The sequence below is a fragment of the Neoarius graeffei genome, chromosome 22 (assembly GCF_027579695.1).
Source record: "Neoarius graeffei isolate fNeoGra1 chromosome 22, fNeoGra1.pri, whole genome shotgun sequence".
In the NCBI taxonomy this organism is placed as follows: Eukaryota; Metazoa; Chordata; class Actinopteri; order Siluriformes; family Ariidae; genus Neoarius; species Neoarius graeffei.
The window spans coordinates 60,140,564-60,284,742 of record NC_083590.1 but is presented as its reverse complement, the minus strand read 5'-3'; the positions used below and the strand labels follow the sequence as shown (position 1 = coordinate 60,284,742).

General features: G+C 45.0%; 2 protein-coding genes across 7 annotated transcripts; one reads left to right on the top strand and one right to left on the bottom strand.

Moving 5' to 3' along the window:
- Positions 1 to 19,026: 19,026 nt before the first annotated feature.
- Positions 19,027 to 19,614, bottom strand: LOC132871022 (histone H1-like). Its single transcript, XM_060905181.1, has one exon. The coding sequence runs from the start codon at positions 19,612 to 19,614 to the stop codon at positions 19,027 to 19,029; it is 588 nt and encodes a 195-aa protein (XP_060761164.1).
- Positions 19,615 to 43,335: 23,721 nt separating this feature from the next.
- Positions 43,336 to 142,069, top strand: LOC132871001 (zinc finger protein OZF-like). 6 transcript variants are annotated; one of them, XM_060905130.1, is made up of 6 exons: positions 43,336 to 43,429; positions 92,017 to 92,188; positions 95,741 to 96,012; positions 137,886 to 137,953; positions 138,124 to 138,302; positions 140,325 to 142,069. In XM_060905130.1, exons 2-6 carry the CDS (start codon positions 92,029 to 92,031, stop codon positions 141,746 to 141,748), a joined length of 2,103 nt encoding a protein of 700 aa, XP_060761113.1. In that variant the 5' UTR covers positions 43,336 to 43,429; positions 92,017 to 92,028; the 3' UTR covers positions 141,749 to 142,069. The 6 variants fall into 6 exon arrangements, with proteins under 6 accessions (XP_060761113.1, XP_060761114.1, XP_060761118.1 ...); XM_060905132.1 differs by lacking the exons at positions 43,336 to 43,429; positions 92,017 to 92,188 and adding exons at positions 116,847 to 116,949; positions 132,359 to 132,432 and having other exon boundaries at positions 95,969 to 96,012; XM_060905131.1 differs by lacking the exon at positions 92,017 to 92,188.
- The last annotated feature ends 2,110 nt before the right edge of the window (positions 142,070 to 144,179 follow it).

Genomic DNA, 144,179 nt, shown 5'->3' with positions numbered 1-144,179 from the left:
GAAGAAGAAGAAGTGTCCAGCCATGGGATTAAAGTGAGCCGCCTGGAATACCAATTCCCGGCGGCTCTTCAGAATTAAAAGCTGCGTGACTCGCTCTTTAGTTTGAGTGTCCTGCGTCACTCAGTATAATCCAGTGGTTCCCAAACTTTTTGGCTGGGGACCCCCTTTTGGACTTCAGAATATTTTTGGGACCCCCTGACATCGACCCCCCCACCACCACCACCACCCATTATGCAGTGTGTAGTGTAGTAATAATAATAATAATAATAATAATAATAATAATAATCAGACGGATATTAAAGTTGCTATTTTTTATTCACAGAAGAGAATTATCCACAAAAGAGCATTGCACATCATAATAAAACTGAACATTACACAGAACATCAGAATATTTTTTCAGTGACTTGTGTGTGCTTCCTTTTCAGTACAGAGTTTTTCAAATCTTGGTGATAACTGTGAGATCACCACCCTTAGTTCGTTTTCAATGTTCAACTTTGCCCTGTATTTGGTTTTTAGTTTTTTTGCCGATTACTGAGTGAAAGGGAGCAATTGAATTCTAATGACCATGGCACCTATACACTGAATGAAATTCATATTGGAGGGCGGGGAGCGATTATGGAGTGAAAGGGGGTGATTGGGTTCTATAGACTGATTTAATGACTCTCCGCCGGCTGACGCATTACCAACATTCCGACGCCATTCAAAACATTCCAATGCCCATTTTTTTTTCTGTGTTATGCAAACAGTCCCGTCTCTCCGCGACCCCCCTGGAGTCCCTCTGTGACCCCCAAAGGGGTCACGACCCCCACTTTGGGAACCGCTGGTATAATCTATCCTTCATAATCGCGAAGTAGGGGAAGGACGGAGTGGCATTCGGCGGGATCGTTTGACCATCGATTACTCTCACTTGGTCAAACGCATGCCACAGAGTCTCGTCTCGCGACTGCTCTAATGGGAAATCTGCGAGGGATTCCCCAACAGAGAGAGGAGGGGCCGGCGGCTCCTCACTCTGACGCGGAGATGACGTAGACGGCTCTGTGACAGCTGCTCCCACCAATGTCACACCGGGACCTCCCCCTGTTAAATGACAGGACCCACTCTTCACTAAATGTGTCATTAAATCCCGAAATCCCGGCCAATCAGTCCCCAAAATTAGAGAGTGGGTAAGGCGAGGATTAACCGCCGCCTTCACCATAAATTTTTCCCCTCGAAAAAAATGTGGACTGACACTAAAGGGTAGTTGTGAACATCCCCATGCACACACAACACCTTCACCAATTGTGCTCCCCCCAATGCCTCATCTTGCACTAGGCTTTGGTGGATTGAGGTCTGATTACAGCCAGAATTCACCAAAGCCTGATATGTATCCCCTTGGATACTCACCGGTATGCGATACGCTCCGGCCCGATCGAGGGCAGCTCCTGGCGCGTCGGGGATCTGAACCACCGTGCCCACCTCCATTACCAAGCACTGCTGTTGGAGGTGGCCCGGCTCCCGGCAGCGCCAGCGAACCGGCCAGGGCTTCCTCTCTGCACTAGTGCTCTGGGGCTCACTCACCTAAGGGGGGAGAGAGACAGACACAGAAGGGAGACACAGGAGGGTACCGCGGGTGCGGCGGGCCGGCTGAGGTGGCGCCGGCCCCCACCTCCACGGTGGGGGAATAGGGCGAGGAGGAGACACAGGAGGAAGGGAGAGAGAGAGAAGAGAAGAGGTCGTCTGCTGTCCTGCCGTTGGGACAGCTGCCAGATGGTCCTCCGCCAGCTCGATTGCCTGATCCAGCAACGCCGGGCAGTGGCACTGGACCCACTCTGCGGTTCCCGCTGGTAAACGCGCGACGAACTGCTCCAGTACCACCTGGTCGATGAGTCCCTCGGCGTTGCAGCTGTCGGCCCTCAACCACTGCCAGCAAGCGTCCCAGAGTTGCTGGCCAAACGCGAACGGCCAGCCGACTTCCTCCAAGCACAGAGCGCAGAAACGCTGACACTGTTGCTCTGGGGTGCATCCCACCCCCTGGAGGACGGCCCGGTGAAGGTCCACGTAGGCCAGCCGGCGGTTGGTGGGGAGCTGTAGCGCGGCCAGCTGCACCTCTCCCGTTAGCAGGGGGAGGAGGTGCGCCATGCGCTGTTCCACCGGCCACCCCGAGGTCTCCTCTACCTGCTCAAAGAGCGTGAGGAATGCCTCGGGGTCGTCCTGCGGGCCCATCTTCGTGAGGGTGAGGGGGGAAGGGCCCGCAGCGGTGGAGATGGTGGACCCCGCCGACGTGAGGAGGTGCCAGAACGCCCAACGATCTTCCTGTTGCGCCAGCACCAGGGCCTCGAACCATTGTTCTTGCTCCTTTCGGAGGGTGAGCAGCACCTGGTGCTGGCTCCGTTGGGCCATGGTGAGGGCGTGGATCAGGTCGGCGAAGGTGGAAGACTCCATGGGGCTGTTCTCTTCTGTGCTCATTCCCGGGTTTTGGCACCACTGTTGCAGTTCGTGTAAGTGGGTGGAGCACAGAAGGATGGCAGGACAGAACTGAGTTCACAAAAACTCTCTTTATTCAGCTTTGACTTTATGTTAGGACTGTTGATGTTGTGGTTATGTTGTCTGTTGGTGCCCAAATGAGGATGGGTTCCCTTTTGAGTCTGGTTCTTCTTGAAGTTTCTTCCTCATGTCATCTGAGGGAGTTTTTCCTTGCTACCGTCACCACAGGCGTGCTCATTGGGGATAGATTAGGGATAAAATTAGCTCATATTTTAAGTCATTCAAATTCTGTAAAGTTGGTTTGCGACAATGTTTATTGTTAAAAGCACTATACAAATAAACTTGACCTGACTTGCCTTAATGTTAACCATGTACCCCAAATCTCTCACCTCATAACCCTCATTTACAAGTAATGTCACATGCGGTTTTACTCCTGGCATATTATACCACTCCTGAATAAAATCATTACTGTCTACCTGTAAAGCACCACCTTCTTTCCCTACCATAATATACTGAGAACTGAGTTGCACTTCCCTACCTTCTGTTGCTCTCTGCCACTTTTCTGCTAATATGGAATCCTGTTTATCATCAAAAATCAAAGTACAGTGGTACTGTAAATGAGGCCTTTGTGCCTCTGGAATTCGAGCCTGAATGAATTTTCCCCATTTATCTATTGTCTTTTGAACTGAGTCTTTTTTATTTCACCTAGCTAATAGACATTAGCATTCCCTACTAATAAACTCATCTGACTACTTACTCCCAATTCATCGATGTACACACCATCAGACGTACACCAAATTTGAAGTCCCAATTTGCATAATGCATCTCTTCTTAACAAATTTACTGGAGTGTGCTCTGAAACTAAAATTGGAAATTTTGCTGTTTTGTTATTTGTGGTTAGACTTACTGGAGCTGACATCGGAATTTGACCCAAGAATCCTATTGTCATAGCAAATTTACCAGACTTGGGGAGATGTGAGGCATAATTTGGACTTACACAAGTGTAAGTTGTTTCAATGTCAGCCATCATAGTTGTTGGCCTACCTTCCACCTGAACCAGCAGCACCGGTTCTTGATCAGCTCCATAAGATGCTTAAAGGAATTGATTCTTCCCAATTGGTTTCTCTGGGCACCCAGAGTAATCTTGATTTGGACCTGACCATGGATTTACAGGGCCAGAATGTTGTTCTTGAGGAGGGTGCCAGGGTGCTGTTGAGCCTTGGCTTTGACCTTGAGGAGCCTGCCAGGACACCATTCCCCCATGTCCAGCAGGGCCTTGCCATGGATTAGTTGGACAATTTCTTCGGTTGTGTCTAGGCTGGTTACATCCCCAGCAGACTTTGCATGCACCATTTTGAAAGGGTTCACTATTTCCCTTTGGCCTGAATCTGGCTCTGTCTTGGCTCTGGGTGTAGACATTGATTACTGGGACCACTGGTCCTAGTTGAGGAGCCACTTGTCCTGTATATGGGACTATCTGTCCAGTCTAAGTGGTCTGTACCATTGCATTTTGAATTTGCTCTGAATTTGAAGTTGAGGAGGTGCCTGCTTCATCTTTTCACTTGTGACTGGTGCTTGTACCTTGTTTGTTTTCTTTTTGGATTTCTCAGACAGCTCTCCCAACTGCAGCTTGACCACTCTTCTCAGTATTTCTTTTTCTTGCTCTCTGGCTTTCAGTTCATTGTTCCTGTGCTTTTCCACAACATGTCATATGAGGGAGAAACCCAAGAAATGCTATGAAGAAGCCTTCTGAGATATACCCCCAGGGGAGCCCGGGGGGGGGGGAGAATGAGAGCCCCAACCGGACGGACCTTATGGTATCGGCACAGGATAGCAGACTTTCGATCATGAGTTCAAGATGCATCTGCGGAAAAGTATGCAAGAATCCACGTGGCCTAAAGATACATCTGGCCAGGATGAAGTGTAGGGACCAAGAGAGCATACTGCAACGCACAGGACCTGGTTCTGGTGAGACGCAGGAGGAGCTCGGCCCGGAAGCACCCCACAGTGCCCAGCCCCTCCGAGCAGTAGAGCCTCTGAATCCCTGCAGAACAGTCCAATCAAAGTGGATCAAGTGGCCTTCAGCTAACAGCCACACAGTATGGGCACAGTATGATGCAGACTTGAGCCAGATCTTGGAGACTACCATCAAGGGAGAGGTGGATAGGTGGCTGGAGACCATGACGGCGATCATTATCAGCTATGCTGCAGAGAGGTTTGGCTACCATGAGAGCAGGAGCGTTAAGAACAGCTATATGTTAAACCGCAGAGCCGCCCAGCTCCACAAACTATGTCAAGAACTCCGCAGCCTCAGAAAACAGTACAAGGTGGCTAGAGAGGAGGAAAAACAACCACTCATTGAGCTTCGCAACATACTAAGGAAGAAGTTCATGACGCTATGCCGGACAGAGGGACACAGAAGGCGGGCGAAGGAAAGAGCAAGGAAGCATGCTGCCTTCATCTACAACCCTTTCAACTTCACTAAGAAGCTGCTAGGGGATAGGCATAGTGGTAGCCTCATGTGCTCGCCTGCAGAGGCAAATGCTTTTTTGCACAACACCCTCAGTGACCCGGAGAGAGAGCAGGAGCTAGGACCTCAGAGGGCCCTGATAAGCCCTCAAGCTCCAACAGCGGAGTTCGCAATGAGAGGGCCCAGCTGGACTGAAGTTCAGGAGGTTGTGAAGGGAGCCAGAATAGCTTCAGCCCCGGGCCCCAGTGGTGTTCCATACACCGTGTACAAGCGCTGCCCTCAACTTCTCCGTCACCTGTGGAAGATTTTGAGGGTGATCTGGCGCAGGGGAAAGGTTGCAGGCCAGTGGAGATGTGCAGAGGGTGTGTGGATCCCAAAAGAAGAAAACTCCAAGGACATCAGCCAGTTTAGAATCATCTCGCTGCTAAGCATCGAAGGCAAGATATTTTTCAGTATCTTATCACAACGGCTAATGGAGTTTCTTCTGAAAAATGGCTACATTGACACCTCTGTGCAGAAGGGCGGGATTCCTGGAGTGCCTGGCTGTCTGGAACACACAGGCGTGGTGACACAGCTCATCAGGGAGGCACGCGAAGGAAAGGGAGATCTGACCATACTGTGGCTGGATCTTGCCAATGTGTACGGCTCCATACCGCATAAGCTTGTTGAGCTTGCACTCCTGCGGCATCATGTTCCCAGCAAAGTCACAGACCTTATCCTGGATTACTACAACAATTTCAGGCTAAGAGTCACTGCTGGGTCAGGGACATCAGACTGGCATCAACTGGAGAAAGGCATAATAACCGGCTGCACAATCTCCATCATTTTGTTTGCCCTCGCCATGAACATGATAGTTAAGTCAGCAGAAGTGGAGTGTAGGGAACCCTTGACAAAATCAGGAGTATGCCAGCCCCCTGTAAGAGCTTTTATGGACGATCTAACTGTCACCACCAAATCTGTCCCAGGCAGTAGATGGGTCCTTCAAGGCCTAGAGAAGCTCATCACATGGGCAAGGATGAGTTTTAAGCCCGTGAAATCTAGGTCTCTAGTGCTCAGGAAGGGAAAAGTGATGGACAAGTTCCACTTCACTCTGGCTGGAACCAACATCCCATCCATCATAGAGCAGCCAGTTAAGAGCCTGGGGAAGTATTTCGACTGCAGCCTCAAAGACTCTACATCAATCCACAGAACCAACAAAGAGCTGGAGGACTGGCTCAGGCGCGTCGATACATCAGGCCTACCTGGGAGGTTCAAGGCATGGATTTATTGGCATTCCATATTGCCCAGGGTGCTGTGGTCTCTGCTGGTGTATGCGGTGCCCATTACAACAGTTGAGGCCATGGAGCGGAAGATAAGCAGCTTTTTGTGAAGATGTCTTGGCCTACCCTGCAGTCTGAGCAGTTCTGCCCTGTATGGCAGCAGTAACATCTTGCAGTTCCCGTTCAGTGGACTCACTGAAGAGTTCAAGGTGTCCAGAACACGGGAAATCATGTAGTACAGGGAATCCAGCGATGAGAAGGTGGCATCTGCTGGTATCCAGGTATGAACAGGAAGGAAATGGAGGGCAGACAAAGCTCTGGAGGTGGCGGAGTCACGGCTGAGGCAGAAAGCACTGGTGGGGTCCATAGCCTCAGGGCACGCAGGTGTGGGCTACTTCCCGGCAACCAGGGCAGACAAGGCCCAGGGTAAAGAGCAACAGCTCCTTATTCAGAAGGAGGTGCGGGCAGGTGTGGAAGAAGAGCGAACTAGTAGGATGATGGGAATGGGGCAACAAGGAGCATGGACTAAGTGGGAGAATGTTCTGCAATGGAAGGTCACTTGGTTCAACCTCTGGAGACCAGACGTTCATAACATCAGATTCTTAGTCCAGGCCGTGTATGATGTCCTACCAAGCCCAAGTAACCTCCATGTCTGGGGAAAAATAGAAACACCATCTTGTCCCCAGTGTCCAGAATGGGGATCCCTGGAACGCCTCCTCAGCAGCTGCCCAAAAGCCCTTGGAGAAGGGTGCTATTGCTGGTGCCACGACCAGGTCCTTAAGGCAGTTGCTGACAGCATAGCCACAGCCATCAGCACCACCAAGAGCCATAGCAGGGTACAGACCATCAAGTTCCACAGAGGTGGAGAGAAGCCTGAGAAACAACCACGGGCAAGGTCAGGCCTCCTCACCACTGCGGCTGACTGGCAACTACAAGTAGATCTAGGCAAAAGGCTAAAGTTTCCAGCCAGGATAACATCTACGCGGCTCCGACCAGACATGATCCTTTTGTCAGAATCCACCAAGCAATTGATCATGTTGGAACTCACAGTTCCTTGGGAAGAGTGCATGGACGAGGCCAACGAAAGGAAATGTGCCAAGTACCAGGAACTGGTGGACGAGTGTAGGAGTCAGGGCTGGAAAACCTTCTGTAAACCTCTGGAGGTGGGCTGCTGAGGATTTGCAGGGTGGTCCCTCTGCAAAGTTCTCTCAGTGCTGGGCCTCACAGGGGAGGCGAAGCGGAAGGCTATCAGGTCCGTGACTGAAGCCACCGAGAAAGCCACAAGGTGGCTATGGATTAAGAGGGCAGATTCACGGGCGAGTGCTGCTGGGACACAGGCCAGAGTCTGATCACCTCCGGTCGGGTCGCCTGGGCGAGGGTGTCTGATGTTGAAAGACCCGAAACACCCAATGACCCCAGGTTACATCACTGATGATGTGTCCCGGCGCATCTGTGAGGTGTATGTTTCAACTGGTCACTGAACTCTGCCTGACTCATTGAGTTCAGGCCCACCACATCTTCCAGCTTACTTCTGACTGGTTCTGGTAGCCCTTCTAAAACTGATGAGTGAAACAGCATAGTCATCAGTGGGGATCATCTCCAGTTTCTTCATGCTATCTCCTTTGTTTGTGGATGTAGGCAGATGGGTTGTCAGTCTCTCCAAGTAAGTCTGCTTTTAAGTTTCTTGGATCTGGCTTCACTGGGTATGCTACTCTCAGTGCATGCCACAGGGCAGGATGGTATGGGTTAAACTCTGTCCCATCCATCCTCTGGTCTTGTGCTGCTCTTGTCAAATGTGCATCTCTGAGGGATTCTTCCATAGCTGATTGACCAATTACTCTGACCAAAGCTGCTTTCACATCACCAATTGCCAGCAACTTCCCCACTGTCTTGTCTTCAAATTCTCTTATCCACTTGTTGGCCCCTTCATGGATGCTGGGTAGGGACCCCAGCAGACTCTCAAGGTATTGTGTTTTGCCATGTAAGGTGTCTGTCTTCCTTTAACTAGAATTGGAAACTGTCCAGTATCCTGAGCAATGAATCTTTTAGGTGCTTTTAGTATACATCTATCTCTCAATTTTCTTCTCACAAGTTGAGCTTGTTCAAAGTCTAACCAATATTCGACTGGCTGTCTTTGTAATTCCTCTGCCTCTTCTATTTCTTTCTCTTTTTCAGGTTCTTCATCATCTTCTGTCTGTCTTTTGAGAAAGCTTATTGAGTCTTCTACCTCTCCTATAGTTTTATCCATAGATGCTAGGTACTTTGCTTCCCTCTCTTCAAATTCCTTCAATAACAACTTGTCTCTATCTTCCATTCTCTTTTCTGCACCTCTGTGAGCCTCTTTCACTTCTTTTTAACAATCTTTATTGCTCATGCAGAACACTCATGTTCTTTCCTTTGCTGTTTTGAAGTGTACAGGGAGTGCAGAATTATTAGGCAAATGAGTATGTTGACCACATTACCCTCTCTATGCATGTTGGCCTACTCCAAGCTGCATAGGCTTGAAAGCCTCCTACCATTTAAGCATACCAGGTGATGTGCATCTCTGTAATGAAAAGGGGTGTGGTCTAATGACATCAACACCCTATATCAGGTGTGCAAAATTATTAGGCAACTTCCTTTCCTTTGGCAAAATGGGTCAGAAGAGGGATTTGACGGACTCAGAAAAGTCAAAAATAGTGACATATATTGCAAAGGGATGGAGCACTCTTAAAATTGCCCAGCTTTTGAAGCGTGACCATCGAACAATCAAGCGCTTCATTCAAAATAGTCAACAGGGTCGCAAGAAGCGCGTTGAAAAAAAAAAGGCGCAAACTAACTGCCCGTGAACTGAGGAAAGTCAAGCGTGAAGCTGCCAAGATGCCACTCGCCACCAGTTTTGCCATATTTCAGAGCTGCAACATCACTGGAGTGTCAAAAAGCACAAGGTGTGCAATACTCAGGGACACGGCCAAGGTAACAAAGGCTGAAAAACGACCACCACTGAACAAGACACACAAGATGAAACGTCAAGACTGGGCCAAGAAGTATCACAAGACTGATTTTTCTAAGGTCTTATGGACAGATGAAATGAGAGTGAGTCTTGATGGGCCAGATGGATGGGCTCGTGGCTGGATCAGCAAAGGGCAGAGAGCTCCAGTCCGACTCGGATGCCAGCAAGGTGGAGGTGGGGTACTGGTATGGGCTGGTATCATCAAAGATGAGCTTGTGGGACCTTTTCGGGTTGAGGATGGCATCAAGCTCAACTCCCAGTCCTATTGTCAGTTTTTGGAAGACACCTTCTTCAAGCAGTGGTACAGGAAGAAGTCAGCATCCTTCAAGAAAAACATGATTTTCATGCAGGACAATGCTCCATCACACGCATCCAAGTACTCCACAGCATGGCTGGCCAGAAAGGGTCTAAAGGAAGAAAGATTAATGACGTGGCCTCCTTGTTCACCTGATCTGAACCCCATAGAAAACCTGTGGTCCCTCATCAAATGTGAGATCTACAAGGAGGGGAAACAGTACACATCTCTGAACAGTGTCTGGGAGGCTGTGGTTGCTGCTGCACGCAATGTTGATCGCAAACAGATCAAAACACTGACCGAATCCATGGATGGCAGGCTTTTGAGTGTCCTTGTAAAGAAAGGCGGCTATATTAGTCACTGATTTTTTTGTTTGTTTGTTTTTGAATGCCAGCAATGTATATTAGTGAATGTTGAGTTGTTATATTGGTTTCCCTGGTGAAAATAAATGAGTGAAATGGGTATATGTTTGTTTTTTGTTAAGTTGCCTAATAATTATGCACAGTTATGGTCACCTGCACACACAGATATCCTCCTAAGATAGCTAAAACTAAGAAAGCCCTACTCCAACTTCCAAAAATACTCAGCTTTGATATTTATGAGTCTTTTGGGTTCATCAAGAACATAGTTGTTTTTCAATAATAAAACTAATCCTCAAAAATACAACTTGCCTAATAATTCTGCACTCCCTGTATTGTGTTCCTTCTGTCTGTTCACAGAAACACAGAAAACAGTGGCGGCCTCTAGAGGCCAAAACAAACATGACAAGATAAAGAAATAACAGTGGCCTCTAGAGGCCAAGACAGTGCCCAGTCCTAACAGGCCCCCCCTCCAAGCAGCGTCTCCTGATGTTCCCAGGGTGATCCGGATGGGCCGAATGGAAGTCCCGACAAAGTTCTTTGTCTAATACATCCCGAGCGGGGACCCAACAGCGCTCCTCAGGGCCATAGCCCTCCCAGTCCACTAGATATTGGAGCCCACCGCGGACCCGGCGGGAGTCAAGCAGGCAGCGCACGGTGAACACAGTCTGACGCTGGAAGATGCGGGGAGGCAGGGGATTCCTGGGGCAGGGGCATACGTGGACGACAGTACAGGCCACAACAGGGAAACATGGAATGTGGGGTTGATCCTTAGAGTCCGGGGCAACTGGAGCCGGTAGGCAACAGGGTTCACCTGTGCACAACCTTGAAGGGGCCAATGTAGCGAGGAGCAAGCTTGCGGTTCTCCACCCACAGCGGAAGGTCCTTGGTGGACAGCCAAACCCGCTGCCCAGGGCGGAAAACGTGGGCAGGCCTTCTATGGCGGTTGGCCTGAGTCTGGTTGGACCTGGAAGTCTGGATGAGGGTCTTCCTGACCTTGTTCCAGGTCTTGCAACACCGTCTCACATACTGGTTGACCGAGGGCACCCCAGCGTCCTCCTCCTGGTCTGGAAACAGAGGTGGCTGGAACCCGAATTGGCACTGGAATGGCGACAACCTGGTGGCCGATGACTGCAGGGTGTTGTGGGTGTACTCCACCCATGGCAGCCAGGTGCTCCATGATGTCGGGTTATCCATCACCAGGCCTTGCAGGGTGGTTTCCAGGTCCTGGTTGAGCCTCTCCGTCTGGCCATTGGACTGGGGGTGGAACCCAGAGGAGAGGCTGGCAGTGGCCCCGATGAGCTTGCAGAACCCGCGCCACACTCAGGAGGAGAACTGGGGCCCCCGGTCTGAGACGATGTCCTGTGGAAGACCAAAGACTCAGAAGACATGAGAAAAAATAAGTTTGGCTGTTTCAAGAGCAGAAGGGAGTTTGCACAGTGGTATGAAGCGGCAGGCCTTCGAGAATCTGTCGACAATGACCAATATGACAGTGTTACCTTGTGAGTCAGGAAGATCCGTGATGAAGTCGACTGCCACATGGGACCAGGGATGCCGGGGAATGGGCAGGGGTTGCAGGAGGCCCTGGGGATGCTGTCGTGGGTTCTTGCTTCTGGTGCACACCTCACAGGACAGGACGAATGACCTAACTTCATTCTCCATGCTTGGCCACCAGAAGCATCTTTTCAAGAAGTCCAGAGTCCTCCGAGCTCCCGGGTGGGCAGTGAGAGGGGACGAATGACCCCACTGGAGAACCTTGGCCTGGGCTTGACGAGGGACATACAGGAAGCCCGGTGGCCCCGTCCCAGGACCGGGGTCCTGGCGTTGAGCTTGTCGGATGGCCTCCTCAACACCCCAGTGAACAGGGGCCACAATCCGGGACACAGGGATAATAGGCCCAACTTCACTCTCCCTGTTGTTGGGCGAGAATAGCCTGGAGAGCGTGTCCGGTTTGGTGTTCTTAGAGCCAGGGCGGTACGATAGGGTGAAATTTAATTGACTGAAAAACAAGGCCCACCTAGCCTGTTGTGGGTTCAGTCTCTTGGCTTGCTGGAGGTACTCCAGGTTCTTGTGGTCCATCCAAACCAGGAATGGATGTTGCGCTCCCTCAAACCAGTGCCTCCACTCCTCAAGGGCCAGTTTAACCGCTAGCAGTTCTCGATCCCCACATCATACCGGGACTCCGCAAGGCTCAGGCAGTGGGAGAAGTAAGCGCAGGGGTGCAACTTTACTTCCGAGTGTTGAGAGAGCACTGCGCCAACACCACTGTCCGAGGTGTCCACCTCCACGATGAACGGTTGGGAAGTGTCCCAGAGGACCAGAATGGGTGCTGTGCAAAAGTGGTGCTTGAGGTCCTTGAATGCCTTTTCTGCCCGAGGAGACCAGATATAAGATCCACTAGTCTTTTTGGTGAGATCCGATATGGGTGCTGCTATGGAACTGAAGTTCCTGACGAACTTGTGGTAGAAGTTAGCGAATCCAAAGAACCGCTGAACTTCTCTAACGGACTTGGGAGTAGGCCAGTCCCGGACGGCTAGGGTCTTGGCTGGGTCCATTTGAAGTTGTCCCGTCCATACAATAAAACCCAGGAAGGAGACCTCGGGGACATGAAACTCATATTTCTGGACTTTAGCAAACAGATTGTTCTGTAGAAGTCTCTGGAGGACTTGGCGGACATGGTGGCGGTGCTCCTGTAAGGTCTTGGAAAATATCAAGATGTCGTCGAGATAGACGAAAACGTACTGGTTAATCCTGTCCCTCAAGACGTCGTTGATTAGGGCCTGAAAAACTGCCGGTGCGTTGGTGAGTCCGAAGGGCATAACTTGATACTCATAGTGCCCTGAAGGGGTGTTAAAGGCAGTCTTCCACTTGTCTCCCTGTCAGATACGGATGAGGTGGTATGCGTTCCGTAAGTCCAACTTGGTGAAGACAGTGGCACCTTGGAGCAGGTCGAACGCTGTGGACATCAGTGGAAGGGGATAGCAGTTACGCACCATGATTTTGTTAAGGCCCCTGTAGTCAATACACGGTTGGAGCCCTCCATCCTTTTTACCGACAATGAAGAAGCCAGCGCCAGCAGGTGAGGTGGAGGGTCGAATGAATCCAGAGACCAGGGCATCCTTAATGTATTCCTCCATGGCCTTGCATTCTGGCTGAGAGAGGGAAAACAGTCTGCCCCGAGGAGGGGTAGTCCCAGGGAGCAAATCGATGGCACAGTCATAGGCACGGTGCGGAGGAAGGATGGTGGCCCTACTCTCGCTGAACACTTCTTTCAAATCCCAGTACTCTGTGGGAACTTGAGATAACTCGGTGAGATCAGGAGGCTCAGCAGGAGACACAGGAGAGCTAGAGAGCAGACAAGAGGCATGGCATGCAGGACCCCATTCCACAACCTGGCTTGTTACCCAGTCTATGCGCGGGTTGTGGTGGGTAAGCCAAGGAAGGCCTAGAATAACTGAGAACTCTGGCGAATGAATAAGGTGCAGGGAAATTTCTTCTTTGTGAGCTTGAGCCTGGAGAAAGACTGGAGAAGTAACTTGGGTGACTCTTCCGTCACCTAAAGCTTGGCCATCGAGGGCAGACACAGACAGCGGGACTTCAAGAGGAGCAGTAGGGACATTGATTCTTTGGGCGAAGTGGATATCCATAAAGTTTCCCGCCGCCCCCGAGTCTAACAAGGCCTGACAAGAGTGGACGGACTCACCCCAGGAGATGGAGACTGGGATGTAGACTCCTTGGCCAGGGAGTTCGGGAGAGAGGGTAGGCCTCGTCACAACCCTCCCTCGACTGGACAGGGCGGTCCTTTTCCCGAGAGCTCGGGACATGATGCTCGGAAATGGCCAGGCTTGCCACAGTAGATGCAGCACTTGTCCCTCCTTCTGCGCTCCCTCTCAGATGTGGAGAGGCGAGTACGGCCCACTTGCATGGGTTCTGGACAGTCACTGGAGGACGTAGATGGGCTCCATGTTGAGGCAGTGAGGCCGGGGAGGTTCAGGACTTGGCGGCGTTCTCTAATCCTGTTGTCAAGATGACTGGCATGTGAAATCAGTGTTTCGAGGTCGCTTGGGCATCCGCTAGAGGCCAGACTGTCCTTGATGGGGTCAGACAGACCATGGTGGAAGGCTGAAACCAGGGCAGTCTCATTCCATCCACTGACTGCTGCGAGCGTCCGGAACGAGATGGAGTAGTCTGCAACGCTTCCTTCCTGCCGGATGGACATGAGCTTCCTGGCTGCATCTTTACTGATGTCTGCCTGTTCGAAGACCCAAAGCATCTCTTCCGTAAACAGCTTGAAGTCAGAGCACTCGGGTCCCTGTCTCTGCCAGACGGCTGTTGCCCAAGCTCATGCCTTATCAGCTAACAAGGTTATCACATATGCGATCTTGCGGCGATCCGCAGTGTAGGTTGAAGGCTGGAGCTCAAAGGTGAGTTGGCACTGGGTAAGGAACTCCCAGCACTCCCCGTGCTTGCCGCCATACCTCTGTGGTGCAGGAAGGCAGGGTTCACGAGGTGACGTAGGCAGCGTGGCAGAAGGCACTGGAGCGGGAGCAGATGGTGGAGCAGGAGGAGGAGATGGGGACAGAGGAGTCAGCTGTGCCAGGGCTTTCCCAATTTGCTGAAGCAGTACCTCGTGGCGAGCAAGGGTCTCATGTTGGCTTGCAAGAGTCCGTCCCTGTGTGTCCATGGTAGATCCGAGGCATGTTAACACGGCCATCATTCCCTGAAGGTTAGCCGGGTAGACAGTTGAAGAAGCCTCTGCTGAGTCGGCCATGACGGAGTCTTTCTGTTAGGGTTTTGCTGGGAATCGAACCCGGATCGCTGGTGTAGTAATCCAGCAAACCCCCACTAGGCCACCAGGGGAATGACTCAAGTGCAGAGGAGTTAGGCAAAAGTAGAGTAGAAAAAACAGTTTATTTACAAAGCTGAAAAATCCAAGGCAAAAAACAAAAGTAATAATCCAACGCTCAGAAGATATACGAGAAAAAATAAAAAATCCAAAAGTTCAAAGTCAAAACAAAAAGGCAAAGGTAAGAAAAGAAAAGGCAAAAAACCAAATGCTCAGAAGATCCCAAAATGGTAAACACAAAGTCCAAAATGTCCACAAGAAAACAAAGTACAAAAGACCACAAAGACAAAGGCAAGGAACACAGAACAGAGATCTCAGGTGATAACATAACAGCACAAAGACTCCGTGACTAGGGACCAAACTGAGAAAGTATTTATACACAGGGTGATTAGAAACTAGGCAGGGCAGGAAATGAGGAACAGGTGAGGCAAAAGCACATGAAAACAAAGGCTGTCAAAACAAACACAAAACACAGAAAACAGTGGCAGCCTCTAGAGGCCAAAACAAACATGATAAAATAAAGAAATAACAGCGGCCTCTAGAGGCCAAGACAGTCCCCAGTCCTAACAGTTATACAGTCTGACAGCAGTAGGTATGAATGACCTGCGGTACCTCTCCTTCTTACACCGTGGGTGTAGCAGTCTACTACTAAAAGAGCTGCTTAAAGCCCCCACAGCCTCATGTAGGGGGTGAGAGGGGTTATCCATGAGGTCAGCTTGGCTAACATCCTCCTCTCACCCACCACCTCAATGGAGTCCAGAGGACAGTCCAAGACTGAGCCAGCCATTGTGACCAGTTTATTAAGTTTCTTCCTGTCCCTCTCTGAACTTCCACAGCCCCAGCAGACCACAGCATAGAAAATCGCTGATGCTACCACAGAGTCATAAAAAGTCCTAAGCAGTGTCCTGCACACACCAAAAGACCTCAGTCTTCTCAAGAGGTGGAGACGACTTTGGCCCTTCTTGTACAGGACATCTGTGTTGTTAGTCCAGTCCAGTTTGTTGTTGAGGTGAACACCCAGGTATTTGTACTCCTCCACGATCTCGATGTCCAAACCCTGGATGTTCACTGGTGCAATTTGGGAAACCGTCCTTCTGAAATCGATCACCACCTCCTTTGTCTTGCTGGCATTGATGCGCAGGTGGCTCAGTTCACACCAGGCGACAAAGTTGGTGATGACCTCTCTGTACTCCAGATCGTCCCCCTTTGACACACGTCCAATGATGGCTGTATCATCCGAGAACTTTTGGAGGTGGCAGCTGTCCGTGTTGTAACTGAAGTTAGATGTGTAAAGAGGAAAGGATAGAGCACTGTACCCTGTGGAGCCCCTGTGCTGCAGACTACCACATCAGACACACAGTCGCAGAGCCTCACATACTGCAGTCTGTTAACGAGGTAGTTGATGATCCATGGAGCCAGGTGGCAGTCGACACCAGCTCCCTCCAGCTTGCCCCTAAGCAGTGATGGCTGGATTGTTTTGAAAGCACTGGAGAAGTCAAAGAACATGATTCTCACAGTGCTCCCAGTGCCCTCCAGGTGCAACAGTGACCGGTGTAGCAGGTAAATGACAGCGTCATCCACACCAATGCCCGGTTGATATGCGAACTGCAGGGGGTCCATCTCACTGTTCACCAGGTGTCAGAGGTGGGAGAGAACAATCCTCTCCATGATCTTCATGAGGTGAGACATTAAAGCTACTGGCCGAAAGTGGTTGGGCTCCCTGGGGTTAGGGGTCTTGGGAACTGGAACCACACATGATGTTTTCCACAGAAGTGGAACTTTCTCCAGACTGAGGCTCAGGTTGAAAATGTACAGAAGAATCCCACAGAGCTGATCTGCACAGTCTTTAAGCAGTCTGGAGTTGATACCATCAGGGCCAGCAGCTTTCTTCGTCTTGATCATCCTCAGCTCCTTCAACACCTGATCAGCTGTTATGGAGAGGCAAGGGGTGTAGCTGAGGTGTGACTCCTGTAGAGTGAGGTCGGGGGTGAGGTGTGTGGATTGGTCTGGCAGGGAGCGAAGGGGGGTGATGTGGTGTGAGGAGGGAGCTGTTGGTGTCAGAGGTATTATGAGGGGAGAGGGGGGTGGTAGAGTGATAACACAGACAGGTCAGGACTATGGTGAGTGGGGGAGGGTGGGGTGGCACAGTCAAATCTGTTGAAAAAGAGATTCAACTCATTTGCCCAGTCCTGGCCCCCAGATACAGTGCCCCTCCCACTGTTCTTTGTGTGGCCAGAGATGGTTTTCAGGCCTCTCCATACCTCTCCAGTATTGCTCCCCTTGAGGTGTTCCTCCAGCTTCCTCCTGTAGCTGTCCTTGCCTCTCCTTATCCCCCTCTTCAGCTCCCTCTGCACTCTCCTCATCTCCTCCTTGTTGCCAGATTTAAAAACCCTCTTCTTCTTGTTTAATAGGGCTTTTAGTTCAGAGGTCACCCAGGGTTTATTGTTGGGAAAACACCATACCTTCTTGACTGGCACAGTGTTTTCAACACAGAAATTAATGTAATCCGTGATGCAGGTTGTCAGGCTATCAATATCATCCCCGTGAGGTTCACACAACACATCCCAGTCCGTGGTGTCAAAGCAGTCCCTCAGTGCCATACTGGTCTCCTCAGACCAGCTCCTTACATACCTCTTGGTGGGTGGTTGTTTATTCACCATAGGTATGTATGTAGGGGACAAGTGAACCAGATTGTGGTCAGAACGGCCCAGCGGGGGGAGGGGTGATGAACTATATGCGTCCTTAGTGTTCACATACATTAAATCCAAAGTTCTCTTGTCTCTGGTGTGTTATTTCACATACTGAGTGAAGGTTGGGAGAGTGGAGGACAGGGAAGCATGATTGAAGTCACCGGAGATTAGTAGCAGGGACTGGGGGTGCAATGTCTGAAGCTTTGACACTGTAGTGTGTAAGGGCTCACAGGCTGCAGCAGCATCGGCCGCTGGGGGGGATGTACACAGTTATCGCGATAACGTGCGAGAATTCCCTCGGGAGGTAATATGGCCGAATGCTAACCGCTAGCAGTTCAATGTTTTTACTGCAATACTGCTCCTTTACCCTGATGTGCCCCGGGTTACACCATCTGTCATTCACAAACATCACTATACCCCCTCCTTTCCACTTACCGCTCTCCTTGGCTTTCCTGTCTGCTCTCACGAGTTGAAATCCGTCCAGAGTGACGTGTGAGTCCAGTGAGAGTTCATTCAACCAAGTCTCTGTGAAGCACATAAGGCTACACTCGCGGTACTCCCTCTGCAGCCTGGTTAGCGCCGTTAGCTCATCCATCTTATTAGGGAGAGATCTTATGTTTCCCATGATGACAGACAGTATACATGGTTCATACCATCTTTTCTTCTCCCAGCACTTCATTCCAGCTCTGCATCCCCTTCTCCTTCTCCTTAATTCTGCAGGGATCACCAGTCTTTCCACGGGGAGTACCTTGGCATTGCGCAGTGATAACAGCTGCTCCCAAGTGTAAACAATGGAGCCATGGCTGAAAGGGTCCGCTGATGCCGATTTAACTAGCCCCAGAAAGAAAAAGAGAAAAATACAAATGCACAGTCTCACGAGTAGTACATCCCGAGGTGCACATTCCGACTGAGACTAGTGCAGAAAGAAATATGAAAAAAGTACAAAAACATACCAAAACACATAAATAAGCTCGGAGCTACTGTAACTAGCTGCCACTCTTGTGGTGCCATCTTTATTGGATTACTGTCTGAGTCATGTTCTGCTTTTGGATCCTATCTCACCACACCTCCACCACCCCTAACAGGAATGGTATAATGATATGATAGACATTTACAGTATGTTCAAAATGTGCAATATGGAGTGCAATGGTATGATATATATTTGCAGTATATATAAAAACATGACATGAATAAACAGTAGTGCAAATTGTGATAGTGCAATGTAGTCAGTTCAAGTCAATTCAGTTTGTTGGAGGGGGTGTTGGTGTGTGTGTGTGTGTGTGTGTGCACGCTCGCGGGACCGTGAGGGGGTGGAATTCAGCAGTGAGGCAGCTGAAGGAAAAAAACTGTTCCTGAACCTGGTGGTTTTGGTCTGAAGGCTCCTGTAGCACCTTCCAGAGGGCAGGAGAGTGAACAGTTTGTGTGCTGGATGGCAGGAGTCTTTGATGTATATGGCTCTCCTGTGACATTGCTTCCTGTTCATGTTATTCCAACACCCTCCTGTCACCATCTTGAAGAGCAGGAATCAATTCCACTAAAACAATCAGCAGCATCTTACATCAAGAGTGAATATGGAATACTACTCTTTGACCGAAAACATGGGTGGCTCTTAAAAGAGCCATTTAGGGAAAGAAAATATTAAACAAACATGTTTACTTCTTTTTGGGGGCTGCCTTTTTCGCCTTGGCTGTTTTGGGCTTTGTGGTATTGGGCTTATCAATTTTTGTCTTTTTTGAGATCTTGGCAGCTTTTGGGGGGGTTGGTAGATTTTTTGCCTTCGGGCTCTTGGTGGCTTTCTTGGTGGCGGCAGGGGGCTTCTTTGCCATCTTAGGAGACTTCTTGGTGGTGACAGTGGGTTTCTTGGCCACGACCTTCTTGGGCTTCTTAGCCACGGTGGGTTTTTTGGTGGCTTCCTTGGTGGGCTTCTGGCCTTTGGTCAGCTTCCTGTTCAGCTTGAAAGAGCCAGATGCACTGGTCCCTCTGGTCTGCACCAGGATGCCTTTTGCCAAAAGGTTCCTGATGGCAATTTTGACATGGTGGTTGTTCTTCTCCACATCGTATCTGGTGGCCTGCAAAGTTTTCTTTAAGGCAGAGAGGGACATGCTGTTCCTCTCCTTGGACGAAGAAACTGCTTTGATGAGGAGCTCGCCAATGCTCGGGCCTGATTTCTTGGTCCTTGAAGCTGCTTTCTTTTTGGGCACTTTGCCCGGCATGGCGGTGGCGGGAGCAACTTCTGTCATCTGTCTTGGAGCTAAGTAGAGGAAGTGAGTGAAAAGCTGAGTGTAAAGCCTAGATCACAACCAGACGTATGATTTTTTGGCCCTGCAATTTTTGGTGTTTCCCAAATCGCTGCATTTTTTTTTTTGTTCGTGGAGAAAGACGCACGTTGGCCATAAATTTGTCTTGCAACCTGAAAAAAAACATAAGCGCCCGTAGAGTTTGTTTGACATGACAAAGAACCTCTGCGGCCGGTCTGCGGCCAGTCTACGGCTCGAAAATCAGCATGTCACATGCGCGCCCTCCGTGCGTTTCTTGCGTCTTTTCACATAGACTGGACGTAGGAGCATGTATGGCTGGTTGTGACCTAGGCTTAAGACGGAGAAACCTCCCTCCCCTCGGCCCGGGGGGCTGGTCTTAAAAGCAGTCATGAGAACGTTTTAGACTCAACTACGGTGTCGCTGAGTGACTGCACTTCCATGAAACACTTGCAGTTGTTTTCTCATGGCATTTCTTGGTGAAAATAAGATTTGTAAGACAAGATCCAAAGCGATCAAGCACACATTTAGAGTTAAAAGGCTTTCACTTTTCTTCCGAGCTCCAGCATGCCCAGGTACAGACCGAGCATCTCACACAGTGGCCTAAAAGAGCAAGGTGCACCAGTGGTTTGAGCTGGAAGGCTATGCATTTTGTGCTATGTCATGTAAAAACGGGCTAAAAAAATTGGTGCAGCCATATTAAGCACTCTGGGCCGAGTTGAAGGAGAGCCCTGTCAATGACCTTGATGTATTTCCACTGTCAGAGTGTAGTGTGTAGTTTTTGAAGCAGAGCCCCTTTTGTGTTGTGTAAAGCACAACTTTGGAGTGAGTGTGTGTGCTTTTGTGTCAGGTGTGTCCCCCCATGAGGCTGAGTTGTTGTGTGTTGGATTTGGTAGAATTTTATACGTCAACGCGAAGACTACTAGTACTACTACTAGTGTTTGTGCCCTAGCATGTGACTCCTGCAATGCGACTCCCAACTTCTTTGCCATCGTCTGGTCTTCGACACCCGTCTGGTGCTCGAACTTGGGATGGCTCTCCTCATACATCACCCCATCCTCTTCTGCTCCTGGTACTCCAGGTGTGTCTCTTTGCTGCCTGAGTGGCCTGCACCTGTTTGACATTGTCTTCATCGCACAGGCCTAGGGCCTCAGTAGAATCCTAATGCTGTTTATCCTTACTCTGCTTATGGTTATTTTATTCCACACTCCTGGAATGCTAATCTTATGACCTCAAGAGAGATATGGAATTATCTATTATGGAATCACTTTGTGCTGCTATAACCTTAATCTGAATTACTTTCTGTTGTTATAACCCTTATATTAAATACTTTCTGTTGCTGTAAGCCTAATATGAAACATGATGTGCTGCTATAACCCTAATATGAATTACTTTGTGTTGCAACAACCCTAATGTGAAATATTTTATGCCGTTATAACCCTAATATGAAACACTGTTGCTATAACCCTATTTTGAATCACTTTGTGCTGCAATAACCTTAAAATGAAATGCTTTTTGTTGCTATAACCCTAATATGAAACACATTGTGCTGCTATAACCCTAATATGAATTACTTTGTGTTGCAACAACACTAATGTGAAATGCTTTGTGTTGCTATAACCATATTTTGAATGACTTTGTGCTGCTATAACCCTATTCTGAATTGCTTTGTGTGCTATAACCCTAATATGAAATACTTTCTGGTGCTATAACCCTAACCATCTAACCCTAATCCTGGCATTAGTGGTTAGCACTGTCGCCTCACAGCAAGAAGGTCCTAGGTTCAAGCCCAACAGCCAACGAGGGCCTTTCTGTGTGGAGTTTGCATGCTGTGTCCATGTGGGTTTCCCCCACAGTCCAAAGGCTTGCAGGTTAGGCTAATTGGTGGCTCTAAATTGACTGTAGGTGTGAATGGTTGTTTGTCTCTGTGTCAGCTGTGTGATGACCTATGGCCCTTTTCCACTACCCTTTTTCAACTCACTTCAGCTCACTTCAGCTCACTTCAGCCCGACACAGCTCGCATTTCGACTACCAAAGAACAGCATGACTCGGCTCGCTTCAGCCCTGCTTAGCCCCTAAAACTCGCACGGTGTTGGAGTGGGGCTGAAGCGAGCCAAAGCAAGCCGAGTGAGGCTGGGGGCATGAGCAGACACTCCCCTGTGCACTGATTGGTGAGGAGGAGTGTCCTCACATGCCCACACACGCGCCGCAAGCACGCTGGGATCTGTAAACACCGTAAACCTGGAAGAAGAAGAATTACGAATTACGAGAATTTCTGAAGCCTTATGCGCCTCGCCTCATCTATATGCTCTTGCCAGTATCTGTTGGCGTTGTCGGTGACAACAAGCCACAGCACCAAGACCAGCAACACTAACATGTCCTCCATGTTTATTGTTTACTATCCGGGTCGTGAGACTACCGCTTAAAAGATCACTGATGTCACTGTTTGCGCTGCTTAACGACATCACGTGATGTCCACCCACTTTCGCTAACTCCACCCAATGTGTCCACCCACTTCCAGCCAGCACGGTTCAGCACGGTTGTAGTCGAAATGCAACTTCAATGGCCCCGCTCAGCTCGACTCAGCCCAACTCAGCACGGCACGGCTCAGCCCGACTCAGCCGCGTTTGTAGTGGAAAAGCGGCACTAGTGACTTGTCCAGGGTGTACCCTGCCTCTTGCCCATAGTCAGCTGGGTTAGGCTCCAGCTTGCCTGTGACCCTGTAGAACAAGATAAGCAGCTACAGATAATGGATGGATGAAACCACCTAAGGTTTTCAGCAGCTTCAACTCAACTTAGTGCCCACAGAAGATCCCTAAACCAACCCTGCACAATTAGACTGAGTCTTCTATTTGGCTGCAAGAACCACAACCCATCGCCTGGATACTCACCATCCACCACTTATCCTACCAACAGGGTGGGCCCCTTCCACTTTGAGTGAGGACAGCAATGGAACTTTTTATGAGGTAAGAAATCACCACAGCTAACATTTTTAATTTTAACAATTCTGTATTGACTCCTGACCCTCCAAACCCCACACTCTCACACACACACTCAAACCCCACACTCACACACTCAAACCATACACACCTACTCTCCATTTTCCTTTCCCATAGGCCTCACACCACACCACCACTCCTTTCAGTGGAGATCTCTCTACACACACACACACACACACACACACACACACACTCCTCCTTCACCACTCCAAAAATTTATTGGATTTTCTTTCTTGTAATTTACATTATTCTGTTGTCAACTTGATTTTGTTTTGATTTCCTCATTATTTCTTTTTCCTCTGAGCCTCTTTCCACCCCATCCAACCCCCTACTCATGCAAATACAGGTACATTCACATATACATCCAACCCACACACTACAGAACCCAAAAACATGCACTCCTACCAACACTCCCCACATATACTAGGATCCATACACATCAATACAGATAGACTAGACCCACATGCATTCATAAAATGCATTACAATAGATACACACCTAGACACACACACCAGCCAATCTTCAGACATTTATACTAACACATTGAGACAAGAACCAGACCCTCTCACCAAACAATATTTCAAAATCATTCAAGTTTCACACCACAAACATAGTCAACACAGCCATACAAGCACACACTTTCCCAACAGGCATGCACAGACAAGTAAAAAACTAACAATATTCATCAAACCAGCAGCACCCAGAAATGACACACTAGAAGGCATACACAACACCACACAATGGATGACACAGAACATGCAGATCCTTCACCAACACAACTTGCCCAGCTTTTACAAAACCACACACCTCCCTACAACCACACAGCCTTCCAGATTGCCAGTGGCTGAGCCAGAGAAAGATATAGAAATAGATACACCAACTCCACTCTCCCCACAGTACATCAGTCCCTCTCTTCCCTGAACCCCAATTCAAAGACAGCACAAACCACTACAGACACTATGAACATCACAGACCTGGACCATTTTCCACCCCTTCTCGTCCCTTTACAGCCCACAATAGAAGTCATTTCCCTAGAACACAGCCAGCTACATCCTCAGACACTCACACAACAAACACTATCTACAACACATATACCACCATCTGTACACCACACTACCACACACCTGAATCAACACATACAGCACATATAGCACACGCACCTATGGCTAACATGTAGGCGATGCAGAAATAACATACATCAATCAAACACACACTCACAGAACGCCAGATACACACACCAGACGACAGGTCCACCTCCCCAGTAATTCTATACAATTCTCCAAGGTCCTTCTCCATCTCATCCCTACTTCCAAGAATACCCAGAATACATCAAGCATAGATACACTGTACACACACATCAACAAAACCCTAATAGCTCTTCATCCAGAGAAACTCCCTCATGTACACACATCAATAATCACCTGGTTGTATACACCATTGACACTATTCTCCCATACTTGCAGGTTCCACCAGAGGAGACGGCCACAAAACCCCCACAGCTAGAAAACACACTGCTGAAATGGTGTGATATCAAAGTCAATCAACTTCTTAATTCTGCATCTGAGCCCTTTTCTCCAATCACTGTGGGGACATCCCCTGAGCTGTCTCCTTCATCAACCCCCACCCCTCACAACCTACTACAGTGGTGATTGAAAGTTTGTAAACCCTTTAGAATTTCCTTTATATTTCTGCATAAATTTGACCTAAAACATCAGATTTTCACACAAGTCCTAAAAGTAGATAAAGAGAACCCAGTTAAACAAATTAGACAAAAATATTATACTTGGTCATTTATTTATTGAGGAAAATTATCCAATATTACATATCTGTGAGTGGCAAAAGTATGTGAACCTCTAGAATTAGCAGTTAATTTGAAGGTGAACTTAGTGTCAGGTGTTTTCAATCAATGGGATGACAATCAGGTGTGAGTGGGCAGCCTGTTTTATTTAAAGAACAGGGATCTATCAAAGTCTGATCTTCACAACACATGTTTGTGGAAGTGTATCATGGCATGAACAAAGGAGATTTCTGAGGACCTCAGAAAAAGCATTGTTGATGCTCATCAGGCTGGAAAAGGTTACAAAACCATCTCTAAAGAGTTTGGACTCTACCAATCCACAGTCAGACAGATTGTGCACAAATGGAGGAAATTCAAGACCATTTTTACCCTCCCCAGGAGTGGTTGATCCACAAAGATCACGCCAAGAGCAAGGCGTGTAATAGTTGGTGAGGTCACAAAGGACCTCAGGGTAACTTCTAAGCAACTGAAGGCCTTTCTCACATTGGCTAATGTTCATGAGTCCACCATCAGGAGAACACTGAACAACAATGGTATGCATGGCAGGGTTGCAAGGAGAAAGCCACGGCTCTCCAAAAAGAACATTGCTGCTTGTCTGCAGTTTGCTAAAGATCATGTGGACGAGCCAAAAGGTTATTGGAAAAATGTTTTGTGGACAGAGGAGACCAAAACAGAACTCTTATGGTTTAAATGAGAAGCGTTCTGTTTGGAGAAAGGAAAAACACTGGATTCCAGCATAAGAACCTTATCCCATCTGTGAAACATGATGGTGGTGGTATCATGGTTTGGGCCCCTTTTGCTGCATCTGGGCCAGGACGGCTTGCCATCCTTGATGGAACAATGAATTCTGAATTATACCAGCGAATTCTGAAGGAAAATGTCAGGACATCTGTCCATGAACTGAATCTCAAGAGAACATGGGTCATGCAGCAAGACAATGACCCTAAGCACACAAGTTGTTCTACCAAAGAAGGGTTAAAGAAGAATAAAGTTCATGTTTTGTAATGGCCAATTCAAAGTCCTGACCTTAATCCAATTGAAATGTTGTGGAAGGACCTGAAGCTGTTAGGGTTTTGCTGGGATTCAAACCTGGTTCACTGGTGTGATAATCCAGCAAACCCCCACTAGGCCACCAGGGGGATGACTCAAATGCAGAGGCGGAAGTAGAAAAGTATCAAAAAGGTTAATTACAATATATACAGTCCAATGAAAATAATCCAAAATGCTCAGAAGATGAAGGGAAAAATAAGAAATATCCAAAGTACAAAACAAAAGCCAAAAAACCAGAAAAGAAAAGGCAAAAATACCAACGCTCAGAAGATCCAAAAAACAGTAAATGCTAGGTAAAAAAAAAAGTCCAAAAAGCAAAGCAAAGTGCAAAACCAAAAAGACAAGGAACACGGTACAGAGGAAACTGGAGCTAAACATAACAGCACAAAGACTCCGTGACAAGAAGACTGAACTCAGGGGTATAAATACACAAACTAATTAAGGACAGGGCGGGGCAGGAAACAGGCAATAAGACAAAAACAAAACACAGAACACAGTGGTGACCTCTAGAGGCCAAAACAAACATGACCAGAAAAGGAAATAACAGCGGCCTCTAGAGGCCAAAACAGTCCCAGTCCTAACAGAAGTGAGCAGTTCATGTGAGGAAACCCACCAACATCCCAGAGTTGAAGCTGTTATGTAAGGAGGAATGGGCTAAAATTCCTCCAACCTGGTGTGCAGGACTGATCAACAGTTACTGTGTACATTTATTTGCAGTTATTGCTGCACAAGGGGGTCATACCAGATACTGAAAGCAAAGGTTCACATACTTTTGCCACTGACAGATATGTAATATTGGATCATTTTCCTCAATAAATATATGACCAAGTATAATATTTTTGTCTCATTTGTTTAACGGGGTTCTCTTTATCTACTTTTAGGACTTGTGTGAAAATCTGATGTTGTTTTAGGTCATATTTATGCAGAAATATAGAAAATTTTAAAGGGTTCACAAACTTTCAAGCACCACTGTGTATATATATATATATATATATATAAAATTACATATGACAGTATTTCACATTTTTACAGAAGGATCAAAGGATTTGCAAACAGATGCAACAGGTTCTCCAGTTGCTGTGCCCAGTTATCAGGTGGAAATGAGTAAGAGAACTTCTGATTGTTTCAATGTATATCCAGTGGAATGGTTTGCCACACTGTTGGCATTAGAATGGACTGATCAGGTAGACTGCAGAAATATATTTAATATGTAGTGATTCCATGTCTGGCAGCATGGTGGTGTAGTGGTTAGCACTGTCACCTCACAGCAAGAAGGTTCTGGGTTCAAGCCCAGCAGCCGACGAGGGCCTTTCTGTGTGGAGTATGCATTTTCTCCTCGTGTCTGCATGGGTTTCCTCCAGTGGCGGCTGGTAGTCTTTCAAACAGGGGAGGCTGGTCGGTTACAATATTTCCAGATTTTAAAAGAAAAAACACATCAATTTTGCCCATACTCTTGCCTCTGATCTGGCTGATTGTTGGCAGGGTCACAAACTGTGAAATAACAGGTTCTTTTGGCCCATTAGCCTACTGTCCAATATACATGATGGTGGTGTTGGGGGGTATATTTTAACATTTTATATTTTAAAATTGTGGCATGTTGTTTAAAAATTGATCATTATTGAAAGCAGCTCTTTGTCAGGAACCTCAGCAGTAACAGCAGAGTGTTCTGGAATAGGCACAAGCACTGACCTTGGGGAGCCAAACATCGAGCTGGGTGTCACACATTTCATTCAGTGACACTTTCCCTATATTTTACTTATTTTGACTGAGAAATGTTTTATTGACAATTTTGATAACCCTTCACTTTTAATCCAGGTCTGTAGTGTGAAATGTTCTCGGCTGTGTTTTTGTTTAAAAATGTTTTCCAAATTGTAGCTGTGTTTAATTCATATCCAGAAAAATATATATTCCAATATAATATTTTTCCCTCCATGCTCTCACAGAAGGCAGTCACATCTCTGCTCTCCTCTCCTCTCCTTTTTTTCCTGCTTGTGCTCTTTGTTCGTCTCGTCTGCCTATACCTTTTTTTTTGAGAGACTCTCTCTGCATTGAATTTCTAATCTAAAAAAGCATGGATTTGATAAACTGGTCTCCCAATGAAATTGACACAGTTTCTGGGTTCGGGGGAACCCACCTGTCCTGCCGGAATGTCTGTGGAGGACATTGAAGATATCTACCTATTCGGAACCATGATTACAGGACTTTTGCTGATTGGATTAGGCATTGCCCTGGTATATCGAGGAAATCAGACAATGGTGACAGCTGTTCAAAGCCCCACAAAGCTGCCCGATGATTGGAGTGGTGGGCAAAGCTGTTGGCACTTGGACTGTGGACATTCAGAACTTTAACCACAAAATGGTTGTTATCTCGGAGCAGCTTTCAGCTTTGCAAGGAATACGTATTTCAGAGACCAAATTGAATTGAATTGAACAGAATGGACGTAATGGACAGATATGGATGAGTGGTGTGGAAGTGTAAAGACTGCGTCTGTTTGAAAGACTAAACAATCTGTATCTTATCGACATTCGGCTCCCTGAACAGCACTGGCCTCGATCAAGGCCGTTGCTGGGGTAATATTTCCCCTAGAAGGTCACTGCTGGGAGACACTCTCGCATTCCTTCCCCAATTTTCCACAGTCGCCGTTTTTCACCCCCAGTGTGACAAGCGGGTGCATGACCAGCACCGTTTGCATGGCTGCAGGAGTGGACAGCTGCTTGCTTGCGCTGGGTTACCTCTACCTCTACCTCCTCCCCTCCTACTCCCTTACCCCTTACCCCTACCCCTGATTACCCCCTCCTTCCCCCCCTCAAGTCCCATGTTTCAAAGTGTACTTGTGTTATTGTGTGCTTTTGCGGAGGTTTTTAAATGTTCCCACACTGTACTCCTGATAGGAGCATAGTGGGGGGGGGGTTCTTTTTTCCTCATCTTTCCTTTTTTCTTTTCTTTTTCTTTTATCCTTGTCTTCCTGTCCTGTTCCCCCTCTGTAAGGACAGGTTGATGGTCAATTTCACTGGTACCAGTGACAATAAAGGGTTCATTCATTCATTCATTCATTCATTCATAATATACTCAGCATAAACATTTTAAATAGATTCTATATTTTTGGTCCATCCATGACATATTACTAAAGTAGCCTATTTACTGTTGTTGATGTGGGTCACTTGCTGTTAGCCAATTCACTTTCTCGTACCAGGAGAGCTGAAAGGAATGAGTATTATTCCCTACCTTTTTCACCAAGTCAATTTGAGGTGTTGGTCTACCCTGCTCTTTAATTTTAATTTTTTCCTCGAAAGGAAGACTGGCAAATGGCTTTGCCAAAATTAAATCAGCAATGCTTGGCATCCATGCGCAGCTTTCTTGCTAGCTGACTAGCCCCCTCAAGTTCAAGTTCAGTCACTCAAATAAATGAAATTTCTGGAACTAAGATAGTAAACTTGACAACACTATATTTACATTTTATTTACAATGAAAATATATACAAACTAAAAAAGCTGGTAGAAACCATATGTAATGAATGAAATCGAAATGTAAGCTGATCTCTTATAATACACCACACCACTTGTGAATCCGCATGGGACTGAACTGAAATTCACTGCTGCCTGTCTATATTTGAAACGAGCTGTCAATCAAAGAAAATATCCGGCCGCTTTCACCAATCACCAGTCTCCTCGCGGAAAGCTTTGCCATGTCCCTCCCACTGTGAGGCTGGGAGTCCGTGGGGCGGGTGTTTTCGCAGTATTTGTCCAATAACCGTCTTGCATTTTGATATTGGAAAGCGCATAGCTCCCAAATGCCATTGAAGTCCACTGAGGCTGGGAGTCAGTGGGACTCCATGGGCGGGCGTTTTCGCAGTATTTGTCTAATAATCGTCTTGCATTTTGAGATTAAAAAGCGCATAGCTCCCAAATGCCATTGAAGTCCACTGAGGCTGGGCTGCATCGCATTGTCACGAGGGGGAAAAACTCACGCACACATTAGGCGAACTGGGGAAAGTTATAACAGAATGATTTTGCACTGTAGTTGGGTTGAGCACATATATTTATATGATTCTGGATCTGAAATAGCAATGTTATAAGGTCGGCTATAACATAAGCCTAGCGCAATTCATCCTACATGATGTTCATCATTTTTAGAGGAGGCTGAGCCTCCCTCGTTGTCTTAGAGCAATCGCCTGTGGTTTCCTCCCGGTGCGCCAGTTTCCCCCACAGTCCAAAGACATGCAGGTTAGGTTAACTGGTGACTCTAAATTGACCGTAAGTGTGAATGTGAGTGTGAATGGTTGTCTGTGTCTATGTGTCAGCCCTGCAATAACCTGCCGACTTGTCCATGGTGTACCCCGCCTTTCACCCGTAGTCAGCTGGGATAGACTCCAGCTTGCCTGCGACCCTGTAGAACAGGATAAGCGGCTACAGATGATGAATGGCTGTATGGATGGATTTTGAGTTACATCCCATGAAGCCAGGAAGTTCAGCTGTTAAAAATTGGTTTTGTGTCATATCTATGATTTATTTGCTACAAAATAAAAAAAAAAAAAGCTGGGTGAGCATCCTTGAAGTCTGGTGATTCCAATATTTGATTAAATATCACCAGTGTTGGGCAAGCTACATGGAAAGTGTATAGTGAGCTCAGCTACCAGTTACTCTGCAATAAATGAAGCTTCATTACACAGAAGCTACCACCCAGAAAAATGTAGTAAGCTAAGTTACACAAACACAACAAAAGTAGTTCACTATATGAGAAGCTACTTTAAGTTGAACCAACTTCACGTGGTGAGCAAGATGAGAATACTTGCTTAAGTTGAACCAACTTCATGCCAAGTCAATTCTATTGTGGTAATCAATATACCTGCTACTTTAGTTAAATCCAAGACAAAAGACAGAATGCATTTAATTTCTTTATTAGGACCTCCCTTAACAAAGAAACATTTTTCAAGATGGTCAAACAATGCCTGGAGTAATAATGTAGGCTAACTACAAACCCAACTGGAGAGGTCAAGCCATCCAGTATATCAAAATTTCACTGTGAAATAAAAGAAAAAGGCTTGTCTCATTTTTCAAAACATTGACTTGGTTTACAAATTACCCAGTTACTATACTATGACATAAAAACTCATCTTGAAAGAAAAAGGCAACACAAAACACATTTGGTTAACAAATTAACCAGTTACTAAAGTAATACAAACAGTAAAATTGCAAAAAAAAAAGTCTTCTAAATAACATTTTGTGTGTGTGAGAGAGGGAGGGAGTGAGGGCAGTATGTGGGCTAACTCATCTCACAAGAGGTGTTTATATTTACCCTACACGAGAAGTTTCTCAAAGTTTACATGCGAGAGGCAGTTTCTCTTTGGTCAGAAAATATCTTTCCAAACTAGCTACTTCACCCTCCCCCTACTCACTTCCACTCACTTTGCCCATACCCTTATAATGCATCAATCAAGTGGAAGTGAGTAGGGGGAGGGCCACAGAGTGCTTCCACTGGCGATGCACACAGTTGTGTGCATATTTCGCTCTCCCATACAATCCTGAGTGCTTGTACATTTTCTCTATGATTGGAGGCCTTGAATACATACTTTTATGTGATTATAAAATAGAGAAACTTCCCCTAATCCTGTCCAATTTCCATCAATAAATGCTCTTGGCATGGTCATTAATTTATAAATACAACTTCTCCCCACATAGATGCTTCATCTGGAATAATCAGCACATTAAATATAAAAATAAATCCTTATTTTTTTCAATCCTGGTTCAACAACAACATAACTAGTAACCTAGCTACTCAATGATAATGGAAATCTGTTAAATTACTCTGAGTTCCTCCAAACATTTGGTATTCCTGTTACCCCAAAAGAGTTTGCCATTGTAATGGATGCCATTCCTTCTGGTATCCTAACTCTTCTCAGAGGGTCTGAAAAACCAGTTTGCTTACCATCTCTGGGCCCCATATTGACCTCAGCGGGTCAGGTATGCTTCTGTCACATCCAAGAACAATAATCGCAATATTCATGCATTATTCCAGGCAGATATCACCACTATCCCCTCTGTGGTTCAGTACTGGACTGGTCTTGTTGGTGACCTGAACTGGAGCAGTGTGTGAAACCTCCCATACAGATACTTCCTTACAAACAGGGGCGTATCACCCGCGGGGGATGCGTATGTTTCATCCCCCCCACTTTTGTTGAAACACAATTTCATCCCCCGCACTTTTGTCAGATTAAAATGACATCATTATGAAAAGTATACAGCTACTATAAAATGTGTAACAAGGAAGTAAACTATTGCCATAAAGTTAGATAAAAAACAGCCACACAACAGACTCAAAACAGTTTTTCTCACCCGACCAATCAGCAATTGCGTGAATATAATCGCCAGTTTGCGTAGCCTGCCGAAAGTGCTCAATAATACAGTATCTGTCTGCAGAGCTGCAGAGCCAACACCAGTTTTACCGCTCCTGATTTACCGTTCCAGGTTTGACGTCGCATGCGGTGCTTACTGTGCCTGGCTCTGCAGACAGACCCTTCTCAAAGCGCTTGCGATGCCATCGCTCAAACAGTTGTCCCAGGTGCCATGCCCTAAAAGATTGTGTTAATAGTAGTTACTAGTTGTAAAGTCAGTTGAGGCAAGTTTTTTATTACGAGTGTGTGTGTTTGTACCAAGTCTACTTTTCATGCATTATAACTGCTTATCACTTTTTAGAAAAGTTTTTCAATTGAGATTTAAAGGCATTTCAAATCGAATGAATGTTCAATAATTGTTGTACAGTAATGTTATTTGGCCATTAAGTGTTTGTTGTATGTGTAGTCTATTGCATCATTTTCAAATTTTATGCATTAAACCTGATATAATGCATGATGCAAACAAGTTTTGTACACGAGTTTGAATAATTAAAGACATTAAAAGCAGGAACTGCCCCGTCTTATTTGAATGCTATACTAAAGAGGTCCTTCCAGGATGCTGCGCTTCTCCAACATGAACTGATTAGCCATGCCTCCTGCTCACACAAAGCGATCCCAGTCCAAACTGTTATGCATGATGGTGGCAACTGTATGAGCTAGCTGAAAACTGATTTTGGCACTTTAAAATAGGAACAAATGCGGGATCACATAGTGATTGGAATTAGTGATAAACAAGTGTCACAGAAACTGCAAATTAAAAGTGATTTAACACTGCGGACTGCCATTGAAATGGCTAGGCATTGTGAATTGATAAAAACACAGAACACAGAGAGAGGGCACGGCGCGGAGCATGTGGATAATGTGAAATATGTGAGGAAAACTGAACATAAGAGAACTGGCAACATAACGAAGATAAACAAAAAGACGAAAAAGGGAGCATGCATGAGATGCGGCCGAAATCATACTGAAGGGGAGCAATGCCCTGCAAAAGGAAAAAAATGCATGAAGTGTAACAAAATTGGGCACTTTGCTGCAGCGTGTTATTCAAAAGCTATACAGGAGATAACCGAAGCTGACGAGGATGACACAGTGTTCCTCGGATCAGTTGAGTCAAAACAAAAAGATGCTCCGCTTGCAGAGGATGAGCCACCATGGCACACCACTCTAAATTTAGCAGGTATGCCAATCTCTTAAAATTGACTCCGGTGCAGACACTTCAATAATGTCTGAAGCGACATATGAAACAATAAGGAGCAAGCCTAAACTTAGTGAGGTGAAGAACACCTTGCAGAGTCCAGGTGGTACTGTGGCCACAAGGGGGCAGTTTTTAGCTAAACTTAAAGCCAATATCAGTGGGCAACTATGAAATTGCTGCTTCCATGTAGTTGTAGTCAAAACTAATGGGGAAAATCTACTGAGTAGAACAGTGGCTACCAGACTAGGCCTAATAAAGCACATAGATGAGATCAGCACATTCAGTGGCCTAGGCACACTAAACGGGGAACCAGTGAAGATCACACTCAAAGAAGGCACAGAGCCACACAGCATCGCTACGCCATGGCGAGTCCCCATTCCACTACTTCCAAGAGTTGAAGAGGAGTTAAAGAGAATGGAGTCGATGGGCATAATAGAAAAGGTGACTGACCCAACCGAATGGTGTGCGCCCATGGTACCAGTCATTAAAAAGAATGGGAAAATAAGAATTTGCGTGGACCTGAAAAGACTCAATGAAAATGTAAAACGTGAGAAGTTCATCTTACCTACCTTGGATGACATATTGCCCAAGTTAGTGAAGAGTACCATGTTCTCCAGCCTAGATGCAGAGAGCGGATTCTGGCAAATTCCCCTAGAAGAGAACAGTGCATGTCTGACCACCTTCATCATGACCCTAGGCAGATACTGTTTTAAGCGGCTACCATTCGAGATTACATCAGCGCCTGAAATCTTTCAGCGAAAGATGTCTGAGCTACTGAATGGGCATGAGGGGACAGTTGTGTACATGGACGACATTAGTTTTTGGAGAAACACAGGAAATACATGACCAGAGGCTAAAGCGAGTTATGGAGATCATCACAGCTGCAGGTCTACAACTCAGCAAGGACAAATGCAGGCTAAGCCAGCCGGAACTGAACTTTCTGGGACAGGTCATGACCAAAGATGGCATAGCCCCTAACTAAGAGAGAGTGAAAGCCATAACAACAATGGAACCACCTAAGAACGTGAGTGAGCTGAGATGGCTGCTCGGTATGGTGAACTACATCGGGCGTTACCTACCAAACCTCCCCACCATGTTACAGCTGCTCAACGAGCTACTCAAGACTGAGCATGATTGGTGCTGGGGTCCACAGCAAGACAGAGCATTTGCAGAAGTGAAACAGCTAATTTCATCAGCACCAGTCTTGGCGTTCTTTGATCCGGCAAAGCCAACAGTTGTCAGTACAGATGCAAGCAGTTATGGGCTAGGAGGAGTCCTCCTGCAGAGCCATGATGGAGTCCTGAAGCCTGTTGGGTTCTGCTTGTGTACATTGACTGATGCCGAAAAGAGATATGCTCAGATCAAAAAAGAGTGCCTTGCAGGAGTATGGGCCTCTGAGCATTTCTACCAGTATCTCTGTGGCTTAGAGAAATACAAGCTGCTTACAGACCACAAGCCACTCATAACTCTGATCAATTCAAAAGACCTTGACACCACACCGATCCGTTGTCAGAGCCTGCTTATCAGGTTAATGAGGTTTAACAGTTGCAGAATATGTTCCAGGCAAACACCTAATTGTCGCAGACGCCCTATCTAGGCAACCCATGGCGGACACCCATCCAGGTGATCTAGAAGCAGAGGTGAAAGCATATGTGGACTCCATGGAGGATGATCTGAGAGTGAGGAAGCCGATCATCGAACAGATAAAAGAATAGATGAGAACAGATGCTGAACTCCAGTGCGTCCTCAAGTATGTCCAAAAGGGGTGGCCGGAGCACTCGAAGAGTGTAGCTGTCAGAGCAAGCACCTACTTCAAAGAGCGTGGCTCACTCAGTGAGGCCAATGGATTGCTGCGACGTGGCAAACAGATCGTGATTCCCAGCAGTATGAGGGACTACATCCTGCAGAAGATTCACGAGGGCCAATTAAGGCCTTACTAAGTGCCGAGAGCGATACAACGGTGCTGTGTGGTGGCCTGGTATTGCCAGTGATGTCAAAAAGCTTGTGATGTCATGCAAACATTGCAACATCTACAGACCGAGCCAGAACAGAGAACCGTTGATCTCCACACCATTGCCAGATCTACCGTGGCAAAAACTCGCAGCTGACCTGTGTGAGTTCAAAGGTCGTCACTACTTAATTGTGATAGACTACTTCTCCAGATGGCTCGAGATCTTAGACTTACCAAAGACAAATTCAGAAACCGTTATACAGAAGCTGAAAAGCATCTTCACACGCTACAGGATTCCAGAGGAGCTTGTGACAGATAACGACCCTCAGTCCTCAGCCAAACAATTCAGAAACTTTACAGCTGAGTACGACTTCCAGCACGTTACTTCTGTTAGGGTTTTGCTGGGAATCAAACCCGGGTCGCTGGTGTAGTGATCCAGCAAACCCCCACTAGGTCACCAGGGGAATGACTCAAGGGCAGAGGCGTGAGGTGAAAGTAGAGTATCAAAAAAAACAGTTTATTTAGTTATTTACTTATATATACACTATATACAATCCAGGGCAAAAAACCAAAAAGTATAATCCAATGCTGAGAAGACAAAGGGAAAAATAAAAAATCCAACAATTCAAAGTCCAAAAAAAAGAAAAGGCAAAAATGCAAAACATTCAGATCATCCAAAAGTACAAAGTCCAAAGAAAGCAAAAAATATAAAAAAAACACAAGGGCACAGGCAAGGTACATGGGACAGAGGAACTAGCACTAGACAGCATAGCATAAAGACTCTGTGACTAGGGACTGAACTGAGGGAGTATATATACACAAAATAAATTGAACACAGGTGACAATAATGAGGACTAGGTGGGGCACAAGGCACATGAAAACAAAAGGCACATGGTAGTCAAAACAAACACAGAACACAGAAGCAGAGGCGGCCTCTAGAGGCCAAAACAAACATGACAAGAAAAACATAACAGCAGCCTCTAGAGGCCAAGACAGTCCCTAGTCCTAACAGGACCCCCCCCCCCCCCCCCCAGGAGCGTCTCCTGACGTTCCCAGGGTGATCCGGATGGGCCAAATGGAAGTCCTGACAAAGTTCTTTATCTAATATGTCCCGAGCTGGGACCCAGCAGCGCTCCTCAGGGCCATAGCCCTCCCAGTCCACTAAATATTGGAGCCCACCGCGGACCCGGCGGGAGTCAAGCAGGCCATGCACAGTGAACACAGTCTGACCCTGGAAGATGCGGGGGGGCGGGGCGGGGGATTCCTAGGGGCAGGGGCATACATGGACGACAATATGGGCCGCAACAGGGAAACATGGAATGTGGGGTTGATCCTTAGCGTTCGTGGTAACTGGAGCCAGTAGGAGACAGGGTTCACCATGCGCACAACTTTGAAGGGACCAATGTAGCGAGGAGCAAGCTTGCGGTTCTCCACCCATAGTGGAAGGTCCTTGGCGGACAGCCAAACACGCTGCCCAGGGTGGAAAACGTGGGCAGGCCTTCTATGGCGGTTGGCCTGAGTCTGGTTGGTTCTGGAGGTCTAGATGAGGGTCCTCCTGACCTTGCTCCAGGTCTTGCAACACTGTCTCACATACTGGTTGACCGAGGGCACCCCAGCGTCCTCCTCCTGGTCCGGGAACAGAGGTGGCTGGAACCCGAATTGGCACTGGAACGGCGACAGCTTGGTGGCCGATGACTGAAGGGTGTTGTGGGCGTACTCTGCCCATGGCAGCCAGGTGCTCCACGATGTCGGGTTATCCATCACCAGGCCTCGCAGGGTGGTTTCCAGGTCCTGGTTGAGCCTCTCCGTCTGGCCATTGGACTGGGGGTGGAACCCAGAGGAGAGGCTGGCAGTGGCTCCGATGAGCTTGCAAAACCCATGCCACACTCGGGAGGAGAACTGGGGCCCCCGGTCTGAGATGATGTCCTGTGGGAGACCAAAGAATCGGAAGACATGATTAAATATTAATTTAGCTGTGTCAAGGGCAGAAGGGAGCTTGCACAGTGGTATGAAGCGGCAGGCCTTAGAGAATCTGTCGACTATTACCAAAATGACAGTGTTACCTTGTGAGTCTGGCAGGCCCGTGATGAAGTCAACCGCCACATGGGACCAGGGATGCCGGGGAATAGGCAGAGGATGCAGGAGACCCTGGGGACGCTGTCATGGATTCTTGGTTCTGGTGCAGATATCACAGGACAGGACGAATGACCTCACTTCCTTCTCCATGTTCGGCCACCAGAAGCATCTTTTCAAGAAGTCCAGGGTCCTCCGAGCTCCCGGGTGGGCGGTGAGAGGGGAAGAGTGACCCCACTGGAGAACCTTGGCCTGGGCTTGACGAGGGACGTACAGGAGGCCCGGTGGCCCCGTCCCAGGACCAGGGTCCTGGTGTTGAGCTTGTCGGATGGCCTTCTCAACACCCCAGCGGACAGGGGCCACAATCTGGGACACAGGGATAATAGGCCCAACTTCACTCTCCATGTTGTTGGGGGAGAACAGCCTGGAGAGCGCGTCCGGTTTGGTGTTCTTAGAGCCTGGGTGGTATGATAGGGTGAAACTGAATCGGCTGAAAAACAAGGCCCACCTAGCCTGTCGTGGGTTCAGCCTCTTGGCTTGCTGGAGGTACTCCAGGTTCTTGTGGTCCATCCAAACCAGGAATGGATGTTGCACTCCTTCCAGCCAGTGTCTCGACTCCTCAAGGACCAGTTTCACCACAAGCAGTTCCCGATCCCCACATCATAGCGAGACTCCGCAGGGCTCAGGTGGTGGGAGAAATATGCGCAGGGGTGCAGCTTACCCTCCGAGCATTGGGATAGAACCGCGCCGACACCACTGTCCGAGGCGTCTACCTCGACGATGAATGGTTGAGAATTGTCTGGGAGGACCAGGATGGGTGCCATGCAGAAGCGGTGCTTGAGGTCTTTAAACACCTTTTCCACCTGAGGAGACCAGACATAAGATCCACCAGTCCTTTTGGTGAGATCTGACATGGGTGCTGCTATGGAACTGAAGTTCCTGACGAACTTGTGGTAAAAGTTAGTGAATCCGAAGAACCGCTGCACCTCCTTGACGGACTTGGGAGTGGGCCAGTCCCGGATGGCCAGGGTCTTGGCTGGGTCCATTTGGAGTTGTCCCGTCCATACAATAAATACCAAGAAGGAGACCTCAGGAACATGAAACTCACACTTTTGGGCCTTCGCAAACAGATTGTTCTGTAGCAGCCTCTGGAGAACCTGGCGGACATGGTGGCGGTGCTCCTGCAAGGTCTTAGAGAATATTAAGATGTCATTGAGGTAGACAAAAACATGCAGATTGATCATGTCCCTCAAGATGTCGTTGATAAGGGCCTGAAAAACAGCTGGTGCGTTGGTGAGTCCGAAGGGCATCACCTGCTACTCGTAGTGCCCTGACAGGATGTTAAAGGCAGTCTTCCACTCATCTCCCTGTCAGATATGGATGAGGTGGTATGCGTTCCGTAAGTCCAACTTGGTGAAGACGGTGGTGCCTTGGAGCAGGTCGAATGCTGTGGACATCAGCAGAAGGGGATAGCGGTTGCACACAGTGATCTTGTTCAGACCCCTGTAGTCAATACATGGTCGGAGCCCCCCATCCTTCTTGCCGACAAAGAAGAAGCAGGCACCAGCGGGTGAGGTGGAGGGTCGAATGAACCCAGAGACCAGGGCGTCCTTGAGGTATTCCTCCATGGCCTTGCATTCTGGCTGAGAGAGGGAGAACAGTCTGCCCCGAGAAGGGGTAGTCCCAGGGAGCAAGTCGATGGCACAGTCGTAGGCACAGTGTGGAGGAAGAACGGCGGCCCTGCTTTTGCTAAATACTTCTTTCAAATCCCAGTATTCTGTGGGAACTTGAGATAACTTGGTGAGATCAGGAGGCTCGGCAGGAGACACAGGAGAGCTAGAGAGCAGACAAGAGGCATGGCATGCAGGACCCCATTCCACAACCTGGCTTGTTACCCAGTCTATACAAGGGTTGTGGCAGGTAAGCCAAGGAAGGCCTAGAATCACTGGGAACTCTGGTGAATGAATCAGGTGCAGGGATATTTCTTCTTTGTGAGCTTGAGCCTGGAGAAAGACTGGAGAAGTAACTTGGGTGACTCTTCCGTCACCTAAAGCTTGGCCATCGAGGGCAGACACAGACAGTGGGACTTCAAGAGGAGCAGTAGGGACATTGATTCTTTGGGCGAAGTGGATATCCATAAAGTTTCCCACCGCCCCGGAGTCTAACAAGGCCTGACAAGAGTGGACGGACTCACCCCAGGAGATGGAGACCGGGATGTAGATTCCTTGGCCAGGGAGTTTGGGAGAGAGGGTAGGCCCCGTCACAAACCTCCCTCGGCTGGACGGGGCGGTCCTTTTCCCGAGAGCTTGGGACATGATGCTCGGAAATGGCCAGGCTTGCCACAGGAGATGCAGCACTTGTCCCTCCTTCTGCGCTCCCTCTCAGATGCGGAGAGGCGAGTACGACCCACTTGCATGGGCTCTGGACAGTCACTGGAGGAGGTAGACGGGCTCCATGTTGAGGCAGTGAGGCCGGGGAGGCTCAGCACTTGGCGGCACTCTCTAATCCTGTTGTCAAGACAAATAGCATGTGAGATCAGAGTTTCGAGGGTACTTGGGCATCCGATAGAGGCCAGGCCATCTTTGATGGGGTCAGACAAACCATGGTGGAAGGCTGAAACCAGGGCTGCCTCATTCCATCCGCTGACTGCTGCGAGCACCCGGAACGAGATGGCGTAGTCTGCGACGCTTCCTCCTTGCTGGATGGACATGAGCTTTCTGGCTGCATCTTTACTGATGTCCGCCTGATTGAAGACACGAAGCATCTCTTCCGTAAACAGCTTGAAATCAGAGCACTCAGGTCCCTGTCTCTGCCAGATGGCCATTGCCCAAGCTCGTGCCTTACCAGCTAACAAGGTTATCACAAAGGCAATCTTGCGACGATCCATAGTGTAGGTGGTAGGCTGGAGCTCAAAGGTGAGTTGGCACTGGGTAAGGAACACCCGGCACTCACTGTGCTTGCTGTCATACCTCTGTGGCGCAGGAAGGCTGGGTTTGCGAGGTGAAGGAGGCAGCATGGCGGGAGGCACTGGAGCAGGAGCAGATGGTGGAGCAGGAGCCAGATCAGGATGAGGAGATGCAGTTAGCGGAGTCAGCTGTGCCAGGGTTTTCCCAATCTGCTGAAGCAGTACCTCGTGGTGAGCAAGGGCCTCACGTTGGCTTGCAAGCGTACGTCCATGAGCGTCCATGGTCACTCTGAAGCATGTCAAAGCTGCCATAATTCCCTGAAGGTTGGCCGGGTAGACAGTTGAAACAGCCTCTGCTGAGTCGGTCATGACAGAGTCTTTCTGTTAGGGTTTTGCTGGGAATCGAACCCGGGTCGCTGGTGTAGTGATCCAGCAAACCCCCACTAGGCCACCAGGGGAATGACTCAAGGGCAGAGGTGTGAGGTGAAAGTAGAGTATCAAAAAAACCCAGTTTATTTACACTATATACACTATATACAATCCAGGGCAAAAAACAAAAAGTATAATCCAACGCTGAGAAGACAAAGGGAAAAAATAAAAAATCCAACAATTCAAAGTCCAAAAAAAAAGAAAAGGCAAAAATGCAAAATGCTCAGAAGATCCAAAAGTACAAAGTCCAAAGAAAGCAAAAAATATTAAAAAACACAAGGGCACAGGCAAGGTACATGGGACAGAGGAACTAGCACTAGACAGCATAGCATAAAGACTCCATGACTAGGGACTGAACTGAGGGAGTATATATATATATATATATATATATATATATATATATATATATATATATATATATATATATATATATATATACACAAAATAAATTGAACACAGGTGACGATAATGAGGACTAGGCAGGGCACAAGGCACATGAAAACAAAAGGCACATGGTAGTCAAAACAAGCACAGAACACAGAAGCAGAGGCGGCCTCTAGAGGCCAAAATGAACATGACAAGAAAAACATAACAGCGGCCTCTAGAGGCCAAGACAGTCCCCAGTCCTAACAACTTCAAGCCCCCATTTCCCACAATCCAACGGCATGGCCGAACGAGCTGTGAAGACTGCAAAGTGGATTCTGAAGAAAGACAACCCTCACCTAGCTCTTCTGAGTTACCGCTCAACACCAACAGAGCCAACTAGACACAGCCCCGCCAAGTTGTTAATGGGTCGAGAAATTTGTACGACACTCCCTCTACTGAAAGAGAGTCTGCGGCCAATGTGGCCTAATCTAAAGACTGTCGAGACAAATGATGCGAAAGCAAAGCAGTCCTATGAGAAGTACTACAACCACAGGTACTCAGCCAAGCCTCTTCCATCACTCTCCATTGGTGATAAAGTCAGATTGAAGATCAACAGAAAAAGGCTTGGACAACACCGGCGACTGTGCAGCGACAGGAGGCTGCGCCATGTTCCTTTACACTGGAGGCGGAGCGAGGCGACACACCCCGACGAAACCGGCGCCACATCCAGCTGGTCAACCAGGAGCTGTCCTCACCACCAAAGATGGATGTTCCTCAGCCATCGGATCAAGATGGACAGTGTGGGCCAGCAGGGCAGGACTTGAGCATCCCCAAGAGTAATGCTCCTGCTGACACCCCTGGTTCTTCTCAATACCCAACTCCAGTCATCACCAGGTTTGGTCGGACTGTTAAGCCAAACCCCAGGTATGCTAGTTAGTTGAGATGATGGACAAAAGGGCAGAATAAATCCCTTCTCATCTCAAGGGACCGTGGTAGTCTACCCACACCCTTAGTTAGTTACTGTTGTGAAAACAAAACAAAACAAAAAAAAACAATTGTGATAAAAAAGAGAGAGAAGAAACACTGTAAGAATGTTTTTTTGTTGGGTATGTGGAAGATTTTGTTTGACAAGTAATAACTGAGATGTAGCGGGTTTAGGTTAAACCAAGAGTTAACAATACTATTTTGTGTAAGGTTGTACCAACAGTTGATGTTTGTATAGTGTATGCCAACTATACTTGAAAAGGGGGGGGAGATGTCATGTAGAGTGAATATGTCTAAGTGCATAAACTACCTACTGCGCATGTGTGACGCAGCCTAGAGCTCTACAATGCATGCAGCGCGAGATATCCACACTGCAAAAAGTAAAATCTAACCAAGATTAAATATCTTAAATCAAGACAAAATATGCTTGTTATTTGTCTGCCAAGATAATTCTCCTTTCCAGGCAGGTTTTGTGTAAGAGTATTTCACTTACTTTAAGCATTTTTCCCTCAATTATCTTAATAAGGTATTATAACTTGTTATTGAGATTTTATTACTGGTTATGAGTAAGTTCTGTCTTAAAATGAGAATTACCATAATTTCATCTGTGTTATATTAACCATGACAAGTTTGTCAAAGTCAGAATTTCTTATTTCAAGCATCTTATCCTTTCTTTTAATCTCTTAACACAAAACAGATAACTAAATTAAATGAATTGTTGTATTGTCAATCTGGCAACAAAAAGAGGCTACAAAATGGATTGGTTTGTTGTTTTGATTTTGATTTATTTGGTGGTCTCAGTTGGTATAAACACTTACTTAAACAGAGCACACCAATATGCCCAGATGAAATAGTCAAACTGTTGATTGGGGGACAAAGTATCTAGCATGTTAAAATGAGTAGTACAACTTTACTTGTTTTTAGTATAAATAAACTAGTTTTAAGACATCTGTGGGGTTTCTAAAGCTAGATATATTTACTTGTTTTTAAAAATCTTGCCAAGTCAAATTTTCTTGTTCTGTTGGCAGATAATTTTGCTTGTTTTAATTAAAATATTCCTAATTTTATTACTTTTTTTCCTTGTTTTTGTAAGCCGGGTTTTTGCAGTGCAGGCAGAGTGTTTGTCAGACAGTAGTGCAAGTCTGTTGTGTGTTCAATAAACAACATGTTAGAAATATGATGGCTTCCACTTGGTGTTCTTAAACGCGGTGATAAACGCCACAGTGGAAAAGGAGCAATAGATGCTGACTTTATGTGCCTCAGAGGAGTCTTTATTATTCCAGCCCCAGAGAATTTTAACTTCTGGCAGAAAACAAACAAACAAACAAACAAACAAACAAACAAACAAACAAACAAACAAAAACCCAATCCAGACATGTTCAGAACAACCAAATGGGTCCAGGCATGCAACATTACAATTTTAAAATGACATTATAATTGTTATTAGTAGAAGTGTGTGAGGTTGGGATAGGCGTCCTCCACCCTGAAACTCCACTCCAGTCCAGGTGGTGGCGGTGACGCGTCCAGTAGCTGCTTCTCCAACCGCCAGTAAACACTGGAGAAGAAAAAGCCGATGCTCGTCTGAACCGCTTTAGCCCCTCGATTTATAAAAATAAAAGCACATTATTGTGTCTGGCTCTGAGGATTTAAACCCCTGAGGTAAGTTAAACTGAAGGTGTGCGGTCGAATCCCAAACACATGTCCACTTTACTGTTTTAGTGAACTACGTTCAGTCTGAAAAAATGCCGTGTGCACTCTAGATAGTGCACTATTTATCCACTCAGGAGAGAGTTGTATTTTGGCTAACCTTTTTAATTGTATGTTTAAAGTATTTAAATAATCTTCACTTCAAGTTAATTTCCATCGCTTTCTTTTTTTCTTCTAAATTGCAACTTCCTCGCAATTCCAACTTTTATTTCTCAAAATTCCGACTTGATTTCTCACACTTTTTTTCTCGGGGTTTTTATTTATTTTTTAAAATGCTATTATTATTATTATTATTATTATTATTAAGCTAATCAGGCAGAATCACCCCCTCTGCAGTGTGTTGAGCAGAAAGCTTTACACACTGAAAATGAGAATGGATGAAATCATAGGGGACTGTTTTAGGCATGGTTTCCCGAACCGGGAGGTCTTGTTGTTGGAAGAATCGTATGGTGTTGAGCTCGAAGCCTCTGATCCCTGGAGAGAGAGAACTGTGTCTAACAATTAGCTCTGGCAGCAATGAAACCTCTTACTTTAACTCAGGGCTAAAGGCCCAACTCACACAGCTCTGCATCCTGTTTTCGCTCTGGCTTTATACGCAGGACCTTTATTTTTAAATAAATTTCTGATAGTATCTCCATCCTTGACCCTTGTATGCTGCATAAATGGACATTTTAAAAAAATATATTTGAGAGTTAAAACCAACCGCAAAGTTGGTATTCAAGCTGAGGCAGCCAGCCCTGAGTGCGTGACGTCACAGCAGTAACCAGTTTTAAGGTCGAGGTCTTTGACAGCTATAGACCAAAGCCAGACTCAGCAGGTGAGAGTGGTTGCAATGGCCTCTTTGTTCGGATTTATTGGAGATTCTTCGGATTCCTCAGATAGTAATACATCTGACTGCGATAGTCCTGAAATTGGAGTGTGTGTACATGCTACTGCTATACACGTAGAACCGTATCAGTTCGAGCCATCTGAAAGTGAATCCGATAGTAACGCGTCGGCCACGGAGACCCTCACCTTACGAAATAAAGCCAGAGCAGGCCTAGAAATTCATATATTTGTGACCCCTCACCGAATCCAGGGACACATGTCGGCCGAAACGAATCCGAGATAATCGCAAAAGAAGCATTTTTTTTTTAAATTTGTGATTTTTTGTTTTTTTCCATCATGTGCAAGTTGAGATCTTGAAGAATGCAATCAGTATTTCAGATAATAGATTGTTTTGTTGGAAAAGCATACATTTTTTGTTGCAAATTGTCTCGTTTTTGTCAGGACTGTAGCCTGCTGGGGGGTGTGGGTAAATTACCATATGGGCCATTCACATGAAGATTTAAGTCATTTGTTTTTTTTTTTCCGCGAATCAGCTGTATGATCCGAGTTGAGCGCATGGCTACTTAACCTGCATACGGGCATGTGATTTCACTATGGAATGAGTTACTAAACAGAGCGCAGAAGAGCAAACACCGCGAAGCAAACAGACACACGGTATTTACATCGGAGATCACCATTTCTAGAAAAAAAACCGCAACCTCGTTTTCCAGATTGAATGGAATACTTGAATGATTGGATGATACACGGACCGTTCTAGGATTACATTCCATCGGAGGCATTGGTGTGTGCAAGGCGCCGTTTCTCTTTCTGATGGGGTAAGTTTATTAATCTAAGGCTGTGTGGTTATTTTTGCATGTAACAGAGAGTGTTGTGGTTTGATTAAGCCTAGGTCACAACCGGACATACGATTTTTTGGCCGTGTGATTTTTGGCATTTCCCAAATCGCTGCGTTTTTTTTTTTTTTGTTCACGGAGAAAGATGCGCGTTGGCCATAAGTTTGTCTTGCAACCTGAAAAAAACGTAAGCGCCCGTAGAGTTTGTTTGACATGACAAAGAACCTCTGCGGCCGGTCTGCGGCTCGAAAATCAGCACATCACACGCGCGCTCTCGTGCTTTTCACACGCGCGCTCTCGTGCGTTTCATGCACGCTCTCCGTGTGTTTCTTGCGTTTTTTGCATGTAGACCGGCCGTAGGAGCGCGTACTGTACAGCCGGTTGTGACCGAGGCTTTACATGAAACTAGTGTTGTGTTAGTTGTGTCATCATCGTGCTATCTTTCTTTCTTACGGTGTGAGTAATTTTTCAACCACAAAGCGTTAAAGTATACTTTAGGACTTATTTTTGTACTTCATAATTGTGTTGGGCATACTTTGCATGGAAGGAAAATTGACGTGGTGATCTTTGTTTACATGAAAGTAGTATTGTGCTAGCTCGTAGGGGGTAGGGCTTTCCTTAATGTCATGCAAATGAGCACCATTATGTGCCCGCCCTACACCCAGAGTAGCTGAGATGGAAAACTTTGAGGGCGATTTTCTCCCTTTTCTATTTTAAGAAGTATACACTTTCAAAAGGCGACACATTCTTCAAATATTGTCAGATCTCCACATGGAAGGCATCATTGGAAAGCTTAGAAACTGTACTTTCTGAATCTGTCAATAACTCAAAATGCCCCGGGCTGACATGTGTCCCTGGATTCTGTGATCTGCCACATTTTTTCACCAGCCAGCTGGACTAGTTACCTTCCAAAGTAACTCGCCAAACAGAAAATCAATTAGCCAAAATTTGTTCATGGATGAATTTTACTTCTGTCAAAAATAACACCACAAAAGAGAGTGGTTACCATTGTTCATGACTAATGTGCATTTATTTCAAGACCCGAGTATTTTGATACTGTTGTTAAATACATAAATGAGAACAGCACAGAGCACCATAATATTATATCAACAAAAAATAATATATTGGAAAACTTGGCAACTTGGTGTATGAGTATTGAAAACAAATATACTTACTATCATGACTATAGCACCCAAAATGTGTCCAACATCCTTTCTGTATTTAACCATTTATGAGAGAGAAAGCATTAGGAGCGTCATAGTGAGTAGGAATCAACTTGAAAAAAATTAATTATTCCATAAAAATCGTATTGCAGCCAAGGCCGACCCTGCTCCCACGTTTGCTTATAAGTCCTTTGTCATTTCTCCTTCTCATATGCTTTATCAGCAGCCTTTTTCTCCTCTTCAGACTGAGCTCGCTTTGTCCCCGAGTGTGTGATGTTATTGTCTCGTCTTGTTGTCTTCCGCTTATCCGGGACCGGGTTGTGGAGGCAGCAGTCTAAGCATGGAAGCCCAAACTTCCCTTTCCCCAGACACCTCAACCAGCTCCTCGGGAAGAACACCGAGGCGTTCCCAGGCCAGCCGAGAGACATAGTCCCTCCAGCGTGTCCTGGGTCTTCCCCGGGGCCTCCTCCCGGGGGGACATGCCTGGAACACCTCCCCAGAGAGGCGTCCAGGAGGCATCCGAAAAAGATGCCCGAGCCACCTCAGCTGATTCCTCTCGATGTGGAGGAGCAGCGGCTCTACTCCAAGCTCCTCCCGAGTGACTGTGCTTCTCACCCTATCTCTAAGGGAGCGCCCAGCCACCCTGCAAAGAAAACTCATTTCGGCCTCTTGTATCCACGATCTTGTTCTTTCTGTCATTACCCAAAGCTCATGACCATAGGTGAGAGTCGGAACGTAGATCAACCGGTAAATTGAGAGCTTCGCCTTTTGGCTCAGCTCCTTCTTCACCACGACGGACCGGTAAAGCGACCGCATCACTGCGGAGGCTGCACCGATCCGCCTGTCGATCTCACGCTCCATCCTTCCCTCACTCGTGAACAAGATCCCGAGATACTTAAACTCCTCCACTTGAGGCAGGACTTCTCCACCAACCTGGAGAGGGCAAGCCACCCTTTTCCGGTCGAGAACCATGGCCTAGGACTTGGAGGTGCTGATTCTCATCCCAGCCGCTTCACACTCGACTGCAAACCGCCCCAGTGCATGCTGAAGGTCCTGGTTTGAAGAAGCCAACAGGACAACATCCGCAAAAAGCAGAGATGAAATCCTGTGGTTCCCAAACAGGATTCCTTCCGGCCCCTGGCTGCACCTAGAAATTCTGTCCATAAAAATTATGAACAGAACCGGTGACAAAGGGTAGCCCTGCCGGAGTCCAGCATGCACTGGGAACAGGTCTGACTTCCTGCCGGCAATGCGAACCAGATTCCTGCTCTGTTCGTACAGGGACCGGACCCCATACTCCCGAAGCACCCCCCACAGAATACCACGGGGGACATGGTCGAATGCCTTCTCCAGATCCACAAAGCACATGTGGACTGGTTGGGCAGACTCCCATGAACCCTCGAGCACCCTATGAAGGGTATAGAGCTGGTCCAGTGTTCCGCGACCAGGACGAAAACCGCATTGTTCCTCCTGGATCCGAGGTTCGACTATTGGTCGAATTCTCCTCTCCAGTACCCTGGAGTAAACTTTCCCTGGGAGGCTGAGAAGTGTGATTCCCCTATAATTGGAGCACACTCTCTGGTCCCCTTTCTTAAAAAGAGGGACCACCACCCCAGTCTGCCACTCCAGAGGCACTGTCCCTGACTGCCACGCGATGTTGCAGAGGCGTGTCAACCAAGACAGCCCCACAACATCCAGAGACTTGAGATACTCAGGGCGGATCTCATCCACCCCCGGTGCCTTGCCACCGAGGAGCTTGCAAACCACCTCAGTGACTTCGGCTTGGGTAATGGACGAGTCCACCTCTGAGTCATCAGCCTCAGTCTCCTCAGTGGAAGACATGACGGTGGGATTGAGGAGATCCTCAAAGTATTCCTTCCACCGCCCGACAATGTCCCCAGTCGAGGTCAACAGCTCCCCACCCGCACTGTAAACAGTGTTGGCAGAGTACTGCTTCCCCCTCCTGAGGCGCCGGACGGTTTGCCAGAATTTCTTCGAGGCCGACCAATAGTCCTTCTCCATGTCCTCCCCGAACTCCTCCCAGTTCCGAGTTTTTGCCTCCGCAACTGCCCGAGCTGCAGCACGCCTGGCCTGCCGATACCCGTCGGCTGCCTCAGGAGTCCCGGAGGTCAACATGGCCCGATAGGACTCCTTCAGCTTGACGGCATCCCTTACTTCCGGTGTCCACCACCGGGTTCGGGGATTGCCGCCACGACAGGCACCGGAGACCTTGCGGCCACAGCTCCGAACAGCTGCGGCCACAATGGAGGTAGAGAACATGGTCCACTCAGACTCAATGTCCCCCGCCTCCCTCGGAAGCTGGGAAAAGCTCTCCCGGAGGTGGGAGTTAAAGACCTCCCCAACAGAGTGCTCGGCCAGACGTTCCCAACAGACCCTCACCATACGTTTGGGCCTGCCAGGTCTGTCCAGCTTCCTCCTCCGCCAGCGGATCCAACTCACCATCAGGTGGTGATCAGTTGACAGCTCAGCCCCTCTCTTCACCCGAGTGTCCAAGACATAGGGTCGGAGATCAGATGAAACGACTACAAAGTCGATCATTGACCTCCGACCTAAGGTGTCCTGGTGCCACGTGTACTTATGGACACCCCTATGCTCGAACATGGTGTTCGTTATGGACAAACCGTGACTAGCACAGAAGTCCAATAACAAAACACCACTCGGGTTCAGATCGGGGAGGCCGTTCCTCCCAACCATGCCCCTCCAGGTGTCACTGTCGTCGCCCACGTGAGCATTGAAGTCCCCCAGTAGCACAATGGAGTCCCCAGTCTGAGCACCCCTCAGACTTTTTTTTTTTTACCTTTAGGCAGCCTCTCACGTTACTGCCTGAGGGACAGGGAGAAAACCACCGGAAGATGTTTGTTTAAAACACAAAACAAACGCAGGTTGGCAGATGATCATAAAATATTCGATAGTTACGATATAATAATTTTATGTATCTCGCACAGAATTTTCGGAGAGATATCGAGTATATTCGATATATCGCACAGCCCTCGTCTGAATCTTCGCTTCATATATATTTTTTATTTTCTACTAGCCAGCCGGGCTGGCTTGTGACAGGAATTACTCGCCAAATGACAAATTAAGTCGCCTCGGGCGACCGGACCATTGCGAATTTCGAGCCCTGCTTGTGGGTCTGAAATGTAACTGCATAAGTAAACATCTTTCCACACTGTGAGCTGTGATATGGCTTCTCTCCTGTGTGAATGCGCTGGTGTTGTTGGAGATTACTCTGATGAGAGAAACTCTTTCCACACTGTGAGCAGTGATGCATGTTTGAGCCAGTCTTAACCCTTTGTGTTAGTGTGTGTGTACACCCTCTACAGGCCTGGAGGGTATTGTGTCCAGGGGGATGATAAATACCTGGCCAGGAAAGGACAAGGTGTGGCTGATCGGAGGCAACAGCTTCTTATGTCTGTTTCCTGCTGTGCTCAACTTTCTGTACACAGTTTAATATCTTAGGGTGTATTCAGACAAGGATAGTTCGATAGTTCACTTGCTTTGGTCCGAACCAAATGTTTTTTTTTTTTTTTTTTTCATTTTGGTGCGGTTCACTTTCACACTGTACATTTTAGTAAGCAGACCAAAATCTGTCAACAAAGCCACGCGCCCTGAGGTCGTTCAGCTATTGGTCAGAGACGACACGCGCACAAAGCGTTAAGTTCAAAAGTAGTCATGGAGGCTTTCCGTGCTGTTATTCTTTTTAATGTCATCAAAGCTATATGTTTTTTCCAGTTTTTCCAGTTTTCACTATTGTGCGATTACTATGCTGTTGTACAAGTAATTTATCAACGACGATGACAAAGGGCAAGGCGGCTACGGAGGATAGCGCTGATGAGCGCACATCATGTTGTGACAGTTCTGGCTCTTCACGCAAGACGGAGGAGGTATGTGTCGGGATATTCGCCTTATCCATCGTAATAGATGAATTTCTGTTTTTAGTCGCTAGTACCGCCACTTTTTGAAAGAATGTCCCTGATTTTAATGTAGGTCTGACGGAGTTTCTTTACTTTTAGCCGACATTTGGCCCTTTTCCACTACCCTTTTTCAGCTCACTTCAGCCCGACACGGCTCGCATTTCGACTACCAAAAACCAGCACGACTCAGCTTGCTTCAGCCCTGCTTAGCCCCTAAAACTCGCACCGTTTTGGAGTAGGGCTGAAGCGAGCCAAAGCGAGCCGAGTGAGGTTGGGGGCGTGAGCAGACACTCCCCTGTGCACTGATTGGTGAGGAGGAGTGTCCTCACATGCCCACACACGCCCCGGGAGCGCGCTGGGATCTGTAAACACCGTAAACCCGGAAGGAGAAGAATTACAAATTACGAGAATTTCTGAAGCCTTATGCGCCTCGCCTCATCTATACGCTCTTGCCAGTATCTGTCCGCATTGTCGGTGACAACAAGCCACAGCACCAAGACCAGCAACACTAACGACTTCATGTCCTCCATGTTTATTGTTTACTATTCGGGTCGTGAGACTACCGCTTAGAAGCTCACTGATGTCACTGTTTGCGCTGCTTAACGACATCACCTGACGTCCACCCACTTTCGCTAACTCCACCCAATGTGTCCACCCACTTCCAGCCAGCACTTTTCAGCGCGGTTGTAGTCGAAATGCAACTCCAACAGCCCCGCTCAGCCCGACTCAGCACGGCACGGCTCAGCCCGACTCAGCCGCGTTTGTAGTGGAAAAGCGGCAATTGTTCTGGGGAGCGCGTGAACCCCTTCTCCTTCATTTTCTCACTGAATACAGCAAACACGTCGGCATTTTTGTGTGTTCTCTCCAAAACCTCAGATATGTGGACATCTGCCCATATATCCACAAGGGTACGCGTTTCTTCCTCGGCCCACGTTTGCCCCCTACTCATTTTTTGTACTCTGTCGTCTAGCCTACCACTGGTCTGAATGACTGAACGACTGTTGTAAGGTTCCCTTGACAACTGAAACAGTGTTTGCACTTTGCGGTGGAGTGTCAAGATTCTGTTTCCCATAATGCTCAACAAACGATGGAAGCTCCCGAGGTACAAAAAAGCAAAACTGTCAGATTAGGTCCGGTCTGCTTTCACACCTCCACAAGGTCCGCACCAGGGTTCCGACCTTGCAGCTCGGTCTCGGTCCGCTTGTTTGGTCCGGACCAGAATTCGGTGGTTTGTATTCAGACCAACCCAAAAGGTCCGGACCAAGGGAAATTTGGTTCGTTTGGTCCGGACCAAACAACGTAGGTGTGAATACGCCCTTAATGCACCTTAGAAAACCTTGCACAGGTGTTTTTCCACTGAGGGAACTATGCCAAGCGCGTCTCAGTTCCGGAAACGCCACTCTTTGATGCAATCATTTACTCACAATTATATTGCTGTGTTAAATAAAACTCACTTTATTTCTTGTGTGTTTCTGGCTTTTTATGTGATCTTTTATTGTGTCCACTCTGACAAAGTCTATGGTGTGGTTGCAAAATTTGCAGAAAAGGAGGCCTCCATCATAGAAATCATCTGCAAATTCTCACCCTTTCTTTAGCTGTGATAGAAAGTGCAGGGAGGGACCTTTTCACCCTTTTTGGGGTAGCCATGTTCCAATTTTTCCCTCCTTTTCCCACACCCACTAGTGACATCTACAGGGTATCATACATACTACAAAGTCATTTAATAAATTAATCAAGATAAAATTATCATACTTACCCATGACTACCCAAATCACTTTACCTAACAAAATGTTTTATGTTTTTAAATCATAATTAAAATTAAATATTTTAAAAATGTTATATGTGCCACCTAGTGTGATGCAAGGTAAACATCCCTGGGGACACCGTCAAAACATTATGGAAGACAGGATTTGACAGGTTGATAAATCTTCATGTATCTCACCAACTAATTGACGGATTTTAATTCCGAAAAAAGTTTTGAAAAGGTCAGAATGTGTAGATTATGTTTCTGAGCACTAATTCGGTTTCTGACCCCAATTTCTGCTATTTCCGTCTGTTTTCCGTGATCACGGAAAATCGGAGGGGCTCTGAATATATAGCATTAAATGAAGCGAGTCCTCCTGGATACCGTTATATACAGCAGCCTCATCTAACTGGCAGAGGAGGCAGCGTTGCGGTTATTTATAATGATTATCAAGGTGTAACACACAAACCCGGTTATAAATTTAATACATTTAAGTTCTTCATACGAATATAATGTATGTAGCCTCGAAAAATAAGTCTGCCCAGTTAATTCCATTGCTTATTATTTACAGGCCCCCGGGGCCATATTCTGAGTTTCTTTCTGAATTTGCAGATTTTATCTCAGATCTGGTTATTTCCTTAGACAAAGCTTTAGTTGTCTGAGATTTTAATATTCACTTCGATAACCCAGAAGACCCTTTGAAAACAGTGTTTGTGTCCATTTTAGATTCAGTAGGGATTAATCAGAATGTCATAGGACCGACCCATAATGGTGGTCACACCCTCGATCTAATACTAACATTCAGGTTAAATGTAGAAAATATAGTCACACTTCTACAGTCTGAAGTTCTCAGATCATTATCTCATTCAAAATATGCCTGAATAATAATAATATGCACCTCACCACGCTTCTGTATTAAACATATATTCACGTCAACTACTGCACAGAGCTTTATAAATTATCTCCCAGAGTTATCAACTTTGATTGGGTCACTGTCGGCCCCTGCAGAACTTGATCAGGCAACTGAATGCTTAGAGTCAACATTCTGCCGTACTTTAGATAATGTAGCTCCTCTAAAAAGGAAAATGGTCACAGACAAAAAATTAGCACCCTGGTATAATGATGATACTCGCACATTAAAACAGACCACTTGAAAATTGGAACGTAAATGGCGTCAAACAAAATAGGTAGTGTTCAAATTAGCGTGGAAGGAGAGCTTCCTGAAGTATAGAAAAGCTCTTAGTGCTGCGAGATCAACATATCTCTCCTCCCTAATAGAAGATAACAAAAATAATCCTAGATTCCTATTTAATACTGTAGTAAAATTAACCAGGAATAAGTCCACTATAGACACATGCACACCTGCAGTATGTAGTAGCAACGACTTCATGAATTTTTTTTTTAATGACAAAATTAAAAATAACCGACAAAAAATTCAAACTACTAATTTAAGATCAGACAATGTAAGTGACCCTGTAGTTAACAATATAACTGTGTCAGATCAGCAATTAGAATGTTTTACTCCACTTAGAGAAACTGAATGACTTTCATTTATCTCGGCATCAAAAGCCTCAACTTGTGTACTAGATCCCTTACCTACATGTCTGTTCAAATAGATAATACCTGAAGTAATTGAACCGCTTCTAAAAATAATAAATTCTTCTCTTAGGATCGGCTATGTACCCAAATCCTTTAAACTAGCAGTTATCAAACCCCTGATTAACAAACCTGACCTTGATCCCTGTCAGCTGTCCAATTATCGGCCAATATCAAACCTCCCCTTTATCTCCAAGATCCTTGAAAAAGCTGTGGCACAGCAGTTATGCTCATATTTACATAGGAATAACATCCATGAAATGTATCAGTCAGGATTTAGACCTCATCATAGCACAGAGACAGCACTGGTTAAAGTAGTAAATGACCTACTGTTGGCTTCTGATCAGGGCTGTGTCTCGCTGCTTGTGTTGCTTGACCTTAGTGCAGCATTTGATACCATTGATCATTCCATTTTTCTGGATAGACTAGAAAATGTTGTGGGAGTTAAGGGAATGGCCCTCTCCTGACCTGGCTCTTATTTAACTGATCGCTGTCAGTATCTTGATGTAAACAGTGATTTTTCTAGACATACTGAGGTAAAGTTTGGTGTTCCACAAGGTTCTGTCTTGGGTCCACTGCTTTTTTTTCTTTATATACAGTGCTCAGTGTAAATGAGTACACCCCCCTTGAAAAGTAACATTTTAAACAATATCTCAATGAACACAATTTCCAAAATGTTGACAAGACAAAGTTTAATATAACATCTGTTTAACTTATAACATGAAAGTAAGGTTAATAATATAACTTGGATTACACATTTTTTTTCAGTTTTACTCAAATTAGGGTGGTGCAAAAATGAGTACACCCCACAACAAAAACAAGTTGGCGACATTTTGCAACATCAATCTTTTTCCATTCTTCAACAATGACCTCTTTTAGTGACTGGATGCTGGATTGATAGGGATGCTCAACTTGTCTCTTCAGAATTCCCCATAGGTGTTTGATCGGGTTCAGATCAGAAGACATACTTGCCCACTGAATCACTTTCACCCTGTTCTTCAGAAATCCAACAGTGGCCTTAGATGTGTGTTTAGTCATGTTGGAAAAGTGCACAACGACCAAGGGCACGGAGTGATGGTAGCATCTTCTTTTTCAGTATAGAGCAATACATCTGTGAATTCATGATGCCATCAATGAAATGCAAATCCCTGACACCAGCAGCACTCATGCAGCCCCACATAAGGACACTGCCACCGCCATGTTTCACTGTAGGCACCATGCGTTTTTCTTTGTATTCCTCACCTTTGCAACGCCATACAGTTTTGAAGCCATCAGTTCCAAAAACGTTTATCTTGGTCTCATCACTCCAGAGTATAGAGTCCCAGTAGTCTTCATCTTTGTCAGCATGGGCCCTGGCAAACTCTAGGTGGGCTTTTTTGTGGCTGGGCTTTAGGAGAGGCTTCTTTCGTGGACGGCATCCATGCATGCCATTCCTCTGCAGTGCACGCCTTATTGTGTCATGGGAAATAGTCACCCCAGTTTGGCTTTCTACTTTAGATAACTGCAGTGAAATTGCATTCTGATTTTCTTCAACCCTTCTCATCAGAAGACGCTCCTGTTGAGGTGTTAACTTCTGTGGACAACCTGGACATTTCTGTGAGATGGTTGCAGTTCCATCTTTCTTAAATTTTTGTACCACTTTCAGTGTTTCCCACAGACCAGGTAGCAATTTGTGGTGCTCCACTGTGCGGATGAGGGAATCGTGCGCGGTGGTGTCGTGGCGGTTGGTGGAGTTGGTCATTGGGGTGTATGCAAAGTGTTTACAGCGGGCAGTGTTCAAACACACAGTATTTTTCTTCAGTCTCACCTGCTGGGACTATTTTAAAGCTACAAGAAGCATTTGAGATTATTCAGTTCAATCTAAATTCTTTTAAGTTCTTTAAGAGAAGACAGCTAAAACAATTTTTACCAGAACCCTGCCTGGTTTCATTCCTTGATCCAACTTTACATTACAGGGCAGGCCATTAGTTTGCTGGGCTTGATGTTGGTGGAAAACCTGTCTTTTAAATTTATGAAAATTACTCACCAAAATTGAAGTTAAAGTTTAGTTTTTACTAGAGATGCACCGATTGCAATTTTTTGGGCCGATTCTGATTTCCCATGGAGTGTGACCTGCCGATACCGATTTTGGCCGATTCCAATTTCATTTATTCAAACCACTTCACAGCACACACAAAGACTATTTTCTTTTTATCTTTTCTTTAATAGAACATTCTGCCAGATTTTCAGTAATAAATTTTCAACACCTCAAAGGTTGAAAACAAACAAAAAGACATTGTTCTTTGTAAAATCTTTCTTCATGTTTGGTATTAACATATTAATTCCTGAAATAGGAAATTCACACACAATTTTTTCTTTTCCCATCCAATATCTGGCACAAAAACAACTTCCCCCTCATATATTATTTGCCTACTGCTATGGAAAACACTTTCATAAGTCTATTTAGATCTGAAAACTTATGCCTTATAGAACAACCCATTTCTTCATTCAGTATCAAAATACAAAAATAATTTCCAGTCATACTTATACCATAGCCATTCTATCATCTTTGTGAAATGTGTATTTGTAAAGTAATTTCCAATGGAATCAAGTGCAACCAAGGTTGTAAAACAAACAAAGACATTTTTTTTCTTTCTCTCTTTGTACAAATCTAACTAGATGTTTGGTAATAGGCTAACCTATTAATTCCTGTAATGGGAAATTTACACAACCACAAACGTTTTCTTCTTTTCACATCCAATATCTGGCACAAAAAAAAAAAAAAATCACTATATTTGGATATCCAAATATAATGAATTTTTTTTTTTTTTTTAACGGCGCGCGTGCCGGAGCTCGTTAGGCACGCAGGACTGACACTGTTCTGCGCAACACAATCGCACTAGAAAGCATGTTCAAGCTGCCAGTGTAGCTGCAGTCTTTTTAGTTGCGAATTACGAGTATTTCCACTTTCATCTCTGTGATACACAAGTTTTGATCGGCAGAAAATCGGCATATTTTAATTTTGACCGGCCAGTCGCCGGTCATGGCCGATCACGTGAAAATCGGCCGATTCCAATCGGCAGCCGGTCAATCGGTGCATCTCTGGTTTTTACCTTAGTTTTTTGCCTTTTTGGTGGCAATCTTTCAATCATTCTTTAGTTGACATTCAAGGAATAAATTGCAAAAAACAAGCTGGTGGTTTTTATTTTAAATATTGAACTCAACACTTACCTCAACCAATACTAAAATGAAATAGTGTAATGTAACAACAAAATAATAATAAAATAAAATATCATAATTAGATGTAAGAAACCACTTAAGGTAACACCAAGGCAACTAACAATGAAAAAGCGTTACCCTAATTGGTGTAAAGCCTGCATGCCCTATCAGAACATTTAATTCTGCGTGGCTTCCTGAAAAAAAAACTCCAGTGCCCTATCGTAAGGGAAGTCATTGCTGAAGCGGGATAAACGGGGTAATGCAATAAGGCCGGTTCCTCGCGTCAAGCTGCTACTGTATGCAACAAAATTGGTTTCTAGCCTGACTCAGGGATGTCCATTTCCTGTAAGCCAAGAAGGCTATGATAAAGCTCATCACGAGCAGGACGTAGGCTACCTTTTAAAATAAGGGGTCGGAAGGCGAATCAGGAAGGCTGCATTATTTTTAATTAGCCTAACAGGCCTATTTGCAGTCTGGGTATGGACCCTTTTCACGTGATGTCACGACAAGCGCGGCCACCATTTTGGACATGAACTACCAGTAGTCTACCACAGCCAACAACGAGGAACGACAGCAAAGCATCGAAAGGAATATAGCCATCAAAGAAAGTTTTTGCTTTCAGCAAGACTTCCATCATGCCATTATATTGTTGTGCACCTGGATGTAGAAACCATCAACACACAAGGCAAGATTTATCATTTTATCGGATCCCGACAGATGCTGACCGAGGGAGAAGATGGATGGTCTCTAAAATATTGGCAAAATGATGTTTATTGACATAGCAATCGTGTGTAACGGGAAGCATTTGCATATCTGAAGTGTTGTGTTTATATCAAAGATAAAATAAACCGATATGACAACGACTGCTGCTGCCAGGTTGGGGACACAAACTAGTAGAAAGGAAGTGTGCCAACAGACTTCCTTTGTGGCCGATTCTGCTTTAAGGTAAGATGCATTTAATTATTCGTCTGCTGTGGGTTTGGAATCGGTAGCCTGACCGATTCGTTCATGTTTGTGGTGCCATTTGTTTGTTGACACGTGTTGAAATGGAAGATTGGTTGTTGACATGATTTCCAGTGATGCTTTGGTGCTGCTGTGGATCAGATGTGTTGAGTAGCCTGACTTTTTTTTTTTCTTGCGTGGTATCATTGTTGACGCGAGGTTGTTTTTTGAACATGCCAATGCGGACATGATTTCCCCTGATGAGTTATGACTTCAGACGCGATGCGTGTGTGGAGGTGTGGAGTCCGCGTGATATGTGCGTAAGAGAGGCTTCTCATGTGTTTGGAGATCCGCGCTCTGAGACAAGCGCAAGCACCCCCCCCAAAGGGAAAAAAAGGGACCCCCCGAAAATATCGGCATAGTTCGAACACTGGGTTGGAGAAAGTAATGGCAAATAGTGAGTGCACAAACCATAGAAGGTAAACTGTACACAGCGCCAGGGCAGTGTGATGGTATGTCTACTTTTAGATTGTGTTAGCTTATCAATGAACACACTCGTCACTCGACGGGTTTCACATCTTTACGACGGATACTTAAATGTGTGTTAGATATTATTGTTGCAGTCTAAGCAGTCATTGTAGCAGCTAGATGAGCGAGAACTGAAAGGGTCTGTGCCATAAACCGTTATTTCTTCATGTCCAAAATGGCGGTCGCGTTTACGAAGGTCACGTGAGTGAAAAGGGTCCATATGCGCACCGGCAGGCCTGTGTACATGCCTCTCACTCTCTCTGTGGGTGTGTGCGCGCATGAAGGAAAAGAAAGAGCACTATGAATGAACAGAACGATACGCAACGGAATTTTTTTTTTTCCAAAATCACGAGTCTGATTGTGTGGCAATAGGAATCCATTGTGTGGCGCTGCGCCACACAATGGTCTATGTATGGGAAACCCTGACTTTTGCTACAGTATTCTGACTGATAAGTAAAGCTTTGCTGATGTTTTTGTAGCCTTCACCTTTGTGGTGTAAAGAAATTATTTTCTTTGGGGAATTCTGAAGAGACAAGTTGAGCATCACTCTCCATCCAGCATCCAGTCACTAAAAGATGTCCCTGTTGAAGAATGGAAAAAGATTGATGTTGCAAAATGTCGCCAACTGGTTCATTCCATGCCTAGAAGACTTGGTGCTGTCATTAAAAATCATGGAGGCCATACAAAGTACTAGATGTAGTAGTTTTTGTTGTGGGGTGTACTCCTTTTTGCACCACCTGAATTTGAGTAAAACTGAAAAAAATGTGTAACCTAAGTTATATTATTAACCTTACTTTCACGTTATAAGTTAAACAGATATTATATTAAACTTTGTCTTGTCAACATTTTGGAAATTGTGTTCATATTGTTTAAAATGTTGCTTTTCAAAGGGGGTGTACTCATTTACGCTGAGCACTGTATGTTACCTCTGGGTGATATTATTCATAGACATTGTATTAGTTTCCACTGTTATGCTGATGACATACAGTTGTATGTTTTTGCAAAACCAGGTGAGAGACACCAGTTTAACAGAATTGAGGAATGTGTGAAGGACATTCAACACAAGATGCTTATTAACTTCCTTCTGCTTAACTCTGACAAGACTGAAGTACTTGTATTTGGACCACATGCAGCTAGAAGTAAGCTTTCTGAATACACAGTAACTCTGGATGGCCTTTCTGTTTCTTCACGTGTAGCAGTAAAAGACCTCAGAGTGATTATTGACCCCAGTCTTTCATTCGAAACTCACATTGATAACATTACCCGGATAGCTTTCTTTCATCTCAGAAATATTGCTAAGATAAGATATTTAATGTCACTACACGATGCAGGAAAACTAGTTCATGCTTTCGTTCCCTCCAGGTTGGATTATTGTAATGCCTTACTGTCTGGATGTTCCAGTAAGTGCATAAACAAGCTTCAGTTAATGCCAATGCCCCTTCGTGTATTTGAGCTGAAAAGTAAACGGTCATTTATGATTGGTTTTAATCATGCCATACATATGGATTATTAATAATAATAATAATCTAGCCTTCTTGGATGAGTGTTGCTTGGCAAGGCCTCAATCTAATAAGTGAATAAATGAAGGAATGAATGAAGTCAGAACATGTCAAAGTCTGCAAGTAAAAGCGTGATTTCCCCCCCTAGAACTGCCACCTTATTGTGGTGGAGGGGTTTGTGTGCCTGAATGATCCTAGGAGCTATGTTGTCGGGGGCATTATGCCCCTGTCAGGGTTTCCCAAGGCAGACAGGTCCTAGGTGACAGGCCAGACCAAGAGCAGTTCACCAAAACCCTTATGGAGAAACCATCAAGGACCGTGACGTCGCCCGGTATGGCGCAGCCGGGGCCCCACCCTGGAGCCAGGCCTGGGGTTGGGGCTCGTATGCAAGCGCTTGGTGGCCGGGCCTTTGCCCATGGGGCCCGGCCGGGCTCAGCCCGAAGAGGTGATGTGGGCCTGACCTCCTGTGGGTTCACCACCCACAGAGGTAGCAGTAGGGGACTGGTGCAGTGTGGATTGGGTGGCAGTCGAAGGCAGGGGCCTCGACGACCTGATCCCCAGACACAGTGGCTAGCTGTTGGGACATGGAATGTCACTTCGCTGGGGGGGAAAGAGCCTGAGCTTGTGCGGGAGGTTGAGAGGTACCGGCTAGAGATAGTCAGGCTCACCTCCACGCACAGCTTGGGCTCTGGAACCCAGCTCCTCGAGAGAGGAACAACCTCCCCGATCTGAACCCGAGTGGTGTTTTGTTATTGGACTTCTGTGCTAGTCATGGTTTGTCCATAACGAACACCATGTTCGAGCATAGGGGTGTCCATAAGTGCACGTGGCACCAGGACACCTTAGGTCGGAGGTCGATGATAGACTTTGTTGTGGTTTCATCTGATCTCCGGCCTCATGTCTTGGACACTTGGGTGAAGAGAGGGGCTGAGCTGTCAACTGATCACCACCTGGTGGTGAGTTGGATCCGCTGGCGGAGGAGGAAGCTGGACAGACCTGGCAGACCCAAACGTATGGTGAGGGTCTGTTGGGAACGTCTGGCCGAGCACTCTGTTGGGGAGGTCTTTAACTCCCACCTCCGGGAGAGCTTTTCCCAGCTTCCGAGGGAGGCAGGGGACATTGAGTCTGAGTGGACCATGTTCTCTATCTCCATTGTGGACGCAGCTGTTCGGAGCTGTGGCCGCAAGGTCTCTGGTGCCTGTCGTGGCGGCAATCCCCGAACCCGGTGGTGGACACCAGAAGTAAGGGATGCTGTCAAGCTGAAGGAGTCCTATCGGGCCATGTTGACCTCTGGGACCCCTGAGGCAGCTGACGGGTATTGGCAGGCCAGGCGTGCTGCAGCTCGGGCAGTTGCGGAGGCAAAAACTCGGAACTGGGAGGAGTTCGGGGAGGCCATGGAGAAGGACTATCGGTCGGCCTCGAAGAAATTCTGGCAAACCATCCGGCGCCTCAGGAGGGGGAAGCAGTACTCTGCCAACACTGTTTACAGTGCGGGTGGGGAGCTGTTGACCTCGACTGGGGACATTGTCGGGCAGTGGAAGGAATACTTTGAGGATCTCCTCAATCCCACCGTCATGTCTTCCATTGAGGAGACTGAGGCTGATGACTCAGAGGTGGACTCGTCCATTACCCAAGCCGAAGTCACTGAGGTGGTTTGCAAGCTCCTCAGTGGCAAGGCACCGGGGGTGGATGAGATCCGCCCTGAGTATCTCAAGTCTCTGGATGTTGTGGGGCTGTCTTGGTTGACACGCCTCTGCAACATCGCGTGGCGGTCGGGGACAGTGCCTCTGGAGTGGCAGACTGGGGTGGTGGTCCCTCTTTTTAAGAAAGGGGACCGGAGAGTGTGCTCCAATTATAGGGGAATCACACTTCTCAGCCTCCCAGGGAAAGTTTACTCTAGGGTACTGGAGAGGAGAATTCGACCAATAGTTGAACCTCGGATCCAGGAGGAACAATGCAGTTTTCGTCCTGGTCGCAGAACACTGGACCAGCTCTATACCCTTCATAGGGTGCTCGAGGGTTCATGGGAGTTTGCCCAACCAGTCCACGTGTGCTTTGTGGATCTGGAGAAGGCATTCGACCGTGTCCCCCATGGTATTCTGTGGGGGGTGCTTCGGGAGTATGGGGTTAGGGGCTCTTTGCTAAGGGCTGTCCGGTCCCTGTACGAACGGAGCAGGAGTCTGGTTCGCATTGCCGGTAGTAAGTCAGACCTGTTCCCAGTGCATGCTGGACTCCGGCAGGGCTGCCCTTTGTCACCGGTTCTGTTCATAATTTTTATGGACAGAATTTCTAGGCGCAGCCAGGGGCCGGAAGGAATCCTGTTTGGGAACCACAGGATTTTATCTCTGCTTTTTGCGGATGATGTTGTCCTGTTGGCTTCTTCAAGCCAGGACCTCCAGCCTGCACTTGGGTGGTTTGCAGTCGAGTGTGAAGCGGCTGGGATGAGAATCAGCACCTCCAAGTCCGAGGCCATGGTTCTCGACCGGAAAAGGGTGGCTTGCCCTCTCCAGGTTGGTGGAGAAGTCCTGCCTCAAGTGGAGGAGTTTAAGTATCTCGGGATCTTGTTCACGAGTGAGGGAAGGATGGAGCATGAGATCGACAGGCGGATCGGTGCAGCCTCCGCAGTGATGCGGTCGCTTTACCGGTCCGTTGTGGTGAAGAAGGAGCTGAGTCAAAAGGCGAAGCTCTCAATTTACCGGTCGATCTACGTTCCGACTCTCACCTATGGTCATGAGCTTTGGGTAATGACCGAAAGAACAAGATCGCGGATACAAGTAGCCGGAATGAGTTTCCTTCGCAGGGTGGCTGGGCGCTCCCTTAGAGATGGGGTGAGAAGCACAGTCACTCGGGAGGAGCTCGGAGTAGAGCCGCTGCTCCTCCACATCGAGAGGAACCAGCTGAGGTGGCTCTGGCATCTTTTTCGGATGCCTCCTGGACGCCTCCCTGGGGAGGTGTTCCAGGCATGTCCCCCCGGGAGGAGGCCCCGGGGAAGACCCAGGACACGCTGGAGGGACTATGTCTCTCGGCTGGCCTGGGAACGCCTCGGTGTTCTTCCCGAGGAGCTGTCCGAGGTGTCTGGGGAGAGGGAAGTTTGGGCTTCCATGCTTGGACTGCTGCCTCCGCAACCCGGTCCCGGATAAAGTGGAAGAAGACGAGACGAGAAGCTACACGTGGATTTCTTGACATTTCTTTTGGCGGGATCATTATTCAATTGTATATTTTCATTGAGTATGTGGTAATTTCCAAATCTTTGAATTGTTGTTGATGGTGTTCATTATATAGCCGAGCGTGTGTGGCGGGGAATGTGCGCCTGCATGCGTGTGGATTGACCGGGAGTGAGGTAGCAGTGGGGAAAGTCATCTATGAAATACCAAGCTGTCAAATGGCTACTAATTAGGTTACCGGCTGTATTAATTAACTAATCAGTAATGGATTAGGGATTTGAAACATAGGGCTCTATAATTTAGATATAATTACTGATTATTTGAAATTATTAATTATCTTTTTTTGACCATTAAATACCATACTGAGCCACACTGAATAATTAGACAATAACAGTTAATCAGTGGAGGATATATATTCAAAGTTAATAATTTAAAAATGAAAATATATATAATTTTAATTTTCTGGTTTTCAATTTCTCATCTCATTATCTCTAGCGGCTTTATCCTTCTACAGGGTCGCAGGCAAGCTGGAGCCTATCCCAGCTGACTACGGGCGAAAGGCGGGGTACATCCTGGACAAGTCGCCAGGTCATCCAGGCCTAGACATTAAGCATTTACCACTGGTGGCCCATTGGGCCAGTGGAATTGAAAAGTTACTGGCCCAAATGGAAAATGTGGTGGCACGAATGTGCGCGGTACCCGAACCACGGCTGCCACAGGCAGCCGCTGCAAGCACCACAGGTGCTTGCACAAAGAGGCAAGGCAAGTTTATTTATATAGCACATTTCATACACAGTGGCAGTTCAATGTGCTTTACAGAAGTAAAAGCGAAACAGTAAACAATAGAAAATAAAATTAAATAAAATAAATGGAGTAGAAATAAAATAATAAAATGAGAAGTTCAATTTAAAAAAAAAACAAAACAAAAAAACAGCAGAATAAAATAGAATAAAAGTTAAGTAAAATTTAAAACATGGAGAGACTGTAAAAGTAAAGAGTTTAAAACATGTAGAGATGGCAATATTAATATTAATAATTTAGCAGAAAGCATCTGAGAACAGCTTGGTCTTTAGTCTAGATTTGAAGCTGCCAACAGCAGGAGCATTTTTGATGTCCTCTGGGAGTTGGTTCCATAGTTGTACTGCATAGTAGCTAAAAGCTGCTTCACCACACTTTGTTTTAACAACAGGTTTTACCAGTAAATTTTGCTGCTGCGATCTGGTAGATCTGATTGGGTTAGGCCGCTGCAACATATCAGAGAGGTAATTGGGCCCTGTACCATTTAGAGATTTGTACACCTGCTGCATTTTGAACCAGCTGAAGTCATCTGACGGTTTTTTTGGCAGGCCTGTGAAAAGGCCATTGCAGTAATCAACCCTACTAGAGATGAAGGCATGTATAAGTTTTTCCAGATCATTTTTTGACATGAGTCCTCTTAGTTTGGAAATGTTTTTTAGGTGATAAAATGCCGATTTAGTGATTGCTTTCATGTGCCTGTTAAAGTTTAGCTGGCTGTCAATGAAAACACCAAGATTTTTAACCATTTCTTTTGTTTTAATCCCCTTTGTATCAAGAATAGTGGTAATCCTGAGTCTTTCATCTTTTTTCCAAATAGAATTACTTCTGTTTTATCTGTGTTCAGCTGAAGAAAATTTTGTGACATCCAGTTGTTGATTTGATCGATACACTGGTAGAGACATTCAAGGGGGGCATAATCATTAGGTGATAGAGCAAGATAAATTTGGGCATCATCTGCATAGCAGTGATATAAAATTGAATTGTTCTTGATAATTTGCCCAAGTGGGAGCATATAAAGTTTGAATAGTAATGGTCCAAGAATTGACCCCTGGGGGACACCACAGGTCAAGGACATTGACGCTGAGGTACAATTTCCCATGGTAACAAAGAAGCTTCTATCTTTTAAGTATGATTTTAACCAATTGATAACTTTACCAGTCAACCCAACCCAATGTTCAAGTCAATATAGCAGTATGTTGTGATCAACAGTATCAAAAGCTGCACTGAGGTCCAGTAACACCAGGACCGATGTTTTGCCTGCATCAGTATTAAGACGTATGTCATTTATAACTTTAATCAGCGCTGTTTCAGTGCTATGATTGGCACGAAATCCTGACTGAAAGTTATCAAAACAGCTGTTTGATATCAAGAAGGCAGTTAATTGATTGAAGACAATTTTTTCCAGGATTTTCCCGATGAATGGTAGATTTGATATTGGCCTGTAGTTATCTAATTCTGAAGCATCCAGATTATTCTTTTTAAGTAGGGGCGTTACAACGGCTTTTTTTCAAGGACACAGGAACAATGCCAGTCTCTAGGGATGTATTTATATCCCGGACGAGCCCCCACTGCAGAATACTCATCCATATGCATTTTCAAATCAGAGGTACCCGGAGCCGGAGTTCCCTTCTTCCAGGGGAGAGGGAAAGGTCTTCCAAAAATAATTTCTTGGTGTCACACGAATTTCAGTCAGAATGAATTATGGATTACAGAGCCAAACCTGTGTCCTGCATGGCCTTAATTAATTTGTCTTTCAATGTTTGATTAGTACGTTCTACGATATCAGAGGATTGAGGAACGTGAAAACACCAGTTTAGGTTAGAGATACTTACAAAGGTTTTGTGTGACTTTTGAGGTGAAAGGGGTACCTTTATCTGAGTCTATGGCATTTGAAACCCCATAACTATAACAATAATTATTATTGATTTCTTATTATTTTATTGTTATTTTATTGTTCTGCTTTTATTGTTTGTTTTTCTTTTTTACTGTCCAGTGTCCTTAGGTACCTTGAAAGGCACTTATAAATAAAATGCATTATTATTATTATTATTATTATTATTATTATAACTAGGTACTATTTCTTTTGCCAGAGTACGAGTAACTACCTTCGTGTTCTCTCGAAAACAGGGGAAAAAAAACTTCTACCCATTTAGAGAATTTGTCCACAATCAAGATGACAAAAATCAAATGAGAAAGGAAGAGCGTATGTCTCATGCAGAATATCAGGCAGTGAACACACAGAGTAACCACAGAGGTATGATAAATATTCATCTCATCTCATCTCATTATCTCTAGCCGCTTTATCCTTCTACAGGGTCGCAGGCAAGCTGGAGCCTATCCCAGCTGACTACGGGCGAAAGGCGGGGTACACCCTGGACAAGTCGCCAAGTCATCACAGGGCTGACACAGACAACCATTCACACTCACATTCACACCTACGCTCAATTTAGAGTCACCAGTTAACCTAACCTGCATGTCTTTGGACTGTGGGGGAAACCGGAGCACCCGGAGGAAACCCACGCGGACACGGGGAGAACATGCAAACTCCGCACAGAAAGGCCCTCGCCGGCCCCGGGGCTCGAACCCAGGACCTTCTTGCTGTGAGGCGACAGCGCTAACCACTACACCACCGTGCCGCCCATGATAAATATTATAAATTATAAATATTATACACCATCTGAGGGTTTAGAACAAAAACCACCAACAAAGATCCCTAGAGGGCTGGAGGAAAGAGATCAGACCTGATAGACAGCCAATATCAATGTCATCCCAAGTGTCATCCCGAGAATTAAGGAGGCGTGCGAGAGCGTGACCTACATTATCAAAAGAGGATGACACAAATTTCGAGATTGTTAGTAGAACAGAGAATAAACAGTCATATGTTAATTTAATTATCTATTAAATTACTGATAAATTAATTTAATGGGTCTGTAAATTTTGCAACACCTGTTTAACTTGATGTGACGAGTGCAAGATCAGTGGGTGAGACAAAACCAATTTTTCCGCATCTAAAACCATCAAAGCACATGCGGAGACAGCCCCCAGACACGCAGGTAAGCCTTGAGCAACAGTGTCTAATGTTTTGGATAAAAACGCACAATGCTGCAGTCCCCCCCCCCCCCCCCCCCCCAATGCTCCCGGCCAACAGCTGTTCACAGGCATAGAGGTGGAAGGGCTTGAAGTGATCAGGTAACCCCAGGGGCGGAACAAAGGGTGCCTCTGAGGGAGTGATAAGCGACCACCATAGCGTCAGTCCAGGTCAAAGGATGTTGCAGTGGATCGTGATGAGAGATTGCGGAACGGAGAAGCTTGTCATATAAAGAGCAGTCAGGGATCCATTTTCTGACCCAGAAAAGACATCAGTGCATGTTTAGTTGCAGGGCGTTTTGTGTCTAGAATGACAGCCTTGAGAAAGTTCAAAACTTCAGAAGTTCAAATACTTAAGTGTCCATGCAATATTGCAGCTTGGTTCTGGAAACCTTAAAGCCCTTGTGCGCCAGATGTTGGAGCAGGCGCAAGTGTCAGTGTCTTGGCAGATTTCTGGTGACTCAGCAGATACCAGAACACACAGACCACAGAGTCCTGAGGGAGGGAGAAGGTCACAGAGTGCGTTATGAATTTGAATTACAGCTGAAAAAAAACAGCAGGAGAGTCAATGAAACCTTGAGTCCAAACGCTATCTCCTCATGTGCGTGAAAAAAAAGGCAGAACAGAGATCATTAATGGAAAAACAGCAATGATGAGCAGGAACCTGTGACATTACAGAAGAAACAATCAATTCATTAATCTTACGTAAATCTTGTGTAAAACGCCAGGTACCATCAGGTTTAGGTACTGGATTGACAGGTGTATTGTACGAGCTGGTGGACGATCTCACCACGCCTTGCTCGAGAAGAGACTGTAGGATGACATCGATCCAGAGAGAGAGGTACTGCTTAACATAAACAGGATGCACATGAATATTGAATCATATTTTGTGTAGTTTCATGTCAATTGAAAAGTGTCAAGAAGGATGACGAGAACCGAGCAGCCGCGATTGCCTCCAGGCTACAACATGCTGCAGATCATGGCAATCACCGTGAAGTTTGGCATAACATTAAAATCCTAGCCGGTAGGAAACAGAAAGACTCCTCTGCTGTACGTGATGAGCATGGTGACCAAATTGTCGATCACGAGAAGAAACTAACCAGATGGAAAGAATATTTCGAAGAACTTCTTAACCCCTCATCTGGTGCACCTGTCCCTGAAATTTCATCTGTGGACCCGTCAGATTACGATCTCTTTCTCGATCTTCCTATGCACCCACCAACTTGCGAAGAAATTCGCAAAGCCCTCTCTCGGCTTAAAACCAATAAAGCCGGCGATATCGATCTGATTAGCAATGAGGAGCTTAAGTTCGGTGGCGAAGCCTCTATTGAATTGCTTTTTCCTGTGTTTGAAAAAGTCTGGGACTTGGAGCAAGTGCCCTCTGACTGGTTGAAAGGGATTATCACGAAAGTGGCTAAGAAGGGTGACGTCTCCTATTGCGAAAACAACAGGGGCATAACGTTACGTTGTGTCGCCTCGAAGTTGTTTCAGGTCATCATTATCTCAAGGCTTTCTGTTGGAATCGAGACCCTTCTCCGAGAAAACCAGTGCGGTTTCAGAAAAAATCGCTCATGTATGGATCAGCTGTTTTCACTTAGAGTCATCATAGATCGCACATTGGAATTTAATCTTCCCCTTTACATCAACTTCATCGACTTTAAAGCAGCTTTTGATTCCGTGAACAGGGAATATATGTGGGCTGCCCTTGAGCACTGTGGCTTGCCTACCAAGTACGTGAACATCTTTAAGGCATTCTATAGTAACACTCTCAGCGCTGTGCGTATTGGTGATGAGTTGACTAAGTGGTTCGAGGTGAACTGCGGTACCGGTCAAGGCGACATCCAGGCACCCCCAATCTTTAACATCATCCTTAATTGGGTAATGGAGCAGGTTATCCACTCAAAATCCATCTCGGGTGGTTTTCTGCTTAGAAAACGACTGAGCTCCAGATATCCAGCTGTCTATATATCTGACCTGGACTACGCAGATGATATTGCCATCCTGGATAGCTCTCCATCAGGCCTGCAAGAAACAACCTCGCTGATCTCTGACACTGCCAAGAGTGCCGGTCTGAAAATCAACTCCAGCAAGACAAAAACTATGTTCATCGGGAAATATCACATTCAGTGCCCATTCCACTTTTCTGAGATGCTTGACATTGATGTTGACGGGGTGAGTCTTGAGCAAGTTAACCACTTTCGGTATCTTGGCTCGATGATCTCCAGCAATGGCTCTATAGACAGGGAAATCGATATCAGAATTGGCATCGCATCAAACACATTCAACATGCTTAATCGCGTTTGGATTAACCGTGGTGTGTCCCTTGGTACTAAGATTAAGATCTATGAGTGCGGGGTTGTTACCCCCCTCCTCTATGGCTGCGCATCTTGGGCCCTGAAGCAACAAGAAGTGCAACGTCTTGACTCTTTCCATCACTCATGTCTGCGGAGACTCCTACGGGTTCGTTGGGAAGATCGCATCACTAATTGAGAGATCAGGATGAGCTGGTTGTTGCAGCCTCGGCATCATCATGCAGCATATTCGCCTCATGTACTTTGGACACCTGGTCCGGATGCCCCGCCACTGGTTTCCTAAATTCTTGCTCGACTGGATGAACTATGGTTCTCGAAGTGTTGGCCGCCCGAGAAATTCCCTCCTTAAAGTTTATCAGGACGACCTTGTAGCTCTTGGTCTTGATAGCACTCTAGCTTCCCTTAGAGCTCAAGATCGCTCCAATTGGCGCCACATCCTGCGCACTGCTAAGAATCGTGCGTTAGCTCGTGAGCAAGCAGACCCGGACAGGTAGTGACCTGATCAAGGTACAAGGTAAGGTTCATGTCAATTTAAGTTCCAGGTTGCAGTGCAACAAAATGCGGAAAGGTTCAAGGACAATGAGTACTTATACAAGCCAATGTATCATAATCATGATAAATTATGACTTTTTTTTATGGTTAAATAAAGATAAACCCAAGTCTCCGATTTATAAACACCACTGGAAGGAAAAACTTTCTCTTTTTTTTTTTTCAACATTCTTCAAGTAAATGTTTGTTAATTCTGTTTCTTGCTGAAAAAATTATGGTTAACTAAATACATTAAAAGCCTATCCATTCCATATCCTCTGTGGTTTTTAAAGGCAAAAGTATGGAGGTTTAAAACTCAGCAAACAATTAATCAGAGCATTTCATATCAATAGTTCAAAATTAGGAGGAACATGTTTAAGCTTAGCCTCGTAAGGAGCAATAAGTTTAAAGGAAGAAAAGGAGATAAAAAAAACAGGGCAAATTGAAATGACAAACAATTTCACTGAATGTAATTTGAATAAAATTGAATAGCTGATAAGCACTTTTTGTTGGATTCGATATGTGACAGAGACTCAATACATTTTTAATTCAATTAACAGTATTAATGGGAATGAGAATTGATTATCTCGGACATTTTGACTTTATGGAATTTACCTAGTAATATAAAGAGATTACTTATTAAATGTATTATTGTGTGAGAAAGTGCCAAAAATAATGATTTTCTCTGCTCATTGCAAATATCTGTGGCTATCCTTGCCTGCTGTTCTTGCATGAGCTGTTTATATTATAGCTATCTGTAACAGTCTGGGAGCCCTTATCTCCCAGAAAGAGACAGAGATACTATAGAGACGGAACAATTATTCAAAATATTATATTTATAATAGGACGACAATTATTCAAAAAATGTCAAAAATGAAGTAAAAAGCGGGTTAGCTCGCTGTTGAACTAATTCAACTAACTAAACTAAACAAGTCCGCGTCTCGCTAAAACGCGTCAGAAACAGGAGTATATAGGATATTTAAAGGTTAGAATTACATATGATTAATAAAAATACCACTACACGATCAGTTTTAAAATGTTTTAGATCAACATTAAACATTAGGTTAAACATTAAACCTTTCGGCATTTCCATTCACATGTAGGGTAAATATATTTGATGCCTTTTATTACACCTTTTCCATATCTGTTCTATTCTGGGTGATGAACACATGAGGCGTGTTGAATAAACTTGTGTCCAGGCATACAAAACATTTCCTGCTTCTCTCCCATCTAGTGCGCATTCCTAACTCACAAGCATTATGGGAACTGGAGTTCATCACAATTTTGCCGTCGCATACTTCTGGTCTTAGTTTTAACTACTTCGTATTCATCATTTATTAGATCTAGACATGAAACTGCATTAGTAGCTGCACTATTAATTATTAAAACACATTAATAGTCTTGTAGAGTGCTCGCGGACCACTCGTGACTTTCCAGTTGCAAGTTTCGGACTATCAACACACAATGAATATAAAATAAAATACAGATGATCTACTCACCAAACACTGAAACTAACTGATAAAGAAGCAGATTTTTCCTCTGATGATTCCATTCTGTGTTAAGGGAAGAGGATCTCTAACAGTGATGAGATTCACAAACGATTCGGATCTTTTTCGGGACGAAACATAAAAATGACTCGATCGAGCGAATCGATACAGACGCATGGACTGCATTTGTTGAGTTCATGCACACATAATGGTTTGAGGAAAGTTCATATTTTAATTTCATGCAGCATGAAAGTGTGATTATTGTTTACAATTTGAAAACAGGAATACGGTTAATAAGGAAAAAAGAATAAGGAATAAAGAAAATAAGGTTTCCGTAGATTCTGAGTCAAGAGTGAAGAGTGAATTGATTCACACGCATGCGAGTTTGTTCTAAAGAATCGATTCAGTGAAGCTTTCGTTGAGATCATAATGAATATACAGAATGTCTGTATTTTATACGGATTTGATTCAATAAACATAGTATACGGGCGTACAAATAAAGTTATACGGATTCTTTTTAACAAAAAAACCTTCTTGCTCCTCCTACTCAAGCGAGTAGGACGCTTCTTTGCTTTGCTCCTGCTTTCTTAATCTTTATTTCTATACTTTACTTTCTCATTGAATTTCCACTTTTTTTTCTCTTTTCTTCATCTTTATAAGCTTTTAATTTAATTTTAATTTCCACTTTTTTTTTTTTTTTTAAATGCCAGGAAGCAAAAAATCCTGCAGAAAATGCATGGAATTAGAACAGAGGATTTCTATTCTGGAATCAAAGATTAATGCTCTGCCAAAGACGGACGAATTAAAAGCGATATCTCAGGAAAGGAGTACAGAAACAGTGGCTGAGAATGCAGAGATTGCGCTCCGACAGACTGAGGACATTGCAGACCAAGTGGAAGAATTCATAACTCAAGCTGTACAAAATGTGAGTACTGAAAACTGGCAAATGATGGGTGCTAAGCCCAAAAACAAAAACAGAAGAGTAATTACTTCAACACCAGCTCGTTCTACAAATTACAATAGGATCTACAATCCTATGGAAAATCCACAGCCCATAAAGCTTCAGAACAAATTTGAATGCCTCAGGGATGTGGAAGAGGATTTGTCAAGTGGACAAACACATAGTAAAAAGAGATCGCACCAAGATCGAAGAGCTGTGAGAAGAGGCAAAAAGCAGCTCGTAACACCACCTGATCCCACAACCCTTGTTCTTGGTGATTCCACTGTAAGACAATTAAAAGGTTATGAGATGATTATTTGTTGTCTTCCAAATGCATCCATCTCTGACACCAAAGACAGCATTTTGAAACTCATGTCTGAGCATAAAACGATTAAGTGTATTGTTGTACATGTGGGAGCAAACGATGTTTTCAGAGAACAGCTGTTTGTCCAAGATGATTTCAGAAAACTTTTTTTTGAGCTCTATAAGACTGGAATTCAATCTTTTATCAGTGGCCCACTCCCAGCGAGAGGAAGTTTTGCCTTTTCTCGACTCTTCAGTCTTAACACCTGGCTTGGAAAAACTTGTTCTTCATTTGGTATGAATTTCATAGACAATTTTAATCTTTTTTGGAATCGCAAAGAATTCTACAAGCCAAATAGCACTGAACTCAGCTGGATTGGAGCCAAAGTCTTAGCAGACCACTACAAACTTGCAATCTTTTCTCAGCCAGCACCGAGGAAAAGAGTTGATAAGATGTCGCAGACTGACATAGTTACAAAGCCTAAACAATCATCTTTGCAAGTCGTCATCAAGGACACACAAACATCTGACTTGCAGGCCTCCCAACATTCAAGGACAGACGACTCCACTTCTCCTCGGATGGATTTCCCAAATAGCATGAAAAAATTGCTTCCTATGGCTACACTCTCTTTTTCCAGCCCAAATTTGTCGCGACAAGCAGTGTACCCAGTTCATCAAAATTGTGTTCGTCCAGGACTTTCAGCTGGCTACAAATCTTTTTCACCATCCAAAAGATACGTCATCTCCAGCCCTTTCACCCTCAAACCAAATGGAACATTTAGAAAGTCTTGTTTGATGTACTCTGGGTCCCTGCAAATGGATGTAGAAAAAAGCAGGGATCCGATGTTGACACTATTCCTGTGTTGATAAGAAACAGAAAACATAGAGCACATTTAACCCTGGGGGTGAACCAATCTAATCTCCTTCCTGTATTAAAACAGCATCAGAGTGCACAACCAAATATTACTGTAAAACTAGCCCTTCTAAACATTAGATCACTTTTAAACAAGTCATTTTTAATTAATGATCTTATTTGCAAACACAATCTTGATTTTTTGCTTCTAACTGAAACCTGGCTGGATCAAGCAAATAGTGCTACCACCCTTATCGAAGCAGCTCCCCCAAATTTTAATTTTTTGAATGTTACCCGACAAGGGAAAGGTGGAGGGATCGCAAATATATTCAAAGTCTCTTTTCAATGTAAACAATCCTCACTTGGTGATTTTATGTCCTTTGAACACTTATGTGCACTTGTTACATGCTCTCCTAACATATTATTATTATTATTATTATTAACTATTTACAGGCCTCCGAGACATTCAGCCAAAGTCTTTCTTGAAGAGTTTGGTGAATTATCAGTCATTTGCTTAGAGTTTGATTGTCTTATTATATCTGGGGATTTTAACTTGCATGTAGATAATACTGATAACATTTATGCCAAAGAACTATTTGCAATTATTGATAACTTTAACCTAGTACAACATGTACAGGGACCGACCCACTCTCGTGGTCATACCCTTGACCTCGTCATCACAAAGGGTCTTACTGTTTCTTATACTGTTGTTGACCTGGCCTTATCTGATCATTTCTGTGTTTTCTTTGAAGTTTCTATGTCTCCTCACATTCAGAATAGCTCAACGACTATAGGCAGGAGAGTCATAAACGACAACACGTGCTCTTTTTAAGCAAGCTCTCTCTCAGAACTCAACCAAAATGTCAGACTCTGTAGATGATTTACTGGAATTTTTTAATTTAAATATGACCCAAATTATGGATGATATTGCTCCATTCAAAATAAAAAGAGTCAATGATAAGCAGAAAGCACCATGGAAGCAGTACCCGGCTGTTAAACTGCTAAAGAGAAAATGTAGAAAGACTGAAAGAAAATGGCGCAAATCTAAACTTCACATCCATTATCAAATCCATAAAGAGATGCTTTGTAATTATAATTATGAAATTCGTAAAGCAAGACAGTCTTTCTTCTCCAATATCATCAGCAGGAATATGAACAATGCCCGTGTGCTATTTTCAACAGTAGAGAAGCTAACTAATCCCCCACCACAATTAGCACCTGAACTTCTCTCAGTTAATAAATGCAATGAGTTTGCATCCTTCTTCAAAGGTAAAATTGATAAAATACGGCAGAATATTTCTCATAATATATCTCAGTTGCAAATAATTGAAAAACTGCAATCACCAATGACACAGATAGATAACTTTAACACAATGTCAGAATTTTGTTTAATTGATTATGAGACTCTTGAAAAAACTGTACAAAATCTCAGTTCCTCAACATCTGAACTGGACATTCTGCCCACCAACTTTTTTAAGTCTGTTCTTCATCTTATAATTACAGATGTGCTTCAAATTATAAATACATCCTTGGAGACTGGTGGTGTTCCTGTGTCCCTAAAAAAAGCTGTTGTAAAGCCCCTTCTTAAAAAAAATAATCTGGATCCTTCAGTGTTAAATAATTACAGGCCAATATCAAATCTACCATTCATCGGGAAAATCCTGGAAAAAATTGTCTTCAATCAATTAACTGCCTTCTTGATATCAAACAGCCGTTTTGATAATTTTCAGTCAGGATTTCGTGCCAATCATAGCACTGAAACAGCGCTGATTAAAGTTATAAATGACATACGTCTTAATACTGATGCAGGCAAAACATCGGTCCTGGTATTACTGGACCTCAGTGCAGCTTTTGATACTGTTGATCACAACATACTGCTATATCGACTTGAACACTGGGTTGGATTGACTGGTAAAGTTATCAATTGGTTAAAATCCTACTTAAAAGATAGAAGCTTCTTTGTTACCCTGGGAAATTGTTCCTCAACGTCAATGCCCTTGACCTGTGGTGTCCCCCAGGGGTCGATTCTTGGACCATTACTTTTCAACCTTTATATGCTCCCACTTGGGCAAATTATCAATAAAAATTCAATTTTGTATCACTGCTATGCAGATGATACCCAAATTTATTTTGCTCTATCACCAAATGATTATGCCCCCCTTGAATGTCTCTACCAGTGTATCGATCAAATCAATAGCTGGATGTCACAAAATTTTCTTCAGCTGAACACAGATAAAACAGAAGTAATTCTATTTGGAAAAAAAGATGAAAGACTCAGGATTACCACTATTCTTGACACAAAAGGGATTAAAACTAAAGAAATGGTTAAAAATCTTGGTGTTTTCATTGACAGCGAGCTAAACTTTGACAGTCACATGAAAGCAATCACTAAAACGGCATTTTATCACCTAAAAAACATTTCCAAACTAAGAGGACTTATGTCAAAAAATGATCTGGAAAAACTAATACATGCCTTCATCTCTAGTAGGGTTGATTACTGCAATGGCCTTTTCACAGGCCTGCCAAAAAAGACCATCAAACGACTTCAGCTGGTTCAAAATGCAGCGGCTAGGGTTCTCACACGAACAAAAAGAACAGAGCACATTACTCCAATTCTAAGGTCCCTTCACTGGCTTCCAGTAAGCTACAGAATTGACTTTAAAGCATTGCTGCTGGTGTACAAATCTCTAAATGGTACAGGGCCCAATTACCTCTCTGATATGTTGCAGCGGCCTAACCCAATCAGATCTACCAGATCGCAACAGAAAAATTTACTATTAAAACCAGTTGTTAAAACAAAGTGTGGTGAAGCAGCTTTTAGCTACTATGCAGTACAGCTATGGAACCAACTGCCAGAGGACATTAAAAATGCTCCTGCTGTTGGCAGCTTCAAATCTAGGTTAAAGACCAAGCTGTTTTCAGATGCTTTCTGTTAAATAATTAATATTTTTACATTTTTTATAATCTTTACTTTCTCTGCATGTTTTAAATTTACTTTAATTTTATTCTATTTTATTCTGCTAGGTTTTTTTTCCCCCCTTTTTCTCCTTTTTCTTTTTGGCATTTTAATATTTTATTTCTACTATTGTTTAATTCTTATTATTTTCTTTTAATTCTTTTAATTAATTATTTTAGAATAAAGATAAAATTATTTTATGTAATTTTATTTCTCTATTGTTTACTGTTTGTTTTTACTTCTGTAAAGCTCATTGAACTGCCATTGTGTATGAAATGTGCTATATAAATAAACTTGCCTTGCCTTGCCTTATTTAGAGCTATAATCAATTCCCACAATGATAAAAGAGCACATAACATTTACACTGTGTTTTTTTTGTCAAACATTGAAGCTTTGTATTCATTCTTAAAGTTTATTATTATTATTATTATTATTATTATTAATATTGAATAAAAAGTATATCATTGTTAATTATCATTCAAATTTTAGGTAAATCATTTTAATTTGCATCTTATAAGGATCTTATAAAGGAAATAAGGACTTTGGAAGTTGGTTATACAGGTTTGATTGACCAAAGGTTTGACATTTATGCACACCAAGAACACACTGTTCATGTCCAGAGTACTGATTTGTTGTTTCATTATTTTGTGCATATCCAGTAATGCCTTATATAAATGCTATAACAATTAAAGATACGTTACACAGCTCCTAGAGATTGCAAATACCTGAATGAGGATAAATCAAAACTGAGCCAGCCAAATTGTCTAGAATTTGTGTAGAATGCTAAACCACAGCAATTCATCCAATCCCGTGGGTTTTTTCTCGGGGTCCTGGTACCTTAATACAATACAATTTTCCCCCCATGGTGGCATGAAGGAATCAGTCCCAAGATTAATTAGGGTAATTATTATGGGTTTAACATAAAAAGCGCGCTCTTCCCGTGACAGCTCCTTCACTTCACGAGGATCACCTTCCCGCTTTTACACGAGGTTTACCAATCTTCCCGTGGCTCTTCCACGAGGTTCACCAAAAAACATCCCGTAAACAAAAGTCCATGAGGATCCCCAAAATAAAAACGTCCCGTGCCTCTACACGATGATTACCAATAACATAACCAAAATAATAATAAACAACTGGGTTTTTTTCTGATACCTCCAACCAGGCGGAAGTCCGACCAATCAAACTAATCAATTAAAAGAGACCCCTTACCTGATTGGAAGTATCCCCATACGGGCCACCAAATTGTTAGGGTTCACCCAGTCAGAAACGGTCAACTTACTTCTCGGGACCCCCGCCCTTGTACCACCTGCAGAATTCTGGGACGGAACACCGCAAAAAAACAGAGAACCAGAGATCGGTTTCACTGCTGTTTATTCACAGTTTTCTCGCCAAAGATGAAATATTACAAACACCTTTTATAACAAATTATAATCTCTCTAAACGGCTATTGTGTCTGTCGAATGTGTGTGTGTGTTTGTATGTGACCTCAGAGAGGGGTGTGTGTGTGTGTGTGTGTGTGTGTGTGTGTCTCTCTATGGGAGGGTGTGAGTAAGTGACATCATTTTGATATGTGTCTATTTGTGTGTGTTTGTTTGACTTGCGTGCAAGTGAGCAGCTTGATCTTGGGGCAGGTCAAATAATCTCCATCAGTGTGTGTGTAAATCATAACATAATGACATTTCTGATCATATGACATGATAGCAAGGTACAGACAGATTTTAAAGGTCATTGCTCATGTACACCCCTTTTAAACACAGATACAGTGGGGTAAAAAAGTATTTAGTCAGCCACCAATTGTGCAAGTTCTCCCACTTAAAAAGATGAGAGAGGCCTGTAATTTTCATCATACGTATACCTCAACTATGAGAGACAGAATGGGCGGAAAGAATCCAGGAAATCACATTGTAGGATTTTTAATGAATTAATTGGTAAATTCCTCGGTAAAATAAGTATTTGGTCACCTACAAACTGCTTGTTTGTAGGTGACCAAATACTTATTTTACTTACAGATTTCTGGCTCTCACAGACCTGTAACAACTTCTTTAAGAGGCTCCTCTGTCCTCCACTCGTTACCTGTATTAATGGCACCTGTTTGAACTCGTTATCAGTATAAAAGACACCTGTCCACAACCTCAGTCAGTCACACTCCAAACTCCACTATGGCCAAGACCAAAGAGCTGTCAAAGGACACCAGAAACAAAATTGTAGACCTGCACCAGGCTGGGAAGACTGAATCTGCAATAGGTAAGCAGCTTGGTGTGAAGAAATCAACTGTGGGAGCAATTATTAGAAAATGGAAGACATACAAGACCACTGATAATCTCCCTCGATCTGGAGCTCCTCGCAAGATCTCACCCCGTGGGGTCAAAATGATCACAAGAACGGTGAGCAAAAATCCCAGAACCACACAGGGGGACCTAGCGAATGACCTGCAGAGAGCTGGGACCAAAGTAACAAAGGCTACCATCAGTAACACACTACACCGCCAGGGACTCAAATCCTGCAGTGCCCCCTGCTTAAGCCAGTACATGTCCAGGCCCGTCTGAAGTTTGCTAGAGAGCATTTGGATGATCCAGAAGAGGACTGGGAGAATGTCATATGGTCAGATGAAACCAAAATAGAACTTTTTGGTAAAAACTCAACTTGTCGTGTTTGGAGGAGAAATAATGCTGAGTTACATCCAAAGAACACCATACCTACTGTGAAGCATGGGGGTGGAAACATCATGCTTTGGGGCTGTTTTTCTGCAAAGGGACCAGGACGACTGATCCGTGTAAAGGAAAGAATGAATGGGGCCATGTATCGTGAGATTTTGAGTGAAAACCACCTTCCATCAGCAAGGGCATTGAAGATGAAACGTGGCTGGGTCTTTCAGCATGACAGTGATCCCAAACACACCGCCCGGGCAACGAAGGAGTGGCTTCGTAAGAAGCATTTCAAGGTCCTGGAATGGCCTAGCCAGTCTCCAGATCTCAACCCCATAGAAAATCTTTGGAGGGAGTTGAAAGTCCATGTTGCCCAGCAACAGCCCCAAAACATCACTGCTGTAGAGGAGATCTGCATGGAGGAATGGGCCAAAATACCAGCAACAGTGTGTGAAAACCTTGTGAAGACTTACAGAAAACATTTGACCTCTGTCATTGCCAACAAAGGGTATATAAAAAGTATTGAAATGAACTTTTGTTTTTGACCAAATACTTATTTTCCACCATAATTTGCAAATAAATTCTTTAAAAATCAGACAATGTGATTTTCTGGATTTTTTTTTCTCATTTTGTCTCTCATAGTTGAGGTATACCTATGATGAAAATTACAGGCCTCTCTCATCTTTTTAAGTGGGAGAACTTGCACAATTGGTGACTGACTAAATACTTTTTTGCCCCACTGTATGTTATAAGAAAGTAAACAAAAAATAAGAACAAACCTAAACAAAGACAGTCATAAGCAAAACATCTCATATCAAGAATATGTTCTTAAACAATGTCCAGCCGGGACAGAAGGTCATTTTAACTGAACAGAAATTAATCCTTTAATTTTGTCACCATTTTAATAAATTACTGCCTTCTTGGTCAAGAATAATACTTATATAAACCTAACAGATTTGAAGCACATCTGTAATTATAAGATGTAGAACAGACTTAAAAAAGTTGGTGGGCAGAATGTCCAATTCAGATGTTGAGGAACTGAGATTTTGTACAGTTTTTTCAAGAGTCTCATAATCAATTAAACAAAATTCTGACATTGTGTTGAAGTTATCTGTCTGTGTTACTGGTGATTGCAGTTTTTCAATTATTTGCAACTGAGATATATTATGAGCAATATTATGTCATATTTTATCAATTTTACCTTTAAAGAAGGATGCAAACTCATTGCATTTATTAACTGAGAGAAGTTCAGGTGCTAATTGTGGTGGGGGATTAGTTAGCTTCTCTACTGTTGAAAATAGCACACGGGCATTGTTCATATTCCTGTTGATGATGTTGGAGAAGAAAGACTGTCTTGCTTTACGAATTTCATAATTATATTTACAAAGCGTCTCTTATGGATTTGATAATGGATGTGAAATTTAGTTTTGTGCCATTTTCTTTCAGTCTTTCTACATTCTCTCTTTAACAGTTTAACAGCTGGGTATTGCTTCCATGGTGCTTTCTGCTCATCATTGACTCTTTTGATTTTGAATGGAGCAATATCATCCATAATTTGGGTCATATTTAAATAAAAAATTTCCAGTAAATCATCTACAGAGTCTGACATTTTGGTTGAGTTCTGAGAGAGAGCTTGCTCAAAGAGAACACGTGTTGTCGTTTATGACTCTCCTACCCATAGTCATTGAGCTGTTCTGAATGTGAGGAGACATAGAAACATCAGAGAAAACACAAAAATGATCAGATAAGGCCAGGTCAACAACAGTAGTAGAAACAGTAAGACCCTTTGTGATGACGAGGTCAAGGGTATGACCACGAGAGTGGGTCGGTGTGGCATAGGTGTTTTCAGGATTATCTACATGCAAGTTAAAATCCCCAGATGTAATAAGACAGTCAAACTCTAAGCAAATGACTGACAACAGTTCACCAAACTCTTCCAGAAAAACTTTGGCTGAATGTCTCGGAGGCCTGTAAATAGTTAATAATAATATGTTAGGAGAGCATGTAACAATTGCACATAAGTGTTCAAAGGATGTAAAATCACCAAGTGAGGATTGTTTACATTGAAAAGAGAATTTGAATATATTTGCGATCCCTCCACCTTTCCCCTGTCGGGTAACATTCATGAAATTAAAATTTGGGGCAGTTGCTTCAATAAGGGTGGTAGCACTATTTGCTTGATCCAGCCAGGTTTCAGTTAGAAGCAAAAAATCAAGATTGTTTGCAGATAAGATCATTAATTAAAAATGACTTGTTTGAACGTGATCTAACGTTCAGAAGAGCTAGCTTTACAGAAAGTCTAGAAGTAATATCCGCTTGGGCACTCTGATGTTGTTTTGAAACAGGTAGGAGACTAGACTGGTTTACCCCCTGGGTTAAATATGCTCTATGTTTTCTATTTCTTATCAACACAGGAATAGAGAATGGCATAGGCATACTGGGTCCCAGCTTGTTTTCAAAACTACACCCAATGCAGGGACCCCCAGCACATCATACTAGACTTTATGTTCCATTTTGTTTGAGATTGAGAGGATTGGAGATGTCATGTATCTTTTTAGATGGTGAAAAAGATTGGTAGCCAGCTGAAAGTCCTGGGCGAACACAGTTCAGTCTGTTGGTTGATTTTTGATGAACTGGGTACACAGCTTGTCGCGACAGATTTGGGCTGGAAAAAGAGAGTGTAGCCATTTGCATCAGTCTTTGCATACTATTTGGGAAATCCATGCAAGGGGGAGACGGAGATGGTACGATAAAATCAGAAGAGCGAGACTTTGGTGAGGCCTTTGTAAGTGTCTCCATGACTGTCTCTGTGGTGACTGTCTCACTGATTGTCTCTGTGATAGTTGCATGGGGTTGAGAAGTGGACGAAGCAACCTTGACATGGTTATCTTTAGTCAGGTCCTTAATCTGGATGGAATCGCATGATAAAATCGCATGCTCACATTCTCCGTGTGATTTGTTGTTGTCCTTGGCAGTCTGCCCCAGATGGTTCTTGGCAGTCTGCCCCAGATGGTTCTTGGCAGTCTGCTCCCGATGGCTGTGTGTCCTTGGTGAAGACTTGCATAGATGATTGTTTTGGCATTGCAGAGGAATTGTTTATATTTGTAACTAGGTCAGTCTGCGACATCTTATCAACTGTTCTCTTCAGTGTTGACTGAGAGAAAATTGCAAGTCTATAATGATTTGGTCCCAATCCAGCTAAGTTCAGTGCTGTTTGGCTTGAAAAATTCTCTGCGATTCCAGAAAAGGTTAAAATTGTCTATAAAGTTCATACCAGATGAAAAACAAGTTTTTCCAAGCCAGGTGTTAAGATTGAAAAGTCGGCTAAATGCAAAAAGCAGCTCAAAACACCACCTGATCCCACAACCCTTGTTCTTGGTGATTCCACTGTAAGACATTTACAGAAGCTTCTGTTTTTATTTTCATCTGTACTCACATTTTGCCCTGTTAGATCGATGAATTCATCCACTCGATCTGCAATGTCATCGGCTTGTCGGGGTACATTCTCTGCATTCTCAGCCACTGTTTCTGTACTCCTTTCCTGAGATATTGCTCTTAATTCGTCAGTCTTTGGCAGAGCATCAACCTTGCAGGAAGTGGGCCACTGATAAAAGATTGTATTCCGATCTTATAGAGATGAGAAAAGAGTTTTTTGAAGTCCTCTTGGACAAACAGCTGTTCTCTGAAAACATCATTTGCTCCCACATGCACAACAATACGTTTGATGGTTTTATGCTCGGACATGAGTTTCAAAATGCTGTCTTTGGTGTCAGAGATGGATGCATTTGGAAGGCAGCAAATAATCATCCCATGTCCTTTCAAATGTCTTACAGTGGAATCACCAAGAACAAGGGTTGTGGGATCAGGTGGTGTTTTGAGCTGCTTTTTGCCTCTTCCCACAGCTCTTCGGTTGTGATGCAATTTCTTTTTACGATGTGTTTGTCCGCCTGAAAATTCCGCTTCCACATCCCTGAGGCATTCAAATTTGTTCTGAAGCCTTATGGGCTGTGGATTTTCCATAGGATTGTAGATCCTATTGTAATTTGTAGACCTAGCTCTATTTCTGATAGCATGGCTGTGGAGCTTGGGTCGCATAGTATCAGAACAAGCTGGTGTTGAGGTAATAACTCTTCTGTTTTTATTTTCATCTGTACTCACATTTTGCCCTGTTTGATCGATGAATTCATCCACTCGATCTGCAATGTGATCGGCTTGTCGGGGTACATTCTCTGCATTCTCAGCCACTGTTTCTGTACTCCTTTCCTGAGATATTGCTCTTAATTCGTCAGAACACATTCTGTGCATTTTCTGCAGGATCTCCTGGATTTTTTGCCCCCTGGCATTTTGTTTTAAAAGCTAACTTATCTTATAAAGATGAAAAATAAAATGAAGAAATAGTGGAAATTAAATTAAAATTAAAAGCTTATAAAGATGAAAAATAAAATGAAAAAGTAGTGGAAATTAATTGAGAAAGTAAAGTAAAATAAAGATCAAGCAGGAGCAAAGCAAAGAAGCGTCCTACTCGCTTCATGCATTCTGGTGCATTTTAAGGTGAAATTAATGAAAATAAGATTATTAATAATTTGCTAACATTATTATATCTTTATTGTTTGTTCACATTGATATTTTATTGTTTGCATTTCTTGTTCCATCAATTTCTTAGTTACATTTAAAAATTTCCTTTGTTCTTGTTCTGTTCGTTTAACACATGCTGTTGATTACTGTTTTACATTAACAATTGTTTGTATAAGTTTTAGAATAAGCTAAGTTTTGCCTCACCATGCAACTAACTCGTTTATAGAATAAGCTTTGCCTGTAGCCCACCCTGTGTGATGTAGACATATTTTCCTTTTTTGTCATGGTTTCAACTTTGGCTCATATATTCTCAACATTGTAGATATTGAATTCTCACCACTGTAGATATTCTTATAGAAATAGAGGTACAATCAACTTTTTAAATATACCTTTATATAATAGCCACAAGACACATACAGGCCAGTCCCAGGTCTGGATGAAAGGCGAGGGTGGCATACTAACCCTTATCATGCTGGATTTAAATGGGCATTTTTATTGCCCATGAAGAAGTTTTATTTCTTAATTAATAAAATATCATGAGAATCATTGACAAACCATACATTTCCTGAAAGGGTGGACTTTGGGGAATAATCTAGTGAGATTTTTGCAAAGCCTTACCTGCTCGGGGGTGATTTATAACCCTAATTATCTGTTAATTAGTTAATTAATTAGCTAATGCTCAGGTGAGCCAACAAGGGGTGAAATGTTGTATTTTTTTAATAAGACAAGATATAAACACCAAATTTTCAGGATATGTCCTTGGGGGAACTAGAAGTACATTTTTTTGCAAATTCAGCTCATTTGCATAAACCGTTGCTATGGCAACAGCAGATAGCCTAGCAACTGGGGGTATACTGGGTTTAGCATGGTGTGGTTGTACTAGAGAGGGTCAGAGTAGTTATTTTTGTTGTAATGAACTAATGTCGACCTAGTTTGGCTATTTTTATAGATTTTATCATCTTTGGATATTTGAATAATATAATATATGGGATAAGATCTAATTTACCACATTATTTTATCTGTTCTTCTATTTCAGTCATAGCAACCAACATTTATACTTCATTCTTTAATCACTAAAAGTTGATACACGTGTAGCCATATTTCTTGGCAGTGTATCCTGAAATTTTGATATTAATATACAAAGTCTGAACGATTTTACACCATCTGAAGCTAAAGCGCGTGTGTTGAAATCAGGGCTTTGAACCAGAATTTTTTTCCTATTGGTTCGTTCCGAACAGAAACGGAATTTTAACGTTTCCGGTTTTGGGTTCCACCATTAAATAGACGTTCCCGAACCGGTTAGAACAAAAAAATTTCGTTCCTGGAACGGTTAATTACGTTCCCTGTCAGCTGTTTAACAAATGGCTATAAAATTATGTCTCTGTCTCATCCAGCTTAAGCCAAATGTAGGCTAATTCTATTACAACCTTCATTAAATAAGACAAGAAATAATTCAAAACAATTATTATTTCAAATGTTGGCGATTTGGATTCTCAGTATGTCTTCCCATCTACACAAACAGAAAAAGTGCCAAAAATGAAAGATAATTCGTTTAGTGTGTTACCAAAGGCTAGTCAGGCCCTATGCATTGATAGGCTAACAGAGGTTAACGTCATTTAATGTTCGCGAGCCTCTCATTAACGTGGACAAATATATTGATATCGTGTTTGAAATTGACGTTTTTGAATAACGATAGACTGCAATATTTACCTCTTATTTAAGATGTGGAGACGTGATAGTAGTCCACCCTCCCGCTCTCTCCATTCAGTCAGCGAACGTCACACAGGAAGTGAATCCCAGTGGGTCATAGAAACTTGCACAGGAGAAGAATGACTTTTTTTATTTGTAGGCTACGGAAACTTTGAGGAACGAAATAAAAACCGGTATTAACCGGTTACCATTATTTTTAATAAGCGTTTCTGTTCCGGAACATAAATAATAAAGTTTCTGGTTTCGTTTTTGTTCCATGTGATATAGAAAAAGTTCCCGGTTTTCATTTTCGTTCCTTGAACCGGTTCAAAGCCCTGGTTGAAATGCTGTTTTATGATTTGGCGAGTTGTAAACCGAGCGTGACGTTGTGCGCTCTGATTGGCTGCAGAGTTCAAAATGAAGCCGTTCGTTAACACCCGATAGTTAATTTATGCGCGATCGTATTTAAACTTTACCTGGCCTTTGGCCAGGTTGGGGAGCGTGGAGTTTGAACATATTTCTATTTGCAGGGGTGAGAATTTTCTGCGGATCCGCGGAATTCCGAGTTTTTCCCGCTGAAAATGTCATTTTTGTGAAACGTGTAAATCCGTTGAGAAAATTTCAGGGGGGTTCAGTGTGTGTGTGTGTGGTTAACGATCTGTGGTCACCTTATAATGCAGACATCCCGAGTCTCCCGGAAGTTCCGGGAGTCTCCCGCATATTGATAGTGGCTCCCTGATGCCCGCAAATTGGAGAATATCTCCCGGAATCTAGAGCAAGCGAGCAAGAGCATGCACGCGCAACATTGTCTACCTCGCACATCTTAGAATGTGCGCATATGACGGAGCGCGCGAGAGAGAGACTGTGTGTGTGCCTGTTCATGTAGCACATGCTAGACAAAGAGCATCCTGATTGGCTTATTTTGCTGAGTAACCCAATCAGCTTTCAGTGTGGGTGGGCTTTTATCCCTTTTCTTGAGGACCGACGTTTTCAGTTGAGTCAGTGCAGCCTACAGGACCGTCATAGCAGAGAGAGCGCGCGCCCCAAAAAACCAATACAAAACCCACTTCAGCTCAGATTACACAAAAGAATCTCCCTGTCTAATAAGGGTCAACAATAATTACAGTTTCGCGCGATGTACTGTTTGCAGCAGTGATTTCAGCATTGCCCATGGTGGCTTAAATGATTGTAAAGGACATGTTGAGGTGAGGAGTGTCATTTCATGTGCATTATATTTAGAGCTACAACAGGCTGTCATGAAAAGACCAAACTTACTGAAGATTTCCGTAAAGTAACAATGTATGAATATACATCATATATATCACATATTTATCAAATACAAGTCATATATATAAGTGTGTATCTTTTATAAATGGGGTTAGCTTATCTAATGTAGCATGTTGGGGAGAATCATAGTATCGTATCTATATTTCTGATAAAATTTTAGGTATGATACCGTGTATAACTCTCCTACTTATTGCTCATTTCATAGGGGGACGGGGGGGGAATTGCTGGCATGTGCCGTGCGGGAGCGTCTGCCCAAATTTTTTAGGCCGAGATGAACTTTAGTTTTTGATTTAAAAAAAATTTCCAATATGTAATGCCCATTGTACATGCCTGTTCTTTAACTCAAAATCACCATCTTGATCTTCAGATTGACCGTATGGTATCTGTATTACATTACACAACATCCTGTCCAGATAAAACCGAGTTAGTACACACAACAGTTGAAAGGGAAGTGATAAGTGATGTTGAATGTTGTCTGCTTAATATGCAAGACCTCCTGCTACCATGATCACATCAGAAGAAAGCTTAAGAGAATTATATGATAGAACTTTTTTCTGGTTTGCACTTCATTGTAAAGGATTAGAGTATTCAAAGACATGAATAGCAAAAATGCAGAAATATAATACTGTAGAGCTCGTTTATATTAAAAGGTGCATTGATTTTTTTGAAATCATCAAATGTGAATTGATTAAAAACAAGTCTCTTGTCCCATATTAATCATTTTCACCTGGTAGTCCACCAAGAAGGAGAATTTATTTCCAAATAAATTGCAACTTTTTGCTGATAAAATTAATGGTTTTGGGGTTAAAAAAAATAGCCAAAAATCATTAGCTCCCGCCCCCTGGGCCCCCACCGGGGTTCTGCCAGGGAAATCGATAAATCAAACGGGATAAAGAACTGTTTCCGATGGGCATGGCTCGATAGTAGCGTTACCGTGTAGATAGGGACACAAACTGTGATGACGTGCCTGACGGAACATATCCGAAAAGTGAACATGCCGGGAAATGTTCTGTGTATTCTGTGCTCAGATATGGTCAATTATGGAAACAGAGAAGCTAGAAACATCCAGGAGCACATCAAAACAAAAAAGCACAAAGGTACGTTTTACTTAAATTGCCAAAGATAGAGTCAGGAGGAATCTAATATATCGTTACGGTCGCTCACGATATATATTTATCTTAGTTTATAAATGTTTTAAACCATCATTGAATTTGAAAACATTTATTTATATATATAAAGGCGCACCCCCTTTTGAAACCCCCCCCCCCCATGCACGCTTTGCGTGCGTTATGTCTGCCCTTGGCAGACATTTCAGAGGTTTTTTTAAAATGTCCCATTCTCATCCCTGTATTTGAATTTCACCGTTCTGATGGTCTCCTTGCCGCAACCGTCTTCGTCTACAAGATGCCATTTTCCCGCCAAAATGACGCTTCCGAACAGCGCCGAACATCTCCGAAAATGCACGAAGACGACACACTCCTGACGCGGAGCGGGACGAAAACAAAGATGTTGGATCTCGTATCGAAAAGGTGCATTTTACGAACAGTTTCTTCACAATTCTGGGTAAAATATGAGTAATAAAATTTGTTAATTTGTATCGAAAACATACTGGCCCGCCCGGGCCACTGTTTGGCCAAATTTAGTGGCCCGAACTGGCCCGAAAGACGTAAAAAACACCGCCGGGCCATCAGGCAAGTGCTAATGTCGAGCCCTGTCATCACAGGGCTGACACATAGACAACCATTCACACTCACATTCACACCTACGGTCAATTTAGAGTCACCAGTTAACCTAACCTGCATGTCTTTGGACTGTGGGGGAAACCGGAGCACCCGGAGGAAACCCACGCGGACATGGGGAGAACATGCAAACTCCACACAGAAAGGCCCTCGCCGGCCAGGGGGCTCGAACCCGGACCTTATTGCTGTGAGGCGACAGTGCTAACCACTACACCACCGTGCCGCCCCCAATTCTGGTGAAATGATTTCTTTATTGGGTATCAAACACTTTTTTACGATAAGTTTTGGCAATCATTTATTCATATAACCTTTCTATTTTAGATGCAATAAAGATTATTGGGTTACAAATAGTTTATTTGTGTTTGTTTGTTTTTTTTCTCATATTTCTTCGGACAAGTCAACTTCACATCCGGACAAGTAAATTTCCTTTCAACTTGCCCGACAGGACAAGTGGTTTCAAAAGTTAATGTAGAGCCCTGGTTTTAAGTCATTCAAATTCAGTAAAGCTGCTTTGCGACAATGTCTATTGTTAATAAACTTTATTTTATTTCTGTGCTGCTTTTCAGCTTTAACATCTGTTTAGACCAGCGTTTCTCAACCTTTTTTCAGTCACGGCACCCTTCAGAAGTATGCAAATTCTCAAGGCACCACCATATAAAATATACACAGTCACGCTGACCATACGCTAACCCCAGCAGTGATGATGTGACATGGGAAAGGGGGCCGTGAGACAAGTATTGATGATGCATGAGGCGGTGGTGATCTGCATTAGTGTAACTATTGTTTTTTGGAATTTTAATTCATTTTATTCATTTCAGTGTTAGAATATATAATTTTTGATGGCACCCCTAACGAAGCCAGATGGCACCCCAGGGTGTCGCGGCACCCTGGTTGAGAGAGGCTGGTTTAGACACACACACACACACACACACACACACACATGTACATGCACATCAACACATAGTTGTGTTCTGGTCTGGGGAGATCCCTTCTCTCTGCTCTCTCCTTCCTATTCTCTCCTTCACCTTCACTGCAACAAACATACACACACAACATTAATCAACAACAGGTGCATTGACTGACTGCCACTCACCTTCCCTGGCCCCGCCCTCCATTCTCAAAATGCCGCTAGGCCATGTCCCCACTGCCACATACCCCCACCGATCAACTCGGGCCAGGGAACCATCCATCCTGCAGTGGACTCCCCCTGCAATGGAACAGGAAGTCTGCCACCACTGTCTGTGCCCCAGCCTGTGGACCACCTCGAATATAAACGTCTGGAGGGTGAGATACCAATGGGTGATCCGCGCATTGGCATCTGTCATGCAGTGGAGCCACTGGAGGGGCACGTGGTACAAACAGAGAGTGAAAGGGCACTCCAGCAGGTAGTATTGGAAGGTGAGGACCGCCCACTTGATGGCCAGGCACTCCTTTTTAATGGTGCTGTACATACTTTCATGCATCGAGAGCTTGCAGCTGATGTACAGCCAGTTTTTGGTCTTGGGCCTCGGGCAAGCCGCAATCGCGGCAGTCTTGTCAATTTGGGGACACACCTGCCCATGACCCAAGTAGAACCCCAGATACCGTACTTGGATTAGATTAGATAAAACTTTATTGATCCCTTTGGGCGGGTTCCCTCAGGGAAATTAAGATTCCAGCAGTACTTCCACCTGCCCAATTGCACATTTTTTCGGTTTAGCTGTGAGACCCACATGCCTCAGTGACTCTAGGACAGCCCTAAGGTGTTCAAGGTACCGAGGCCAATCATTACTGTGCACGATAATGTTGTCGAGGTACATTGCCACATAGGCAGCATGGGGATGGAGGATCTTGTCTATGAGCTGCTGGAATGTGGCGGGAGCCCCAAATAACCCAGAAAGAAGCGTGACAAACTGGGGTAATCCAAACGGTATGGAAAAGGCTGTTTTCTTTTGGGATAGAGGAGTCAAGGGGATCTGCCAATATCCCTTTGTTAAATCCAGTGTTGAATAAAAGTGAGCAGCACCTAACCGATCAAGCAGCTAATCAATGCGAGGCATTGGGAATGTGTCGAATTTAGACACCACATTGACTTTTCTATAGTCTACAAAGAACTGGAACGATCTATCAGTCTTGGGTACCAGGACTGCTGGGCTGCTCCAGTCACTGTGTGATTCCTCAGTCACTGTGTGATTCCTCAATCACAGACACCGAAGGAGAATACGGGAGGAACCACTGGTGCGGCGGGCCGGCTGTGGGGAGCTGGCTCCTATCTCTGTGGTGGGGGAATGGGGTGGGGACGGGAAGAGAAGGGGGGAGAGAGAGAAGAGGCGACCTGTCCGCCTGCTGTCGGAACGGCCGTCAGATGGCCCTCCACCAACTTGATGGCTTGCTCCAGTGACCCTGAGCGATGACGCTGGACCCACTCTGCCGTTCCTTCTGGAAGTTGAGCGTTAAACTGTTCTAGTGTCACCAGATCAATGATCCTGTTGGTTTCATGCTCGTGCACCCTCAGCCGCTGTTGGCCGAATGCAAACGGCCAGCTGACCTCCAACATCAGTGTCCAGAAGCACTGGTGATGTTGCTCTGGAGAGTGGCCGACACATTGCAGGATGGCTGTCTTCAGGTCGGTCTATATGAGCTGGCTGTCGGTGGCAAGCTGCTGCGTGGTGGGCTGTGCGCTGTGCGCTGCTCGACTGGCCACCTCCACACTTCGGTTGCTGGCTTGAAGAGAGCGATTAAAGCCTTCTGTATCATTGTACGGGCCCATCTTTGTGAGGGTGATGTGGGGAGGGTCCGCTGCGGTCGAGGTCCCCGACGACACAAGCAGATGCCAGAACACCTGGCGATCTTCCTGCTTGGCCAGTATCAAGGCTTCAAAGCATTGCTCTTGTTCCTTCCGGAGGGCAGTCAGCGCTTGATTCTGGTTCTGCTGGGTAGTAGCGAGGGCATGGATAAGATCCTTAAATGGGGAAGGCTTCATGTGGTGGTTCCCTTTGGCACCACTCTAATATGTCCTTCATGTGGGTGGAGTACAGAAGCATGGCAGGCGAGAGATGACGTTCACACACACCTTTTATTTTTGTGTTTGTTTTTCAGCTTTAACGTCTTTTTAGGTACACAGACATGTGCGTACACACAGTTGCGTTTTATTCTGGGGAGATCTCTTCTCTCTGCTCTCTCCCTCTTTTTCTGTTCTCCACGTCACTGCAACAAACACACACAACATTAATTGACAACATGTGCATTAAACTTTGCCACTCACCTTCCCTGGCCCTGCCCTGCATTCACAAACTGACACTAAGCCATGCCCCCACTGCCACAAATACGTTTGAAGTTCTTCATACTAACTGTCCAGGTTTTTGTGTCATGCCAAGATAATCATTATAAAGAATCACGACGCCTCCTCCTCTGCCAGTTAGACGAGGCTGGTGTGTATAACTGTAACCAGGAGGACTAGTTTCATTTAATGCTACAAACTCCTTTGATTTTATCTGTTTCTGTTAAACACAGTACATTAAACTGCTGATCAGTAAGAAGTTCTTTAACAGTTCGTGCTTCAGACATAAGAAAGAAAATATTTAAGAGTCTTACCTTTTAGGTCAAAGGTGCTGGCAGCAGCTGTACAGTCAGTATGATGTAATTTTATATTAATTAGATTATTAGAACAAACTCTGAATATTTCTACTTTTTTGTATAGCTCGGGGAACCGGCTCAGTCTCAATGTAATGGAACCTGTGTGATGACTCTGTGCCCGTAGCAGACAGACAGTTTAGCCTGTTCGTCTGCTCCCTGGCCTTGGCTCTGGATTGTCATGGATTAACTAGGCCTGTTCTGAGACTATGAGCTATGCTGCGAGAAATGAGAGCAGCACCTTCCCGAGTAGGATGGATACAGTCCTGCCCTAACAGATTTGTTGTTTGATCTTTAGCTGCGTGAGGACATGAAAACTGAGACATCCATGGATAGAGAGACCTCAGAAGCCTGTGTGAAGAAAGAGGAGACGCTGGAGCTGAAAATCTACAACTATGGAGACGATCTCGACAACCCACCTGAAGGTCTCTCCGTTAAAGCGGATGATCCTGACAATAAAGACTATCTCTGTAAGACAACAGGCCACTCTGGTGTTAAGTAACACTCACTGTTTATTCTGCCCTGCACACTATCTGGTGCACTAAAAGTGCAATACAGTACATTTGGGATGTAGCCTCAGTCTCTCTTTTATAATTTTAATCAACAAATTGTGACATTTGAAATTTAGATGTTTTTATTGATGAAAGTATGAACTTTTTTATAGTGTGTGTAACATGGTAGGAAGGAGTGAGAGAAACATTATTTATTTATTTATTTATTTATTTATTTAAAAATACTTTAGTCGTTATAAACCCATGATGTTAACCTGAACAAAATAAGTATGGAATATCACATGATGGGTGTGTATAAAAATTTATGCCGCGTGATTTATTTTCATATAACAGCATGGCCCAAAGTGTACGAGTCCCCTCAAACCATAGTGATTTGCTTGTTATTGCAATTTTTAATTTATTAATGAATGACACACTGAATGTTTTATTTGTTTCTGCTTACATTTAATGTTGCAGAATGTCTGTCATTCTCTCCTGTGTTTTATTCTGAGACTAAAAAAAATGTGGGATGTCTTGTGACTGAGAGACCAGAAAGCACAAAGTCCTCTGTCCTGAAGAGACTTACATCTTGGGAAACTTACTGACTGATACCTGGGTCTCCTTCCATAAATGTTAAATAAATGTGTCCTAACGTCTTGACCACATTAGAATATTATAGTTTGGAGGGGTTTTTTTTTTCCCCTCTTTCTTCCACCCATTTTCTGTCCAGTGTGGTCACCTGCTAGTATCCACCCACTAGCCAGGTCTCTCTAACCATGTGAGTGAAGGCTAACACGTGCTTCCTCCAAGACATGTAAAGCCATCAAACTCCTCTTTTTCAATTGCAGCTCATGCTGTGTTGCATGATAGCAAAACACACCTGGAGGACAGTGCGATGTGTTCTCTGCCCCACATGCATAAGCTCGCAGAAGATCCCAACCAGCCGTGATTTAATAGGGGACAGAGAGAATGCCCCTCATTATGCCTCTGGAATGGGATGTTCAATAAGAGACAGTGGGTGCGAAAGACAGGAGTCCAAATATACGGATTTTGGGGCATTACAGTGGCGCAGCTTGAGGGTCCTGGATTCACTTCTAAGCTTGGATTGCTGTCTGTGCGAAGTTTTGCAAGTCCCCCCCGTCACTGTAGGTTTCCTCTGGGTCCACTGGTTTCTTCTTCAGCAAATGGTTATGCTATTCGGTGTGTGTGGTGTTTTTTTTTTTTTTTTTTTTTTTTAATTAAATATGAATTCTAGATGTATGGCATTGGGGGGAAAAATGTCTAGATTTAGAAATGCCATAATTGTCAGCAAGCTCAAATAGAGATGTGCGTTGGACTATTTATTTATTTACTTGCTTTCTTACTGACTGTGTGGACAGTTAATTTTGTTTGTACCTGCATGTGATTTCATAACAAATTTGGGAAATTCTGTTTCCCAGAAGACAAGCAAACAAGTAGCTGAATTTAAAACAACCCTGACCAGGCAAGTCCTAAGAATACTGTAAATATGTCATGCAGTGCCACAGTCATGTTAATGAACATTTGTTTTATTTTGCCCTGCAAGCTTCGTATCTGACCACTTGTTTACTACCACAAGGAAGTAAAAAAATTCATACTCGTGTCCAGTACTGGCACAAAATATGGAAATGCCTAAGAAAAGATTGATTTTGCATACTTAATCAGTGCAAATGACATCAGAATCTGCACTGAAGGCAACTGAAATACATTATGAAGATACAGAGACACCTTTAACCACAATTTTATACTTTAACCATGAAAACACTAGTAGTTTTGGCCATCGTTGTGTGATAAACATCATGATAAAAATACTGGAAATAGTATCTCTTTTTGTCTAGTTTAGCCCCAAAAACCACCTTAATCACTCCTTGTTGGGCAATCCTACCATGATATGCTAATTATTTCTTCTTGCAGATGATACAGTGCCTTGAAAAAGTATTCATACCCCTTTAACTTTCACATTTTTCCACCTTACAACCATGAACTTAAAAGTTTTTTATTGAGATTTTATGTGATGGACCAACACAGAGTAGCACATAATTGTGAAGTAAAACGAAAATGATAAATGGTCTTCAAAATTTTAAACAAATAAAAATCTGAAAAATGTGGTGTGCATTAGTATTCAGCCCCCTGGACTCTGATACCTCTCAATACAATCCAGTGCAATCAATTGCCTTCAGAAGTCGTCTAATTAGTTAATAGAGTCCTACTGTGTGTAATTTACTCTTAGCATAAATACACTTGTTCTGTGAAGGCCTCAGTGATTTGTTAGAGAACACTGAAGAACAAACAGCATCATGAAGACCAAAGAACTCACCAGACAGGTCAGGGATAAAGTTCTGGAGAAGTTTAAAGCAGGGTTAGGTTATAAAAAAAATATCCCAAGCTCTGAACATTTCAAGAAGCACTGTTCAATCCATCATTCAAAAATGGAAAAAGTAGGGTTAGGAAGACACTTTCAGCAGAAGGCCTCAAAGGTCATGTGTCAGTGCGCAAAACTTTTGTTGAGAGGTGGAAATAAGCAGAAGAGCCTTAACTGGGCAAAAATTCACAGGAGTTGGACTTCTGAGCAGTGGAAAAGGGTCTTGTTCTCAGATGAGAAGAAATTTGAATTATTTGGCAACGCTATCCAACAGTAAGTCCGGTGCAGAAAGGGAGAAAGATACAAGGCAAACTGTATTTCTCCCACAGTAAAACATGGCGGAGGGGTCCTGCAAGTATGGGGAACCATCACCTACAATGGAGTTGGTCATCTCTACAAAATAGATGGGACCCTCACTGCTGACAAGTACAGACAAATTCTTATCCATCATGCTGTGCCTTCTGGAAGAGCTCTCATTGGCAACAACTTTATCTTCCAGCAAGATAATGACCCAAAAAACACAGCCAGGGTGGTTAAGCAGTATTTACAAAACAAAGAGCAAGATGGCAGCTTGACAATTCTTGATTGGCCAGCCCAAAGTCCTGACGAATATAATTGAGCAAGTCTGGAACTACATGGAGCGAGAGAAGGTGAAAAGGGCTCCTTCAAACCTGCCACAGCTCTGGGAAGTGTTGCAAGACATATGGAGATCAATTCCACTTGATTTTATTCATAAACTTTGATAGCATGCCTGATCGTGTCAGTGCACTTCAGTGTCAAGGGGTTCCATACCAAATATTGATAATATTTTAGAATGATTTACTCTGGTTTCTTGTAACATTTGTTTATGATGAAAATGTTTAGTTTATTAAGAGAACTTGAGAACAAAAGGTCAAATTGTGTGGTGTTTTGTCATTTTGGTAGGTGTTTCCATATTTTGTGCCAATACTGGTACCTTGTTGTGTCCTGTTTGATCTCAGTCCTGATGGACACCTCTAGTCTCAACCAGATGCTCAGTGAACCTTACTGGCAAACTTTCTTAGGATAATCTTTATACAGTACTAATGTGCTGTATATGGTCTTAGATAGACACACAGATTGCACACACATTTGGGCCTCATTTCTTCCTGTTGTGTTTTCTCTACTCCCAGACTGTGAAGTTTGCAAATCCTTCTTCCTCAACAAATGTGAGGTTCATGGACCACCCCTCTTCATCCCAGATACTCCTGTTCCCATGGGAGTCCCTGACCGAGCCAGACAAACTCTTCCTCCTGGGCTAGAAATCCAGAAGTCCAGTATTCCTGATGCAGGCCTGGGAGTGTTTAATAAGGGGGAGACTGTTCCAGTAGGTGCACACTTCGGACCCTGCCAGGGAGAGCTGGTGAACAGAGAAGAAGCCAGGAACAGTGGAGACTCCTCGGTTGTGAGTTTGTCATAAATTTTATTATAAAGATTGTATCTTTTTATGTAACAAAATATGATGACTAGATGAAGGTAGCTCCAATTAATATCAGTTTCTTCTTGCAGATGATACAGTGCCTTGAAAAAGTATTCATACCCCTTGAACTTTTTCACATTTTTCCACCTTACAACCACGAACTTAAAATTTTTTTCTTGAGATTTTATGTGATAGACCAACACAGAGTAGCACATAATTGTGAAGTGAAATGAAAATTATAAATGGTCTTCAAAATTTTAAACAAATAAAAATCTGAAAAATGTGATGTGCATTAGTATTCAGCCCCCCCGCATCAATACTTTGTAGAGCCACCTTTTGCTGCAATTACAGCTGCAAGTCTTTTGTGGTATGTCTCTACCAGCTTTGCACATCTAGACACTGAAATTTTTGCCCATTCTTCTTTGCAAAATAGCTCAAGCTCAGCCAGATTGGATGGAGAGCGTCTGTGAACAGCAATTTTCAAGTCTTGCCACAGATGCTCAATGGGATTTAGGTCTGGACTTTGACTGGGCCATTCGAACACATGAATATTCTTTGATCTAAACCATTCCATTGTAGCTCTGGCTGTATGTTTAGGGTCATTGTCTTGCTGGAAGGTGAATCTCTTTCCCAGTCTCAAGTCTTTTGCAGCCTCCAACAGGTTTTCTTCCAGGATTGCCCTGTATTTAGCTCCATCCATCTTCCCATCAACTCTAACCAGCTTCCCTGTCCCTGCTGAAGAAAAGCATCCCCATAGCATGATGCTGCCACCACCATGTTTCACAGTGGGGATGGTGTGTGCAGGGTGATGAGCAGTGTTAGTTTTCCACCACACATAGCGCTTTGCATTTAGGCCAAAAAGTTCAACTTTGGTCTCATCTGACCAAAGCACCTTCTTCCACATGTTTGCTGTGCCCCCTACATGGTTTCTGGCAAACTGCAAATGGGACTTCTTATGCCTGTCTTTCAAAAATGTCTTTCTTCTTGCTACTCTTCCAAAAAGGCCAGATTTGTGGAGTGTACGACTTATAGTTGTCCTGTGCACAGATTCTCCCACCTGAGCTGTGGATTTCTGCAGCTCCTCCAGAGTGATCATGGGCCTCTTGGCTGCTTCTCTGACCAGTGCTCTCCTTGCTCGCTCTGTCAGTTTAGGTGGACGGCCATGTCTTGGTAGGTTTGCGGTTGTGCCATACTTTTTCCATTTTTGAATGATGGATTGAACAGTGCTTCTTGAGATGTTCAGAGCTTGGGATATTTTTTTTATAACCTAACCCTGCTTTAAACTTCTCCAGAACTTTATCCCTGACCTGTCTGGTGAGTTCTTTGGTCTTCATGATGCTGTTTGTTTTTCAGTGTTCTCTAACAAACCACTGAGGCCTTCACAGAACAAGTGTATTTATGCTGAGAGTAAATTACACACAGTAGGACTCTATTAACTAATTAGATGACTTCTGAAGGCAGTTGATTGCACTAGATTGTATTTAGAGGTATCGGAGTCCAGGGGGCTGAATACTAATGCACACCACATTTTTCAGATTTTTATTTGTTTAAAATTTTGAAGACCATTTATCATTTTCGTTTCACTTCACAATTATGTGCTACTCTGTGTTGGTCTCATCTCATTATCTCTAGCCACTTTATCCTGTTCTACAGGGTCGTAGGCAAGCTGGAGCCTATCCCAGCTGACTACAGGCGAAAGGCGGGGTACACCCTGGACAAGTCGCCAGGTCATCACAGGGCTGACACATAGACCAACACAGAGTCTGTGTCTATCACATAAAATCTCAGTAAAAAATTTTAAGTTTGTGGTTGTAAGGTGGAAAAATGTGAAAGTTCAAGGGGTATGAATACTTTTTCAAGGCACTGTATGTGGAGTAGTGGTGTAAATCGCAAGTTTGATCACAATGCGATCCGACATTGGTTCTTTTAGCCAGTGTGGTGGAGCTTACCTGTTAATAAAAATACTAGTTACACCTCAGTGCTCAAGTAAATAAAGTAATGCTCAAGCAAATATTTCTTTATTGTATAATATAATTATTAATGAATGTCCCATAAAATCACAAGCCCAAGTAGTCACCAACATGGGTCCTCCCATAACGACTTCTAAACATGATCAGCTTCCTGTATTACACAAAATATTGGTAATCAACATTCCATTATAATCTGTTTTCCCAAATGCAGTTGAGAAAAACTGTACCAAGTTTTTCTTGACTCTGCTGCATGCACAACACGGTAGCTGCTTCTCTCTCTCTCTCTCTCTCTCCCTCTCACACACACACACACACACACACACACACACACACACACACACACACACAAGGAACGTATTCATTTATACTTGGTTTGTTTCTTTTCTAAAATGTCGAGGATAAACAGAGAAGCATGACACTACAGGATTTGAACAGATACTCATCTCATCTCATTATCTCTAGCCGCTTTATCCTGTTCTACAGGGTCGCAGGCAAGCTGGAGCCTATCCCAGCTGACTACGGGCGAAAGGCAGGGTACACCCTGGACAAGTCGCCAGGTCATTGAACAGATACTGTTAACTATAATTAATGCTAAAGTGAATATAAAACTTGTTACCACACCAACGAGCCAATGGTTTTCGATGCTGCAAAATTTGCCACTATCCGAGTTGGTTTGATGCTGGGGTCTGCAGTTGGTGTGACATTGTTTAATTTCCGTGAATTCACAAATTCAGACAAAATATAATTTGAACATCAGTTCAGTGAGGGTTGATTAGATACGTACTAGGGCTGTGCCGATAGACGATGCCATCGTCCATCGACGATGGTGGTCATCCATCACGATGGAGAGCCACCATCGTGATACCACGCCCCCTCCTGTCATAAACATGCATATACGGTATCATCTGGGCCTATTTAACCTAAAAAGTTAGTTTTTTGTTAGTTTAGTTAGTTAGTTTTGTTTAATATATAAATATATTATTTAACATGTAATTATATATAAATACATAATTATATAATTCATTATAAAGTAATATTACCGCTTGTTCACGTAGGCTATGGTGCAGGGACGTGCTAGTGAACATAACGTGGTTACACAAATACAGTATGCTACTAATAAATTTTGACTTCATTTTTTAGCCTACACTATACTTTTAATGTAAAATTTGTCATGTTGTTCAAACAAATAGCCACTATTAACCACTTCAGTCGGGAAATATTGCACCTTATCAAACGGCAGTGAAACGCAGACTTCGGCAGAAGTCAAATAACTTTAATCTGGTAAATAGGCCTACTTTCAGACACAAAATGGTCCACTCTAAACCATAATGTCAAACCAAATGGAAGAATGAAGGTGATTCTGATAAATGTGGGACGACAGTAAAAAAAAAAAAAATTAAATCATGATTTTAAAAGCTGGCGCAATAATTCAAACACTAATAAATTGGAAAAATTAGCGCGTTCAAGTGCGCACTAAAGGCCGAACCGCATCTTCAATTGATATGGTGTAAATAAACAATGAGTAATAGCTTAAGTGTAGTTTCTTCTCATAGTTTGAATACTAGTCTTTCATTGTTAGAGCAGATTAATATCTTACCGTGATCAGTGAGTGCTCGGGGAGGTTCGTTTCCACCTGCGCTTTGCGCAGCTCATTTCTACGAAGCCAGCTGTGCGCAAACGCAGTGTTGACTGCTCGGCAAACTCCAAACGCTCGGTCTGTAGGCCCTCTGTTGCGCAAGCGAGTTGGTTATGGCCAGGTTCAAATTGTGCCCAAAACAACTTAACCACGGCCATTTCAATTGCCTGATGGCTGTGACAATATTCGCCCCGTTGTTATGCAGGCGATCTTTTTCTCCTCTATTTTCCATTCGGCAAGTGTCTCGCGCAATGCGTCTTCTAAATTGTCCGCTGAATGTGTCTCTGGCATGAAACTCGTCTGCAGGCATTTGGACTGCATTGCCCACTCTCGGTCCACATAATGTATGGTAGCTGACACATAGGACATCATGTTGCAGCTGGACCACATATCCGTTATCAAGGCCAAATATTCCACATCACCTAGCGCTTTTTTTCTTTACGTGCCAAAGCCTCGGATGAGTATCTAATACTTTTAATAATATATTTAATAATGTGGTATTAAAATCCCCCCCCCCGCCCACGATATGATCGTCCATCACGATGTTTGCACTGTAAACATCGTCGATGCCAATTAAGGGGACATCGCACAGCCCTAATACGTACAGTATATACCCGGTGTGCTGTGAGACAAAGTAAAGTGTGCTGTGGAATTTTGAGCAACCCCATGCATTTTTATGCAGGCTCATGAAATAATATTTTTTAAAATAGAACAATGACTGTACTTTTCCTTAAAAATGTTTGTAGGTAGTCACTTACTTTGAACTTTTACATTTTTTAAATCTAAATGGCCTTTTAATCCCATTTTGAAAATAAATTTGGGTCCAGGGAGGAGGATTATTATTGTAGTGACCAGAAAAGGCAGTCGCTTTAGTTGTTGCCAGTTCCACGGAGCCTTGCCAGAGTGCAAAGGCTCATAGGGCTGTTAATGTTTAAGCTTAGAGAGCATTAGGGGCTAAATAGCAATGAGCCACCTTGACCAAGACTCCTGCAGTAATAACCACCTCTGTCCAGTATTTCTGATAGGCATGTATCTTGTAGTAAAATAAAACATCTAGAATAGGGATGCAAATTATCGATTAATTCATTAATCGTTAGTTGATTGACCTTATCGATCGATTAACGATTAACTGATAAACGACTTTTTTCCTGAGAACATACATTTCTCACGGTGTCTTTAATGTAAAGCAAAATATTGCTTATATACTGAATAAAAAATGCACGTTATATTCCTCAATTAATGTTTTATTGTACCAGTTGGGATATGGTACAGATAATGACATTTAACCAAAATAAATTCTGCACAGAAAATTGAAATACATAAATAATTGTGCACTGGCTCACCTGTTGCATGTGAAACATTAAGCAACATAAAATAAATTTTAAATCTATACAATATGGGCTTAGCCTACATAATATTAAGCCTACATATAATTATCTGGTAAAGTACTTATATGAAAAACTTGAAACATTAGCAGCAGCACTTAAAATCCCCCTTGTTCTGAGAAAGGTAACAGTAAGATTACTAGCCGTGGAAACTTGCAGTAACATGTGGTACTGAACACAACTTAAATCGTCCCTGAGGAAGGTGACAGTAAAATTAGAGGGCCTCTATTAAACAATTAAATGAAGATATAGGCTACCTCTCCTGAAACAAAAACATTCCTGTTTCAATGTGTTTTCAATAGACTCCTGACCTAGACCCCTGTATTTTTGTTCAGAAAATAAGCATATTAACATGGTCTGGAGTAAGTCGTGTGTGCAGCCTGCTTACAGTGAGGCCAGCTGCTGAGAATACATGTTCAGATGAGACAGACGTGCCCGGTATGCACAGATATCGTCGTGCTACATTTGCCAGCCTCGGGAATTGCCCTTCATTGACTTTCCACCATTCTGTGGGACTGGAATCAAGAAGTGGTGAGGGATCCTTGAGAAACATGCCCACTTCTTTTTCTGTGTCATTGTTGCAGCTGGTGGTATAGTTTTCACCCAGTAGAAGAGTCATAGCAGAAGTGTGCCTCTGAAGTGCAGCTCCCTGGACTTGCACATCATCTCCAGTGGTGGCTTCATCATCTCTAGATGTGCAGCTCACATGTTCTGCCATAGCCAGTTCAAGCAGCTTGGAATGAGCTGAGATCCTGCTTGCTGGCACCAGAAAATCCCAGGTGCTTATGCCGTGGGTCCAGCATCATTGCTATCATTGGCGTTGTTGATGTGAGGTCTTCAGACTCAACCTGTTAAAATTAAATAAAGGAGAAAGCTAGCATCAGAGTTTTATTTAATAAGGTTTGACATGACAAGGGTACTGTAACAACTGCATAAAAAAGCAGTTTATACTGTGACAATGTGTCAGTGATAAGTATTAAGTTATGCACCCCACAATCTGTTAATATAGAGCTCAAATGTGATGTTGATTGAGAATTTAATTAATTAATGGCCATAGCTTACCTTCATCCGTTCAACCAGTGAAGTGCGCACTTTAGATTTGAATTCCGCCACTCTGCTGCCATCTCCATCTGCCGTCTTGAGGTGTGTGTTGATCAGACTGAATGTGATTGGGTACGTGTTGGATATGGATACCTCAGTATCTGCAGACATTACAGTAGTTGCACATTTGAGAGCCTCCAGTGCCAGTGCCATGTCTTCCATCAGCTGCCAGAAGTCGTCTCTCAACTCCAGCGTCCTCGCATCTGTAAGCTTGGTCACTGAGCGGTCTGATAGTACAGCACACATGGCCCATCGCTGTTCTACGAGTCTGCCAAACATTTCACATACAGAGTTCCACCTGGTTTTGCAGGACTGAATGAGCCAGTGAGCTGGTAGCTGCATTTGTTTTTGTTTTTCATTGCTGGAGTGCTGTGGTGGAAGTGTTTCAACAACCTGCCAGCAGCTGCAATTACTCGGTTGACACCAGCAGCAGCGAATCCGTCATTGACGGCCAGATTTAAAGTATGTGCAAAGCACAAAACTGATTTCCAACTGACGTGTGGGGTTGTTTGCCGAGACAATGTTCCGAGCGTTGTCGTGAACACAGGCTATTATACGCCCGGTGAGTCCCTATGACTCCACAGCCTGGTTCAGTTTGTCAGCTAAATTATCAGCTGTATGTCTCTTGGAAAAGCTCTCGGTGAGAAGGACTGCTGACTTTACCTGCCAATCGTTTTCAATGTAGTGGCAAGTCACTGTAATGTAGCTTTCTGTAGTCAGTGCTGTCCAACAATCCATCGTCAAAGCCACATTAGCCGCAGCTAGCTGTGTTTTTAGCTCAGCCTTCTTGTTTTTGTAGCGTGCTTCCAGGCGGGTAGTTATGGTCGCTCGAGAAGGGATATTATAACCTGGCTCCATGAAGTGTGTTAACTCCCGAAATCCCTCCCCGTCAGTGGTGCTAATTGGCATCATATCTTTTTCGATCATGCCACAAATCCTCTGAGTAATGCCCTCAGCTTTCCTGTCGTCGCATACTCGCCTTCCCATCACCACGGCGATAGTCGGTTGTGAAGGCGATGGACTTCCTCCCTGCAACACGGCTGCATGCAGGTTTTGAAGGTGGTATCTTGGCGAACTTGTAGAGCTGCTGAACTTAAACGTAGTACCGCAGAGTTTACATTAAGCATCTTTGTCATCATTAATTAGTTTGAAATGCTCCCATACTCCACTCCGTTTTGACCGCCTCATGTTTGTGTGCCAGGTCTCTCGCCGCCTGCAAGAATCCCGCGTTACGTTCAAGTATGTTCGGTGTGGCCTAGATTAAGCAATGGCACCCTCAACTGGTGACACCATGACATTTCACTGAAAAAAACTCCTGTGGAAAATGGCCCTAGATTCAGTTAACCTACATTTAATTTAATCGATTAAATTCTTTTCGACAATTAACCAATAGTCGATTAACCGTTTACATTCCTAATCTAGAACCATGTTATGTACAGAGCATAGGAGATCACATAAGTCAACCAGTCCCTATCCCAGTCCACCATCCCACCCTGCCTGAAGTCCTCTACCACCTTCCATTGCCAAAAAAAAAGACAATTAGCAGCCTGAATGACCACTGTCCAGTGGCACTTACTCCCATCATCATGAAGCGCTTTAAGAAACTGGTTCAGACTTGCATCATTGCAAGTCCCCCACCCATGTTAGACAGACACCAGTATGCTTATAGAGCTAACAGGTCTACAGAGGACGCCATAGCCACAATTCTCCACACTGCCCTCGCTCACCTTGGGCAGTAGGAGAGCTATGCTAGGCTGCTCTTTGTGGACTTTAGCTCAGCATTCTCCCTCACAGACTGGTGTCCAAACTGACAGACCTGGGACTGTCCTAATCCATCTGCCTCTGGATAAAGAACTTCCTGTCTGATCGCTCACAGAGGGTGAGAGAAGGCCCCCACATCTCCTCAGCCTCAGCAATGGCTCCCCACTCTTCACCCTCTAGTCAAGTCAAGTTTATTTGTATATTGTTTTTAACAATAGACATTGTCGCAAAGCAGCTTTACTGAATTTGAATGACTTAAAACATGAGCTAATTTTATCCCTAATCTATCCCCAATGAGCAAACCTGTGGCGATGGTGGCAAGGAAAAACTCCCTCAGACAACATGAGAAAGAAACCTCGAGAGGAACCAGACTCAAAAGGGAATCCATCCTCATTTGGGTGATAAGAGACAATGTGATTATAACAGTTTTAACATGAAGTCAGTTTTGTTGATGTTCTAACTCTTCATTGATGGAAACTTGAGTGCAAAACTGTTCATGACAACTGCAGTCCTAAAGTTAGCAAGTCAACTGTAGTCCTCAGCCATAAAAGCATGACTGTAAATGTCCCAAGCATCTTCCAAGTGTGACTTTCAACTGTCCATATGGGGCCAACCTCCACAGGAGCGATGTGATGAAACTCCAACCAGATGTAGGGCATCAGGATGGATCAGGCAGGTCTGAGGAGCAGAAGAGGTCAGGATTGACATATAATTCAGAGGGGCAGATGGGCGGGGGAGCGGGGAGAGAAAGAGAGAGAAAACACAGGTTGTTGGGTATGCCCAATGTCACCTGATGAGTAGGAACAGTATACATTTTGCACTGAGTTTTTTCCCCAGAGTCCCAAGCAGGGGAACTGACAGCATCCATACATCCCAGTTTACCAAAACGCTCCATCTGAGGACCCTCCAGATCTACTCCTTTCTCTCTCAAACACTCTTAACAAAAGGTTTGGCTAAACAGATATGCTTTCAGCCTAGACTTAAACATTGAGACTGTTTCTGATTCCTGAACACGACTTGGAAGGCTGTTCCATAACTGTGGGGCTTTGTAAGAAAAGGCTCTGCCCCCTGATGTAGCCTTCACTATACGAGGTACCAGCAGATAGCCTGCACCTTTTGATCTAAGTAGGCATGGCAGGTCACAAAGGAACAGAAGTTCGCTCAGGTACTGTGGTGCGAGACCATTCAGTGCTTTCAAGGTCAATAGTAGTATTTTATAATCAATCCAAAATTTGATTGGGAGCCAATGTAGTGTGGATAAGACAGGTGATGTGGTCATATTTTCTAAAAAAAAAAAAGTTCCTCTACACTTACAACTGCACCCTGCTCACTCCCGTAATGGCATCATCCAATTTGCGGATGATACTACCAAAGTGGAGCTCATCTCTGGAGGAAGGAGTCTGCTTATCAGCACAAGGTGGAGCAGCTGTCTGGGTGGTGCTGAGACAACAAACCTGGTCCTCAACCACCAAAACCAAGGAGTTGATCATAGACTTCAGGAAAAAGAAAACGGACTTTCAGCCTATTCTCATCAGTGGGCAATGTGTGGAGAGGATCCTGGACTTCTGGTTCCTGGGGGTGCACATAGAGGAGGATCTGACCTGGAGCACTAATGCCACACAAGTGATAAAGAATGCACAGCAGAGACTTTACTTCCTGATGATCCTCAGGACGAACGACCTCACTCAAAAACTGCTTGTGTCCTTCTATTGTTGCTCCATAGAGAGCATACTTACATACTGCATCAGTATGTAGTTTGCCAGCTGCACAGGAGCAGAGAAGAAAGTGCTCCAGAGGGTTGTCACCACCACCCAGATGATCATCGGATGCCCTCTTCCCTGCCTGGAAGAGCTTTACAGTTCCTGCCGCCTCAAAAGAACCCTCCGTATATTAAAAGATCCGTCCCACCCCAGAAATTCTCTGTTTGAACTGCTGCCCTTGGGCAGGCAGTTCAGGTCAATTAAGAAATGGACAAATAGACCCCTTGCACATGACGTCACGCATCACGTGATAATTGACCCCCAGGTGAAAAGACACCAGCTTTTGTGTAAGCAAGGCTTAACCGGTCTTAAATATGGTTCATTTTTGTGCTGTTTTTGGTTGTTCCAGTTGTTTAAATCGAGGAATAGATAAAAGATATTACCATTTCCCTGCTATGAAGAAAAATGTTAACAAAGAGAAGCAAATGCTTCAAGAACAATGAAGAAATGAGTGGTTAAAGAGAATACAGCGAGAGGAGCTAAGCCTGAAAACTCCAGAGAAATTTGCAACTCTGTTTAAAATGTATTTAAAAAAAAAATAGACAGGCACAACAGAGTATGGAAGAGTTTGTTAAATCTCCTTTTATTTCTGTTCACATTCGAATCAGCTTTTTCATGAAAGTGTTCAGACAAAATCAAATGATTTTCTTACAGATGAACCAGCTTCCTTATTTGACATGGAAAACCCAGATTGGGCACCAAACAAACAACACTGACATAATTGGTTAAAAAACCCAACAAGGAGCGACATGCTCCTGATGCATCCTGAAAGAACAGACAAGATTAAGAGCGAAGAGCGCTGCAGCTTTGCTTCTGTTATCAGAGGATCTCGGTCCTGTGCAAAATGTCAACATGGAGCCAGAGTGTAGTAATGAACCTATAGTTTGAGAGAGTTCTACACAAAAACACTGAACTTTACAACAACTGCAGGCATGTGAAATGGAAATAAATCGACTAAGGCAGGAAAAACTATTTTGGATCAAATTGTTAGTGTCTGTTGCATACTTATCAACCTGTGTGACTCAGTTGTGCCTTTTGAATAGAGAATAAATGAAGAGGGAACTGAACATGAACAGTTTATTGAAATTATTATTACAAGGGTGATTATAGTTAGCTATATGACTGCAGCTACAACTGGAATGTGCTGATTCTGTTTGCATTTGTAATTATTGTACCATCCACTATTAGATAAAATTAAAATAAAATCATACAACATTATTAAAAAAACCCAAAATCTCTGAAGTATTATTATTTGTAAAATAACATTATCTTGCTCTAGACGTTCAAACAATCATAAATATCAATGTATAAATGAGTGCAAATAGCTCTGTAACTTGATGTCCTTGAGGTTGTTGAGACATGGCGGGCCAGGAATACCATCTAGCCCACAGTTCAAGTAGTAGTCCTTTGAGAGTAAATGCTCAGGCTTTTGCAGCATTCTGTTCCCTAAAGCTGATGACGGTAAAAATTCTTTACACAAAGGTTTTCTTGTTTATGTCGTGGGGTATGCGTTTTTTTTTTTTTTAACTGTTCTTCCATGTCCGGATTCTTCAGGAAAAGGAAAGTACATTCCAACATGTAGCTAACACTAGGCCACAAATCTGCACCGTCACTCCATTGGTTTTGAGGAATTTTGTACAGATCATAGCCACTAATAAACTCTAATTATTTCCATGCATCCTTCACTTCTTTATAACTAAGATTATCCAAGTAATCCGTTAGTTGAGCTTTTTTTAGCTGTAGTTTTCTTCAGACAACAGCAACAGATGTCTGACATCTTTGCTTGGCTTCAGTATGTGAACAGTATGTAAACAAAGTTTGCTTGTCCCCCAGGTATAGGGTAAGGTAGTGACCGTTGCTAACGTAAATGTGATGTCAGTGTAAGGGGTCTATAGACCGAAAAAGAGCTTCTACCCAAGAGCCATAACTGCACTTGTAATAGAAATTTCTAATAAACACTTCAGAACGCTTAGCAGTTGTTTTTTCAGTCATTTATTATGGTAAGGCATATAAAAGAAATCTAAGATAGAAAAGAAGAAGAAGAGTAGAAGACACCACTTCAGTGATGCCGAGAGTATGCATCACTAAAGTGTTGTTTTTTTGGCTGTATCTATTATACTTCTAAAGGCATTCGCTCACTGCTTGTGTCTTCATGTGATTGGCTCAAGATTTTCTATGAAGTTTTGCTAATGAGTGCACCTGGCATGCTTTGGTACGTGCAGGCAGATGCAAGCAGGGAGAACTCAAGCTCCCTGCTTATCACCACTGAGGTCAGGAGAGGGGGTTACATCATGAGAAGATGCATAGTTAGGACGAACTCAAGTACTCTGCTCATTACCACCAAGGTCACAGAAAAGCGATTACAGCATGTGGAAAACATCTCTTCTCAGTAACTAAGCCACTTTAGCTCAACATACAGAAACACAGAGAATAATAATGTTCATCCATTAAATTTCCCTCTCATTTCCCCTTTTTTATCCTATAAGATAATAATTGCTAAAAAAAAAAAGAACTGTACACAGTTTCAGTGATAAGAGTTCCCAGAGAGATTCGACTTAACACGTCATTGAGTGTATAGGGATAATGCTAAGGCTGTTTTTTATAAGAAACAGATGTCTTAAATAAATGCTAGCAAGCCATATACATAGATCAGGAATAATAGAACAGGAAACAATCATAATGAAAGTGTTTTAAGTCAGGACTAGTTTCATGTCAACTGTGCTGATGTCATCGAACGGTGGGTTATAGTCTTCGTGTGGGTTTGGAGGCCAGTCAGGCAAGTTGTCTGAGTCTATTTTCACCATCTGGTAACTGATATTTGTCAGCTGCCTCTGAAACACAGACATACAACATTGACAGAAAACAGGGAGCAAACATAGCATCACAATCACTAAGACCAGGACCGGTATGGTGGATAGAATTAGAGTCTACCATCCATTAAACCAATGCCACCAGCTGTCTTTGTCTCCTCTATGTTTGTCTGCTTGTAATTGTTCAGCAACCTTGCGCATCTTGTTCAGTGCCTCAGTGATGTTACCATGATTCCCGTCGCTTTCAGGAATGTACGTACAACAGTGTTCTCCCATCATGACACACACTCCACCTTCCTTTGCCAAAAGGATGTCGAGGGCCATGCAATTCTGTGTCGTCATTAATCTGAGTGCGGTCAATTCAGTTCTCATGCCCTCCATGGCCTCTATGGTTGAATTCACGAACTGTGCCAGTCTATAATGCACCACCTCAAGTTCATTCCAGAGTTGTGTTGTCCCGTACTGTGGAAACAGTGCCTGGAAGAATTTCTTCACCTTGGGTTGCAGCTGATGTTCTGGAAGAGGAAAATCATCGTCGACACTTCTGCACCGTCTGCCACTCGTCTCAGGGGTTGCTATTATTAGGTGGGCATCTAATTGGATCAGGGCACAAGTGCCTTTCCAATCTACCGGAAGAAAGTTATACACATGGTGACCACACTTCCACTGCCAGCCTGGGTAATAGAAGGTTGGACCTGCTAACTGAGTTAGATTCCTTCCTGGTCCTAAGTCATCTTCTACTGTTGCTTTTCTGCCTTGCTTGTAGAGTGCCACTTCGTCCTGTGCAGGTCACATTTGGATTTGGGACTGAACCTTGCACTGTGCAAATGGTTGAACACCTAGTTTCCTTGACCTTCCTTACGAGGTTAGAGTTTGGATTGCCCTTTCACCCTGCACATAAGGTATAATTTATCCCCTTTCCTGGTTCATTTACACTAATTTCTACCCTCGGGTCGTCTCCCCCACCTTGATACGTGACATTACAGCCTTTTTCTACATCATTACAGACGGCTTCCATCACGGCTCGCCATGCTTGCGCAGTATCTTCATCCGTTGTGTTGGCGATCTCGAACACGAATGGTTGTGTAACGGTGTGTGGCAGGGTTGAGCAAACTAGACAATTTGACCTGTTAGCTTGTTTAGCTGTAAAATTAGCATACTGCCAATACAAATTATGAGTTGGATGTCTCCCTCGTCTCGATTCTGTGTCAGTCTGGGTTCCCTGTATCGACCACCACACGAATCCTTAGTTTTAACGAGTTAGTTTGATACCTTGACCTGCATTATGTTGTGCACATATCAAGCATTGCTTGCAAAATTTTGCAGCATAATTTGAAAACCCTTTTGTGAACCATCTCTTTGTTACTTCTGCTACCATCCCCCCTTTTGACACATGGGTGAGCCCATGTGCCAATTTTGCATAGAAAGGGAACATGTGTTTTGGTAGACAGGGACGGCCCGAGGGACAAACCCAGACCGAGTTTGCAAAGATACAGCTGGCCCGTTTCCAGACTTATCTCTTGTCCTGGGTGGCAGTGCTCTGAAGGTTCGCTAGCTGTAAACAGGGGGTAGAAACCTGAGGAAAAGTAAGGTTAGAGGGTGAACTGGAAGCTGAGGCTGCACACTTAGCTGCCGCATCCGCCCTGGCATTTCCTTGAGACACAAGATCAGTATTGTTACAATGGGCAGCACACTTAGACACAGCAATGTCTCTAGGGAGTAGAACAGCATCCAACAACTCAGAGACCAGTTTATGATGTGCAGTGGGAGATCCTGTCCTAGTGAGAAAATGTCTGTGTTTCCAAATGGTGCCAAGATCGTGCACTACGCCAAATGCGTACCTGCTGTCTGTAAAAATATCGACAGACTGCCCTGCAGCCAATTTGCATGCCTCGATAAGGGCATAGAGCTCTGCAGCCTGCGCCAACAGGTTTGAGGGCAGACACGACGCCTTGAGGACCTCGTGATCTGAGACTACTGCAAAGCCTACTTTGTTCTTTCCTGTCTCTGAGTCTCTGGAGGCTGAACCATCCACATAGACGACCATGTCTGGATTTCCTAAAGGGTCGCTCTTTAAGTCTGCTCTGGGAGAATGTGACGGAGCAGCTCCGTCACTGACTGCAGCCAGCGCAACGCGCGCACACGTACTACACATCTCTCTTCCCCTCCCCGAACAATAGCGCAACCAAGGGTACACACTTGGTAGCACAAATGTAAAGACGCATACACGCAAACAGATGAAAACTTACCCAGGCTATAGAAACGCACCACCATAACCTACCCATCCGCTTCCAGCGGCAAAACTGGGCGGGAGAATAGGTGTCATTTATATGGAGGGATGATGTGGGGAAAGACGGGTCAGGTGATGCAAAAATAATATGTTTTAATAATAACGTCAATCTGGCCAAGGTCAAGCCATTTCTATAGTAGAGGGAAAGATGACCAAACGTGTATATTTTTGTGGGATGTTTGGGATGATTATTTATGGGAAAAACGGACACTACAATGAAGGGAAGCTGTTTTTTGTTTTTTTTTTTAGGCCTAGTGGGAGGGGCTACGGATATAAAAAGGGGCTGCCTGGGCCCTACTAGGAGAGTGTGGTGAGTTACAGAGAAGGTAACAGGGAGTCTTGTGTTGAATGGTCTTGTGCTGAGTTGAAGAGCTCATTTTTTTTCTCCCCCCATTTGTGTATATAGCGCATTTCTGCTTAATTTTTGTTTTATTTTGTTTCTTTCACGTTATTTGGATTTTGGGTTGTAAATACTGGCACTGCTTGCATCTGGTGAGGTGAGGACAATAAAGGAAAAGAAAAAAAAACCACAACCATATTTTCCGACTGAGCCTGTTTTTTTTTTTTTTTTTTTTTTTTTTTCGAAAGAACCCTGCAACATATGGTGTCAGAAGTGGGATGGCTAGTCAGAAAAAAACCCTCCTTCCCAGGCGCACCGGCCTGCGTTCGCAGCGGAGAGAGCAGCCAGCGGAAATGGCGGCCAGCGGTGCCGACCCAGAGTGGGAAATGGACAGAGAGGATGAGGAGGACACCTGGTGGGCCCGAGCTGTTCCTGCAGCCCCGGCAGCAACAGGCGAATCAGGAGGAGAGTTGGTGGTTATGATACAGGACTTTTTGGCAGCACAACAAAAGAGAGAGGAGGGCCTGCTGGCAGCGATCAGGGGCCTGAGGGCCTCTCTTCCATTGGCTCAACCTGCTGTCCCGCCACGCCAAAGGAATTTGCCAGGTGCCACTACCACACCCAGCACAATGACGGCCAGCAGTCCCAGAATGGAACTGCCCACACCAGCACCCCGACGTGTGCAGAGGGACACACCACCAGAGGCGTCATCAGCAGCATCTATCCTGTTTCCAGAGGCGGGCCAGCCAAGACCGGACTGGAGGCCCTATGGCGAGCCCAGAATTCTCCAATACTAACTTGGAGAGGACATTGAAAACTATCTACTACGCTGTGAGCGTATGGCAAAAACATGGCATTGGCCAGAGAGTGAGTGGGCATGCCGCCTTGTGCCACTGCTGACGGGGAAGGCGCTGGAGGCCTACATGGCGATGAACGAGGAGAGGGCCTACTGGTATCCAGACTTGAAGACGGCACTTCTGGCTAAATTTGACATCTCTCCAGAAACCTACCGGCAGCAGTTCAGGTCTATGACAGTGCCACCTGGTGAGAACCTGACTGAGGCATACCACCGCCTGAAGGGACTCTACCGGTGCTGGATACGGCCAGAGCAGCACATCAAGGAGCAGATCAGGGAGATCATCATCCTGGAGCAGCTACTGCAGGTCCTGTCGCCGGAAGTACGAACCTGGGTAAAGGAGCATGAGCCAGCAGAGGGGCTCACAGCTGCCAAGCTGGCAATGCAGTACCTCAACGCCCGGAGAGGGGTCCCAGCTTCACGCTCCACCAGTGCAACACCCCGACCAGCATTCCAGCCACCACAGTTATGGCCCGGGAGGAGAGAACATCGACCAGAGGTTCCAGGTACCACCACCAGCACTGCCCCAAACCAACTATGGTAAGGAGTTTGTGTGTTTTTATTGCCAGCAGCTAGGCCACAAAGCATCCGTTTGTCCTATACGGAAGGCAAAGGTCACTGGTGCCTGCTATGCACCACGTCCGGGGGGGGCGCAATGAAAATAACACCGGTCAAATGCAACACCATAAAATTGTCAGTATAAATGGGCAGCAGGTTACTGCTCTCTTGGACACTGGGAGTTTCACATCCCTGATTAAACGCTGCTTGGTGCCGGTGGGCTGTGTGGACTACAGCAGACAGACAAACATTTTGTGTGTGCATGGGGATAAGCATCCCTATCCCAAAGCGGACATAACAGTGACTACTGATGAACAATCTTACCTGTTGACTTTTGGTGTAGTTGAGAACTTGCCTGTTGACATCATTTTTGGACGTGATTTACCTCTGTTGATGAACTTACTGCATGAGAGGGAAGTCCCAGCAAAAACAGACAGTGTGGAGGAGGGAGATGCAAATGTGTCATGTCCTGTGATCACCTGAGCCCAAGCTAAAGGTGTCCAACCACTCCCAGACTTGGACAGTAGTCTGTGCGAGGGTGGCACTAAGGGCCCAAGAAAATCCTGTCACCAACGCCACTTTGAGAAGCAGCTGAGGCAAACTGAGCTGGAGGGGGAGAGTGCAGTTAAAGAAATGTGGGAAGTGCCTCAAAATATTTCTGAGCTGCAGAGGGAGGATAAAACTTTGGTAACATTGTTTGCTAAGGTGGGGAATGAGGCAAATGGAAGTTATATGAGGAGGGAAATGTTCATTCTGGATAATGATGTGCTGTATGCTGCTGATAGTGAACATAGGCGCCTGGTTATCCCTGCTAGCTGTAGACAACTAATCGTGCATCTAGCGCACACACTCCCATGGGCTGGACACCTTGGCCGTAACAAAACGTACATGCGCATCAGTTCACGTTTTTATTGGCCCTCCATGTACACAGACATCCAGGAATATTGCACCACATGTCCCACATGCCAGAAAACATGCCCTGGCCGCAAGTCTGACAGAGCATTCCTGCAATCACTTCCGGTCATCTCCATTCCATTTCACAGGATTGCAATGGACATTGTTGGGCCCTTGGTGAAAAGTAGCGGGGGTCACCAGTACATCTTAGTTGTATGTGACTATGCCACGCGTTTCCCTGAGGCCTTTCCCCTGCGGACCATCACTGCTCCCACGGTACTGCGGGCATTGGTGCAATTATTTTCCAGAGTGGGAATACCAGATGAGATCCTCACGGACCAAGGGACGAACTTCATGTCACGGTTGATGCAGCTTTTCCAGAAGCAACTGGGTATCACAGCCATTAAAACCACGCCCTACCATCCACAGACCGATGGCCTGGTGAAAGGATTCAACCAGACGCTGAAGAGGATGCTGCAGAAATTTGTGTATGATACTGGCAAAGACTGGGACAGATGGCTGCCTTTCCTGCTTTTTGCCTACCGGGAAGTTCCCCAGGCTTCAACCGGTTTTTCCCCATTCGAACTGTTGTATGGCTGCAGGGACCCTTGGACCTCCTACGAAAGAGCTGGGAAGAGCCCTCCACCACTTCAACCGACAGAGGAGTGGTGCAGTTTGTGCTGGAGATGAGGGACCGGCTGGAGAGATACCAGGAGGAGGCCAAGGTCAACCTGCAAGAGGCCCAGAAGGCCTGGTATGACCAACACGCCTGACACCGGGAGTTCCAGCCTGGCCAAAAAGTCCTGTTGCTGCTCCCCTCCTCCAACAGCAAGCTCCTGGCAAAATGGCAAGGGCCATACCACATCAACCGCAAGATGGGGCCGGTGACCTACGCAATACATCACCCAGACAGGAAAAAAAACAAACATATCATATCAACCTGCTGAAAGAGTGGAAAGAATGTGGTGTCCAGTCTCCAGAAAAGGCGCTGCTGGTGAGGGAGGTGAACCTGGAAGATGAGGATGAGGTGGAACCCAAAGAGCTAGCAGTGCCTGCTGCACCAGTGCTGGAGCACCTTGAACTGCAGCAAGCTGCACAGCTGATCGGGCTCTTCCAGGAGGTCCCTTCCCTCTTTGCGGCAAGGCCAGGCAAAACCACTCTGGTTGAACATGTGGTACGCCTTAAGGACAGCCGACCAGTCCGCCAACGTCCCTACCGTGTCCCACAACAGCTGGTGGGGAAATTGAAGCAGGAGATAGAGGAGATGCTGAAGGTTGGGGGTAATTGAGCCTTCCAACTCAGAATGATGCAGTCCGGTAGTCATCGTTTTCAAGAAGGATGGCTCACTGCGCATCTGTATTGACTTCAGAAAACTCAATTCCATTTCTGAGTTCGATGCATACCCCATGCCCAGAATTGACGAGTTGCTAGAAAAGATTGGAGCAGCCAGATACATCACCACTCTGGATCTGTGTAAGGGATACTGGCAGGTGCCCCTGGAGAAGTCATCCTGGCCATACACAGCATTCCAAACACCAGTGGGACTTTTCCAGTTTAAGGTGATGCCATTTGGCCTGCATGGAGCACCTGCCGCCTTCCAGCGACTGATGGACCGAGTCCTCCAGGGTTGCGACCACTGCAGTGCAGCCTATTTGGATGATGTGGTGATCTTCACCAATACCTGGGAGGAACATTGTGAACATCTCTCCCTGGTCCTGAGGAGAATCCAGGAGGGGGGACTGACCCTCAACCTTTCAAAGTGTGAGTGGGCCCAGCAAGAGACCCAATACCTAGGGTACCAACTGGGGTGAGGACAGGTGCGGGCCGCAAGTGGATAAGGTTGAAGCTATTCAGAACTCGCCTCAGCCCCGCACCAAGAAAGAGGTCCGGTCCTTCCTGGGATTGGCCGGTTGGTATAGACGGTTCGTGCCTCAGTTTGCCACCATTGCCGCCCCCCTCACAGCACTGACCAGCAAGGACCAGCGGAACCCCATAACCTGGTCCACGGACTGTGAAACCACTTTCCGAACCCTGAAGAGCTACCTGTGTTCCTCACCTGTTCTCCAGAGCCCCGATTTCAGTAAACGGTTTCTGGTTCAAGTGGACGCCTCTGCAGTGGGCCTTAGGGCAGTCCTGGCCCAAGGAGGCAGGGGAGAGGAACAACCAATTCTGTACCTAAGCCGCAAGCTGCAGCCATGTGAGACCAGGTATTCCACAGTGGAAAAAGAGGACCTGGCCATAAAGTGGGCACTGGAGAGCCTGAGGTACTACCTGCTCGGACAAGAGTTTGACCTGGAGACCGACCACAGAGCTCTAACCTGGATCAACTCCATAAAAGACCACAACAGCCGCCTAACTCATTGGTACCTCTCACTCCAGCCATACCGGTTCACCATCCGCCACCGAGCAGGCAAGGCCAACATGGTGGCAGACTACCTTTCGAGGTTGCTGCACATCGCCAACCTCCGGGAGGAGGGGGATAATGTGACGGAGCAGCCCCGTCACTGACTGCAGCCAGCGCAACGCACGCACACATACTACGCATCTTTCTTACCCTCCCCGAACAATAGCGCAACCAAGGGTGCACACTTGGCAGCACAAATGTAAAGACGCATACACACAAACAGATGAAAACTTACCCAGTCTATAGAAATGCACCGCCATAACCTACCCATCCGCTTCCAGCGGCAAAACCAGGTGGGAGAATAGGTGCCATTATATAGAGAGATGACGCGGGGGAAGACGGGTCAGGTGATGCAAAAATAATGTTTTAATAATAACGTCAATCTGGCCAAGATCAAGCCATTTCTATAGTAGAGGGAAAGATGACCAAACGTGTATATTTTTGTGGGATGTTTGGGATGATTATTAATGGGAAAAACGGACACTACAATGAAGGGAAGCTGTTTTTTTTTTTTTTGAGGCCTAGTGGGAGGGGCTACGGATATAAAAAAGGGGCTGCCTGGGCCTTACTAGGAGAGTGTGGTGAGTTACAGAGAAGGTAACAGGGAGTCTTGTGTTGAATGGTCTTGTGCTGAGTTGTTGAAGAGCTCATTTATTTTCTCCCCCCATTTGTTTATATAGCGCATTTCTGCTTAATTTTTGTTTTATTTTGTTTTTCACGTTATTTGGATTTTGGGTTGTAAATACTGGCACTGCTTGCATCTGGTGAGGTGAGGACAATAAAGGAAAGGAAAAAACCCACAACTATATTTTCCGACTGACCCTGTTTTTTTATTTTTATTTTTTGGGTTTTCGAAAGAACTCCGCAACGGGGAACAAAAATCGTTAGAGAGAGCAACATAGTTATGTGGTTCTCCATTGTCCTCTGTAGGGAGAAGAGAGGCAGAATTCAGAACAGAACAACGTTTCACAATGATGTTAGGCATATCAAGTATGACAGTGTTATACTTCAACCATCTCTGTGCTGACAAATGTGACGTCTTTTTCTCCAACAGAAGCAGTGAGACAGCATGTGGGACCAAAAGGGGTGAGGTTAGAGTACCCCACAATATTTCTGGAAGCAGTTACTGCCTTTTCAGCTGCAGCAACTGCACGCAGGTAAACAGGAAGTCCAGCCGCCATTAGATCCAGCCTGCTGGAGAAGTAAGCTACAGGTCTCAATCTATCCCTGTCTTTCTGCAAAAGAACAGAGATCATAAAACCCTTCTTTTCATCTACAGTTTGAACAAATGGTTTATTGGGGTCAGGCAGTCCCAGCGTGGATGTGGTCTGCAGGGCGCCTTTTAGGGCCAGGAATGCTTCTTCAGCCTCTGGTGTCCATACGACAGGTGATGAAGCGGTGAGGGATGAACCATGCACGAGCTCTCTCACTGGACTTTCCAGGATGGAATAATTCGGAATGAATGCTCTGCAATACGAACACATACCCAAAAATGACAAAACTTGTTTCACAGTGATCGGCTTGGGAATTTTCTGAATAGCTGAGACTCTGTCCGCAGACAGCGTTTTCCCCTCCCCTGTGATGTCATGCCCTAAGAAATGCACCTTCTGTTTTGTAAACTGTAATTTTGTGAGGCTAGCCTTATGACCCTCCTTAGCGAGGTGTTGCAGTAGCATTACAGTGTCATCTTCACATTGAGCTTTAGTTAGGGCACAAATCATTAAATCGTCAACATACTGCAGCAAAGCTGATCTTGGTGACAAGGTTAACGAAGTGAGGCTGTCTCTGAGGCACTGGTTGTATATGGTTGGGGACTCGCAGTAACCCTGGCACAAATGAGTGAAAGTGTATGGACGACCATCATACATAAAGGCAAACCAGTACTGGCTATTTTTATGTAGAGGAATAGAAAAGAACGCATTTGCTAGGTCCACCACTGAAAACCACTTACTGTCAGCGGGCACCTGGCCCAAAATGGTATATGGGTTAGGGACGTCAGGTGCACGCGGAACAACCGCAGCATTGACTGCTTGCAGATCTTGGACAAATCTCCACTCTTCGGGCTGGGACGGTTTTCTTGCCTTCTTAACTGGAAAAATAGGAGTGCGCACTGGAGAGTCCGGGCAAGGGACAATTACACCTGCCTTCAGCAACAAATCAAAGACCAGTTTTATACCTGCGATTGCTTCTGGTTTGAGTGGGTACTGGGTCTGTCTAGGCCTGAAATCTGATTTGGGGGTGATCACCACTGGTTCAGCATTCTTTATTAGGCCCATATCATGTTTACTTTTTGCCCAAACGGAATTTGGAACTCCCGCCAATTTGGGGTGCACCTCTGTTGGAGTTATGCCTGTGGAAACGGAGACAAACAGGCCACTATGGCCGGGGTCCCCAGGATCCTGGCCATCAGTGGCTAATATTATGCTATGCTTAACATACACACACAGCATGACTTTGTTTGTAGACCCCAAGCCTTTGGCAAAACAACACACTCGGGTCCTCTGTTTGGGACCGTTCATTGCCATCGACTGCGCACTTCTTGACCCACTCCCCCACATCTTTCCAATGGGTGGCTCGTGGCTTTGCTAATGAGACATGGGGTATAGAATTAATGATGTCAAAGAAATCATGCTGGTAGCAGCCAACCTCAGAGTCCTCGGTCATGAGGCCGCGTTTGAGAACACTGCGATGAACATTGATGCAGCTGTTTGGACAACGAGTAAAATGGACCTGCACAGCGCAATAATGTTTAGACCAATATGTAGTTTTGAGGGTCAATCTTTCACATGCGTGGGGGTCTGCAAACCAAGTCTTTTCAAACTCTACATCTTGCCCTTGGTGAACATGTGCTGTGCAATGCAAATCTTCCTCTTTCAGATAATCTGTGTCAACTGATGTGTTCAAGTGTGCGAGCTGTACAAGGTGTTTTGGAGCTTGTGTGAGTTGATCTGAGCAGAGCCGCCAGACATACACATACAGAGGGCTTCCAAACCCATACTGCACACCGCACATTTCACTTACTACAATAGTTAGTCCATCTGGAGTGGACGTGAGATTTACTCCTAATTTGCACATTAAATCACGTGCTAACAAATTTACTGGACATGTATGTGAGATGAAGAATGAGTGGGACGTAACTATTCCTCTCTCGCTTTTACACGGGAGGTTGACTGAGAGTTTCGGTTACAGGTCGTCCTGGGATGCCCATTGTCTGAATTTAATTTGAGCTGAGCGGTGGGTCTACTGGAAGTACCCCATGTTGTATGACTGAGTGTCCTGCTCCAGAATCTACTAAAAAAAAAATCAACACATGCCCACATACAGTGAGGGGTATACAAGGGAGTTTAGAGAAGGGAGTAGTTGTGTATTTTAACAAACTTAATGCAACTTCAGGTGTATCTATCTGGACTGGTGTATCGGGTGTTTCTGTGTAGTCTTCCTGTTGCATGCAGGTGCTGCTACTAATGTGATTAATGTTATGTGAATGCTCCTGTCTATGTGTATGTGTATCATCAGGTGTGTGTGTGTGTTACCTCCCCTGTTCTCTGTGTGGGGCCTGTTCCCGGAGTCCGCCCATCAGTCTGCTTTGCTGTACTCCTCACAGGGCCTCTGGCTGCTACTGTGGAGACAATCTCGAGCAATGCGTCCCTTCTGATTGCAGTTGTAGCAGGTTGCGCCTTTTATCCAGGACGGGTCACCCCAGGTCATCCTGCCTCGGCCCTTTCCTCGACCTCTTCCTCTAGGTCCAGGCTGAGCAGTCTGGAGAAGAGTGAGAGTGGCGGCATGTAGGTCTTGGTCTCTTTGTGTTGACTTTGTCTTCTCCTTCTCTTTGAGCAGCTTTTCTGCATGCACAGCGTACTGCTCGATCTTGGTGAGGCTCAGGAGTGCCCTCCACTGCAGCCAGGGTCACGGGCCTGGTCAGGCCACTGTGTTTCTCGTGCGTGGCAGTGAGACGGGCGAGAAACGCTGACACCACTTCACTATCTTCTTGCTTACACATACTGATCTTAGTCATGTCATGTTCAAGGGAAAAGCTTCGATCAGACAAGCACAGAGAGCAGTGATGGTATCTCTGTACTCACCATTGCCAGCCACGCTCCAGTCTGGTGTAGTCATTCGCTGGTCAGCTTCCAGCCACTCTTTGGAAACTTTGTTCCAATCTCTACCCATCTTGATCATGAGTAGGTGGCGAACTTCATGGGTGGTCGGTCGGAATTCTCTGCAAAATATCAACAGCTATTTACCAAATCTCTTTCCTCCTACCTCTCTCACATTGGGAAGAGAAGCCATGCTTTCCTTCATGTCAGCTGTCGTCCAGGGTCTGTGGACTAGAATCACGCTGTCAGCTCCAATCACTTCCACCATTGGAAGATGAAGGACTTCAGACTTTAGGTTACGGCCTTGTGGACCCACTGGTGAGCATGTGGCCAGGTCCAGGAGGGTGTCTCTTCCGTCACCATATGCAAGACCGGATTTCGTGTGCGATGGAGAAGCGAGAGGCGCTGATGCTGGAGGCGGCTGGTAGGCTGGGAGAGATTCCAGAGGCTCAGTTTTTTTCTTTGTCTCAACTTCTCCCCTTCTCTGTGTGTGAGGCGCTTGTGGGAATGATGCTCTGCCTTGCTGAGGAGGCAGTGTGTGTCGGGGTGGTGGGGCAGACTCCAGGTCAGGGTCCATCTGAAATTTCAAACACTGAGAAGAGGGTGAGAGCCCTGCCTGCCATTTCTCTCTTTTGTACTCTCTCTTAAGTGTTTCTTCTTTCCATGCAGAAAACGCCCTCCAGTCCCCTAAGAACTTAACATTATCTGCAGACTCTTCCCTTCTGTTTCAACTTTTCTTCTAACTGTCCTATCTGCCTGGGACTAAAACTGCCCTTTTCAGGGAATTCTAAGTCCTTTATCCGTATATCAAACTGTGCTAAGCAATCTTCACCATACGAGGTTTTCATAAACTGGATGTTTGGGCTGTCATAGGAACAGCCAATTCTTATTATAGCACATGTAGCTTCATACTTACTTGCTTTTTTCTTTTCTTTCCCTAACTTACTGTTTCTGTTCCTCATTGTACACTATTATATCAATAGGTTATGACGACAATGGCTGAGTTTTTATTTGGATCACAAGAAGAACAAGTTGGACTATGTCCAAAAATGCAACACAATAATCCTTTAGTTGTGTTCTTATTAGTAAATAATTTATCTGAAATTTGCCTTAAACTAAAGTAGGTATCATTTAGCACAACAACCTCAAAGACAACTCAGGCATGTGTACAAAATCTTTCTCTGTTTCAGAATTTGGAGGAGGACAGTACTCTGTTAATTCATAAATATTTTGCGTGCACACCGGTGTCTTTGCGACTTCGTAATCGAACCTCTCGATCCCGTTCCTCTGACAGGCCAGTTGTTCACACAGAACAAAGGGAGCAAAACTCAATTCTCTCCCAGTTACGAATCACTGAACGTGAGTCTGTCGAGACACGCACCCATACTTCCCTTGCTCAAGTAGGTGAGCCGTTACCCAGTCGTCACTTGGGCGGATTTTTCTCTTAGACAACCCAATAAACTACTCGCGGTTTGTCGTCTCAAAATTGTGTTTTATCCATTTCGGCAAACATATTGATGGTACCACAGCTTAGCAGTCCTCCTGGGCTCGGACAAACTTCTGTCCGTCTCTTATATCAGTCTTCCTTGACTGGGACAATCTGTCCATCTCTTATATCATTCTTTAAATACTAGGACAAATCTCTGTCCATTTCTCATATCACTCTTTAAATACTGTTTCCACTAATTTCTTTACACAAGAATGCAAAGTTATCACTTACTGCTTCGGTGAGCCCTGATGGCCTGGTTTCTCGTCTGAGTTCTCAGCTCCACACCGTAGCCTTGGGAGTGTTCCGTCGTCCGAGGATCAGACGCATAGGGCCCACCCAGTGGACGCCAAATTGTAATGGAAATTTCTAATAAACACTTCAGAATGCTTAGCAGTTGTCTTTTCAGTCATTTATTATGGTAAGGCATATAAAAGAAATATAAGATAGGAAAGAAAAGAAGAAGAGTAGAAGACACCACTTCAGTGATGCCAAGAGTACGCGCACTCTGAGTTATGTTTTTTTGGCTGTATCTATTATACTTCTAAAGGCATTCGCTCACTGCTTGTGTCTTCACGTGATTGGATCAAGATTTTCTATGAAGTTTTGCTAATGAGTGCACCTGGCATGCTTTGGTACGTGCAGGCAGATGCAAGCAGGGAGAACTCAAGCTCCCTGCTTATCACCACTGAGGTCAGGAGAGGTGGTTACATCATGAGAAGATGCATAGTTAGGAGGAACTCAAGCACCCTGCTCATTACCACCAAGGTCACAGAAAAGTGATTACAGCATGTGAAAAACATCTCAGTAACTAAGCCACTTTAGCTCAACATACAGAAACACAGAGAATAATAATGTTTGTCCATTAAATTTCCCTCACACATGTGGGTGCAATCAGTTAATTATTGAAATTAAGTGATCAATCTCGTTAAATCAGTCTCATTAAATTTTGAAGGTCAATAATTAAAATGAATCAATCCCATTGAATCGTTTAATTTGACTCGTTTGAATTGAATCATACTATAGAATCAGTCTCATTCAGTGAATCATTCAATGAATCGTTTAGTGAATCGTTCAATGAATCATTTAGTGAATTGTTCAATGAATCATTTAGTGAATCGTTCAGTGAATCATTTAGTGAATCGTTCAATGAATCATTTAGTGAATCGTACCATTAATCCTGGATAAATTACCAGACAGCTAGATTATGGTATATTTCCAAATTATTACGATCACTTACCATATTACATAACATATGCACCCTTTCTGAATTCTTTGAGAAGATTGGGGACTTCACATATTGTTCACCAACAAGATGAATACACACAGCTTTGATAATAAATGAATTTATTATACAAAGATAAAAAAAAAAAAATGGATAATCAATATATACAAGCAGTGAGGTGTATATACATGTGTGGTGTGTGTGTATGGCCTAGCTTGTGGCTAGCTAAAACAGTGTGTGTGTGTGTGTGTGTGTGTGTAGGACTTGACCATGTGTTTAGCCTCGTGTAGCTAACTACACGTGGTGGAGGCCTAGATTAGCCTTGTGTTGCTAGTGTGTGTTTGCTAAAGGGCCCTATGGCCTAGCTAAAGTGTGTTTGTGAAAGGCCCTATGGCCTAGCTAAAGTGTTGTTGTTAGGCCTGGTGAGGCCTACTGAGCACGTGTTGCTAAAGACAAAGGGAAGCTATCTAAAGTGTATCAGGCCTGTTGAGCACATGTTCTCAGTAACAAAAAGATTCCACACTCATAACATTACCAAACTCACTTTAGCCTTGATAAGGTCAAAATGTATGATAAGGAAATGAAGATGTTAGTCAGAATAAGAGAGAGAGAGAGAGAATGCACAACTTATTAAAACAATTGAGAGAACATAGAACCAAAATAAATCAACACGCTGCGTGTCTAACAGTGTAACAGATAAACCTGGGTTTAAATTCACACTACTTCAAACAAAAACAAAATTCCTAAGACTATCCTAATTATGCCCAAATGCCAAAATCTTACTTAATCCTGCCTTTAGCAAGATATGAAGAACTATTCGCCGGTGTAGTCTCGGGCCTCGCCGTGGGAGCACGTGAGCCGCTCGTGATGGAGGCGCAGAAAACTTTCGGGTCCAGCGGAGCACTTGGGTGGTTCCCGTGGAAAGCAGAGGATTCTTGGTCTGAACCTCAGCGTTCGTGAGGAAAAGTCTCTGATCAGAATAAGATGCACAGCGCTTTTGAGTTAAAAAGGATTCAATCGCTTCTTAACTTTTAACTGCCTGGGCTGCAGTCGTGACGTCACTTCTAATGCAAGTAAACCGGTTGTAACTCAGGTTGAGTTTAAAGATCGCGCGACTCTAGAGTTTACCTTTGCCAAGGGTAAGAAAGAAAATCGCGCTGAGTGATGGATCTTGCAAGAAAGAAGACGTCTTTCTGGGTGGAGAGCGCCTCTTTATACGTCCAGGTTCATCGGAAGCCAGACGTGAGAGACAAAGATGGTGGAGCTTCCGCTTGGATTTATGCGTGCATGGCAGACTGACGTAGGTGATCCCGCCCACGCGTGACGTAGGTCACACGGAAGTTGCCTGGGAATTGTAGTTCTGACACAAGATGGCGGCATGATACCTACACACACTAAACACTGCTTGTTTTAAAGGGACCGTGCAATTTAAGAAAAACAGCAGTGTGTGAATGTTTTGTGTGTGTATGTCTTTTTGTGAAACTAGGGTCAGTGGACCTCGCTTTGGGGGTATGCTCCCCTGCAAGATAATTTTGTTTATTTTAAAGTTAAATGTGTCAAATTGGTGCACTTTGAGAGCAAAATTAAGAGTTTAGATCTATGAAGAACATCTCATCTCTAGCCGCTTTATCCTGTTCTACAGGGTCGCAGGCAAGCTGGAGCCTATCCCAGCTGACTACGGGCGAAAGGCGGGGTACACCCTGGACAAGTTGCCAGGTCATCACAGGGCTGACACATAGACACAGACAACCATTCACACTCTCATTCACACCTACGGTCAATTTAGAGTCACCAGTTAACCTAACCTGCATGTCTTTGGACTGTGGGGGAAACCGGAGCACACCCACGCGGACACGGGGAAAACATGCAAACTCCGTACAGGAAGGCCCTCACCGGCCACGGGGCTCGAACCCGGACCTTCTTGCTATGAGGCGACAGCGCTAACCACTACACCACCGTGCCGCCCCTGTGAAGAACTTGCTCAAAACAATTTTGTGCTTTAGTAATTTAATCATAAACACACTGGTTGTATCGATATGAATGACGATGCCACAGCAAAACGGTCACACCTGCAAAGCATGGTTAAGGAGTTTAACAGTTCATAAACGGTTAAAAAAATGACTAGAGCATACATTTCAGCCCTCAAAGAAATGAAGCAGAAGTGGTTACCTGTGTTCAACTGTTTTATTTATTTATTTTTTAGAAAATTTAATATTGAGTAGAGAACATGCAGAATAATTTAATTTTAGCCAAAAATAAACCTATTTTGAACTCTGGTTAGAGCATGCACTTGTGTTTTGAATGACGAATACATGCTACCGGATGTGTTAGCAACTTTTCTGACTCAAATAAGCTAAAACTCTACAAATTTATCCGTGCACTGTTTTAAAGCGAGGAGATGAGATTCGGGCACGCTGATCTTAAGGTCCTCTAAGTAAGCTCAAGTTTGATGAATGCTAATTATCAATGCTAACTTCTGCATTGATGTTATCTGTTTGCTGTTTTAAATTGATAACCATAGTATTGTGTTTGGACTAGTGGATGACTGGAGTGGACACTGTCAAGTTAATGTTATCAGTCTCAAATCAAGTGGTGGTGTGTTCTGAAAATGCTTCCATCACCACAGTCTAGGTAACTCATGGAAAACACTGTAATGAGCGTTGCCTCACGTTTTTAATAAATTTATACAATTCCCTGTGTGATTTACCTATCTGTTTAATAATTGACAATCTGCTGTAGTGCAATCTGGGTAAAATTTTGCAAATGACCTTCTACCCCAGCATAATGTGTGTGACATTCTTCATAATCGATAGCCAACTTTAATTTGGTGTGTCTTGACATTCTGGTTTGATCTTGGATGTGCTTCAGCCCCAACAACCTTGGAAATCTCTGGTACATATGACAGTCGGTTATGGTTGGGCAAGTTACAGCAGTTTTAAATGAACATGCAGCCTAGCCCATCTCTAAAGTCCTTGCGCCATGCAATCAGGCACATTGGGCGGTGCTGACCTTCGTTTCCATAGCCCTCGGCCTCTCATTTATACAGCTAGGGTTACGGGGGGGGGCTAGTCCTCTGGTAACCGCAAGAGGTAACAGCCTAGTCTATAGCTATGTTTTAATGTTAATTTTAAGCTCTTCATTCTGGTCCTTGAAAATGGCATTGCAGGACAATTCAGGGTGCTGATGCCCAAACAGTATGTAGATATTTTTATTTAAACATTTGGAAGCCTATGCCTCTAATGCCTTGTTTGTTTGTTTGTTTGTTTGTTTGTTTGTTTGTTTGTTTGTTTGTTTGGTCCCTCCTTTAATTTTTGACTTTGCCATGGATTTTGTTTCACTGCTGCACACTGCTTTTGCATTAATGTAGAAGGTTAATGTGCATTAGCTAGCTTGGTTATGATTGACCAGTGAGAACATGTCTGCTGTCATGTGAACCCAAAATGACAGGCCCACAGAGAGGGCTGGTAAAAACACAGCAAAACAAAATCTCTGTTCATTATGCCCTGATGAATAAAATAGCTGGTTCTGTTCAGACAGTCATCCTAGCTTACTTCTCAAGGGAATTTTTACAGCCAGGGGAAATATCCTTGGAGAAAATCCATTCCAGTATGTTGCCTTCCCTCTTTTTCATGTTCCTGACCATAGTTGGGAAGCGGGAGTGAATCCGGTTTGCTAGACTCGCTCACTTACCTGCTTGCATGGCTTTCATAATGCTCCTGGATTCTAACGGGTATATGAGTCAGGACATGCACACATGGCATTGGTCTGAACAAAGTAAATGTCTCGTCTCGTCTTCATCTGCTTTATCCGGGGCCGGGTCGTGGAGGCAGCAGTCTGAGCATGGAAGCCCAAACTTCCCTTTCCCCAGACACCTTGGCCAGCTCCTTGGGAAGAACACCGAGGCATTCCCAGGCCAGCCAAGAGACATAGTCCCTCCAGCATATCCTGGGTCTTCCCTGGGGCCTCCTCCTGGGGGGACATGCCTGGAACACCTTCTCAGGGAGGTGTTCAGGAGGCATCCGAAAGCTGATTCCTCTTGATGTGGAGGAGCAGCGGCACTACTCCGAGCTCCTCCTGAGTGACTGTGCTTCTCATCCTATCTCTAAGGGAGCGCCCAGCCACCCTGCGAAGGAAACTAATTTCGGCCACTTGTATCCGCGATCTTGTTCTTTCGGTCATTACCTAAAGCTCATGACCATAAGTGAAAGTCGGAACGTAGACCGACCGGCAAATCGAGATCTTTGCCTTTTGGCTCAGCTCCTTCTTCACCATGACGGACCGGTAAAGCGACCGCATCACTGCGGAGGCTGCACCGATTTGCCTGTCGATCTAACGCTCGATCCTTCCCTCACTCGTGAACAAGATCCCAAGATACTTAAACTCCTCCACTTGAGGCAGGACTTCTCCACCAACCTGAAGAGGGCAAGCCACCCTTTTCCGGTCGAGAACCATGGCCTCAGACTTGGAGGTGCAGATTCTCATCCCAGCCGCTTCACATTTGACTGCAAACCACCCCAGTGCATGCTGAAGGTCCTGGTTTGAAGAAGCCAACAGGACATCATCCGCAAAAAGCAGAGATGAAATCCTATGGTTCCCAAACAGGATTCCTTCCAGCCCCTGGCTGCGCCAAGAAATTCTGTCCATAAAAATTATGAACAGAACCAGTGACAAAAGGCAGCCCTGCCGGAGTCCAACATGCACTGGGAACAGGTCTGACTTACTGCCGGCAATGCGAACCAGGCTCCTGCTCCGTTCATACAGGGACCGGACAGCCCTTAGCAAAGAGCCCCGAACCCCAAAATCCCGAAGCACCCCCCACAGAATACCACGAGGGCCACGGTCGAATGCCTTCTCCAGATCCACAAAGCACATGTGGACTGGTTGGGCAAACTCCCATGAACCCTCGAGCACCCTGTGAAGGGTATAGAGCTGGTCCAGTGTTCCACGACCAGGACGAAAACCGCATTGTTCCTCCTGGATCCGAGGTTCGACTATTGGTCGAATTCTCCTCTCCAGTACTCTGGAGTAAACCTTCCCTGGGAGGCTGAGAAGTGTGATTCCCCTATAATTGGGGCACACTCTCCGGTCCCCTTTCATAAAAAGAGGGACCACCACCCCAGTCTGCCACTCCAGAGGCACTGTCCCCGACCGCCACGCGATGCTGCAGAGGCATGTCAGCCAAGACAGCCCCACAACATCCAGAGACTTGAGATACTCGGGGCGGATCTCATCCACCCCCGGTACCTTGCCACCGAGGAGCTTGCAAACCACCTCAGTGACTTCGGCTTGGGTAATGGATGAGTTCACCTCTGAGTCATCAACCTCTGCTTCCTCAGTGGAAGACGTGACTGTGGGATTGAGGAGATCCTCGAAGTATTCCTTCCACTGCCCGACAATATCCCCAGTCGAGGTCAACAGCTCCCCACCCGCACTGTAAACAGTGTTAGCAGAGTACTGTTTCCCCCTCCTGAGGCGCTGGACGGTTTGCCAGAATTTCTTCGAGGCCAACCAATAGTCCTCCTCCATGGCCTCACTGAACTCCTCCCAGTTCTTAGTTTTTGCCTCCGCAATTGCCCGAGCTGTGGCATGCCTGGCCTGCCGATAGCCGTCAGCTGCCTCTGGAGTCCCGGAGGCCAACATGGCCCGATAGGACTCCTTCTTCAGCTTGACGGCATCCCTTACTTCCGGTGTCCACCACCGGGTTCGGGGATTCCCGCCACGACAGGCACCGGAAACCTTGCGGCCACAGCTCTGAACAGCTGCATCTACAGTGGAGGTAGAGAACATGGTCCACTCCGACTCAATGTCCCCCGCTTCCCTCGGAAGCTGGGAGAAGCTCTCCCGGAGGTGGGAGTTAAAGACCTCCCCAACAGAGTGCTCGTCCAGACGTTCCCAGCAGACCCTCACCATACGTTTGGGCCTGCCAGGTCTGTCTGGCTTCCTCCTCTGCCAGCGGATCCAACTCACCACCAGGTGGTGATCAGTTGACAGCTCGGGCCCTCTCTTCACCCGAGTGTCCAAGACATAGGGCCGGAGATCAGATGAAATGACAACAAAGTCGATCATCGACCTCTGACCTAAATTGTCCTGGTGCCACGTGCACTTATGGACACACCTATGCTCGAACATGGTGTTCGTTATGGACAAACCGTGACTAGCACAGAAGTCCAATAACAAAACACCACTTGGGTTCAGATCGGGGAGGCCGTTCCTCTCAATCACGCCCCTCCAGGTGTAACTGTCATCGCCCACGTGAGCGTTGAAGTCCCCCAGTAGAACAATGGAGTCCCCAGTCTGAGCACCTCTCAGTACCTCTCCCAGGGACTCCAAGAAGGCCGGATACTCTATACTGCTATTCGGCCCATAGGCACAAACAACAGCAAGAGCCCTCTTCCCGACCCGAAGGCGCAGAGACGTGACCCTCTCATTCACTGGGGTAAACTCCAACACATGGTGGCTGAGCTGGGGAGCTATAAGCAAGCCCACACCAGCCCGCCGCCGCTCACCATGGGTGACTCCAGAGAAGTGGAGAGTCCAGCCCCTCTCAAGGAGCTTGGTTCCGGAGCCCAAGCTGTGCGTGGAGGTGAGCCCGACTATCTCTAGCCAGTACCTCTCAATCTCCCGCACAACCTCAGGTTCTTTCCCCCCCAGCGAAGTGACATTCCATGTCCCAACAGCTAGCCGCTGTGTTCGGGGATCAGGTCGTCGAGGCCCCTGCCTTCGACTGCTGCCTAATCTACACTGCACCAGCCCCTTACGGCTACCTCTGTGGGTGGTGAACCCACAGGAAAAAGGAAATGTCTTCATATGAAAATAGCGCTCCTGATTTCTGTGAAGATTCTCAGTCACCCAGGTCATAATAAACTGTGGGTGGTAAAAGAGTGTGTGGCAGTGGGGGCGTGGTCAAGCGTCGGTCTGTGACCAGAGGGCAGAGTCAGGGAAGGTAAGTGGCAGAATCACTACACCTGATGTGAATTAACCTGTGTTTGTGTCTTCCCAGCAACCACGCCCTATATAAGGAGAGAGAGGGCAGAGGAGGGGAGCTCTCTCCCGCACCAGATGACTTGTGTGTGTGTGCGTGCGCGCGTGCGTGCGACTGGGAGAGTGTGCAAAGTTAAAGCTGAAAAGCTAAAATAAAAGAGTTTTGGAACTCAGTTCTGGCCTGCCGTACTTCTGTGCTCGCTCCCGGGTTTCAGCACCACTGTAGAAGTCAGCGTGGGTGGGTGGAGCACAGAAGTACGGCAGGCCAGAACTGAGTTCCAAAACTGTTATTTTAGCTTTTCAGCTTTAACTTTGCACACTCTCCCAGTCGCACGCACACACACACACACACACACACACACACACACACACACAAGTCATCTGGTGCAGGAGAGAGCTCCCTTCCTCTGCCCTCTCTCTCCTTATATAGGGCATGGTTGCTGGGAAGACACACAAACACAGGTTAATTCACATCAGGTGTAGTGATTCTGCCACTTACCTTCCCTGACTCTGCCCTCTGGTCACAGACCGACGCTTGACCACGCCCCCACTGCCACAGAGAGCAACTGGACTTGCTTGAAGATTTTTGAAGACGTTTCACCTCCCATCCGAAAGGCTTCTTCAGTTCTGTCTGACTAATAGGGAGCATCAGGTATTTATCCTTTCATGGATGAAAAGCCATCCTAAGGTGTTGAGTCATCCTGTTGGTGTGGGTCACTGGGGGCTGAGTGTGAACGGCCTTGAGAGTCGTTGGGGTGATCAATGGATTGTTGGTTCTCTCTGTCCTCCTGTGAGTCACTGAAAACAGCTGGGTTTTGGTGTGCATTCAGTTGTCTGGGAAGTGTGCCAAGGACTGCATTGTAGGTGGCTGATAAATGATGTCTTAGACCCCCACCTCTGTTCAGTGATTGCCATTCCAGATTGACAAAAATGGCTTCTTTAACTCCTCGCTCATACCAACGATCCTCTCTGGCTAAAATACGTACGTTGCAATCCTGAAATGAGTGTCTTTTGTTGTTAAGATGAAGGTAGACAGCAGAGTCCTGGCCTGAGGAACTGGCTCTCCTGTGTTGAGCCATGCGCCTGTGAAGCGGTTGTTTTGTTTCCACAATATACAAGTCCGTGCATTCCTCACTGCACTGAATTGCATACACTACGTTGTCCTGTTTGTGTCTAGCTATTCTGTCCTTAGGGTGGACCAGTTTCTGCTTCAGGGTGTTACTGAGTCTGAAATGTACCGGAATGTTGTGTTTGTAGAAGATCCTCCTGAGTTTCTCAGATAGACCAGAAATGTAGGGAATGACAATGTTCTTGCATTTGTTTCTGTTGTCCTCCTTGTCTGTTATGTTCCTTTTTCTGCTCTTGAAGAAAGACCAGTTGGGATACCCACAGTTCTGAAGTGCTTTCTTGATGTGATTCTGCTCCTTCTCTTTCCCCTCTACCGTTGTAGGAATGTTCTGAGCCCTGTTTTGCAAGGTCCTAATGACCCCCAATTTGTGTTCCAGTGGGTGGTGAGAGTCGAAGAGTAGGTACTAGTCTGTGTGTGGGGGTTTCCGGTAGACCTCGATGCTAAGGCTTCTGTCTTGTCTAATGTGTACATTGCAATCCAAAAAGGCTAGATTATTCCCACTGACGTCCTCCTGAGTGAAATTGATGTTGATATCCACTGCATTGATGTGCTTAGAGAAGGCTTCTACCTCATGGGTTTTAATTTTAACCCAGGTGTCATCCACATATCTGAACCAGTGGCTGGGAGCAACTCTTGAAAAAGTGGTCAAAGCTGTATGTTCCACTTCCTCCATGTACAGATTGGCCACAATAGGGAACACCGGTGAGCCCATGGCGCATCCATGCTTTTGTCTGTAGAAACTTTCATGAAACTGGAAATAAGTGGTAGTCAGGCAGAGGTCAAGTAGGGTGCAAATCTGGTCCGTGGTGAGGTTCGTTCTATCCAGTAAGGTGCTGTCTTGAAGGAGTCATTTTCTAACATTCGACTGCTTCTGTGGTGGGAATGCAGGTGAAAAGAGAAGTGATATCGTAGGAAACCATCATCATCAAATGTTACTCATTGGTTTCAAATGGTTTCATCTGAGTCTAGTTTGAGGTCTGCAACTTTAGTAGCAAAATCTTGGGAGTTTTTGATGTGATGTGGCATGTTCCCTCAGGCCAGGACTCTGCTGTCTATCTTCATCTTAACAATAAAGGACACTCATTTCAGGATTGCAACGTACGCATTTTAGCCAGAGAGGATCGTTGGTATGAGCAAGGAGCTAAAGAAGCCATTTTTGTCAATCTGGAATGGCCATCACTGAACAAAGGTGGGGGTCTAAGACATAATTTATCAGCCACCTACAATGCAGTCCTTGGCACACTTCCCAGACAACTGAATGCACACCAAAGCCCAGCTGTTTTCAGTGACTCACACGAGGACAGAGAGAACCAGCAATCCACTAATCACCCCAATGACTCTCAAGGCCGTTCACACCCAGCCCCCAGTGACCCACACCAACAGGATGACTCAACAACACCTTAGGATTGCTTTTCATCCATGAGAGGATAAATACCTGATACTCCCTCTTGGTCAGACAGAACTGAAGAAGCCTTTCGGATGAGAGGTGAAACATCTTCAAAAATCTTCAAGCAAATCCAGTTGCTCTCTGTGGCAGCGGGGGCATGGTCAAGCGTTTGTCTGTGATGGAGGGCGGAGTCAGGGAAGGTAAGTGGCAGAATCACTGCACCTGACGTGAATTAACCTGTGTTTGTGTGTTTTCCCCCAGTGACCGCACCTTATAAAAGGAGAGAGAGAGCAGAGAAAGGGAGCTCTCCCCAACGTGGGCATTTGTGCGTGTGGGTGAGTGAAGTAAGCTGCTGAAAAGTGCAAATAAAAGTTTTTGTAAGAACTCTGTTCTAGCCTGCCGTGCTTCTGTGCTCCACCCACCTTCAACTATCTCTACAGTGGTGCCGAAACCCGGGACGGAGTACAGAAGAGAACAGCCTCATGGAGTCCTCCCCCTTCAAGGACCTGGTCCATGCCCTCGCCACGGCCCAACAGAGCCAGCACCAGGCGCTGGTTGCCCTCCGGAAGGAGCAGGAACAACGGTTCGAAGCCCTGGTGCTGGCGCAGCAGGAAGATCGCCAGGCGTTCCGGCACCTGCTCGCGTCGGCGGGGTCCACCATCACCCTCCCCACCTCACCCTAACAAAGATGGGTCCGCTGGACGACTCGGAAGCCTTCCTCACTCTTTTTGAGCAGGCAGCAGAGGCGTGGGGTTGGCCAGTGGAACGGCGCGCCTCCTCCCCCTGCTAATGGGTGAGGCGCAGCTGGCCGCACTACAGCTCCCTGCCGACAGACGGCTGGTCTACACCAACCTCTGCAGGGCCATCCTCCAATGTGTGGGATGCACCCCGGAGCAGCAACAGCAGGAGGTCGGCCGGCTGTTCGCGTTTGGCCAGCAATTCCGGGACACCTGCTGGCGGTGGCTGAGGGCCGACAACCGCGATGCCGAGGGAATCATCGACCTGGTGGTGCTGGAACAATTCATCGCCCGACGTTCGGAAGGAACAGCGATGTGGGTCCAGTGCCATCGCCCGGCATCGCTGGATCAGGCCAACATGCTGGCGGAGGACCATATGGCGGCTGTTCCGATGGCAGGACAGCGTGTCTCCTCTTCTCCCCTCTTTTCTCTATCTCTCCCCTTCTGTTCCTTGTCCTCACCCCATTCCCCCACTGCGGAGGCGGGGGCCGGCTCCACCCCAGCCGGCCCACCGCACCCGCGGTGCCCTCCCGTTTCCTACTTCCTTGTCTGCCCCCCCCCAGGTGAGTGAGCTCCGAAACACCGGTGCAGAGGGAGAGCCTGAGCCGGTATGCTGGTGCTGCGGGGAGTCAGGGCACCTCCAGCATCAGCGCTTGGCGATGGAGGTGGGCGCGGTGGTCTGGATGTCTGACGCATCAGGGACCGCCCTTGATCAGGCTGGACCGTATCACATACTGGTGAGTATCCAAGGGGATACGTATCAGGCTTTAGTGGACTCCAGCTGTAATCAGACGTCAATCCACCAAAGCCTGGTGCAAGACGAGGCATTGGGGAGAGCACAATTGGTGAAGGTGTTGTGTGTTCGCACGGGGATGTTCACAACTACCCTTTAGTGTTGGTTCACATTCTATTTCGAGGGGAGAAATTTAGAGTAAAGGCGGTGGTTAATCCTCGCCTTACCCACTCGATAATTTTGGGGACTAATTGGCCGGGATTTAGTTAATTAATGGCACATTTAGTGAAGAGTGGGGCCTGCCATAATTTAGCGGGAGGAGGTCCCGGTGTGACATTGGCGGGAGCAGCTGTCACAGAGCCGTCTACATCATCACTGTGTCAGAGTGAGGAGCAGCAGGCTCCTCCTTCCTCTCTCGGGGAATCCCTCGTGGATTTCCCATTGGAGCAGTCGCGAGACAAAACTCTGCGGCATGTGTTTGACCAGGTGAGAGTAATCGATGGTCAGACGCTCCAGCCAAATGCAACCCCGTCCTTCCCCTATTTCTCCATTATTAAGGATAGGCTATACCGAGTGATGCAGGACACTCAGACTAAGGAACCGATAACATAGCTTTTAATACCAAAGAGCCGCCGGGAATTTATATTCCAGGCGGCTCACTTTAATCCCATAGCCAGACACTTGGGGCAGGATAAGATACTAGCCCAAATAATAGCCCGGTTCTATTGGCCAGGGATTCGCGGCAATGTCCGTAGGTGGTGTACGGCATGCCGCGAATGCCAGTTAGTAAATCCTGCGGCCATTCCAAGAGTGCCTTTGTGCCCTCTGCCATTAATCGAGACCCCGTTCGAAAGAATTGGGATGGATCTCTTCAGGTCATTAGATCGGTCAACACAAGGATATCACTTTATTTTAGTTCTAGTAGACTATGCAATGCAATATCCGGAAGCAGTGCCTCTTTGCAATATCTCAGCACGTAGTATTGCAGAAGCACTCTTCCACATCATCTCCCAAGTCGGAATCCCCAAAGAGATTCTGACTGATCAAGGCACTACATTTATGTCACGCACACTGCGTGAACTGTATTGATTACTGGGAATTGGACCTATCCGCACCAGCGTTTATCACCCACAAACGGATGGCTTAGTTGAACGGTTCAATCGCACCCACAAGAACATAATTCGGAAATTTGTAAGCGAGGACGCATGCAACTGGGATAAATGGCTCGAGCCCCTGTTATTTGCAGTGCAAGAGGTCCCACAAGCCTCCACGGGGTTCTCCCCATTCGAATTATTACACGGGCGTAAGCCGCATGGCATTCTAGATGTGCTGCGTGAAGATTGGGAGGAGGGACCTTCAACAAGTGAAAATAAAATTCAATATGTTATCGACCTGCATGCCAAACTCCACACACTCATGCATCTAACCCAGGAGAATTTGCGGCAGGCCCAAGAACGTCAAGTCCGTCTGTACGACGGGCACGCGCCTTAGGGAATTCACACCGGGAGATAAAGTACTCATGTTGTTGCCCACATCGAGCTCCAAATTGATCGCCAGGTGGCAAGGACCCTTTGAGGTCACACGGTGAGTTGGGGATGTCGACTATGAGGTGAGACGAACGGACAGAGGTGGGGCATTACAGATTTACCACCTCAATCTGTTAAACTTTTGGAACGAGGAGGTCCCCGTGGCGTTGGTGTCGGTGGTTCCAGAGAAGGCGGAGCTGGGGCCCAAGGTTCAAAATGGAAAATTGGCATCGCCCACCGCTCCGGTCCCCTGTGGAGACCACCTCTCCCCAACCCAACTCATGGAGGTTGCTCAGTTGCAGACAGAATTTTCTGACGTGTTCTCGCCCCTGCTCAGCCGCACCCACCTAATAGAACACCACATTGAGTCGCCCCCAGGGGTAGTAGTGCGCAGCCGCCCTTACAGACTGCCCAAACACAAAAAAAAGGTGGCTCGGGAAGAACTCGAGGCCATGCTCGAAATGGGCATCATCGAGGAGTCCCACAGTGACTGGAGCAGCCCGGTGGTCTTTCTTCCCAAGGCTGACGGGTCAGTCCAGTTCTGTGTGGATTATAGAAAAGTCAACGCGGTGTCTAAATTCGATGCGTACCCAATGCCTCATATTGATGAGTTGCTCGATCGACTAGGCATGGCTCGTTTTTATTCAACACTGGATTTGACAAAGGGATATTGGCAGATCCCCTTGACTCTGCTATCCCGAGAGAAAACGGCCTTTTCCGCACTGTTTGGCTTACACCAGTTCGTCACACTTCCTTTTGGGCTGATTGGGGCACCCGCTACATTCCAGCAGCTTATGGATAGGGTCCTCTGCCCCCACTCCACCGACGCGGCCGCATACTTGGATGACATCATTATTTTTAGTAATGACTGGCCTCGGCACTTAGAACATCTAAGGGCTGTCCTTAGGTCGCTGAGGTGAGCGGGTCTCACAGCCAACCTGAAGAAGTGTGCAATTGGGCAGGTGGAAGTATGGTATCTGGGCTTCCACTTGGGCAATGGGCAGGTGTGTCCCCAAATCAATAAGACAGCAGCGATTGCAGCCTGCCCGAGGCCCAAGACCCAAAAGGGGGTGAGACAGTTCCTGGGGCTGGCTGGCTACTATCGTAGGTTTATACCTAATTATTCGGACGTCACCAGCCCGCTGACTGATCTAACTAAAAAGGGGGCACCAGATCCGGTCCAGTGGACGGAGCAATGCCAGCGGGCTTTTTCTGAGGTAAAGGCTGCACTGTGTGGGGGGCCACTGTTACACTCCCCTGACTTTTCTCTCCCCTTTGTTTTGCAGACGGACGTGTCGGACAGAGGGCTGGGGGATGTTCTGTCCCTGGAGGGGGAGGGCCGTCCAGTGCTGTACATAAGCCGGAAGCTGTCAGTGCGCGAGGGCAGGTACAGTACAATAAGAAAGGAATGCCTTGCCATCAAGTGGGCGGTCCTCACCCTCTGCTACTACCTGCTGGGGCGCCCTTTCACTCTCTGTTCGAACCACACACCCCTGCAGTGGCTCCACTGCATGAAGGATGCCAACGTGCGGATCACCCGTTGGTATCTGGCACTCCAGCCGTTTAAGTTCGAGGTGGTCTACAGGCCAGGGGCGCAGATGGTCTTGGTGGATTTCCTCTCCTGTTGGGGGGTGGGGTGGGGGTCTGCTGCAGGCCGGATGGCTCCCCGGCCTGAGTCAGGCGGTGGGGGTATGTGGCAGCGGGGGCGTGCTCAAGCGTCGGTCTGTGAATGGAGGGCGGAGTCAGGGAAGGTAAGTGGCAGAATCACTGCACCTGAGGGGAATTAACCTGTGTTTGTGTATCTCCCCCAGTGACTGCACCCTATAAAAGGAGAAAGAGAACAGAGAAAGGGAGCTGTCCCCAACCTGGACACTTGTGTGTGTGTGTGTGTGGGTGGGTGGGTGAGCGAAGTAAGCCACTGAAAAGCGCAAATAAAAGTTTTTGTAAGAACTCAGTTCTGGCCTGTCATGCTTCTGTGCTCCACCCACTTTTAACTATCTCTACACCCTCTTTTACCACCCACAACTCATAACCATTACAGTCGTGGCTAACTCCACATAACTTCTGCATAGTGACAAAACCAGCCATATGTTGGGGGGGAATCCGACAAAACCCCTGCTGCAATAGGCCGTCTTAAAACTACAGGACACATTTTACAAGTACCATGCAACTATCTGAGGAAATTATGAGTAAAATGTTGACTAGAATTAGACTAAAATTAAAACTGAGTTCCACTGATGAAATCTTGACCAAAAAAAAAGACTAAAATGTAACTACAATTTTCAGGACACAGGACTAAAAGTAAATTTAAAATTATTTAAATTAAAGATGAACACTGCTACACTGAACTAAAACAACATTGGCACCCAAATAAATATTATTTGTACAGATAAAAATATTTTATATAAAATCCATTTAGGGACAGAACTGACTTTTAAAGTTGTGTATTTTGTAGCTGTCTCTTTAGAAACCAAAACACAAGGGACGGATATTTATCAGAGAGGTCTGCTTCACAGCACAGCTTTGCCATGTCAGAAGTAAAGCCTTTAATGAGAAACCTTTCCTTTGCCTAAATTCTGATAAAGCCTTGCCTGCATTTTCCTATAGTTACAAATTCATCTCGGAGCTTGTCAGCTGTTTTGTGAATCTTACGATACAGTCAAGAACCTTTAATTCAGCCTTCATGAGGCTTAATAATATTGGCATGAGACATTGTTCTTATTTCTGTATACCTCATTTAAAGCCATATATTGATTTTGTAAAGAAAATGTAAATGTGGTATTTTTCTACAGGTATACAGGAGCATGCAGTGTGAAGAATACATTGATGCCAAAAGAGAGATGCATGTGAATTGGATGAGGTGAGCAGTACACACCAGCTGTTGGGTCATTTTCGTGATTTAATTTTACAGCTCCTCATTTGTTGGAAGAACTTTATCTTCATGTCACTGATATCTCTGCCATGCTTTCTCCAAGTCTGTAACTTTACTCTGATTTTTACCTTTTCTGGAACGTTGCCTCACTCTTTTAGGTATGTGAATTGTGCCCGTAATGAAGAAGAACAGAATCTTGTGGCATTTGAGTATCAAGGGGGAATTCTGTATCGTTGCTGTCGATCCATTAGCCCAGGACAGGAGCTCTTGGTGTGGTATGAAGAGGAGTACACCAAAGAACTCAGTCCTGCACCAACAGGAACAACCAGACAGCAAGGTGTTACTTTTGTCTCAGAGGTTATAGCGGTTATTTTCTGCATCATTTCATGACATGTTTCTGAGCCTACCAGTGTTTCTGGGATGAAAGCTGTTGTACAATGCAGTCTGCAATAACTAGAGCACATTCCCAGAGAACTCATTTTGGCCTGTTCCACCAACCAGGTAGGTCTTCTCTATCATATGACAGTGACCAACCAGAGAGGGTGAAGTCTATCAGCTTCCTTTGAGACACGTGAAGTCAGCCCACTGCATATCTTGCTATTGCGAAACTGACTATATAGTAAACCACGAGATATTGTAGTTTTATTCATCATGCCCAATTTAGCCAGAAGTCGCGTAAAATGCATGCCCTGTGGATCCCGAGTGGCACAGCAGAAAAGTGTTGTCCCTGTCATCCTGCCCATCATCCAGATATTGCCACTTTCAAATCCTGATGATGCCACAATCATCTGTGGTTGGGAGCTCAAGACAGCAAAATTGTCTGGGCTCTCTGGGAGGGAGAGATGGCATGCTCTCTCTTCTCTGCCCCGTCAGTTACACTGGCCAGTCATGGGTGTGTGAGAGCACATTAATAGGGAAGTAAGTGGATTGGACTTTCCTCTGAGTGTGCTTTGCAGCCCCTTGACATTGTATGAGTAAAACGTGGTCAACTGGTGTTAGTTGTCTTGGAGGAAGCACATGATAGCCCTCCCTGGTTGGTAGCTGTTATATGATACTGGAGAGGAGTCTGATGAGTGGGAATTGTCCATGGCTAAATTAGGGAGAAAATTGGTGGGTAGGGAATGCCCTGTCACAATAAACACATAGGATAATGTCAGACCTCCCCATATTACAGAAACACAGGGGGGGAAGGCATTATAATATCTTCAGTGCAATATAACCAGCTGGCTGGAGAGAAGTTAGTTGAACACACACATGCAGTGTCTGAACCAAGTGAAGTTGTTAATTGGATAATGCAGATGTCAGTCAAACCCATCAACCATTATACAAATCAATTGCAACACATTTGCTTTATTTCAGGAGTATATGTGATGGTTATATTATCAAGCAATTTAACAAGCAATAACAATTTGAGTATGTTTATGGAATTCAATAATTTCACAAGAGTCATACCATGGAGAACTTATCTTTTTAATTATGTTAATTTTTAGCTCCTTAAACTCTTGCAGCTGAAGAACTTCAACATATTAAGGAACAAATAGCGTCCGATGAATGAATGAACAATTAAACACATGGAGGTTTGGTTGCTTTATTACTACAAACCACACCATGGCATTCTTCAAATACTGCAGGAAGGAAATTCCTACTGCTGCAGACCTACTTGAATGCCATCTGAACCGATGCGGTGTGTCCCTTTTTTAATACGCCTACATTTAAATTAAATGACTATTGTTATGTCTTAATTTATGGATGTTGGCTTGCTTTCATCAGTTACATTTAATATGAATCAACTGGGTTTCACAAAATCCCACAAAATTTAATTTCATGAAATTTGTGTGTAATTGAAATTCATAAGTGTTTTAAACTTGACAACCTAATCCATATATAAAATACAGATAGAAAATACAGATTTGCTTGTGTAAGTGCTACTAGAAGCTATTTGCAAATCTATTCATATACAGTTTAATAAATAAGGCCCATTTTTGAATCTTTCAGAACCTTGAATGGTGAGTACTGAGTTTCCTTCACAATCCTGGATGAGATGTAAATAAGGCTAGACTTGATGTGATGTCCAACAGGAACCAACAACTCCCCTTTGATCGCTCATACCCACGGAGCTATGGCCAATGCTGTGCATAGCTGCTGTTCCAGGACCTTATTGAATCTCCCAGTATTCCAGGCTCGAAGCTGCTATATCTTAGTCCTCAATCTCTTTTATGTATCTCAGTCTTAATTAATGTAGAATCTTGATTAAGTTTCAGTAAAAACACTCCTTACATTGGGTTAGTGTTGTTATATTTTATAATCTTGTTGCATTTCATGTTCAATTTCTGTTATTTTTGTCCTTTCGTTTCTCCAGAAGAAAAGAACGCTCTGCTGCAAGTCTTTTCCTGCTCCACATGCCCTCATTCTGATGCATCTCAAATTTCCCTCGACAAACACATCCAGAGATGCCACTATGAAGAGTACGCGAGACTGCGAGAATCAGGAGAGATTAAATATGAGCTTCAGATCCCCTACAAATGCTCCAGTCGTCAACCAACATCAGCTGATACTATCCATTCTGATACTTCCCATAATGATATACAGAAGGAAATTCACCACTGCTCAGACTGTGGAAAGAGTTTTAGTCATCAGAATGCACTCAAGACACACCAGTGCAATCACACAGGAGGAGATCCACATGACTGCTCACAGCGTGGTAGGAATTTTACTTACCAGAGTGCTCTCAAAACACACCAGGGCATTCACACAGGAGAGAAGCCGTATCACTGCTCACAGTGTGGGAAGAGTTTTACTCATCGGAGTACTCTCCAACGACACCAGCGCATTCACACAGGAGAGAAGCCGTATCACTGCTCACAGTGTGGAAAGTGTTTTACTCGTCAGAGTGCTCTCCAAATACACCAGCGCATTCACACAGGAGAGAAGCCGTATAACTGCTCACAGTGTGGGAAGTGTTTTACTCATCGGAGTAATTTCAGAAAACACCAGCACATTCACACAGGAGAGAAGCCGTATCACTGCTCACAGTGTGGAAAGTGTTTTTCTCGTCAGCGTGCTCTCCAAATACACCAGCGCATTCACACAGGAGAGAAGCCGTATCACTGCTCACAGTGTGGGAAGAGTTTTACTCATCAGAGTAATCTCCAAACACACCAACGAATTCACACAGGAGAGAAGCCGTATCACTGCTCACAGTGTGGGAAGTGTTTTACTCGTCAGTGTGATCTCCAAACACACCAGCGCATTCACACAGGAGAGAAGCCGTATCACTGCTCACAGTGTGGTAAGAGTTTTACTCAGCAGAGTGGTCTCCAAATACACCAGCGCATTCACACAGGGGAGAAGCCGTATCACTGCTCACAGTGTGGGAAGAGTTTTACTCATCAGAGTGCTCTCCAAATACACCAGCGCATTCACACAGGAGAGAAGCCATATCACTGTTCACAGTGTGGACAGAGTTTTACTCATCAGAATGCTTTCCAAATACACCAGCGCATTCACACTGGAGAGAAGCCATATCATTGCTCTCAGTGTGGACAGAGTTTTACTCATCAGAATGCTCTCCAAATACACCAGCGCATTCACACAGGAGAGAAGCCGTATCACTGCTCACAGTGTGGAAAGTGTTTTGCTCGTCAGTGTGATCTCAAAACACACCAGCGGATTCACACAGGAGAGAAGCCATATCACTGCTCACAGTGTGAAAAGAGTTTTACTCGTCAGAGTGATCTCCAGCGACACCAGCGTATTCACACAGGAGAGAAGCTGCATCACTGATCATAGTGTGGAAAGATGTTTTTACTTATTTAGTTACTTTTAAGACCTACAGGTGCATTAACTCAGAGACATTGCATGATTTAAAGTTGTCAAATTAAATATGGTTATTACAGTTTTGGCTGAAAATGACCTGTACTTTGAACTTTATTTTTCATGTTACACTGGTCAACAATTTTTCAGAAGTTGTCTGCTTCAGAGATTAAATTGGCTATTATGAAATCTGGTGTGTTGAATTAAAAGTGACGGTTAATCAGCTGATTGGCTATGGCTTCCAAGATATTTAAGATTTTAGATTTTGTACTTACAGTAGTGCTTGAAAGTTTGTGAACCCTTTAGAATTGTCTATATTTCTGCATAAATATGAGCTAAAACATCAGATTTTCACACAAGTCCTAAAAGTAGATAAAGGGAACCCAGTTAAACAAATGAGACAAAAATATTATACTTGGTAATTTATTTATTGAGGAAAATGATCCAATATTGCATATCTGTGAGTGGCAAAAGTATGGGAACCTTTGCTTTCGGTATCTGGTGTGACCCCCTTGTCCAGCAATAACTGCAGCTAAACTTTTTCGGTAACTGTTGATCAGTCCTGCACACCGGCTTGGAGGAAATTTAGCCCGTTCCTCCATACAGAACAGCTTCAACTCTGGGATGTTGGTGGGTTTCCTCGCATGAACTGCTCATTTCAGGTCCTTCCACAACATTTCGATTGGATTAAGGTCAGGACTTTGACTTGGCCATTCCAAAACATTAACTTTATTCTTCTTTAACCATTCTTTGGTAGAACGACTTGTGTGCTTAGGGTTGTTGGCTTTCTGCATGACCCACCTTCTCTTGAGATTCAGTTCGTGGACAGATGTTCTGACAGTTTCCTTTAGAATTCGCTGGTATAATTCAGAATTCATTGTTCCATCAATGATGGCAAGCTGTCCTGGCCCAGATGCAGCAAAACAGGCCCAAACCATGATACTACCACCACCATGTTTCACAGATGGGATGAGGTTCTTATGCTGGAATGCAGGGTTTTTCTTTCTCCAAACATAATGCTACTCATTTAAACCAAAAAGTTCTATTTTGGTCTCATCCGTCCACAAAACATTTTCCAATAGCCTTCTGGCTTGTCCACGTGATCTTTAGCAAACTGCAGATGAGCAGCAATGTTCTTTTTGGAGAGCAGTGGTTTTCTCCTTGCAACCCTGCCCCGCACACCACTGTTGTTCAGTGTTCTCCTGTTGGTGGACTCATGAGCATTAACATTAGCCTATGTGAGAGAGGCCTTCAGTTGCTTAGAAGTTACCCTGAGGTCCTTGCCGACTATTACACGCCTTGCTCTTGGAGTGACCTTTGTTGGTCAACCACTCCTGGGGAGGGTAACAATGGTCTTGAATTTCTTCCATTTGTACACAGTCTGTCTGACTGTGGATTGGTAGAGTCCAAACACTTTAGAGATGGTTTTGTTACCTTTTCCAGCCTGATGAGCATCAACAATGCTTTTTCTGAGATCCTCAGAAATCTCCTTTGTTCGTGCCATGATACACTTCCACAAACGTGTTTTGAAGATCAGACTTTGATAGATCCCTGTCCTTTAAATAAAACAGGGTGCCCACTCACATCCCTGTACCCTTGTCATCCCATTGATTGAAAACACCTGACTCGAATTTCACCTTCAAATTAACTGCTAATTCTAGAGTTTCACATACTTTTGCCACTCACAGATATGTAATATTGGATCATTCTCCTCAGTAAATAAATGACCAAGTATACTATTTTTGTCTCATTTGTTTAACTGCTCACAGTGTGGAAAGAGTTTTACTTATCAGAGTGCTCTCCAAATACACCAGCGCATTCACACAGGAGAGAAGCCGTATCACTGCTCACAGTGTGGAAAGAGTTTTACTCATCGGAGTCACCTCCAACGACACCAGCGCATTCACACAGGAGAGAAGCTGCATCACTGATCATAGTGTGGAAAGATGTTTACTTATTTAGTTACATTTAAGACCTACAAGTGCACGAACTCAGAGATGTTGCATGATTTAAAGTTGTCAATTCAAATATGGTTATTTGAGTTTGTGCGTAAGTAAATATGGTCTGAGTTAGTGCACTTGTAGGTCTTAAATGTAACTAAATAAGTAAACATCTTTCTACACTATGATCAGTGATGCAGTGCAGCTTCTCTCCTGTGTGAATATGCTGGTGTCGTTGGAAATCACGACACCAATAAAAAAAATACAATAAAGATAGTATACTTGGTCATTTACTATATCTCATCTCATCTCATTATCTCTAGCCGCTTTATCCTTCTACAGGGTCGCAGGCAAGCTGGAGCCTATCCCAGCTGACTACGGGCGAAAGGCGGGGTACACCCTGGACAAGTCGCCAGGTCATCACAGGGCTGACACATAGACACAGACAACCATTCACACTC

Bases quoted from the DNA above. Each gene is read 5' to 3' on its own strand.
- LOC132871022 (XM_060905181.1), bottom strand. From the start codon at position 19,614: ATGACAGAAGTTGCTCCCGCCACCGCCATGCCGGGCAAAGTGCCCAAA.
- LOC132871001 (XM_060905130.1), top strand. From the start codon at position 92,029: ATGAAAACTGAGACATCCATGGATAGAGAGACCTCAGAAGCCTGTGTG. The intron at 137,954-138,123 runs GTGAGCAGTACA...TCACTCTTTTAG, and splicing joins ATGCATGTGAATTGGATGAG to GTATGTGAATTGTGCCCGTA. The intron at 138,303-140,324 runs GTGTTACTTTTG...TCGTTTCTCCAG, and splicing joins AGGAACAACCAGACAGCAAG to AAGAAAAGAACGCTCTGCTG.